The sequence below is a fragment of the Girardinichthys multiradiatus genome, chromosome 4 (genome assembly GCF_021462225.1).
Source record: "Girardinichthys multiradiatus isolate DD_20200921_A chromosome 4, DD_fGirMul_XY1, whole genome shotgun sequence".
In the NCBI taxonomy this organism is placed as follows: domain Eukaryota; kingdom Metazoa; phylum Chordata; class Actinopteri; order Cyprinodontiformes; family Goodeidae; genus Girardinichthys; species Girardinichthys multiradiatus.
Window position 1 is genome coordinate 31,484,248 of NC_061797.1, and position 144,179 is coordinate 31,628,426.

Sequence of the window (144,179 nt, forward strand, 5' to 3'; positions counted from 1 at the left end):
GGAACGTATGATTGTGACTATGTGTGCCTGTTTTTCTGTCAGGTTGGGTCTAGGGCAGCTCCCTCTCCTGGATCATCAGCTCTGCTGGAGGGGTGATGTACCCTAGGATCTCGGTCTCTGGGTTCATGGCTGGATGATATTGTTTTAATACCAATATCTTCTTCTCTACCACCTCTCTCTCTCTCTTTTGCTTCTTTATTTTAATATACAGGGTGGGCCATTTATATGGATACACCTTAATAAAATGGGAATGGTTGGTCATATTAACTTCCTGTTTGTGGCACATTAGTATATGTGAGGGGGGAAACTTTTCAAGATGGGTGGTGGCCATGGCGGCCATTTTGAAGTCGGCCATTTTGAATCCAACTTTTGTTTTTTCAATAGGAAGAGGGTCATGTGACACATCAAACCTATTAGGAATTTCACAAGAAAAACAATGGTGTGCTTCGTTTTAACATAACTTTATTCTTTCATGAGTTATTTACAAGTTTATCTTTGTTTACAGACATTGACATGTCGCCGAGGTTAACAAAGATAGTGGGGCCATTCTTCATCAATGGAAACCTCAAGGCCACTGGATATGCGAAATTGCTACATGATGATGTGTTTTCCTCTTTATGCACTGAAGCTGGCACGTTCCCTGAGTCTTTTCAGCAAGATGGGGCACCACCACATTATGAGTGTCAGGTCCGAGCATTCCTAGATGAACAGTTTCCTGGAAAGTGGATTGGTTGTCGTGGGCCAGTTGAATGGCCCCCAAGGTCTTCCCGATCTAACACCCTTAGACTTTTATCTTTGGGGTCATCTGAAGGCAATTGTCTATGCTGGGAAGATACGAGATGTGCAGCACCTGAGACTACGGATACTGGAAGCCTGTGCTAGCATTTCTCCTGCGGTGTTGCTATCAATGTGTGAAGAGTGGGAGAAGAGGGTTGCATTGACAATCCAACACAATGGGCAGCACATTGAACACATTTTATAAGTGGTCAGAAACTTGTAAATAATTCATGAAAGAATAAAGTTATGTTAAAACCAAGCACACCATTGTTTTTCTTGTGAAATTCCTAATAGGTTTGATGTGTCACAGGACCCTCTTCCTATTGAAAAAACAAAAGTTGGATTCAAAATGGCTGATTTCAAAATGGCCGCCATGGCCACCACCCATGTTGAAAAGTTTCCCCCCTCACATATACTAATGTGCCACAAACAGGAAGTTAATATGACCAACCATTCCCATTTTATTAAGGTGTATCCATATAAATGGCCCATCCTGTATATCAAGAGGAGCATTATAGCGTTAGCCATAAAGGTGCACCTGTGAAAGTAAATGTGTTGGACTTCTTCTTGACACTCAGACAACAATTCTGAGTGCTACTCTGCCAGGCAGAACAAGTAAAAAACTGTTTCCAAATCATTAATACGGCAACGAATAAACAATACTTTTATCTGAAAGGTAGCGGGGGGGCGGGGTACAACAAAAAGAAAAAAAAATTGTTGTAGTTGAATAAATACTGGAACAAAGGTGATTTATTATTTCCCCAATTAAATACATGCTGGGTTGTTCCAATTTGTATAATATTACATGTATATAATTTTTCAGAATTGCAACAACAGCTGTTAATTGTAACACAAATTATAATTATTGCAATCTTGACACTTGCAATACTCTAATAATGTTTAAATCATTTTTAACATGTGGAGGTATTAAAATGGTTATAGGTAAAGGAGTGACTGAGTTTGATTATGTGTAGACAGACCTATATTCTTTTGCCTTATGCCAATGCCTACACATTCTGTAAGCTATACTCATGCTTCCCACAAGCTCTGCTAATCTACACTGTCAAGAGATAACCAAACCATAGAGTATAAAGAAGCTTTAAGGTTTTCGGTTAGAGGGAATAACATTAAAGCCATTTCAGGAGAAATAAATGAGATTTACGAAAGCAGGAGTTATTTTTCTTGTTATAAAGAATTCCGTTAGGAGAGAAAGGGTACTGGAGGTGAGTCAGAGTGTGCACAAGATAGGGTTATGGTTTAAATAATGTGAGCAAACATTTGTAGGAACCATGACATTCTTTGGATAAGACTGCTCTGGGAGCCATTAGCTAAGGTAAACAGGTAATTCCTCAACGTAGCTCTCTTAATTAATTTGCAGATAGCCTGTTTTCCTGTTTCTTAGATTGGAACCTGTTTAATCCTGGAGTCAGTATTTGGTATATTAGTTGCAATTGTAATGAATTTAGGAGCATACACTGAAACACAGTTCTTGTATGTTGTAGTGATTGAAGAAGAATAAATAATGGCTTAATAAACCCCCGCGTTGTTTAAAGGTGTGAATACAGAAACTATCTTGAATATAGTTTGCTTTTCTCCAGTAATGCTATTACATCTCCTACATTCTCTATTATACAGCTTGCTGCATGATGCCTTTGTGCAACTTTTCATATTAACTATGTTGCACTGTAATAGGCCAGAAGTCATGCTGTCATCCATTTATCGCTTAAAAATCAGTACAGACCAAAAGAGCAGTTAATACAGCTTCCTGAAGGCTTCATGTTGACAGATTTAATTCACGAACAGGTACTTTTCTGCATATATTATTATGCTCTGTGTACTCGATTTATAAACAGAGAATAATCATTTATAATTTGAAAAAACATTATACAGTATATTACATATTTATTTTGAACTGTCTAACATGATTTATGAGTAGTTTTGTTTTTTGTATGTCATATTTTCCTCTTATTTACTTTCCTTTAATTGACTCCCACACATTTCAATGCACATACAAAGTCCAGATTTAGATCATGGTGGTGGTAATACATTTCACATATTTTTCTCATTTATTTTTAACAGTAAATCATGCATCAACTATAAATAATAACTAAGGATATCAGTGGAAGTCAATCAAACAGTTTAAAAGATTTGGAAAAGTTATTACTAATTATTGGGATGATATATGAATTAGTAATTTGTAACTCTTTACAAATCAAAGAAGCAATTAAAACAAGCATTGGAAGTCACCCTGGAAAGCTATATTTAAACCCAGATAATTACATATATAGTATAAAAGATACATAACCTTTTTTTATTACTGTCTGATATTAAATAAGACTAAACTTATCCTGTTGTAGATCAGTTAGGATTACCAAAATTATTTACTTTTGCTAAATGCCTAAATAATGAGAGATAGATTTAAAAAACAAATGTTTTTATTGCTTCTTTAAAGTGAGATAAAACTCTTTGGGAAAGTCCGGATGATGACCTCATATCTTTTAAACCATCTCATAGGTTAATTCTCAGCTTGTGAATTAAATTGAAGCAAACTGATGGATGCATATAAAGGCAATACCCTTAATAAACAGCTTTCCTGTGTGACATCATAGGAAAAGTTTAAGAAATTAGGCAAGATATTAGGGCAATATTTTTGGACTTTCACAAGTCTAGTTCTTCTTTGAGTGCAATCTCCAGATGAGTGAAGGTGGCAAGTTCATCTGTTCAAATAATTATATGGCAGGATGAACAGCATGGAAATGTCCAACCATCATACTGTTCAGGAGGGAGAGAGCCTTCAGTCTGAACAGTTCTCGACCCCAAAGCGACCAGCATGCGCAGAAGGAGAAAAAAGGTAAGAAACAAGAGAGCACAACTTATAACGATGGCCTTTTGAGGAGCAGTGAAAGATGGTTTTCCACCTACCCAATGCAACCACTGTACTAGTGAGTAAGAGTGTGAAATAGTTTTCCATGTTTGATGGTAAATTGGATTCCCACTGTCCAAAGTAACCAATAATCTACACATAAAGGAAGAATACTTGGTTGTTTTTGAAAATTGTTATGAAATATAGATAGATACTACTGTCACTCACACATAAATTTGCATTATTTCTATGAAGGGTTCACCATGGCAGACTCCCAGAAGTACCCAAACCATGAATAATAATTGCGCTTTCTGGGAGAGCATTATTCGTGTCAGTTAATAGTGATTTCATCATAGTAAAAAGACAGTTAGGAAGAATAAACTGTTTTTTGTCCATGTATCAAGTATTACAATTTGACTTTCAAGTAATATATGCAGGGTCAGGCTGTAGGATATCAATAATTTTTATTTTAGCAACCTCACTAAATACATTTAGGATGTTTCTGTTATAAATACACTACTACAGTTTACCCCAACTGTGAAAACCCCAATTAATCTGCCAAAGATAGAGACACAAATCTCTTTTCTGAGGGCTTGGGTCCAGGTGAGCTCAATATTTCAAAAAAAAGGAACACTCTCAGTTAATGCATTTTAATAATATGCTGTTTTGTTTTTCATACTTTTTGTCTCATGGTTTTTTCCCTAATTACCAGATTTTGTGTTCTAATTTCCTGGCTGACAAAGATGAGAAAATATACGAGAACAGATGGATGCTCTGATGGTGGTTTTCTGTGTTTTCCTCTGAGTCATTGTGACCCAGAGCAATCTGGATGGAAGGAAGAAATCAACATCTGCTGACATCAGAAGGCTCAAGCTTTCCCAGGAGGAAGCTGCAAAAAGACACTGTAATATACCCATGGATGGAAACATTAACAACAAGACCTGAGCAGGAGTGTGTGGGTGCAAAATCAAAGCAAATTAAGTCTGTGTAATAAGAGACACTATTGTGTTTCTTAATTAGCAATAAAGTATATATTCTCAATGTATTTTAAAAATTGTCTTCTTATCTATTTTTTATGCTGGGCTAAACGGTTCAACAAAATACTAAAGCCAAAACACAACAACCCAAGCTGCAGCACACCAACAAAAACCTTAACACAACGACAAAAGCCACAAGTAATAATAAAACGAAAGTTAAAAAAAACAAAAAACAATTTACATAAATTGGAAGTTGTGGTCAACCTGGAAGTTATGCTAATACTTAAGTGAAAGGTACCAGTGTCTTTTTTCTTGTTGCGGCTTGTGTGGCTGCGTTGCGGTTTTTGTTGTTGTGTAGTTTAATTAGTTGAACCATCTTGGCCACCATAATTGTTGAAGGCTAAAATTAACCTTTTTATATACACTATATCCATTGTTTGAAAGTGTAAGTGCAATTTTCCTAGTTTTAAGGCAGTTTTAGTAGTAGACTAGATCCTTTATGCTATAAATTGACATTGACTGATCCTAACTTATGGTTCTAAAAAAAAAACAACCGGCAATCTTTCTTTTGAAAGTTGTTATATAAATGAAAAATTAAGCATCTTCATAAAAAAATGTGTGAGGTCATATGGGTTGATGGAACTTTAATATTCAATCACTCCACAACTTTGTTTTAGCCACAAGTGTGTTTTAACCACTCTCTATAATGTATCAGATACATTATAGAGGGGACACTGGACACTGGTTATAATAGCCATTGCCATTGTAAAATTAAGCATGCATAACATTAGAGTCAGAGAATGAGCCATATCCTGTGGGAGATTAACATCAGTCTCTGGGCCGCACACTTCACACACCAAAACCCTGCCTCTGCCTCGCTGACTATAATTGTTTATAAAATCAAATATTTTGAGTGTACTCTAATGCTAATTGACATTTCACTGAATCTTCTTGCTCTAAGTCTTACAGGCCATAAACTCAGAGTATTTTGATTGTTGCAGGGGTCTGTACATTTGTGGAAAAGAGCCCTTTGCAGGGATTGCCACCTTATTGATTTTTCTTCTGAGGTTTATTGGTTTATAAAATCCAATGTTTCCTCTGTTCCTGCAAAGACATGAAACAGGCAACAGTGCTGTGCCTGTGTTTCCTGCTTCATTAGGCTTAAACAAGAACAACCTTTTTTTAAGTTCTCTCTTAGTTTGAAAAAAAAAAATCAATTGCAAAAATTACTTGTAACCTCCAAATCCATAAAAAGCACAACAAATATAAACAAACTGAGTAGCAACAAAATATTAGTCAACCTCTAAGTTGAACATAACTTTATCCTTCTCACAACTTAAAAAAAATAAACCCAGTCTTTCAGTAATGTATTAATACTCTAATCAATTAGCTTCCCTTGCTGTTCAGTGTATTCAATAAATTAATAAAACGATAAGGGAGTGAGAGGATTAAGTTTACAAATTTGCTAAACTTTGCTGTTAAATGTAAGATTGATCTTTTTTCACAAAATATATGAAGAAGTAAGTATTATTCTAAGGGATGCTAAAGTATGATACTTGCATGCATGTAAATATATATATATATATATATATGCAGGTCCTTCTCAAAATATTAGCATATTGCGATAAAGTTCATTATTTTCCATAATGTCATGATGAAAATTTAACATTCATATATTTTAGATTCATTGCACACTAACTGAAATATTTCAGGTCTTTTATTGTCTTAATACGGATGATTGTGGCATACAGCTCATGAAAACCCAAAATTCCTATCTCACAAAATTAGCATATCATTAAAAGGGTCTCTAAACGAGCTATGAACCTAATCATCTGAATCAACGAGTTAACTCTAAACACCTGCAAAAGATTCCTGAGGCCTTTAAAACTCCCATCCTGGTTCATCACTCAAAACCCCAATCATGGGTAAGACTGCCGACCTGACTGCTGTCCAGAAGGCCACTATTGACACCCTCAAGCAAGAGGGTAAGACACAGAAAGAAATTTCTGAACAAATAGGCTGTTCCAAGAGTGCTGTATCAAGTCACCTCAGTGGGAAGTCTGTAGGAAGGAAAAACTGTGGCACAAAACGCTGCACAACGAGAAGAGGTGACCGGACCCTGAGGAAGATTGTGGAGAAGGGCCGATTCCAGACCTTGGGGGACCTGCGCAAGCAGTGGACTGAATCTGGAGTAGAAACATCCAGAGCCACCGTGCACAGGCGTGTGCAGGAAATAGGCTACAGGTGCGGCATTCCCCAGGTCAAGCCACTTTTGAACCAGAAACAGCGGCAGAAGTGCCTGACCTGGGCTACAGAGAAGCAGCACTGGACTGTTGCTCAGTGGTCCAAAGTACTTTTTTCGGATGAAAGCAAATTCTGCATGTCATTCGGAAATCAAGGTGCCAGAGTCTGGAGGAAGACTGGGGAGAAGGAAATGCCAAAATGCCAGAAGTCCAGGGTCAAGTACCCACAGTCAGTGATGGTCTGGGGTGCCGTGTCAGCTGCTGGTGTTGGTCCACTGTGTTTTATCAAGGGCAGGGTCAATGCAGCTCGCTATCAGGAGATTTTGGAGCACTTCATGCTTCCATCTGCTGAAAAGCTTTATGGAGATGAAGATTTCATTTTTCAGCACGACCTGGCACCTGCTCACAGTGTCAAAACCACTGGTAAATGGTTTACTGACCATGGTATCACTGTGCTCAATTGGCCTGCCAACTCTCCTGACCTGAACCCCATAGAGAATCTGTGGGATATTGTGAAGAGAACGTTGAGAGACTCAAGACCCAACACTCTGGATGAGCTAAAGTCCGCTATCGAAGCATCCTGGGCCTCCATAAGACCTCAGCAGTGCCACAGGCTGATTGCCTCCATGCCACGCCGCATTGAAGCAGTCATTTCTGCAAAAGGATTCCCGACCAAGTATTGAGTGCATAACTGTACATGATTATTTGAAGGTTGACGTTTTTTGTATTAATAACACTTTTCTTTTATTGGTCGGATGAAATATGCTAATTTTGTGAGATAGGAATTTTGGGTTTTCATGAGCTTTATGCCAAAATCATCCGTATTAAGACAATAAAAGACCTGAAATATTTCAGTTAGTGTGCAATGAATCTAAAATATATGAATGTTAAATTTTCATCATGACATTATGGAAAATAATGAACTTTATCACAATATGCTAATATTTTGAGAAGGACCTGTATATATATATATATGTTTATTTCGAATGTTTACTTAACTGTTTCAAAAGTTAACATCTGTGTGCCAAGTGATTTGGCAACTTTTAAAAACTATGTTACAGAAAATGTATTCAAATTTGGTGTGTTGTACAACATTATCTGTCTTCTGTTAATCTAAAGTACTTTGTGATTTCATATTAATAAAGTTACTTACTTAATAAATCTTATTATAACCAAAACTTTGTTCTTGGAAGTGACTTGCACTCCAAACAATCTCAGGTTTAGTCTGTATGGTCATTGCTCCTTGTAACACCCTTATGGTACATTTACCCTAACTTGGCTTTCAGGTGAAATTTATGGAAAATGTAAAAAAGTTCATTCAACAGTGATATTGTATCATGAAAGTTTGGCATTAAATGTCAGCATGCAGTGGTGATTTTCTTATTTTAAATGATTTATTGTAACAAAAGCCACAAACAGTTGTGGGTATACAAACAAATTTCAGTATCTTAATACCGTCTCATGTGCCCTTGAGCATCAATTATAGTTTGACAACAACGTCTCATGCTCTTCACAAAAAGACTTTACAGGTCCCTCAGATTCTGGGGTACAGCGTTACGGGCCTCTAGACAGCGAATCAGCTGATTTTTTTGGGATTCAGGTCTGGAGAAAGTGCAGGCCACTCCATTCAAGGTATCCTAGTCTCCAGCATCCATTCCCTAATAATGCAACCTTGATGATCTTGAGCATTGTTGTCCATGAAGATGAAAATAGGCATGTGTTGTCTGTGTAGGGGCACAATGACTAGATTATTTATGTTATTCAGGTAGTATGGGCTTGTCACTGTACCCTTCACAAAGTGTTGGGCAATTCTGTATTCTCTATATTCTGACTACTTCTGTCTGAAAACATCCTGTTTGAAGCCTTGCAATGGCAAGGTACTGATGATCAGCTGTTAGGTGCCGTCTGGGTCTCATGCTGTCCACAGCATGATGAGGAGGACTGTTCAAATACCAATTCTGATTGAACCAGGAAATGTATCGGTCCATTGATGGATTCACCATTCTTTGATGAATTTTGCCATTAAGCTCCTTGTTAGAGAACAGCAAGTTGTGCAAAAAGTACTGAAACATTGAATAGTTGGACATGTGCATTCAAATGTTTAGAGGTCAAATTAAGTTCACCTGTAAAGCTTAAAGCGCATGTTAGGGTAATCCTAAAATTTCACCTGAAAGCTGAATATCCCTAACGTTTTGTGAGTAGTGAATGTTGTCTTAATAATTGACACTTCTGTATCACCTATGTGAGCATTTGACACTGTAGCAGCACACACAACTAGATCAGCAGGTAAGCCAGGCTCGCACACTTTCTGACCTACTTTCTGATTACTTCAGCTAATGAATATGTGACCACTTAGGGAATTCATAAGCTGTGTAGAGCAGGGAGCCTTAATCTCCAGATCGTCAATTATGAAAAAAGGCAGTGACATCTTAGCAGAAGTAAGGTACCCTATCCTAATGCAGTTGAAAACTATAAATGTCACACACAAAACAAAATAGAGTAATATCAAAAATGACACTTCAAGACGTGACAGGATGTGATGCTCCACAAAATGGGCCTCCTTTCTTCACAAGTACATCTATGTAAGACATGTTAAGTAAATAATGTGACAGATTAAGTGTTAATTTAACCACTTGGAGACATAGCAGTACACAGTGGCTAGATCACTTTTGCTTTACCAAACTCTGGAAGCCAAATACTGTTGGTGATTTTTCTAAGGGATGCTAAAATATGCAACTCAGACCATGTGGCAAAGACGGCAACTCATCATGGTCATTAATGTCTTGCATAAGACGACCTGTGTTACAAAAAGCAAAAGTAAAAATAGGATATGAATTGAGATTATCAGTGTGGTTTCTCCCTAGTATATAAATATTAATGAATGTGTTCACAGACAAGGGAAACTCATTATAATATCACAGCGTTATGGAAGGTCTCCTTACATGACCACTGTATTTCTTTTGAGTTGGTGTTTAAACTCAATCTCAAAGCTACAACAGGGATATATGACCAGGTGCCACTATAGCACTACATTGCAACTGCTAAGTTCTTAAGGAGTTTCAAACCCCTTCAAATTTTCACAAAAAGATAAACAGACGTTTGTTCTCTTCTTTTTTTAACCTAGTCAGCTCTCCTCATACAGTACTCGGCAAGGCAGTTCTTTAACATCTCTGTCAAGCTTGTAACAGTTCCCTCGCCACGTTTCCACTGCCTGTAAAGTGTGTAGGCTTTCCCCATGTGTGGTTGTGTTGGTATGGAAACAGGAAAGGCATTGTGATATTCATTTTTTAACCCTTGTCCCTGAGGCTCCAACATGAGGAAAGCCTGACACGCCCACCCCCCACTTACTTCTCAAGAACAGAAAAGGGCAAAATATGTCCAAATCTCACAACAGATCTCAGAAAGCACATTTTCATAAATAAAAATCACCAACCTACAGTTTCTGGATCCTGTTAAGTAAAAATGCACCTTTTAAGAGAAAAGTACTTTTGAAGGGTCCTCACTTTCTGCAAAACAAAGAAAAATGTTTAATTTGTTGCTCTTATGCTTTTATAAAATGTAGCTCTTTATATGTTTTATTTTGTGATGTTGTTTTTTCTCTAAAAAGCAAGCACAGTATACAATACGTTATCCATTTATTTTCTAGATCTACAGAGGCTCTCAAAGGTGTACAAGCCTAAGAAAATGGTAGGTTTTAGTGATTTAAAAACAATGGGACCATGATAAATCATTTTAAAACCTTTTATGCATATAAAGTATGTTTTCCAATTCCACTTAAAAGCAGAGGGTATATAAAAAAATAAAAAACTACTATATCATTTTTGGTTTAGGCGTCTTAGATGGATTTTCCTGTGTTTTACACATGTGTATCTTGAACTTAGGACATATTGTATAGAAAGGGTCATTCAGGAGATGGGTACAAACAGTTCTACAGCATTGTTTGATTGAAGAACAAATGAGATAACAGTTTCCCAAATTCTTTCATTAAAAAGTTTTTTTTTCTTCAAAATTATTGAAAAGATAAGATAGAAACTAGTCAGCTAGATTGCCAAGAGGCTAAAAACAAAAACCTTCTTAAACATTGTAGGATATTGTGTTACTGTCAAATAATATTAAGCATGAAGTTTTGGGCAACAACTCCAAAAGGTTTGTTTGGCACAAAAACAACACCAAAAGAACATTATACCCACATTGACACATGATGGTGAAATCATGATCTGGGGTTACTTTCCTCCAGATGGAACTTGAGTTTTTGTCAAGGTGTGTGAAATGATACACAGTACAAAACTTTCAGTTTGGCAACCATCAGGTGTCTCCTAATGAAGATGGGTTTTATTTTTCAGCATCGTCAAGAGCACTAGAAAACAAATCCACAAAAGAATGGCTGCATGACAGAAAATAAGCAATTTCGGAAGGGCCTACCCAGGGCCCTGAATTTTCAAATTAAAATCTGTGCTGTCACTTAAAGTGGTCTGTAGACAAAAGATGTAGTCACAGTTTTACAGATCTGAAGAATTTTTGCAAGGCAGAGTGGGCAAATATTGTCAAGATGTGGTGTGCAGACAGACTCCTACCTCAAACATCAGAATTACAAGGTGTATTATTTTTGTGCACACTTCACTTTCCTTCTGATAGATTTCTCTCTTCTTTAATTGAATAGTATAAGGAAATGTCACTTTAAACAGGCCGATATTTTGAAATGATTTATCATGGATTTATTTTTTTTTATATCACAAAAGCCTATCATTTTAAACGGAGGGTGGTGCGACACTTTTAAGAAGCACTATATATGAAGCAGCCCCTTTGTTGTAAATACACTTTCACATAAACGTGAACAGCTTTGTTGTCAGAGCAGGTCATCTTCTACTAGCTCAGGAATGCCTTTATAAAAGGAGGTTAAAGGCTCTTGTCACCATCTAGTGGCAGCACGCGGAACAAAGGAAAAAAAAAAATGCCATAGATCATGTCCCTATGCACAAAAAGACAGATCCATGTGACAAGTTGTCACATTCACTTTTATTGTAAAGGTAATATTATTCCAAAATATTAATATGTTAGAGGAACAGAGATCATGGAAAAAAAGGGCGACACACATCTAGAAAACACCTACACATGACTTTGGTAAGAATCTCGACAAGTTCTTATCAAAAATTACACTGCAAAAAGATAAATTTTCTAATAATGTTCCAAATCATATAGTCATCAATTATGATGCAGCTTTATGTACAGCCATTAAGCTGGGTAAAGAAAATCAACAGAGCTTAATGGGTCCAACAAACAACTGAACAACTAAAAGTGCATATAAATCGCTGGAATGGCTGGACACCTGTGCTTCAAAGTCTACTCAATTATTTAGGGATAACACAGGATAAAGGAGTTTTTTTTTTTATCTTAACAGATAATTTCATTAATATTTTCTCAAGATATGTATATATATATATATATACCACAATAAGTTTACAGTAAAGTTGCAAAAGAGATATATGTGTATCACAGCTAGTTTTTGAAGCACAGCAAATTGAACAAATTTATATCCACAGTTTTCCAGAGAGATCATAAAGTTCATTTATTCTTAAACATCACATGACCTGAGCTCTGGATTTACACAAACAGATTCAAGAATGTGTAATTTCAGCCCTAAACAGAGTGCATTGGATCATTGTGCGACAGTGTGCTGTTATCTTCTCAGTCTGCGTCTCTTCCCGTTTCATCCTGCTTCCTATCCATACATCCTAGCATGGATGGACATTACATGCCCTGATCTCCTTCCTGTCCTTGCAACTGGACAACTGGGCAGTCTTAAACTTCTGCTTTACTATCATAAGTCGTTCCTGAATACCGCCACCACAGAGCTTGGTACACTCTGTCCAGCTAGACCATGGCCTCATTCTGCAACCTAAAGGTAGAAATCCAGGAAAGAAGGAACAGTTGGTCATACAAATTAGCTTTTTATACTTCTATTGCATTGCAACAACTGAAAGTCGAATGCCAACCTGGATGCTCAGAAGCGCCCTCAACTCTGCCCTGTTTGCTCCTCCGTTTTTCACGCTGCTCTTTGCGTCGTCTCTTCTCATCACTGTTACCTTGTCCTCGACTGCACTTCCTAATTTTACACTTCTTCCTGTGGATTGTTTCAGTACAGGGGTCTCCACCAAACTGAGGCTCCATGGTGACAATGCGAGTCCGGATAGTGTGACCTTTGCCACAGGACTTGTTGCACTCTGACCACTCAGTCCAATCTGACATTACACAGTCTATGGCTTTAGACAAAGACATAAGCACAACAAAATAGGAGAAAGAAAACATCTGATGTGAAATCTCAAACAAAAAATCTTAAAAAACTGTTTTGATGTAATGGTTATGTGATAAATACATATTTGAAGTTAGCTAACCAGGGCCACCATTGTAGAAATTATTTTGTAAGTAAAATAAATTTAAGAAACTGGCTTAAATTTGTACAATATTTTGTACATATTATACATTATATTCATTGTCCTGCAATACATTATAATATAATTATAATAATTATAATGACAATATCATTATAATTATAATATAATTATCATATATTATAACCACATGGAGCAATGAACACCTAATCTCATTTATGTGTAGTGTCTCCTTTAAAGTGTGTTTGTCTCATAGGGTTAACTATCATGTGACACACTCAGAAGCTGAAACTATTTTTCAAAATCTTAATTTACAAATTTGCAATGAATGCAGCAGAATCTACATCTTTTGTGTTGTGTTTTTTGAAGTAATTTAAAGAAATCTTGCTGTGGACTGTGGCATTGTTTATCTTTTATGTTTTATTGTTAGAACGTAAAACATTTCATATTCAGAAATGCCATAAATCACTACATTTATACATATTTAAACCATCTTAAATTTTTCATAGTAGGGAGGATTCCAAATTAATCTGGGTTTATTTTTGGCCAATTTTGTCTTTGCTCAACTCAAATTCTGTCTTTGCTGTATGGGCCCGGATTTATCTGTAAATATCTCATAATACAACATAACCCACCTGAAAGCAGTTCAGGTGGTGTAGTTTTTATTTGTTGAGCTTCCAGTGCGCTTTTAGTAGTTAATTTATATCAGATTCATCCTTCCTCCTGTATATTTTCTGTTGACTGCGTCAAGCTTGAATGTGAATGTCTTTTAAATAAAGTCATTACATGCCTGGCATTACAGCATGGCGAGTTAATGTGGAAACATTGTCAGCCATCATATAGGCTATAACTTAAGTGACATATTGGTATTGTGTTTTTATGTTGTGCAAGTATTATTGCTTTTGAACTTAACAGTTGTAAAATGTATGGTTGTAGACATAATTTAGACAAGCAGTGATCTTAATTTGAGTTCGGATTACATCTAAAATGGAGAACAAATTGAAAATGTTAAATGTTGGTAATTCTCATGAATCTTATTATCCTAAATCTCACAAAATAAACTGTAAAGGTGAAAATTATTTTGGAATTATGTTTGTGTCAAATTATATTGTGTGTTTTTCATTCTTAATTTATATTACTGGTCTGTTCAAAGTATTTCAGCCACATCTCCTTTTCAGATGTATTCAAATTTATTTTGACCATTGATGTGCAAAACAAACAATATCTGATTACCTACAAAATAAATGTTGTTTTTATTCTTGCCTATTTTTTCTGCTGTGGTGAATTTTAATTTTACACAGGATGCAGTACATAGCAATTCTTTTAGAAACTGTATTGACTGTTTAACTTGATTCAGCTGGATTTATACCAATGATACACTGGAACCAAATTCAATGTCATGATATTTTAATTTGTTTAATACACTATGTCTTTCAAGCCTTTTAGTTAATCTACCTTTAACATGTACCAGAAAATACCAAAAGATATTTTGGCAGTAATTGTTGGATAATAAATTTGAACAACTTCAGTACACGTCTACACAAAAGAAAACTTGTTTACAACATATTTCGCCATAATCTACTATAAAATGTGAATGCACAGATTCAGTGTGTGTTCGTGTTCAAATGAGGACATTTTATACTTACGACACTCTGGTAGCATGCATTTCTCCACCTGTTCCAACTCTTCTGTACAATCTCCAAGTTCCACTGGTGATTTTAGCGTACGCTGTCGTGTCCTCATACCCTTCCCGCATGTGACACTGCAGTCACTCCACTCAGACCATGGAGTCAACAGGCATGGTATTGTATCTATTCGCCACGAAAAACTCAGTAAGATACTGTATATTCTTGCTAGGATTTGCAGCAACTGGCAGAAATACTTTACTTACAAAAGCTAATCTATAGTTTACACGCTTTTGTGCCTAATCCAGACAGTTTTCACCATGCTTGTGGTCTAACAGGTGTTAGGGAAGTTGTGGTACTGCTACTCACGACATTCTGGCATCATACACTTCTCAACCTCTAGAACCTCTGCCCCACAAATGGAGCCATCTGCAGGAGGCATCTTCACCATGCGCTCTCTCCTCTTCATGCCAAGACCACAAGTAGCACTGCAGACATCCCATTCACCCCACTCAGTAACCAGGCAACTGCTGGGAGCTAAAGTGAAGAAGGTTAAGATAGGGAAAAATAAAATGCTAGCTTAGGTCTACAATGTACATTAAAACAAAACACTACAAACACAAATTCCATATACTGACATTTTTTAACAAATATGCTGAAAAGGAAAACTCACAGCAGTCTACATTAATCACACAGTTTTCAGTCTCCTCTGTGGGCAAAGTGCACACTGAGCCATCATCAGGGAACTGTTTGACATAACGTTCTCGGGAGCGAGCGCCTGTCCCACAGGAAATACTACATGGAGACCATGTGATCCATTCCGACATCATACAAGTAGAGGCATCTTAATATGACAGGGACAAATACAAAGGTGTCAGTCTTTGAAAGTGTCAGTGATTCTGGTAGGTAAAAACATTATAAAAAATACATACTTTGGTCTTGACTGCATCTTAAGTAAACTAAAGTAAAACTGACAAAATAGCATATTTATTAATTTGCCTAAACAATCAAAGCTTTAATTGCATCTTACTGAATTAAGTGATTAGAACTAGTTACAACATGGTACAGACATCTTTTTTGGTATTTTATGTATCTATGGTAATCTCAGATAAAAAAGGTGTTTACTGCATAATTTTAGCAGAAAATACAAGAGATAACGCACAATAGGATGAATGTGAATGTATTAGGTGTATATGTCAAGAGATTTGTTATTATTGTTACCTGTGCTTAATTAAACTATAACATTGAAGTGCAGGAAGTCATTTGGATTTGAGAGAAAAAAATACAAAATGATGAAGTTTACAAAACACAAAATTGCTTTTCCATATATTTACACTAACAGAAAATTAAGTAGAAGAGAGGCCCTGGGTGGTTCAGGACTTTGTTACCGATTTATTTTTTGCCTGTATTTTAAATTTCTCGACATTTGGCTAACTGTAAGTATAAATTTTTGATTATGGATGTACTTAATGATTAAAAATAAGTAGTCTGTAATGAATGAAACAATACTATTACACTGATTTATTTCTTAATCCTCTGTTATCTACTACCTTCCTGTGTGTATCCCCACAGAAAAAAACAAATAGAGCTGTCAAGAGAATTATCATTTTAGCATAACTTTTAAAAAAATCCATATTCCATATCATCTAAATTTACAGATGTACTAACTTTGAATTTTGACTTCACTTTACTAGCATGGGATGCCTAAATTGTCAGTTCAACGGGACACGAGAAAAAAATCAATTTTAGACCTACACAATCTACTCTAATAGATGACACACAGATACCGGTTTCATAATTCAGACTCATTTAGAATGTCAGTTTACCTAAAGCAGACCATGTTCATTAACAGCAGACAACATGATACTCTTGTAATAAATATTCTAAGGTGAGCAGAAGAAATACAACTGGAGTTAGATTTAAAACGTCAGATGGTGAACATATTCAACACTTCCCTATACTTTTTCTGTCATTGGATTTGTTCCCCCTAAAATGCATTTCCTCACAGTAATCCATATTATTTTGTGGACTCTACGTCCACCAGCTATCTATTTCTGTGGAGACATAATTATGTCAGTACCCATGGAAATTAGATGACTTGTAACTAAGTAATATTGATCTCCTGTAATAACTGTGCATGTAAAACACACAACCTGAAACATATTTCCTTTTTTAAAGTAACTAAAAGATCAGAGCGAAGCTGAAAAATAATACATTTAATCTCATGACCTACCTCCTTTTATGTCAACACTAAAACACAGAGGTAAAAAAAAGAATGGTGAGTGCAACAGGAGAATTTGGTGAAGAACAATGACCAACAGAGGACTTAAATACTGACGGACTAACGGAGAATGACATTGGATGCTGGCATGTTAATCAGAGAATAATGAGCAGCAGCTGGCAGAAGGTAAGTAGGGGGACTAATTAGCACAAAGGAGATGAACGGAGATCACAGAAACACTAAATCCAGGAGAAAAGACAAAAGGAAGAAACCAGAATACAGAGGGAATGGAATAAGCTCAGAAAATAAGGCAAGAATATAAAACATAATGAACAACAGAGAAATTAGATGAAAACAAAAATAAATGAGAACCAAAATATAATGCCTAGGGATCATAACACAAAGCACTTTTATACACAACGAGGGTAACAACAAGTGCTTTACATAAGACAAAAACAGGAGGCAATAAAAACAAACAACAACAAAGACAAAACAAAGTCAACGAATTAGCAAAACAAGCCTAAGCATAGAAAATAATGTACACACACACAGAAACGTATTTTAATACTAAAATATTAGCTTATGGTCATATCATGGCCTACATGGAAGACTTCTGAATTGTCCAGGAGACACTCCACCACAAGTAGAGTAAGCCACAAAAGGTCATTTATAAGGAAGCTTGCCGTTTACAGAGTACTTTATCTAAATATATTACAGTTGGAAAGTTGGATGGTAGGAAAAAGTGTGGAAAGAAAAGGTGGCCAGCTAAAACCACAGCCTTGAGTGGTTATGGAAGAAATCCTATTTAACAGTCTAAGTGTGATTCACAAGGCGTGGGCTCCAGTTGGAGTCACTGCAAACACACACAAACATGTCCAGGACAGGAGGTCGAGTTACCTTTCTTGTGTGAAGACCCTCCTGAGACAGAGACTATTTTAGCTGGGCTAAGGAGTAAAAGAGCTGGACTGATGTTCAGAAGTCTAAAGTTCTATTTTCAGATGAAAGTAAAGTTTTAATTTCATTTGTAGATCAAGGTCCAAGAATCTGCAGGTAGAGTGGAGAGGCCCAGAAAGAAATTTGCTTGAGGTGAACTGTCACGTTTGCACAGTCAGTGGGTATTAGGGGAACAATGGCCTCTGTTGTTGTTGGTCCACTGTGTCTTATCAAGCCCAAAGTCAACACAGCGGTCTACCTAGGACTTCATGCTTCTCTCTGCAAAAAAACTTTATGAAGATTCTGTTTTCCAGCAAAACCTTTCCTTACTGCCAAAAGGATAAATACCTGCTCTAACGACCATCCACTGTGCCTGATTAGCCGTTAAGGCCCGACCTAAACCCCACAGAGAATCTATGGCTATTAAAGCAACTCGGGCTTCCTTAACCACTCAGCAATGCCGAAGGCTGGTCATCGCCATGTCAGGCTGCACTGATGCAGTATCTGATTAAAAAGGAATTTAGGCCAAGATTTGAGTGCGTACACTGTAAAGTGACATTCTCTTCAGAGGTCAACATTTCTGGATAAAAAAAATTATTTTCTTAGTTGGCCCTATGTATAATTCTAGTTTTCAGAGAAAATACATTTTAGGTTTTCATCAGCTGTAAGCTGTCATCAAAATGAACAGAAATAAACATTTGAAATGTATCGCTCTGTGTTTAATGAATCTAGTATGTGTTTAATATCTAATATATGCATATTAGAAGCTAAATCATCAGAAAGCCTATTAACACATTTAATGCATTAGGCATATGTTGCGTACATTTCTAGACAACACACACTGACCTTCATCGCTGCATCCAGGCCCCATACATGGCTCAAAATCCTGAGTATGAGGGCAGGGGACACTCAGGTCCAGCTGGGCCTTCAGCATCCTCTGCCTCATTCGCTTCCCCTTTTCACAAGTGGCCGAGCTACAAGCAGACCATGGAGACCAGTTGGAGTAGATACAGGTTTCAGGAGTATCATCTGCAACACAGAAAAATGAGAACACTCTATTAAGTTTATTGCATGTGTGTGAGCCAAAGAGACACAGAAACTGATGGAGACAGAGATATAGAGGCAGAGAGAGAGAGTAAAATATTTATCAGTACCTTCCTCTTTTTCCTCCTGGGCAATGTCCGCTACAATGTCATCAACATTGTCCGGGACAATGTTGCACTGCTCACCCTGGGGACACACGACATATTACTACATAAGCAAACTGCTCTGAAAGATGTATAATGGTTTATACATTATTATACAAAAGATGACATTTATAAGAAGATACATGAATCCATTCCACACGTGTGTTTCAAGAAATTAAACAGCAATGTTTCCACAGCTGCCTCTAGGTGCCACTGAAGGACAGTGAACGTTGCATAGGTTTCTGCTTAGCAAAAAGAAAATGGTTTAATGCCAAAAAAACTATGGAGCTAAATTGGGGCCATATAGTTTGTTCAAACGAAAGAAATTTGAACCTGAAAAATAAGTTTTTTTCAAAAGAAAAAAAGATTTTACCTAAAAAATAAAGGTTTGTTCAAAAGAAAAACATTTGAACTTGAAACATTATTTTGAACCTCCCCCAAAAAAATTTGAAAACTGGAAAAAAAGTTTTGCAACTGAAAAAAAAAAACAGATGTGAAACTGGAAAAAAAAAATTCAAAACTACTTTTCAGATTCAAGTTTTTTTTTCGAACTTGCAGATTTTTTTTCGGCTTCAAACTTCTGGCCCTGTTTTGGCGTGGGGGGCAGGGCCTCAGATCACGGGGGTGCGGAATCATGACTGACAGCTCAACACAGTGGCTGAACAACATATTCCCAGCTGTTGCATTCAGGGACTGTGGGAACTGGAATTATTTGCAATACATCATCAATATTCTATATACAGGGGTTGGACAATGAAACTGAAACACCTGTCATTTTAGTGTGGGAGGTTTCATGGCTAAATTGGACCAGCCTGGTAGCCAGTCTTCATTGATTGCACATTGCACCAGTAAGAGCATAGTGTGAAGGTTCAATTAGCAGGGTAAGAGCACAGTTTTGCTCAAAATATTGAAATGCACACAACATTATGGGTGACATACCAGAGTTCAAAAGAGGACAAATTGTTGGTGCACGTCTTGCTGGCGCATCTGTGACCAAGACAGCAAGTCTTTGTGATGTATCAAGAGCCACGGTATCCAGGGTAATGTCAGCATACCACCAAGAAGGATGAACCACATCCAACAGGATTAACTGTGGACGCAAGAGGAAGCTGTCTGAAAGGGATGTTCGGGTGCTAACCTGGATTGTATCCAAAAAACATAAAACCACGGCAAATCACGGCAGAATTAAATGTGCACCTCAACTCTCCTGTTTCCACCAGAACAGTCTGTCGGGAGCTCCACAGGGTCAATATACACGGCGGGTTGCTATAGCCAAACCTTTGGTCACTCATGCCAATGCCAAATGTCGGTTTCAATGGTGCAAGGAGCACAAATCTTGGGTTGTGGACAATGTGAAACATGTATTGTTCTCTGATGACTCCACCTTTACTGTTTTCCCCACATCCGGGAGAGTTACGGTGTGGAGAAGCCCCAAAGAAGCGTACCACCCAGACTGTTGCATGCCCAGAGTGAAGCATGGGGGTGGATCAGTGATGGTTTGGGCTGCCATATCATGGCATTCCCTTGGCCCAATACCTGTGCTAGATGGGTGCGTCAATGCCAAGGACTACCGAACCATTCTTGAGGACCATGTGCATCCAATGGTTCAAACATTGTATCCTGAAGGTGGTGCCGTGTATCAGGACGCGCATCTCAGAGGAGAAAATATGATCTTGACAGATTTGCACAGCATTTTAAGTCCGTGTTGGAGATTTTCCATGCTCTCAACATAAAGCAAAAGAACCGCCAGACTAAGCGGCGGGAATGAAACCAGATGCAAAACGAGCCGGTATTTTCCGAATATCTGGCAGTCCTCCAAGGATTTCCCCGGTTGCCTTGTATGCCAGTTTGCCCCTGGCTGTGTCACTTCACTAAATGAAGACCAAACACGTTTTAATAAAAATTGCACCAGATCCGAAACCCTAGTCAAGTCCATATGAAAACAAGTCCAGGCTTAATTATGCAAGGATATTCGGAAAATACCGGCTTGTTTTGCATCTTGTTTCATACTGCTGCTCAGTCTGGCAGTTATTTTGCTTTATGTTGAGAGCATGGGAAATCTCCAACACGAACTTAAAATGCTGTTCCCACAGTCCCAAATGCAACAGCTGGGAATATGTTGTTCAGCCACTGTGTTGAGCTGTCAGTCATGATTCCGCATCCCTGAGGCCCCACCCCCCACGCAAAACAGGGCAAGAAGTTTGAAGCCGAAAAAAAATCTGCAAGTTCGAAAAAAAAAACTTGAATCTGAAAAGTAGTTTTGAGCTTTTTTTTCCCCAGTTTCACATTTGTTTTTGTTTTTTTCAGTTTTCAAATTTTTTTGGGGGAGGTTCAAAATAATTTTTCAGGTTCAAATGTTTTTCTTTTGAACAAACTTTTATTTTTCAGGTTTAATTTTTTTTTTCTTTTGAACAAACTTTTATTTTTCAGGTTCAAATGTTTTTCTTTTAACAAACTTTTATTTTTCAGGTTCAAATTTTTTTCTTTTGAACAAACTTTTATGTTTCAGGTTTAATTTTTTGTCTTTTGAACAAACTTTTATTTTTCAGATTCAAATTTGTTTCATTTGTACAAACTTTATGGCCCCAATTTAGCTCCACAACAAATCAACAGAACCAATTTAATATTTGCTTTTTAGTCCTTTTTAACTGCCTGCCATCTAAATGTACAAGAGTTAAGTTGAAGTAGAATAAATAAAGAACTGTTGCTGATGTGGCCATTTTTATTCAAAACCAATTGATAAGCAGAAGCAAATTATTATATTTAAATTGTGACATAAATAAATTAAAAAATACTATCCAGTGGTGTATTGTTTTCCAAAGAAATGTACGTTAACAATAAAAATGCAGATGGGTATCAACGAATATATTTATTTGGCTGAAACTCTCAAAATTCAAAAAATTATTTTTAAAGCACACTAAAGAAAAAATTGCTAATACTGTTTTGTATCTATTTGGGTCGATGACATCACAAGAGGCACAACAACTGGGCAGATCAGCTAGGGTCAGTAAACGCAAAGGTGGATGAGTGACTTTGGAGAGATTTCAAAATTCAATTCAGTTTATGTATATAACACAGTTTCACAAAAAATATCCGTCCAAAGCACTTCACTAAAACAATCCAATTTATTTACACAAATATGCAATAAAATCAATACATTTATATAAACTGATTCATTTATTGGTAGATTTATTATTTCTGTCTTAGGAAACTCAGCCCATTGCATCAGCTCACTGACTTTGCAGCAATATGATTAGGACCCTTTCATGTTTTAGGCCTAATTTGACAACAATTACCCCCAAGCTATTTGTTTCTCTTTTTTTGTATATTTGCCACTAATACAGTTACTGAATCTTTGGTAATGAGGCTTGGTCCTTTTAATAAAGAACCTCCATGTATTTTTTGTTGCACGATTTTTTCTAAAATCCAAGTATTGTACTCATAAGTCTCAAATGTCACAAGTAGACACATTTGAATGAGGAATCTCATTAAAATTGTGCAAATGCAAAGGAAAAAAACAAAAACAAATGGATGCACTCAAAATAACTTTGATCAATTGTCTTATGCATTATGTGATGTCTCAAGAGACATTTCTTCATGGAAGCTTGTTCTTGAGAGGGAATACTTCATCATGATTATGTAACGCTTTTCAACAACATTGCAAAATTAATAAAAACACTGGCCATGGCATGTTTTCTACAGATAACAAGCATTCTCTAAAATGAGCTTGATTGATTTTAACAAAATGTTTGGCTAGTAGCTTTAACTGAAAATGTTTGATACTACCATTATTTTTGTTTTTCAGCCTTTTGCTGAACCTATATGTACTCAGTTGGACAGAAGATAATACAAAAGTGCAGTCAAGAACCAAAGTTCTTCATAAAGTCATAATATACCACATTAAATCCTATTTGTGTGCCAAGCTATCACTTCTACATCTTTAAGCGCAATAGATTGTTAGTTTTATACTTAATTGTTTGGTAGTAATAGTATAGGTGTTATAAACGTGGGTAAAAAGAAATGAAAGTATTGACTCCAAAGAGATGATGCCAGTTAACAAGTTGACTTGCTTTCGTTAGCATTTGCTATGCAGGGTTTACCCAGTCTGAGCCAATTAAATGTGTAACCCATGACAATACTGTGTCCAAAACACTGGGGCCAAACTTCAGAGTGAGAAAATGCTGCAGAAGAGGTGGATGGATGGGGTTGAGCATTTCAACCTGCCATCTGAAGGAATCTGCACTGATGAAATTTAGAAACTCATAAAAATTGAGCTGTTGTAAGCTATATGGTATTTTAACTTAACCATGAGATTTCAGAAAATAAAGATGTGTCTTGTGGGAAGGCAAACAGACCTTTCTGGCGATACGCTCCACTATGACCCTTGCCACAGGAGTGATAGCACCTCCCTCAGGATCATAAAATGGGCTTTGAGGGTGATCCAGGCTGGTAAGAGGACGGATTTTGTCCTGGGGCGCAGTTGGCTTGTTTGGAGACTGAAAGAAAAAATAAAAATAAAAAACATTACATGGGCAACAAAGCCTTTCTTTGGGGTTTCAAAAATAACCCACTGTCAGGATGTTGAGAAGAAAAAAACATGTTTGCACAAGTATAAAATGCACAGAGTTTCAAAGTGACACAAACCAAAGTCACCCTTAGTAAAAGTTTCAAAGACAGAGAGCAGCAGAAGAAGATCAGCATACTTTACAGGGGAGACTCTCTTATTAGTCAACAGTAAAGGTCTGCCTGCATGGGGTTGATAGAAGCAATGCCAGAGGCAGTCTGGAGGCATAAGACCAGCCCATTCCTCAACCCCCAACTGAGGCTACTCAGAGGGGAAAAAAAGACCAGCTTTGTTTGGTTCAGTGAGAGAGAAAAAGATAGGAGAAATGGTAGCGAGTGGCCACTGATTAAAAGATATAGTAAACGTAATGACACAAAGGATAGATCTCATTACTCTGTCACAGGCCTGTGCCTTTAATGACTTTGTCCTAGACAGCCAAAGTCCCCACACTATTTAATGGCCACAACTTCCCGATGCTCTGCTTCACAACGCATTTGTGGATATAAGACATCTCTTGAATGATACATGTATGTTTTGTGGCAACTCTGAGAAAAATTATTATTTGAGATTAACATAACTGTAACCTTAAAGTACAGGGAAAGACTCATGCATTCTGAAAGCCTTGACAATACAGGTGCTTCTCAAAATATTAGCATATTGTGATAAAGTTAATTATTTTCCATAATGTCATGATGAAAATGTAACATTCATATATTTTAGATTCATTGCACAATAACTGAAATATTTCAGGTCTTTTATTGTCTTAATACGGATGATTTTGGCATACAGCTCATGAAAACCCAAAATTCCTATCTCACAAAATTAGCATATCATTAAAAGGGTCTCTAAACGAGCTATGAACCTAATCATCTGAATCAAAGAGTTAACTCTAAACACCTGCAAAAGATTCCTGAGGCCTTTAAAACTCCCAGCCTGGTTCATCACTCAAAACCCCAATCATGGGTAAGACTGCCGACCTGACTGCTGTCCAGAAGGCCACTATTGACACCCTCAAGCAAGAGGGTAAGACACAGAAATAAATTTCTGAACGAATAGGCTGTTCCCAGAGTGCTGTATCAAGTCACCTCAGTGGGAAGTCTGTGGGAAGGAAAAAGTGTGGCAGAAAACGCTGCACAACGAGAAGAGGTGACCGGACCCTGAGGAAGATTGTGGAGAAGGGCCGATTCCAGACCTTGGGGGACCTGCGGAAGCAGTGGACTGAGTCTAGAGTAGAAACATCCAGAGCCACCGTGCACAGGCGTGTGCAAGAAATGGGCTACAGGTGCCGCATTCCCCAGGTCAAGCCACTTTTGAACCAGAAACAGCGGCAGAAGCGCCTGACCTGGGCTACAGAGAAGCAGCACTGGACTGTTGCTCAGTGGTCCAAAGTACTTTTTTCGGATGAAAGCAAATTCTGCATGTCATTCGGAAATCAAGGTGCCAGAGTCTGGAGGAAGACTGGGGAGAAGGAAATGCCAAAATGCCAGAAGTCCAGTGTCAAGTACCCACAGTCAGTGATGGTCTGGGGTGCCGTGTCAGCTGCTGGTGTTGGTCCACTGTGTTTTATCAAGGGCAGGGTCAATGCAGCTAGCTATCAGGAGATTTTGGAGCACTTCATGCTTCCATCTACTGAAAAGCTTTATGGAGATGAAGATTTCATTTTTCAGCATGACCTGGCACCTGCTCACAGTGCCAAAACCACTGGTAAATGGTTTACTGACCATGGTATCACTGTGCTCAATTGGCCTGCCAACTCTCCTGACCTGAACACCATAGAGAATCTGTGGGATATTGTGAAGAGAACGTTGAGAGACTCAAGACCCAACACTCTGGATGAGCTAAAGGATGCTATCGAAGCATCCTGGGCCTCCATAAGACCTCAGCAGTGCCACAGGCTGATTGCCTCCATGCCACGCCGCATTGAAGCAGTCATTTCTGCCAAAGGATTCTTGACCAAGTATTGAGTGCATAACTGTACATGATTATTTGAAGGTTGACGTTGTTTGTATTAAAAACACTTTTCTTTTATTGGTCGGATGAAATATGCTAATTTTGTGAGATAGGAATTTTGGGTTTTCATGAGCTGTATGCCAAAATCATTTGTATTAAGACAATAAAAGACCTGAAATATTTCAGTTAGTGTGCAATGAATCTAAAATATATGAATGTTAAATTTTCATGATGACATTATGGAAAATAATTAACTTTATCACAATATGCTAATATTTTGAGAAGCACCTGTACTTTATTTTTTTGCGGTATAGTCTCAGAAGCCTCTGATAAAACAATTGATGCTATAGTATCTTAAATTAAACACTAAACAAAAACTGTGTTATCTTCATTACAACCAACATGTGAGCACAGAGAGCAAGAAGGCTTAGAAATTTACATTCAAATATATGCATATATCCCCAAAATGTTTCATTAAATGTGCCTTAAGCAAGTCGCACCTTTACCAGTTGGTTTCCTGACACCAACCCGTCTTTTCAGCATAGTCCACACGTATTTAATGGGGTTTAGATCCGAGTTTTGGGAAGGCCATTCCAGAAGCTTAATATTAGCCTACTTTATCCATTCCAAAACCATTTTTATGATTATGTGTGTATTGCTCTGTTGGAACATGAACTGTATCAACATTTCGAACATCTAAATAAAACTGTCACTCTTAGAGGCTTTTAAAGCAGAGAACACTGTACAAACTATCAAGTAAAGTAGTGGTAGCATCATGCTGTGGACTGTTTCACTGTCAGAAGTACTGGTACATTATGCAAAATGGTTAGAATAATAAAGGAGGAGGATTACATCTAAATTATTCAGTGTCCCTACAAATCAGTAGACGATTATAATTTGGTCATATTGGGTGTTTCATCCGAACAATGATCCCATACACAAATCAAAACTGGGTTTTCAATGAATAAAGCTCATTAAAAAGCATTGAAGTTGTATGTTGGACAACGCTTCTACCCTGGAAAAGAAGCACTGCTCAAACAATTTCTTAAAATCCAAACATTTACAGAAGCTTCACGGCAATTATGAATGTAAGCGAATTTCTTGCTGTATGTCGTCCACCTCTAAGCTTTAGCCAACAACCTAACAAGCAACACACACTAAGTATCACTATAATTTTGACTAGCACAGAACTTATATCCTAGAGTCTGGATCTCAGGCTGTAAATGCATAGATGAGAGCATGTCTGAAAAGTTCTTCTTAGCGTTAATGTATGATTTTTATATCCATAAAAAATGAGCAAGGATATTTCAAAGGCTACTATTATAAATGTAGTCGAACAGTGATCCCGGATTGGGGTAGACATGGTGACTCGGGTAAGAAGTTAATGAATATAAGTGGAATCTAAAGTCAGAAGAAAAATACATGTTTAACCAGTATTTTATCATTTACAACTAGAGTGAAAATACTATTTGAAGTTATTAGAATCACAAATTAAGTTTGCAATGACATTAGAATAAAACAACAATACAGATGTTTCCTGTTGAGGTTACTGCATTATTTTTATGCCCAAATTACTCCCTGTGGGGAACTGAGAACTGGCAGTATAAAGCAACAGGCTTAATCAGTGGGTCAAACTATAATGTTTAACTTCATGTTTAAACCTTTGAATTTAACAATCAGTTCATAAAGTTTTTTTTTATTCAAAACTGCTGCACCAAGCAGTGTAACTGTGTACAGGGCTGCTAGAGTTATGTGTGTTTGTCTGTGAGCTCCTATGGATCAGCCAGACGGGTTCACATGTGGTCACAAAACCTACACACTAATCTGTTAGTGCTGACTGGAGAATACAGCTGACAGTGCCTCAGAGTGACTTCTGTGGGGGAGGAGGAGCAGTGCTTAAGGCTGTTATGGGTAGGCTGGATGGCAGAAGAAGCTGTAATTTATTTTTCATCCTAGAAATTTGCACAGACATTTGGAAAAGGACTGACTTTGAATGTGGTCAGACAGGCTGATGAAGAAGAAGCAATCGGTATAATGACAAGGTCAAAATCAGACTTGCTCTGTGATGAGAGCAGGAAGGACGGTTATGACTGGGGTAAAATACATGTAAAATACAGTTCGCAAAAGACTGAAAATAATGGCAAATTGTAGTGTTTTAACATGAGGTAACGACTCCATGTAAGGGATTGTTGAGTCACAAAATAAATAGTTCACTTTTGGTTTTCTTTATAATGATTAAATATTATAATATTTAAGTTATTTGTTAAAATGAATATAAACATGAAATTGAGTGCTGATTTAAATAGTCAAATCCTTGTTTATGGGTCAATTCTAATATTTTGACTGGTTCCGAAGCAAATTAATCATCATACTTTCATGAACTGCACAACTATGCCTGAATTAAAAGTACAACATTTTGCACTGTAGACAGTAAAAGTAATCTGAGATGTTTATCTGTTTTAGAGGACATATGTCTTATATTTGTGTTGTTGCAAGCTGATAGTATGACTTAAAATATAACAACAAAAAAAAACGTTTTTTACAATTTGTATGTTTACGGTAAAACCCTTGCAGCAATGCAACGCCTCACTCTTGCAATTAAAATCCAAATGAGCAAATATTTGCACTAACCTCATATGATACTCCGCTATCAGTGCCAGCATCCCATGGGATCAGGTCCTGGGCCACTCTTTGGGCCCAACCGCACTCTTTGGTACACAGGTCCTCAGCAGACAGACCCACATTCCAGTCTGGACTGGGTCCCATCATGGTTAGGAAGGACATGAGGTGGCGGGAACGGTCGACAGAGAATTCAGCTGAGGGGGCAGCACGCCTGAGCAAAAGAGGTAGCTCTAAGTCAATCAGTCCAGTTTGTAGATGTAAGTAAAAAAAAGAAAAAGAAACAGCAGCTGTTAGCTGCATCCCAACGGAGAGATGAGATATTTCCAAAGGCTGTGGCATAGCAAATGTGATGTCCCTCATGCATCCTGAGGCTATGCAGCACTGGTCCAACTAATGAGAAATGGTTCCCCTAAACAAAACCCATGATGCGTTTAGTTAAACTAAATACACTTTGAAAGACAAAATGCAGACATCTGGTTTGGTCTCAGCTGCCGTAACAAGTTCTAAAACTGTGCAGCTTCAGTTTTAGGTTTTATGTTTTGAAATTTTCGAAACATCAGTGTAAATTAATGTTAAAATCGTTAGACTAAATGCTACACTAGACAATCCTGTCCTGAAAGATGGAACTCTGGTGCCTTACATTATCATATATTTAGTTGGCATATTGTATACTCCCTGTACCAGACCACATCAACTCCACATTAGCTCTGTTTCACCATGGGAGCAAACTCACACACATACACACAAAGATCTCAGGCCATCTGTCTTGTTCAATGATTGACAGCTAAACTAATTACAAGACATTTCCCAGCCAATACAAGATTAATTAGAAATGGGAAGCTTCTTGTTGAAACATAGACAATTAGACAGTCATTCCTCCTTGGCTTTCATCATCCATGTGGCCAGCTCAGTCCTGCCCTTGCACAGCCTGGTAATGATTGTCTTGGAGGTTGTGAAATAGGCGTTATTTCCTGGGAACACACTTCTTAACTCCACTCTCATGGACACCCAAGCTTTATGAGAATTGTAAAAACAACTGATAGAAAAGTAGACACAAATCAAACCATGCAACTATATATATATATATATATATATATATATATATAAGGTCAGGATTGACATATCTTTTTGCGATGGATTAAATTTAACCACAGCAATGTCTGTTTTTGCTGTGTGTCATGATTTCCAGTTACAGCACTCAGTGGGAAATGAGATGCTTCAGAAAGTGGAGCAGGGTTGGATGTACAACCCTGTACAGTTAGGAGCCACTGCTATCAACTCCAAAACGCTGAAAGCTGCTCATTAACAGCTGCATTCTGTTCTTCAAAGAGGATTTTTACTTCACATTGTTGACAGCTAACGTCTTCCTTTTTAGCCGCTAATAACAAATAAACCGGGGAACACCATAGCAGTCTTTGGGTTATTAAGAGAATGCCTGACAAAAGAGAGTGGGAGAAAACAAGTCAGCATGAGTGTCAGGCACTCAGACTGTCAGGAAACTAGTTTAATCCTTAAAAAAGGAGGGAAACGGGGTGTAGACAATGGGGAGACGAATAAAAAAAACTTAAGTGATAAAACTAAATCAGAAAAATAATGACAGGAGTGGGAAGATACAGGGCAAACATGAAAGCGGTTGTCAACAGCAGTTCTATCTCAGAATGAAGTTTATTGCTCTAGTTTGACTGATTCTGATTTTCATAGAACTGATAAAGATAAAGATGGTGAAAATGTATGTCTGATACGTGCATTACTCTATTATTTGAACAAACTGGTAAAGACATTGGGGGAATAAAAGCAGGTTTTTGATCGAATTATAAATGTTGGTGAAAACCTTTTGTTGTTGTACTATTTTGGTTGGAGGTTTTCACCTTTTATAATGTTTTCTGTTAAAAGATCATCATCCAAGAAATCAACTATTGAATCGACAGCGACAGAGTGGAGCCATTTATGTACTGTGTCTGATACACAAAAGTGTGCACATGCCAGTAATGCTATAAATGCTCCAATAATTTATCTCTATTGTTTAAAAAACATTTTCTTGTTGATTTGTGTAAACATTCATAGTTAATTGCAGCAACATGTGAATAGGTACTGTAAATTTTGTCTTCAATGTTTTTACCCACTGAATACAAAACAAAATGCTTAAGAAATGATAATAATTAAAAATACTTAGCCATCTTTTGTGATGGACATCCACAAAGAGTGCCTCAAAAACTGAGGAATGATTATATATCTTGACATTTACAGGGGCCTCACCCACATTTCTTCAGGATCAGTGCCTTTAAATATTAAAGTCTTAGTCACTTGTGTGTGCGGTTAGAGATCAGATAGAATATCTCTGCTTTGAAATTCAAAAATGTTTGATAATACTGTCAGTGAAATGTTTGGACAGTAGTTGTACAGTTATAAAAGAAAAACTAAAAACAATTATACATACTCTGTGGTATGCCTATTTAACAATAGACGGCTAATTACTGTTTAAAACTTAAATGGTTTCAATATTGATAGATCTGGTTGACTATTTGGTCAGTCAAATAACTGTCAATCACGTTTTTTGTATATTTAAAAGAAGATCTATTGAACAGTTTCTTTCTGTTTTTAGGAGATTTGTTTACACAAAACCAAATTAACTCAAATATGAAAAAGCTGTTAGACAAGTTCAAAAAAAGAAACAAATGGATGGATGGATGGATGGATGGATGGATGGATGGAAAGAGAAGGCCAATGCACCAACTCCATGAAATAGGGGAGGTTACAATACATTAACACTTTGAATATAAAAAAAAAAAAAAGCTAAGTTTGGCTAGTTGCACAGTGTATGTCTCTTAACTTCAAAAATTGACATAATTAACTTCACATTGAGATATCCAGATGTAGCATTGGTAGGCTGGTATGTTGTATAAATGCCATGTTGCGTGGAGGAGGACAGAGCTGCACGTTGTATTGCAAATCTATCATTATAGCAATGTCACTGTAAGCAAAATCATTATTGCAAAGGATTGTTTGAACTGCAATAAGTATTAACTAATTATGCTTGGACTGCAATAAGTATCATCTAATTATTTAGGTAATAATAATTGGATTCAAGCTATTTATGTTTGCCAGTGATATGTTTGGTGACGTTTGTCATTTAATGGAAAATGCTTTAGGAGGGTTTTAAAATAATCTGTTAAACATCAATAATTAAGTGTTGGTACATTGCCAAAAGACTAGATGTAGCCTGACACAACCTTTTCAATAAAACCATGCTCTTGAGATGGAAATATAGAATTAAATTTCGTCCAGTAGCTGGACAGAATCCAAGGCAGAAACACATTAACACTGTTTGTTTCTTTGTTTAGGGTAAAGAAATACTATTTAAATAGTTCATAACAAGTCATATTGACATCACGAAACTCACTAACATTATCTCATAACACATGTTTTTAAGCCCTAATTAAAAGAACATGCATTTCTTGACTTTGTTACTCACACTATTATAAACAAAGGAACATTCGGGTTTAAAGCTTGCTCACATGCATATGCATCAGCACTTTTAAATGCAAGTCGGACAAAAAGGTAATAAAGTCCTTAAGATTCATAATGTTTAACATGTATTTTTCATTCAGGTAAATAAAGTGTCTACTTGACCCTTTCCTCAGACTTCTGCTGGGGTAAGGACTCTTCCATATAATCACTGACACAAAATATTAATTCCATTGCTCATGCCTAACTAACCTTGCTCAACCTACAACCACTTACGTATGCTGCATACAGTCACTGTGGAAATGTATTATTGGCTCCATATAGAACACATAGTCACGTTGTTAGTCCTGGTTTTTCTAATCAAGGCTCTTTTCTTCAGTTTGGAGACTGATCTTGTGGCCCTCAAAGAGCCCCCTACAGTTGAGCACACAATGCTGTGCTCGCATTCTCCAGCTCCTCTAAACAAACTCAGTCAAAAAAAAGATTCTTGTTTTTCTCATGAATAAAAAATTTAATTCCTCCTATGAACCTGGGAGTAAATTACTGTGAACACTGAAAACGAGCATAGCTGGCAGTTTCAAGGCTCTACTGACATTTTACTAATCGGCAAAGTTTGGAGGCAATTGTGAAAACAAAACTGCAGCATTAAAAAACTAAATCAATATTGCCTGTGTTTTACTTTTAAATCACATAATTATGCAGTTGTTGTTAATCAGGGGAACAGATTAATCCCCTAACCAGCTTGCTAAAATGTTCTGATTTATCCAGTTTTAGTATAAATGACTTAAAGATTTGTCAGTCAGTCATTTTCCACCACTCCTTCCATAGTGTGTCGCGGGGAAGCTGGTGCCTATCTCCAGCATTCTATGGGCGGGAGGCGGGGGAAACCCTGGATAGGTCACCAGTCCATTGCAGGGAAACACAGAGACACACAAGACTAACAACCACGCATACACTCATTCACACCTAAGGGCAATTTAGAGAAACCAATTAACCTAACAGTCATGTTTTGTGACTGTGGGAGGAAGCTGGAGTACCCGGAGAGAACCCACATATGCATGGGGAGAACATCCAAACTCCATGCAGAAAGTCCCAGGACCTTCTTGCTGCAAGGCAGCAGTGCTACCATCTGCGCCACAGTGCAGTCACTTGAAGGTTGGTTCCCATTTTAAATCACTTTAGACTTTAGCCTGAACGTGGGCAAAATATCTTGATGTAAATCCACATATATAGCGCAATCGTTTCGTTTTAATGATTTTAACTTTACATTTCAAGTCAAAGATATGTTATAAGCAATAAGGAGTTATCTGTCAGAAAGAGTAAAGCAGCACTCAAAGTAACAAAACAAATATTTGGTAATTGGACAACTATAATCAAAATGGCCTCAAAAAGACCTCATGCATTTATTTTTACAAAGTAGGTAAACAAATGTAATCACAATTGTGTAGCAATATACTGAACAGCATGTACAGAGACTGCTGGTATGATAAGTAGAGAGCAAGATGCTTACAGTTTTGATGAAACCTACTAAAGTAACATTGCAATGACAAGCATTTGACAGTATGGTACTTTCAACATCAAATTCAACTTACACATTAAGAGGCTGCCAGGCTGGCCACTGAGCCTTCATTTTGATGACTGTCAGGACTTCATCACCCTTTGATGAGAAAGAGACACAAAAAATAACAAGGTAGGTCAAAAACAATCAAAATAAAAAACTAAAACTAAAAAAGAAAACACATATATAAACATATATAAATAACTGAGTTTGTTTTTATATATATATATATATATATATATATATATATATATATATATATATAAAGCCAATGAAGTAACAATGAAGTATCAGTGAAGGATGGTAAGCTAACAGCAAAAAAGGGGTGTAGATTCAGCATCTTAGCCATAAAAATATAAAAACACAAGAGCCAGGAGCAGTTTGAATCTTTATGTTTCATCAAATCCATTTCTCTTTTTTTTGCTATCACTTAATGTTAATTATGTACCAAGGATAAATGTATTAAATATCTTAACTGTAAGACCAAATGTGACATTTCGGTTTTTGATGCTAAATGCTTTAAGTGCTACACTAAACTGATTTCCCTGCAAATTGCAAAACAATAGTTTGCTGTAATCAGTTGTTTTTGTTTTTAGTTTTCTCCAACAGTGTAATAAAACAATTAAACTCAACATGAAAAGAATACTAATCTCTGGACCAAACAGGTTCATTCTCACAGTGCATCATTGAAAACAGTGCAAATATTGTAAATACAATCAGCAGAATCATTCAGACAGTTCGAACTCAGTTTTGGTGGCCATCGCTGGTCAAGGATGTCAAAGACTTTGTTGCTGAATGCACTCAATGTTGTCGAGCCAAGCCTTCTCGTCGCCCCCCTGCGGGGTTGTTGCACCCTTTGCCAATTCCCCCTCGCCCATGGTCACATATTGCGATGCATTTTGTGACAGGTCTACCGGTTTCTAATGGTCACTCTGTACTACTAACCATAATTGACAGATTTTCAAAAATGGTTCATCTGGTGCCCTTGGAGAATCTTCCACCTGCTAAGGAGATGGGTGAGATATTGACCCGGGAAGTTTTCAGGCTCCATGGAATTCCAAATGACATTGTTTCCGATAGAGGACCCCAATTTGTGTCACGTTTCCGGAAGGAGTTTTGTTCGTTGTTGGGAATTTCTGTTAGTCTTTCCTCAGGGTTTCATCCTCAGTCTGATGGCCAAACCGAGACAGCCAACCAAGAAGCTGAAACCAAACTTCGTATATTATGTGAGTCACAAAATTTGCCCTGGGTTGAATACGCCATGAACTCTATGCAATCAAGTGCCACTGGTTTGTCTCCTTTTCATGTTGTGTTTGGTTTCCAGCCACCCATGTTTTCAGTTCAGGAGAGAGAAGCTACAGGTCCTTCTCAAAATATTAGCATATTGTGATAAAGTTCATTATTTTCCATAATGTCATGATGAAAATGTAACATTCATATATTTTAGATTCATTGCACACTAACTGAAATATTTCAGGTCTTTTATTGTCTTAATACGGATGATTTTGGCATACAGCTCATGAAAACCCAAAATTCCTATCTCACAAAATTAGCATATTTCATCCGACCAATAAAAGAAAAGTGTTTTTAATACAAAAAACGTCAACCTTCAAATAATTATGTACAGTTATGCACTCAATACTTGGTCGGGAATCCTTTTGCAGAAATGACTGCTTCAATGCGGCGTGGCATGGAGGCAATCAGCCTGTAGCACTGCTGAGGTCTTATGGAGGCCCAGGATGCTTCGATAGCGGCCTTTAGCTCATCCAGAGCGTTGGGTCTTGAGTCTCTCAACGTTCTCTTCACAATATCCCACAGATTCTCTATGGGGTTCAGGTCAGGAGAGTTGGCAGGCCAATTGAGCACAGTGATACCATGGTCAGTAAACCATTTACCAGTGGTTTTGGCACTGTGAGCAGGTGCCAGGTCGTGCTGAAAATTGAAATCTTCATCTCCATAAAGCTTTTCAGCAGATGGAAGCATGAAGTGCTCCAAAATCTCCTGATAGCTAGCTGCATTGACCCTGCCCTTGATAAAACACAGTGGACCAACACCAGCAGCTGACACGGCACCCCAGACCATCACTGACTGTGGGTACTTGACACTGGACTTCTGGCATTTTGGCATTTCCTTCTCCCCAGTCTTCCTCCAGACTCTGGCACCTTGATTTCCGAATGACATGCAGAATTTGCTTTCATCCGAAAAAAGTACATTGGACCACTGAGCAACAGTCCAGTGCTGCTTCTCTGTAGCCCAGGTCTGGGGAATGCGCCACCTGTAGCCCATTTCCTGCACACGCCTGTGCACGGTGGCTCTGGATGTTTCTACTCCAGACTCAGTCCACTGCTTCCGCAGGTCCCCCAAGGTCTGGAATCGGCCCTTCTCCACAATCTTCCTCAGGGTCCGGTCACCTCTTCTCGTTGTGCAGCGTTTTCTGCCACACTTTTTCCTTCCCACAGACTTCCCACTGAGGTGCCTTGATACAGCACTCTGGGAACAGCCTATTCGTTCAGAAATGTCTTTCTGTGTCTTACCCTCTTGCTTGAGGGTGTCAATAGTGGCCTTCTGGACAGCAGTCAGGTCGGCAGTCTTACCCATGATTGGGGTTTTGAGTGATGAACCAGGCTGGGAGTTTTAAAGGCCTCAGGAATCTTTTGCAGGTGTTTAGAGTTAACTCGTTGATTCAGATGATTAGGTTCATAGCTCGTTTAGAGACCCTTTTAATGATATGCTAATTTTGTGAGATAGGAATTTTGGGTTTTCATGAGCTGTATGCCAAAATCATCCGTATTAAGACAATTAAAGACCTGAAATATTTCAGTTAGTGTGCAATGAATCTAAAATATATGAATGTTAAATTTTCATCATGACATTATGGAAAATAATGAACTTTATCACAATATGCTAATATTTTGAGAAGGACCTGTATTGTTCCGTCCCCCCAAGCAGCTGCCCTAAGGTGCCAAAGAATATGGAGAAAGGCTAGGAGGTCGATGATCAGAATGTCACTGGTTCAGTCAAGAATGGCCAACCGGAGACGGATCCCTGCCCCTAAGTACCAGGTGGGGCAGAAAGTTTGGCTCTCCGCCAAGGACCTCCCATTAAGGGTAGAATCCTGGAAATTGGCAACCCGATTTGTTGGACCTTTCCCAATCTCCAAGATCATCAACCCTTTCGCTGTACGACTGAGATTACCCAACTCCATGAGGATTCACCCCACGTTTCTCAGGTCAAGCCCTTCGTGGAGCCCCGACGTTTTAAAAAAATCCCATTTGCATTTGTAATTCAGAAGAGGCTGTACCCCTGCTGGCTTAAGCTAGAACAAAGCCCTTAAGTTTGTGGTCCTTTAAGCTTTTGATGTACTTTAATTTAGGTGGGGGTGGGGGGGTTCAGAATTTTGATGTATGTACCCAATGGAGAAAACAGATTAAATGTATTAGGGACTGACTATAAAGGACAAAAAAGTAAATAAACAACAAAAAGCTTTTACTGCTTAATAATAATTGCTGGCTTTAATGCCTATAATCTTACATATTTACCGCCTTGATGAGAATATATGCAAAAGATAATTAAGCTTGTACAGACTCTAAACACTCTCAAATTGAAAAAGCTAATAATAGTTTACACTTTTCACATCTTTGTCACTTTTCTTTGTGTCTTCTGTCCCCATCTTCTGCACATTTTGGGTTTTTATGTTCCGAAACTAGACAGAGCAAGAACAATCTTTCTGCTTCATTTTGTTTTAGTTTTGATATTGTCTTTTGATAAATGTGTTTAAGTTTGTTAAATCTTGCGTCTTCATTCGGGTGATTTTTCCCATGGCGAGCCATGTTTGAGTTAGAAATATTTAAAATTTTAAAGTCTAGCAAGACAATAATTTAGGCATTCTTACCTGCAAATTTCTCTCCCTCCCTGACTTTCCTCATGTCTATGCAGAAAGCAGGATATCACTTCAGTGTGAATTGATATTAGTAAAAGGGCAGTAATAAATAGGTGTGACAAAATGTGAACGTTTTTGAGCACATTTAATTCCTATTTACTCAGATTCACTGAAGAGATTTGTCCAGCTCTTTTTGGATCCTGGAGAATGGCAACACAATGAAAACCCCTCTGAAGTGACTTCAGTTACAAAGTTACACTTAGTTATATTTAATAGTTACACATATTAATTGCATTTAAGTAACATTTAAATATTTAATTATTGACAAATTGAACTGTAAATGTTGTTAAAGTGTTCTTCATTAAATAAATATAGTAATTAAAATTTCTTTCTAAAAAGGAATGGTGTTTATACTTTGTATATCCACATAGATTTAACTGTCATTTAGGAATTAGATACAAATGAGATAAATAAATAGCTTTCGGTTCTTCTGTATTGGTGCACCTTGTAAATTAGAACCTCTGAATCATTTTTCAGTCAGTTGACAGCAGACATATTTGTCTATTTGAACAAACACTGCTGCTCAAATTCGATTCAATTCAGTTTATTTATATAGCGCCAATTCACAACACATGTCATCTCAAGGCACTTCACAAAAGTCAGGTACATACATTCCAATTAATCTTAACCATTGAACAGTGCAGTCAGATTCAGTTATTTATTCAAATTGGATCAAATGTTTTTTCTATCTAAGGAAACCCAGCAGATTGCATCGAGTCAGAGATTTGTAGCAGTCACTCCTCCTGGATGAGCATGTAGATACAGTGTACAGTCACTGGCGTGACTTTGCAGCAATCCCTCATACTGAGCATGCATGTATCGACAGTGGAGAGGAAAAACTCCCTTTTAACAGGAAGAAACCACCAGCAGAACCAGGCTCAGTGTGAGCGCCCATCTGCCACGAACGACTGGGGGTTTGAGAGAACAGAGCAGAGACACACAAAGAATACAGAAGAACTGATCCAGGAGTACTTTCTATGGAAAGGAAAAGTAAATGTTAGTGGATGTAGCTCCTTTAGTCATTTCATCTAGAAAGAAAGAACAGATAAACTTTGAGCCAGTTTTCAAGGATAGAGTCTGAAAGAGAGCACCTATAATTAGTTACAGTAAAAGCTCAGTCAATTGCTATATCTAGGAGAGAGAAAGGGTTAAACACTGAAAGACAGGGCCAAGTGGATCATCTGTAGAAGGTGAGCATTAAGTTGTTGCCAGCAGAAGCTTAGACAATGCCCCTCTCCAGAAAGGTGTCACAGGTAGACACAGAGTCAGGCCAGGTGTAGCGTCTAGGAAGAGAAAAGAGAGAGAACATAAAGTTCAAAACTGAAATAACAACAAATAATGCAAAATTGGAGAGTAGTGTGAGAATATAGCAAAGAGGGTGAAAGTGGTCATTATGTCCTCCAGCAGCCTAAGCCTAGAGCAGCATAACTACAGAGATAGTTTCAATTTCAGTTTATTTATTTATATAGCGCTTATTTACAACAATGTCATCTCAAGTTGGGAAAAGGGAAAGTTTTAAGCCTAGCCTTAAAAATAGACAAGGTGTCTGCCTCACAAACCAAAACCAGGAGCTGGTTCCACAGGAGAGGAGCTCGATAACTAAAGGATCTGCCTACCATTCTACTTCTAGAGACTCTAGGAACCACCAGTAAACCTGCAGTCTGAGAACGAAGTGCCCTGTTAGGAACATATGGAACAATCAGATCTCTGATGTATGATGGAGCTAGATCCTTAAGGGCTTTATATGTGAGGAGGAAAATTTTAAATTCTATTCTGGATTTAACAGAGAGCCAATGAAGGGAAGCTAAAATAGGAGAAATATGATCTATCTTTTTAATTTTCATCAGAACTCTTGCTGCAACATTTTGAATTAGCTGAAGGCTTTTAACTGCATTTTGTGGACATCCTGATAGTAAAGAATTACTATAGTCCAGCCTTGAAGTAACAAATGCATGGACTAGTTTTTCAGCGCAACTCCTGGATGTTCAGAAGGTGAAAGAAGGAAATCCTAGAAACCTGTTTAATATGGGATTTAAATGACATGTCCTGGTCAAAAATAACACCAAGGTTTTTTACTTTATTAACGGAGGTCAATTTAATGCCATCCAGGTTAAGCGATTGACTAAGCAGTTTCTTTTTTTAAAGACTCTGGTCCAAAGACAACAACTTCTGTCTTGTCTGAATTTAGAAGCAAAAAATTTAAAGTCATCCAAGTTTTTATGTCTTGAAGACATGCTTGTAGTCTAACTAACTGGTTGGGCTCATCAGGATTTATGGATAAGTAAAGCTGAGTATCATCAGCGTAACAGTGAAAATTTATTCTATGCTGCCTGATAATTTGACATATTGGAAGCATATATATAGTAAAGAGAATTGGCCCAAGTACTGAACCCTGTGGTACTCCACAATTAACCCTGGAGTTTAAAGATGATTTATCATTTACATGAACAAACTGGAATCTGTCAGACAAATAAGATTTAAACCAGCCTAGCACTATTCCTCTGATCCCTACAACATATTCCAGCCTTTCTAAGAGAATATTATGATCGACTGTATCAAATGCAGCACTGAGATCTAACAGAACCAGAACAGACACACGTCCATTATCTGAGGCCATAAGAATATCATTAGTGACTTTCAGCAGAGCTATTTCAGTGCTATGATGAGCTCTGAAGCCTGACTGAAACTCGTCAAACAGGTCATTGCTGTGTATATGCTCACACATTTGATTAGCAACTATTTTCTCAAGAATTTTGGATAAGAATGGAAGATTGGATATAGGTCTGTAACTTTCAAGTCATCTCGATCAAGCGAAGGTTTCTTAAGTAAAGGTTTAATTACAGCTACCTTAAAAGCCTGTGGTACACATCCATTTACTAAGGATAGGTTAATCATACCTAAAATGGGGCTGGTAATCAGAGGGAACACTTCCTTAAATAATTTGGTTGGGATTGGGTCTAACATACAAGTTGAAGGTTTAGATGAAGCTAATATTTCTGATAACTCGGGAAGCTCCACAGGATTAAAACAGTCCAAACACAAATCAGGTTCTGCAGTTATTTCCAATGTTGTCTCACTTGCTGAGGATGAAGTAATCATCTTCACGAGTATGTCAAAGATTTTATTTTTAATAGAATCAATTTTATTTAAGAAGAATCCCATAAAGTCATGACTGCTGAGAGCTAAGAGAATGGATGGGATGGCTCAATAGAGCTATGACTCTGTGTAAGTTTAGCAACTGTACTAAAGAGAAAGCTAGGATTATTCTTGTTTTCTTCTATTAATGATGAGAAATAAGCTGTTCCGGCTTGGCAAAGTGTCTTTTTACACAACAGTAGGCTATTTTCCAGATTAAGTAGGAATCCTCTAGGTGTGTAGAGTGCCATTTTCTCTCCATTTTTCTAACATTGTGCTTTAAAGTATGCAGATCTAAATTAAAACAAGGAGCCTGCCTCCTGTGAACAATTACTTTCTTTTTCAAGGGGGCTGCATTGTCTAATGCACCACGCAATGATGAACGAACACTATGAACAAGAGAATCAATTTGTGAAGGGGCAGAAACAAAATTGTTGCCCTCCACTGTGCTTTTCTGTGATAATGAGGAAATCAAAAGTGGAACAGATTCTTTAAGGTTGTTACAGCATTGTCTGATAATGATCTACTATAATGACATTTTCTTTCAGGTGTGGAGTACTTAGTTAAATTAAACTCAAAGGTTATTAAAAAATGGTCAGACAGGACAGGGTTATGAGAAAATATTGTTATGTCTTTACACTCAATACCATATGTCAGCACAATGTCCAGAGAATGAAGACAAAGGTGGGTAGGTTTGTTAATGTTTTGTGCAAATCCAATTGAGTCTAAGATAGCATTAAACGCTATATTTAGGCTATCACTTTCAGTGTCAACATGAATGTTAAAGTCCCCCACTATAATAACTTTATCTGTATTTAACACTTAATCAGATAAAAGGTCTGAAAACTGATCTAAAAATTGAGAGTAAGGACCTGGTGGATGGTACAAAACAACAAACAGAAGTTGTTTTAGTGCTTTGCAATTTGGATGAGGATAACTAAGGATAAAATATTCAAAAGAGTTGTAGCTATTAATTGGTCTGGGACTAATCAATAAATCGGACTGAAAGATGGTTGCTACTCCTCCTCCTCGTCCAGTATTTTGAGGAATGTGAAAATTTAAATAATTAGTAGGAGTTGACTCATTTATAGTAACATAATCCTCTTGCTGCTGCCAGGTTTATGTGAGGCAAAATAAATTAATCTGATTGTCACAAATCAGGTCACTAACTAGTAAAGTCTTTGAAGACAGAGATCTTGTGTTCAGTAAGCCACATTTAATTGTTTTATCATTAGTCTGAGTTATGTATATTTTTATAAGATTTTCCTGATTTCCTCCTTTTAGATTATTTTTTAATCTATTAAATTTTGGCCTTGGGCAAGACACAGTCTTAATAGGGTAATGGGTGGGTAGCAGTACAGAAGCTGCAGAGAGGAGGGTTAAACTACGACCCTGCTTCCTGGTCTGAACCCTGGGTTGTCAGAGTTTTGGAGAACTAATAAATTCGGCCAGATCAAAGTACAAAAAAGAATCCATCTAAATGTTCTACACAAATAAGGGTTAATCATCTTGATATTGAAGGTCATTTATCAACATCATAAAATGATAGGTTTAATTCCCCTCCTGTTGTTAGTTTTACTTTTTCATTTAGGACTGTTTTCGACTGGCTCTGGCAGGAAATACAAATGGCATTCAATTGTAAATTATACATCCAAAAACATTAGTAAAAATCATGTCACCATAAATCAAATTTAACATTCACTTCCTGATGGATCTAAAGGCATTAAAGAGAGTAAATGAATTTGAATCTACATAGCAAATCAATTAAGTTGGATTATACAGGTTTGTTAAACTCGCAACTCAAAACACTTTCTAATACACATTTTCAAAATTATTTGGTTCAGTTGTGTTTTATAAAACCCCTAAAGTGTTACAACTTCATAGATACACAGCAACTCTTTAAATGTGTGAAGTAAAAGTTTCAATGTCAATATAATTACAAATAGATTTTACTCTAACAGCTTAATGTCTACAGCATCATTGCCAGCATCTGCAGATGTGCACACCGACGTCACACTAAAAAAAGGCATAACCAAATATTCCTGTAGAAGACACATATGTGAAACTGACAATTTTCTATGAAAGAAAAATTTTACATTTTGCACATAGGGTACACTTTTTGTAAAGATCAATTCTGATACAAGCCTTTAAACAAAGCCAGACAAAAAACAGTGTAAAACTGCAGTAACCATCAGCTGATTCTGCTAGTCAATGAGTGAACAGCAGGTTGCAAGGCCAGTTTCACCAAACTATGATCTGTGAATACATCGCAATAGTTTTAGTATTAGGTGCACAAGTTTGAATTCACAGTGGATTTTTTTAAAACACAAACGTTCACAACTATACATACATAAAAATATATGCAGACACCTCACTAATATTTTGATAAATGTCCTTTAGCAAGTGGCAGAAAAAACACATAGTTTTTATAGCAATCAAAAAGTACCTGATGTATTTCAGGCTGGATATTTGGCCACTTTTTATGTTGGAAATGGTAAGAACTTGCTTATATAGGTTGGTTTTGTGTAACAGGCCTTTGTACACAGCTATAAGACATAGTCCACACACATTTTCAATAGAATTGAGAACAGGGAAGCTTAGTTTTTTGTACATCATCCTACTTTATCCATTTTAAAATCAGTTATCATATGTATTTGGGACTCTCAGGAACACCCTTGTGGGACCCCAAGGGACCTGTGCTGGCACCATTCCTGTTCCCCCTCTACACGGCAGACCTCTCCATCAACTCCCTAGGCTACCATCTACAAAGGTTCGCTGATGACTGCACTAGTGGGCCACATCACAGGTGAAGACGACTCAGAGTTCAGACAGTGGACACAGGACTTTGTGAACCAGTGCCAGCGGAACCACCTTCAGTGACAGACTGCTGTATCCACGGTTTCCTCAAGGATTGTAATCAAAGATCCATCTTTCCAGTAGCTGTTAGGCTTTGTAACCATCATTGCTCCCAACAGACTTAATAAGTGTTTACATCTTCCAATACACCAAACAACCTGCAGACAGCACTGTGGATATGACGCAGTTTTAATTGTCCCCTTGAAGTGTCTTTAGATTAAACATGGATTAAAACAGTAACAACCATGAAAAAAAATGACTACTCCAAAATTGACACCAAGCTTGACTGATATTTGCAGCTTTTATTGTAGATAAATCAAATGTCTTTTATGGTTAGAAAAGAAACAGATTGAGCTTTTTAACCACTTGTCATGCCAGCTTATGTCTGAGTTCTTGAGTTTGTGTTTTTGTTTATTTACCTGGTCTAGTCCTTTGTTTTCTGTCTCCCTGCACCCCATCCCACACCTGTTCTGTGTTTTCCCCTGATTGTCTGGTCTCGTATGTCATTGGTTCCCCCTGCTGTTCAGTTCTGTATTTAAGCCCGTTTGTTTACTTTGTTCCTCGCTGGTTCCTTGTGTATGTTTGCTTCCCTGTCTGTGTCCTGGCATGATCATCCTTGTCATGGAATCTGTGATCGCACCTGGTCATGACTGGTTTTCCCTGCCTGCACCTCACCTGTTGAGTCGTGAACATTAAAGACGCTGCTTAGCTGCAAACCTCGTGCTTCAGGAGTTCTTCTCTGTACATTGGTCCAACCACAAAACCTCATGACAGAAGGAACCAGCCTACAGGACCAGGCGAGAAGAATCGAGAGGGAGTTCAAAAGGGGTGAAATTCTCGCAAAACTATTTTCACACCTTATGACCTCTCCCAGCTCTCCATGGAGGAGGTTGGAGGTTGCAGGCAATCTACAAGACTGGCTCCACTCGCCTCTTCACCGAAGCTCGATGCGACTCTTCGGCTCATGGCTTTGCTCCTGATCAGCCATCGCCGCTGCCCCCAACTCCTGATCCTGTTCCGGAGGGGTTCATGGATGAACCGCCTTCACACTCCGATCTTGTTCCTGGTACTGTTCCAGAGGGTTCCCAAGCCGAGCCGCCCTCACACTCTGTTCTTGTCCGTGAGGGGCTTGTGGACGGACTGCCTTCACTTCCTGTCCCCATTTCTGGTGCCGTTCCAGAGGGGTCCCAAGCCGAGCCGTCCTAACACTCTGTTCCTGTCTGTGAGGAGCTCGGGGACGGACGGCCTTCGATTCCTGTCCCTGTTTCTGATCCTGTTCTGGGAAGGTTCGAGGACTAGCTCTGCTGCCTGGTCCTGTTCCTGTTGCAGAGGAGCTCGAGGCTGAGCTGCCTCCACTGTCTGATCGTGTGCACGTCTGTGAGGTGTGCGAGGACGCGTAGCTTCCATTGGCTGTGCCTCAGCGCCCCCGTCGCAGGTCCCAGCGGTCTCTGCACCGGTGTTGGACTGCGCCACCGGCCTTCAGCGCCTCATCGTAGGTCCCAGCGGTCTCTGCACCGCTCGCCTGGGTTCCAGCGGTTTCTGCACCACGCCTCTGACCTCCACCATGGGTCCGAGTCACCTTGGCCCAACGAGCTCCGCCACTGGCTTCCTGCTGGCCGATCTCTAGATTGGCTTCTCCGGAGTCCTTCACGTTTGGACCAGCCATCTGCTAAGGTCTGTCGTGGGTTCTCCTGATCCCGCTGCCGGCGTTCAAGTCATCTGCTCCTTCATCGCCGGCCTTCAGACTGCCAGCTCCTGTGTTGCCGGCCTCCAGACTGCCAGCTCCTGCGTCGCCGGCCTCCGGATCGCCAGCTCCTGCGTCGCCAGCCTTCAGGTCATCTGCTCCTTCGTCACCGGCCTGCAGATCACCTGCTCCGTTGTTGCAGACCGCCTGAACTCTAGGTCTGCTGGGGACAGCCTCCGGGTCGTCCGCCTGAACTCTTTCCTCCTTTTTATTTATACCTGGTCCATGTAAAACCCTGTTCGTCCATTATGTTCGGGTTGTTTTTTGTTTTCTGGTCTCATACTTCAAGAGTTTGACCACAAAACCTCATTATGACACCACTAAGACAAGAAGAACATTTGGATGAGTCAAGGTGAGGCTTTCATACCCAAGAGCACTGTACCAACTGTCAACAACCATTGGGGTTGTAGCCCCATGTTAAGGGATCTGCTTTGCTGCCAGTGATCCTGGTGCATTACACAAATCACAAGTGGGTGAAGCAAATCTAGTTAACATCTAGATGGTTCAATCTTTGACACAATTGGAATTTTAAACAGCAATCCCAAAAAAACTTGAAACCATTTTTAAAAAATAAAGAAGGCTAGCATTAGGATTCTGAAATGGCTGGATCTCAAAGTTTTGACAAATTGGTGGATTATGCTTAAAAACAACATCCATACCTATAAATTACCCAAGCTCAAACAATTGTGAGAGTGGTCAATAAATCTGTTGCTATACAAAGTGTTTGCTTTCCCTTAAACTTGCTAAGGGATATTTAACCGATTTTGGTTAAATATCCCTTAGCAGGTTTCAGTGAAAGCAAACATTTGGAGGTTAAATAGGTTCTGCATGTTTGCATGTTCTCCCCGTGCATGCATGGGTTCTCACTGGGTACAACGGCTTCCGCCCACAGTCCAAAAACATGACTGTTAGGTTAATTGGTCTCTCTAAATTTCCCTTAGGTGTGAATGAGTGTGTGCATGGTTATAGGTCCTGTGTGTCTCTGTGTTGCCCTGCAATGGATTGGCGACCTGTCCAGGGTGTACCCTGCCTCTCACCGTAGACTGCTGGAGATAGGCATCAGCTCCCCAGTGACCCACTATGGAATAAGCGGTATAGAAGATGAATGAATGAAGGTTAAATGCAGTAGGTAAAAGAGTAGCCCTGTACACTTCTGTGGGAATTTTCAGTATTTGAAAGTGGTTGAATAAGAAATCCTTTACTTGCAGAACAGCTAGTTCTGTTTCATTCCCCCCTGACTGCCAGTGGCAGTAAACAAAGTGGATATGTCTCCTCGCGCAGGTCGAGATTAAATGTAAACAAAGTCACGCTACGTTCGGCCTCTTTGATCTTCTCGCTGTCAACCGTTGCGTGTTTCGCAGGTTGGTCGCTCCTATAAGTCCGTGTTTCGGCGCTTATTGGGTATTGCAGGTCCAAGAGAGGTAAGCACACGGTTTGTGTGATTCGGCGTCATCCTGCCTGTGACTTTTTCGTCGGAGTGCTCTTTGTAGCCCTCTAAGGCTGTGGTTGACGTTTCTCTGTTTCTGTGTTAGCAGAACTCTAGTAGCCGGAAGCTTGATGCTGGCGCTTCTTTTCCCCTGTTGAGATCGGGTGGGGAGGAGCGGACAGCAGCAGTTTTCAGGTGAGTGGAAGCTGGATGTTCTGACCACGTTCTGTGTTGCACAGTTCTCGCTCAGAACTCAGATTGCCCGCTCGTGTCTGTATTGAGCGGCAGTGGATCAAAAAGAGGCCTCTGATCGCGTTCTTCAGTTCTATTGAAGTCCTCGCTCAGTTGGCCTGGTGCCTGCCTGCATTTCCCACATCTGTGATCGGGATGCTGGCGTGCGCTTCGTGTGGGGTTCCTCTACAGGTAGAGGACGGACATGATCTGTGCCCCAAATGCCTGGGCGTGGGTCATCTCAGGGAAGCTCTGATGGACCCATGCATAAACTGCAGCATTTTGACATTGCCTGTTAGAGAGAACAGGCTACGTCAGGTGGAGAATCTCCTCTTCGCGGCCGAGCTGCCACCCTCAGGGATGCCTCAACCGTGTTCCGGGAGGCGGGGGGATGCGCCAACGGAAGAATGCCGCAGCCCACGGAGGAAGAGGCCTCGGCTGGAGCGCCCATCTCGGCTGGAAGTGGACTCTTTGAGGGCCGAGGTGGAGCAGCTCAAGGCTCTACTCAAGGCTCCAGAACCCACGCCTGCCTTCCAAGCAGCAGCAGTTTGGGAGTCGGGGGAGGACCTGGAAGATGATGGAGTCTCTGCGAGGGCCTCCAAATCAGAGTTCTAGTCCCTCGAGGACCAGCGGGACCCCTTCCCAGACCCTTGGGATCGGGAGGGGGATTCCCCGAGTATTGGAGGAAATGATGGCTCAGGTAATTCCCTTAGGAGTTCAGTTAGCTCTGGCCCAGGGGAGGAGCCATGCCCGCTATGGGCAATTATTTTGGCAGCCTTGGCCAAGGTTGACCTGGACGATGCACCCGTGGCCCGGCCAACGGGAAACCCGTTTTTTCGCCGGGCTCCGGCGGCCCCTCCGTTCGAGGAGCCACCGTCGTCGGCCTTCTTGGAAGAGCTTCAGCACTGCTGGAGGGATCCTAGAAGCTTCTCTCATCATGGTTGAGATGCACGGATCCTGGCATGCATGCGCAATCCTGGGGATCATGGTCTGGACAGTATGCCCCCTGTGGATCACTGCATCGCATCACTGGTTCTTTCCCCAGATGAGGCGCTCAGGGAGAGGGCCCGCTGTCCAAGCGCCCAGTGTCGGGTGATGGACGACTTCTTGTGCCGTGCCTACGACATTGCGGCTCGTATGGCATGTATTGGCAATTCCCTCTCTGTCCTCCTGTTGGCACAGTCCCAGATGCAGCAGCCGGGCATGGCGGGAGCAGCACTGGGCGACACAAATGACGCAGCTCTCCAGGCCTTTGGACTCATGTCCAGGGAACTTGGTCGCCTTTTGTCCACTCTGGTGGTCACCCGACACCAGGTCTGGTTGGCACAGGCCCCGATCTCGGATGACTGTAGGCAGAGCTTGCGGAGGCTGCCGGTGATACCGGGCCAGCTGTTTGGACCGGAGGCCGAGAGGGCACTGGAGCGCCGTCAGCAGTCCAGCCAGGCCCCTGAAGCTTGGGGTGGTCGCAGCGGGGCCATGGGACCCCCTGCTCCGCAACCCAGGAGACGTGACATGCGTCAGTTTTGAACCGCCACTCCCGCACAGTTTGCGCAGCAGAGCCGTGCTGTGGCAGGAGCTTGGCGGCAGCCCGGGGTGGAACAGGCCCCCATCGGGGGTCAGAATGACTCCCGTCACAGATCCTGCACGAACTGCGATCTTGCTGCAGGAAATAAAGACTCTGCTGGACAAGGAGGCCATAGTGGTGATCCCGCCACATTCGCTGGCCGACGGGTTTTACTCAACCTATTTCCTGATCCCAAAGAAGGACGGTTCCCTTCGGCCGGTGTTGGACCTCAAGGGGCTGAACCACTTTTTGAAGGTGCTGCCATTTCGGATGCTCCGCACCTGCGACGTCCTTCGGGTAATCACTCCAGGCGAGTGGTTTACATCCGTGGACCTGAAGGACGCGTACTTCCATGTCCCGATCCACCCAGGACACAGGAAGTATCTGCAAGTCGCCTTCCACGGCGTGGCTTACGAGTTTTTGGTCCTGCCGTTCGGCCTTTCTTTAGCCCCTCGGATTTTCACGAGGTGCATGAAGGTGGTCCTGAGCCCTCTGTGCCTGTCAGTAGTAAAGATTCTGCCATATTTGGACAATTGGCTCATCTGTGCCCCCACCTCCGGCAGGGTGGATCGGGCGACGTCAAAGGTCCTGGCCCACGTCAGAGCACTGGGGATAGCAGTGAGCTATCAGAAGAGTTCTCTCATCCCGGCCCAGCAGATGGTCTTTATCGGCATGGCCTTGGATTCAGGGCCATGCTGGCTCAGCCGACCCCGGACTGGTTGGACAGGATTCAGTCCCTGCTCCAGTCTTTTCGGACGGGAGCGGCACCCCCAGTCAAACTGTGGCTGAGACTGTTGGGGATGCTGGTGGCTGCCTCGGCTCTGACGCCTCTGGGGTTGCTTTATCTACGGCCCTTGCAGAGGTGGTTCAACAGCCTCCACATGGACCCCAGGTTGCACCGGCAGGTCAAGGTGTGAGTTACACCCGGCTGCACAGTGCTCCTCCGTCGCTGGCGGGACAGGGCATATCTGCAGGGTGGGGTCCCCCTCGGTATGGTCCCTGCAAGACGGGAGGTGGTGACTACGGAGGCCAGCTCCCCACTGGGGATGGACGCCCTAGCAAACGTGTATGCTTTTCTCCCGCTTTCGTTGCTTCTGCCCACTCTCCACCGAGTGAGGTCGTTGAGCCTGAAGGTTCTATTGGTGGCCCCCGAGTGGCCCATGAGGGTCTGGTTCCCACTGCTCCTCAGTCTGCTGGACGGGGAGCCATGGAGGTTCCCGGTCAGGGCAGACCTGTTGTCTCAGTTGGAGGGGAAGGTTTGGCATCTGTCTCCGGGCCATCTTCTCCTCACGGTTTGGCCGCTGAGGGGTGCTGGCAGCCCCTGACAGATCTGGAGCCCTCCATTCAGCGGACACTGCAGAATGCCAGAGCTCCTTCCACATTGAGGACTTATGCCCGTTGCTGGCAGCGTTTTGTGGAGTGGTGCAGACGCAGAGCAGTTGACCCAATTTCATGTTCCCTGCATAATATTTTGAGGTACCTGCAGGGTGTATTGGATGCCGGACGGGCAGCATCAACCCTGAAGGTGCACCTGGCTGCCATATCAGCCAGCCACGACGTTGTGGATGGCAGACGAGTGGGGACACACTATTGGGTGTCACAGTTTCTCCGGGGTGCAAGGAGAAACTGGTGTCTTGTAAGACTGCTTTTTTGTTGGCGGTAACAACAGCCAAGCGGGTCAGTGAGCTCCACGCACTCGCCATCACCCCCACCTGCCTGCGTTGGAAGGCAGGTGGGTCCCTAGTAACGCTGTGGCTGAACATAGCCTTTCTCCCTTAGCTTCTGCCCCCAGGCTACGTGAATACAGCCATTGAACTGGGGGCATACTGCCCTCCCCCGTTTCAGTCCGAGGAACAGAGGCTGGCTAACACGCTGTGCCCGGTCCAGGCATTGCAGCTGTACATGGTGGCTACAGGCGCTATTCGCCAGTCGGACCAGCTGTTTGTGTGCCACGGGGGACAGAACAGGGGCGAGCCCTTTCTAAGCACAGGCTGTTGCATTGGGTCGTATATGCTATTGCGCTGGCTTATGAGTCTGTGGGGGCAGCTGCCCCTTCTGGTGTTGTGTGCCATTCCACCAGGAGTGTGTCTACGTCCTGGGCGGCACTGAGGGGCGTGCCGCTGGGCGATATCTGCATGGTGGCGTCATGGGCAACACCGTGCACGTTTGCACGCTTCTAGCGCCTCAATGTGGCACATGAGTCCGCACTGGCCTCGGCAATCCTGCCTCTGGACCCTTCTACTAACTGAGAGGTGCGTGACTACTGCATTCCTCGTGACATTGCTGGCATAAGTCATCCACTTTGTTTACTGCCACTGGCAGTCAGGAAGGAATGAAACAGAACCATAGTTACAGCGTAACTTCCGTTATTTCAGAACTATTGGAATGGGATCTTAAAGTGTCTTAGAATTCATTACTGCAGATGAATATCAGCATTTTTAAATGTGAATATCACCCATTCATGTGCGAGATTTTATCCCTGTTTAAAAATTGTATCTGCATAGGTTAGTTAGAAATAATAAAAGACTGTTTAGAACTTTTCAGAATATATGGGACAGATTGATCTTGATATGTTAGTTTTTATATTGTACACTAATTTGCTGCTGACCTTGTCAAAAAGGAGCACCATGAGCTGGAAGTGAACCCATTGTCAGAGTCCTCTGAAGCCACAAGTCCAAATCTTTCCTGCTGGGGGAGAATTGACCTGTCGTACGTCCTCTGACTGAGGATATCAGCCATGAAATTGGCTCACAGTGAGCTGAGAGTAAATTCTTTAAAGGTAATGGCCAACTAGTGCATGGTTCTCCCTTTGGCACAAAAAACCTTAGCAACCCTCACATATTTTCCTTTTCCTTTTATCACCAGGACAACTGTGTATGGTGGTCCTACTTTAGTCCCATCAAGAACGCCTTTGCTTGGGCAGTTCTCGCTGACATTCACCACTCATCTGGATTATTCAAATTACTTGTTCATAATTGTGAGGCTGCTCCAGATACTGCCAAAACATCATGAGGACGAATAAAATGTCTGGACTGCATTAGAACTACTGAGAGTGAATCCGTTCTTCTTGGCTGCAGTGTAAACCGTGTGTGAATGAAGTTAATCCCACAAATGCTTCTTTAACTGTGATCTTTAGAGCTACTTGTAAGCCATCACAATAGTACATTTTATTTTATTAATATTTAGGTTGTTGGAAAATAAGAAAGCATCTGGAGCGTTTGGCATCTTAAGTTTGACAAAATGAACATCAACCTGGTTAAATTATTAGCACTTTCTTATTTTAGTGCACATGTATTTAAAGCTGTATAGAATCCTAAACAAAGTAACAACTTAGGATTTGTGGTGTAAAACATGAGGTAATCTTAAATAGTCTGAGAGGAAGTATTTCTGTAAGCTTGCAACTAAACAATTTTTTATCTCTGACTGATCTCTTGCAGTTCAGCTGGGCAGAAAGAGAGAAAAGTAAACACATTAAGCAAACAATTTAGAAAAGACAGATTTGTATAATTCTTAGCTATGTGAAAAAATAAAAGAACTGGACGGCACTTGGGTACATTTGGATTTGACTAAAGTCATGAAAGTAGGATTTTTGGCATTTAATGCAAAACAGGTAGACAGAGTAAAACCCTACTTATAAATTAATATAAACCTTAAACATCTTTAGATTTTAAAGAATATTATGGGACATGCATCCCACCTCCACCAAACATCAAAAACAAAAAGACATCTTGTATCTAAATAATACAAAATTGAAGAGAAAATGTTAATACATCTGGATGTCAAGGAAATTATTTATAAGAGATTGTTCCAAAAACACTAAGGGCCTGATTTTCAAAGATCCCATTTAGGGGGGTGCTAAATTTCTTGTGCAAAAAATATTGCACATAGAGTAAGTGGGGTGTTGCGTGCGATTTTCAAAGATTGTGCATGCAATGGATAAATGGTGCAAAAGAGGTGCTCACCCCCTATTTAAATGAGGAAATTGTGTGTGCTACTGGCTGCTACTGCCCCCAGCAGAACAAGAGTAAAAGCAAACAAATGCTGTGTTGCTTGAAACATGCAGGGGTTGTTGCGCCTCACCATTATAAATGTTCCAGTTGCTGATTTTTTTCTTTCTGTTCCATTCTGCTCCTGCTTTTCTGGAGTGTTACGTTTAGTTAACATTTGTTGTCGCTATTCACAGCAGCAGGTTTGTCATCGCAGCCTCTGCCCTGACAAGATTATTTCTCCTATATGTTAATTTGCGCTGGGTGCTGGGCGCATGCAGAAGACTGTATATACATAAAAATAAATTATTTTCCAATGATTTTACTGAATTTGTTCAGTTTGGTTTGCCAATATTTTAAAAATATATAATGTGTATGATGGTTTAAATTGTTTTTTGGTGACACAAAATCATTTTTCACTGTATAAACCAACCCCTGGCATATGTTCATATTTAGACAAGGTAATCAAATTGATCCAGCTCCAATTGCTCTACCATGACACAATGTTACTGTCAATAATGCAATGTGTTTTGTTTAGTGACAATGTTAAAGCATACACTGTCTTTCTCACCACATGGAATCCGCCACCTTAAAAATGTGATTTTTCACTTGCTAAGAAGTAATTTTAGCACCCAGTTTGCAAATGAAGGATTTAATCTGCCTTATAATGTTTTTAGTTCTTTCCTATTAATTATATTATCAATATTACAGCACAGTGTGTCCTTTACAGGTTGTGCAAATACAGTTAACAGGCTGTGCACGCTTGATCAGTTATATGAACACTTCGCCATGATCAGGTTTGTGCTTCAGCAGCAGATGATCTCACTGACAGCGATGGTGCAGTGGAATGATCCAGATGCAAGGAAAATGCATTGCAAGGAGTTTTATCATAGGAGAATTGTCATGGCTTTTGTTCATGATTGGCTCCAAATCAGACCTTAGATAATCCTACATAGAATCCTCTATTTGCATCTATTTTTACTGTTTTTATTTTTGGCCACCCAAATCTGTTGACACATGTACAGAAAATTCTCTCTCTCCGTCATCTGTCATTCTATCTATGCCTCCTTCTGGCCAAAGTGACAGCAGACATTTTTGCGTCCCAGTTAGTACCTGCATTTCAAACGTGCTAAATCTCAAAGCAAAAATAGCATCCGTTTTATAAATCTGGTTTGATAAATCGCTTTGCGCGTGGTAAAATATCACATTTGCATAGCCCCCTCCCATATGTTTTGCATATTCATTCAAGGCAAACACACTAAAAACTTTGCGCCCGCTGTTCCGCTGATTTTACACACGCAATCCAATTAGCACCTTGTTTGTAGATAGCTTTGAAGACGCAAACAGGTTTGCGTGTGGTTTTATACATGCAAACCTTTTGAAGATCAGGCCCTTAATCTATAAAAGCAACACTTTGAAGAGCCTCTTTTTATCAAGAAGCACCATAAAAAGAAATTCTGACATGTAAAGAAAACACACAGATTTGCTTTTTCTGGTAATAGTTGCTGGCTTTATGCAGGCAATTTGATTGCATGACTGTAGAGAAACCATAGACAGACAAAGAGAAAGGGTACAAGAGCACATAACCATTTTAATATTTGACAAACAAAGGAAACTAAATCTATCATATTTCATGTTCATACAGGGATTTTTGGGAGCTGAGTGAGTCATTTCCAGAACAGAGAACGGCTTCTATCCATTAGTGAAGGCACATCACGCAGTTGAAATGGCATTCACTCTCATATTGTAGAGAAGATTCATATTGCATGAATAATTCCCATCAAGTCTTGACAAGCACAGTAAACCTTCATTTGTGATGCTTGATTTAACATGTGTAATTCCCTGTTAGGCAAGAAACGGCATTTAAACTGGAATCATTGCAAATAAGAAATAGTTAGGAATAGAGTTGGAGTGTTAATGTGATTTAATGTTGCCCCTTTGCACTGATTACATTTTTAGGCATCTAATATGAATATGCCTGGGGTGATAGCATTAACACTGTTTAGTTTAGCACTGTCTTTCTAGTTCTCCCAGTATCATTGATCCTCTCCTGTGTTCCCTCCACTTCAGCTAATGCCACAGGGTTTCTATAGGATTAAGGCTTGGAAATTCACATGTCCATAGGTGAACCAGATTTGCTAATATGTTTTTGATCATTATCCTTCTGAGAGATCCAATAATGATTCACTTGTAAATTTCTGGAAGAGATCACCAGAAGTTTAGTTCAAATCATTCATGACGCATGCACTCTGACAAGGTCCCCAGCACCTTTGGAAGATAAACAGCAACACGGCTCCACAGATCCTTCACCTTACTTAACAGTAGGCAAGAGATGCTTTTCTACATATTCCTAGTTTGTTTCACATCAAATCCAACTGCAGTGTCAATCTAAGTGTCATCTGACCAAACCACACAGTCCTAAATTAAAGCCCCAGTACAATTTAGCAAATTACACATTTGGACAGAAAATGCTTTTTTCTTGGTCTCCCAAGCAACTGATTTGCATGTAGGTGATTTCTAATGGTTGTTATGGAGACTTAGTGGCCCAAGGATGACACTGAGTTTGAGTTGTCTATAAGTGAACTTTGGAGATTGTGCCTCGATAACCATCCCTCTGCCTGTCCATGGTGGCAAGATAAAAATGGAACCATCCATTCTAGAAACCAATGCCTAGGGAAAATGAGCCCCAGGCAAACAAATAGTCATGGAATACTACAATTATGTATATTTTGAAGGAGAAATGGGGTGGATGATTTTGTAAAATACTGTTCTAAATATGTTCCATGTTCCATGTTTTTTTTTTTTTGTTGGTATCTTTTTAAGATTCTTTCTATGTGAGTTTTGATTTAATCTGTTGCTGAAAAAGGTTTATTTAGATTGTTAAATTTAAATTCATGATAGATTACATGGGAATATTTGTATTACACATTTTCATAAAAGCATTCACCTCTACAATGCTACAAAGTTACTGGATATATGTTTCTTGGTATGTTGTGGCTTCAGTGCAAACTTTAATTATCCTATAAATGTTGTCAATTTAAAGGTTGGAGGTAAGATTAGGCTACTGAAATAAAAGAAAATTGTACACATCTTTACCTGGGGTACCAATAGAAGACGGTCTCTTACCTACAGCATTGTTCTTTCCAAGTATATCCACATGCATGGAGTAATACAAAAGCACAAAAAACTGAGATGCCATTAAGATGTCATCTCGCAGACTCAGAGAGGATTTCTTATTTCTTCACAGAGCCCTTCTCTGGTGGGAAATATCTGAGAAATGGTACAATATTTTCCAAAGCCTAGCAGCAAAAGAAGATAACTGCTGATCTGTCCCAATTGTTAAAAAATTAAAGAGCCATCCAGCCTTTAGGCTACTACCGCTACCAGTAGCTTGCACTGTAGAGGACAAAAACAAGCCCTCACAACACTTATGCTTACAACTATTAAACTACTAATCAAATAACCATTAACAGAAGAGGTTATTTTTTGTACTTATCTCCTTTCCATTGTGTCATTGATTTACACTTTAATCCAAATGTTACCATTTTTTTTTAAAGCTACTCCCATGAATATTTGTTTTTTTGTGTAACCTGTAACTCTATGCGTTACATTAACGCTCAGCTTGGACTCCTGCTTTACTTGCACAATGATCATCTGCACTGTTGTATTGCTCTTGCATCTTATACTGCTCTATATTTACTCTCACTCACTTAAAACTGTGCACATATATTTATATTATATTGTAGATATGTTTATACTGTTTAATTTGTACTGTATTGCACCGACTACGCCAAAACAAATTCCTTGTATGTCCAAAAACGTACTTGGCAATAAAGCTTTTCTGATTCTGATTCTGATTCTGATAGTATTAGAAGGTGGAACATCTGTGAAATTATACATTTATATATTCTAATCTTCTTTTTTGGGTTAAACTTTTATTCATTAAAGTTTTCACTTTCCACAATCTTGTTTCAAAAAGAGATGAAGCGGCAAAGTTTTCAATGGATATAAAACCATATTAGCATCTTTCATGTTGGTGAAGCCCGACTGTCACTGAAGCAGAAGCAGGGAGGGATTTCTGTGGAAATTGCCCATATTATTCACGCAGTCTCCGTGAAAAAATTATACTAATGGCTATCCCCATTTCCTCGTGGCAGAGATGACATGAGGGAGGTGAAAGAAGCCATGAAACCGTAGCAGCAGGAGCTCCTTCCCAGAAACCCATGGGATTTTAAATATCACCCACATGTGGAATTCGCTAAAATAATGCAAAAAAAAATGTATATTAATTTTGCTAACATTAAGTCTGTATGGCCTGAAGGGAGACTATGGATGACTACTACAGTTCTACTTCGGCCTCTCTGCCTGCTCAGACGCTTTTCTCCTAAGCTCCCTGCTTGCTTGCATTCTTTTACTCCTAACTTTTTATCTCTTAGCCAAAATTACAGAAATATTGGACTAAAACTACTTCTTACCAGCGACTCCCAAGGATTATTATTATTTTTATGTATTTATATATATATTTTTTAAAGGGTTTTGATGTTTTTATAATCAAACTCGAAAGGACAAGTTGACGCCAGCTAATCAGCACACAGGACTTCGACAAACGTTTACAGAAATTGACTGTTTTGGAGATGAAAATCCATCAACTAGAAGTGAATGTGGAGGTGAATATGGGGTACAGCGATGATCCAACTGTGCCTGTGATCCCAAACAGTGACAGCCAGCTCAACAACTCAGCCAGCAATCAGAACACTGAGAATAAACCTACCGGAAGACCCCCCTGGCATGTTTTAGGCGCATGCCCAAAAAATCAAGATGGACGACTCACTGGAAGATCTCAGCAATTAAATAAATTAGAATGGCCAGAATTACAGAGAAATGCCCCCGTTTCCCCTGGGAAAAGGAGACTTCGACAGCGAGCTCACAACAACTGATAGGAATGAAAACCAGGAAAATTATCCATCTTCTGAGAACAATTAAAGGTTTGAGAACAACCTTCATTCTAAACAGTCTTCTCCTAAATTGCCAGAGAAAAAGCGCCCCACCAGATCAAGAACCCTAATAGTGGGCAACACAGCTGTGGATGAGATGTAAAACTTCTGCAACAAGAAAAACACAGAAGTTATGATTGGTACCAGTAACGTGGTCTCCGATATCTCAGAGAATATTCTTGCAATCACAGAAAACCTTATTATACACTGTGGAGCCATGGATGACGTGGCTAAGAAAAAATCAGAACGACAGAAGGAGGATTTCACTCGTCTTCTGAATATTGTTGGAGGTCTCAATATCAAGGTGTTTCTCAGCGGACCCTTTGCACCGATTTTCTGTGGAGATGAGATTTTTTCAAGACTTCTGATGATTAATAAGTGGTTGAAAAAAACATGTGCTACCACATCTGTGAACTTCATCGACAACTTTAATATTTTTTGGGAAAAAAGACAACTCTTCAAGCAAGATGGTTTCTGCTTGAACAAGCCAGGAGCCAGACGTCTCACATCTAATCTCTTCTATTCAGAAAATAATCTGCCAGCAGCTTCGACCTTCAGCAGAGAACATGGAGTATCAACAACAATAATAACGCTGCCTCCAACAGCTCCAGCAGAGACAACTAGGCAGTTGGCTGAGAAAGAGAGGCCATCACAAAAGGTCTCTCCGTCGAAATCCACAGGAGAGGTGGACCCCCCGTTATACCCCCCTCCCCAAAACCCAGACCGACACCCCCGGTAAACCCCCTCACCCAGACCCATGACCCAGACCGCACAGAACTCTCCCATCTCCCCACTGAGCCCGCTTTTTCCTTTACTGGATTCTGATAACATGAAAGGAGCTCTTAAGATTGGGACCCAAATGGCTCTGACATCTTCTCCATTCAACACCCCCCGTGGCCGAGGCCCTGCTACTGAACCAACATCTTCCAAATGCCGCAGAGTCCCACAACCTCCTAATCTATTTCCTCCTAATCAGGACCATCAAATTACTTCTCTGTGATACAGCCTGGGCCCCAGTGGTAACTCTATCAGAAATGAGCATGTCCAGGAAAAACTCGGGCCCCTAATAGGAGATAGTTGTAAAATCTCTGTGCTTATACATGACAGAAAGAACAAAGCCAAAAGGATAAGAGACAGTAATAAACAATCAAGCTTAAAATCCATAAACTGTCAGGTACAACCAGACACAGAGTTAATATCAGCAACTAAGTCATATAAACTGGCTTTATTGAACATTAGATCTCTGTCAGGAAAATCGATTTTAATCAATGACTTCATTACTGACCACGATCTTGATGTTATGTTTTTAACAGAAACAAGGTTATATGATTTTAATGAAGCTCCCATTCTGATAGAGTCGACGCCTCCAAACTGCAATTTTCTTTGTGAGAGCAGACAGCAAAGAAAATGTGGAGGGGTGGACATTTTGTTAAAAATTTATTAGAGCGTAAAAAAGTATTTCTGGGAAAATTTGACTCTTTTGAATATTTGGCTCTCCAGGTAAAGAGCCCGGTCCAAACCATGTTCTTGAATATTTACAGGCCTCCTAAGTCCAAAACAAACTTTTTCAGTGATTTTGATGAGCTTTTATCTGTGATATGTGTTGATTATGACCGTTTAATTATTGTGGGAGACTTCAACATTCACATGGACAATCCTGAAGACAGAAGTGCAATAGATCTATGTGACACTCTTAGACATGTTGGTTTGACTCAACATGTTAAACAGCAAACGCACAAACAGGGACATATTTTGGACTTGATCATCACTAAGGGTCTAAATATTTCCAAGGTGTCTGTAACTGATGTTGCCCTATCTGACCACTTTTCTGTTATTTTTGAAAGCATCATCTGCAATGACTCAGTTTGCCAAAAACGCATCTTTAAGGACAGTGCTGCTGAAACCTTTAACCAGATTTACTCTTCTACCTCCACTTTGCCTTGTAACACTGTAGATGAGCTGGTAGATAACTTTCATTGTAAAATATTGGACATCATTGATTCAATTGCTCCAATTAAAATGAAAGTCGTTTCTGGGAAGAAAATGTCTCCATGGAGAAGTGCTCCACCAGTCAGAAGTGAAAAAAAGGAGTGTCGAAAAGCTGAACGCAGGTGGCAAAAGACTGGACTCCAGGTTCACAAGAAACAATGCTCGTGCATTATTTGCCACGGTTGACAGGTTAACAAACCCTCCTGCAACTGTAGCATCTGAACTCCACTCTACCAGGCCCTGCAATGAATTTGCTAAATTCTTTACTGAAAAAACCCAAAAGATCAGAGGGGCAGTCAGCACATCCACATCAACTCCAGTACCAATGTTGTCTCCAACTAGAACTGATTTCGACAAAATTTCCCAAATAAACTACAAAAACCTAGAAGAAATCGTACAGCAACTAAGCTCTTCTTCCTGCTGTCTCAATCTTTTACCCACAGCTTTCCTTAAGAAAGCTTTGCCTGTAATAACACCTGATTTAACACAAATAATAAACACGTCCCTTTTGTCAGGTGTTTTCCCCCAGGCCCTATAAACAGCAATTATCAAACCTCTTTTGAAAAAGAGCAACTTGGACAAGCTGCTACTGCAGAAATAGAGGCATATATCAAACCTCCCCTTCATCAGTAAGATTATTGAAAAAGCTGTGTTTCAACAGTTAAACAACTTCCTAACAATGACCAACCTGCTTCGATGTCTTCCAGTCAAGCTTCCTGCTCACCATATTACAGAGACTGCTCTTGTCAAGGTGTTCAATGACATCCGTATAAATGCAGATTGTGGAAGAACCACAGTGCTGGTATTATTAGACCTTAGTGCAGCATTCAACACTGTTGATCACTCCATTTTATTAGAGCGCCTGGAAAACTGGGTCGGCTTTTCTGGTACAGCACTCAATTGGTTTAAATTCTACTTGAAGGACAGGGACTTTTTTGTGTCAGTAGGTAACTTTACAACAGAGACCACAAAAATCACATATGGCATTCCCCAAGGGTCCATCTTAGGGTCCCTTCTATTCAATATCTACATGCTCCCCCTAACTCAGATTTTAATAAACAACAACTTAAGTTATCACTACTATGCAGACGACACAACTATACGTTACAATGTCACCAGGTGACTATGAACCCATTCAAGCGCTGGGTAAATGCTTAGAAGAAATCAATGCATGGATGGGACAAACTTTTCTTCAGCTCAATCAAAACAAAACTGAAGTAATAATCTTCGGACCAAAGAAAGAGCAGGTAAAAGTTAGCACACAGCTTCAGTTAATACAGCTAGAAACCACCAATCAGGCTCGAAACCTGGGTGTAGTGATGGATTCAGACCTGAACTTTCAGAGGCACATAAAGACAGTAACAAGGTCGGCCTTCTATCACCTAAAGAACATTTCCAGGATTAAAGGACTAATGTCTCAGCAGGACCTTGAAAAAGTAATTCATGCGTTCATCTTTAGTAGAATTGATTACTGCAACGGTGTCTTCAAAGGTCTGCCTAAAAAGTCGATCAGACAGCTGCAGTTGATCCAGAATGCTGCTGCCTGTGTCCTCACTAGAACTAAGAAAGTGGAGCACATCACCCCGGTTCTAATGTCCCTACACTGGCTCCCTGTAGCTCAGAGAATAGACTTTTAAATACTTCTGTTAGTCTATAAATCACTGAATGGCTTAGCATCAAAATACATTACAGACTTGTTGTCAGTGTATCAACCACCCAGACCTCTGAGGTCTTCTGGCTCAAATCTACTCTGCATACCCAGAACCAGAACCAAACATGGAGAAGCAGCTTTTAGTTCTTATGCTCCACTAATCTGGAATAAACTCCCAGAAAACTGTAAAAGCGCCAAAACCCTAAGTTACTTTAAATCAAGATAAAAAACTTATGTGTTTAGAGTGGCCTTTGACTGTCCCATCTAAACATTATTAGTTACGTTTTCCGTCCAATTTTCCTTTCATTTTCTTATCCATCATTTTATTCTTTTATTTTATTATTTGTTTTTGTTTTTTTATTACCTCTGTTGTTTGATTTTCTGTATCACTGTAATGTTTTTCCTTATGTACAGAATCTTGAGTGCCTTGTTGCTGAAAAGCGCTATATAAATAAACTTGACTTGACTTGACTACCATTCAGCTTTACTTGTTACTAAAATGTCTCCCATTTTACAAGAAAATTATCAGCAACATAGCTTTTTATAACTGTCGAACATTGCATCTTTTGCTCTAAGTAATGTCCCATGTTCTTCTCAGCACAGATTCAACAAGGTTTTAGAAACAGTCCTCTGAGATTATGGTCCATATTGACATGACAGCATCACACAGTTGCTGCAGATTTGCTGGCTGCACTTAAATTAAAGTAATATCAGTTCATCGACTCATTGAACTAGACAATATTTCTTCAATCTGTTATTATCCAATTTTGGACACCTGTGCAAACTGTAGCCATAGTTTTCTATTTTAAGAGTCAGTTTATCTTGTCTACTGATGCAGTAGCCCATCTGCATCATGGTCCAACATGTTGTGCGTTCAAGGATGGTATTCAAATTATTTCTGCCGTGGTCAGAGGAAGTGGTTGTTTGACCTATTGTTGCCATTCTATCTCCTCAAACCACCCTGCCCCATTCTCCGCTATCATCACCAAGTCATTTTTGTCCACAAACATCAGCGCACTGAATATTTTCTCTTCTTTAGGCCATTCTTCAGCAGGTTGTCTTTACATTGTCTAGATGCAAAGACATCAATGCTGATGCATTGGGCTACTGCTGTGTGATTGGCTGATTCACTATTTAAGTTAACAAGCTCAAGAGCACCTAATAAGGTGGCCTGTTAATGTAAGGCAGAGAGTTCATAAACGTTGAACATGTCATTTTACAATAAAAATGTAGTCAAAGTATTCCCTAGCACACCACAATCAGATCCCGTTATGAGTTGTTTTGTACCTGCAGACCAAAGCCCCATACAGTCTGTGGAAGTTTTTTCTAGGGTGAGATAGCAGCTCCTCTGATGTTGTAATCAAAGTTCTGCTAAAGAATCTCTGATCTGTCTGTCCTTGCAAATATTTCACACTATTAATAGACATACAAAATTGCTTCAAAATTCCAATTGGATGCAAGCTGGCTGTTATCAGCACATGCCGTGAAAGGCTTACACAGCCTTCAGGTGTTAATTAAATCTCTACTGACATTCCCATATCCTGCCCGGCAGAATAGACTGCACTTCAGAAATTGCAAAGATGAAGTCACTTCAGTCAGACAAATCTTGCACAAAAATAAGAAGGAGAACATCCAACAGACAGGGGAGACAGCATGGTGACAAGAGATTTGCTGAAGGTAGATGAGTTTGCAAGCACTGAATACTTCTCTAGAGAGCCGTGAACTGATTTGCTGACCATGGTTGTCCTCAGTGGCACACTCTGAGCCCTGCAGTGAAGCCTGGTGCTACAGTTTTCTCTGGCAGATTCATTCATCAAACAGCCAGAACCATAATAGAGGCAACTAGACTCGAGTCCAGGACTGGGAGATGTTATTAGAGATAAATTGAGGTAACTGTTGTTGATGACTCAGTTCAGCATTTCTGTCGCTCTCTAAGTATTTTTATCCATCTTACTACTGTGATTCCCGCTATACAACAAGGTCAGTGGCTATTTTTTATTTTTCGAAGTCCTGCACGATAGGATTGCTAATGATTCTGAAACTGCCTAGACAATAACATAACATAATAACCAGACAGCCCTGAACTCTACTACAACCAGAAAAATACACATTAGTATCTATCACTAAGATGTTAGCAGCAGATCCTTTAAGTTCTGAAAGTTCTGAGGTGAGGCCTCGTTGAAAATGACCCGTTTCTAGAGCACATCCTACAGTGGCTCAGTTGGTGAGATCATGGCAATTTGAAAGTCAACTCAACACCTTAAACCTAACGTTGTATACCTCAAACCATTTCTGAACCATTTTATCTTTCTGCTGAAAGAGGCCACAGCCATTTTATGAAAGAGTGTTGATGGTTTGCTACAACGCATAGGTAGGTGGTACATGTCAAAGTAAAATCCGCACATTGACTAAAGCATCTGGCTACCTCCGTTGGCTTGCCTTCTTCCTATAGTGCATTGTGATGTGATGTACCATGTGTCTGCTCATCTTCACAAAATATAAAACAAGCTCATTGTTGATGTAGGATTGAAAAATGGCAATATTAAATACATTTTAAAACAAGTTTTTCTTGTCGCCATCCATACATTCAACCTTTACACTTAGGAGGTCTGAAGCCTAACCCAGTTGATATTAGGAGAGGGGAGAAGAAAACCATGAACCATTTGTTAGTTCACCAAAGGCTTCCATCCAATGAGAGTCAGAGCAAAGAGGCAACATTAATGTGTATTTTTTAGCTTTCTATCATGGAAGATGATATTCATGTCCATAATTTGTTGGTGTTTGACTGTTTGTGTGGTGCACACACGCAGACAGATTGAGAGCAACGGAGATAAAAATAGTAATGAGCTTGTTAATGCATGTGTGGCAAAATAATGCACACATGAATGTAAAAATGAAAGATGCTATCCTAAAAGTTAATTCAGGCAATAACCTGGAATTACCTAATGTTGCAGTCATATAAAAACAGTTTATCTGGATAATAAATCACAGCCACATCCCTGCCTCTTGCAACAATCTATTGTGGACCAATAAAAGTGAAGAGCACAGATAAGCATGAAAATATTTGCTTCTGACACAGTACAAAATTAATCTTGATGTGTCCTTTGACAATAAAAACATAATCCGTCCTCAGAAAATACAGTATTAATTTTTTTTATCCTAAGCTTCTTTTTCAGTCATTGCATTTTTATCAGGGATAGATCCCCATCATTTATGACATGGCAAACAGGGGCAGTCCCACCTTACGACTTCCAAGGCCAGGGAAAGGTTCTGTTAAAATAAAATGTTGAGAGTCATAGTGCTTCTGGAATAAGATTTCTTCAGACTGGGCTTCTCATGAATAATGACTATAATTCACTTTAAATATCTCTGCAAATAAAACATCCCCTTATCTCATTTGTAAGCCAGTAGTTTGGATACAAGACCAAAAACAGCTTGTTCACTAATTGTTAATGAAAAGACAAAGAAAATGAGAAGTATCAATAGTGATCAATAAAATAGGAAAATAGAAAGATGGTGTTACTCTTTCTGAAAATATATTTTACAGTATAAGTACAGTGAGTATTTTTATAAATCTTAAATTGTATAATCTGGTATATTTCGATTTCAACCAGACCTTTTATCCTCTAAAACAGTTTATGGCAAAGAAACCCACCAGGCTGCAGTCTCTTACAATCAGTAGATGTATATCTTAAACACCTACAGCATTCACTGATATAGAAATCCCAAAAATAAGATGAGATTTCATTCTGATGTTCTTGCAAGTTCGGGGAATGTGTCAGGACCTCATCTATTAGAACCCGGAGTTTGCTGTCACAGGATTTCATTTTTCTCCCTCTCCATCGTTTCTGTACCTGCTGGGTTTATGGGGGAAGGTCACATTTAGATTGTGCTGTGAAAAAAATAATGATGTGAGGGAGGCACCACAACAAGGCTATCGGTTCCAGTCACTGTCCTACAATATAAATTACATATAAAACATTGTGTATAGACCCACTGCATATTTATGAACATATTGGCATGTGTACAGCACTGCTTGACCGAAACAAATACAGATGCCAGTCATATGAATGTTAAGAAGAAACGTAAAACAAATATTTCAAGTAAGTTTGATTAATTAACAATATCAAATTACGGGATTCATACTCAACCCCAAAAAGTACTTGGGCTGTGGGCTCCACAAGCATTCCAAGGCATGAAGTGGTTCGACATGCTCATGAAATCTGTCTTAGATTGTTTTTGACAAGCCTCATGAACTGTCGATGTCCCTTAATAAAAAGATTGGATGGACTGCAGCCGTGAAGCTGGGTTATTTGTAGATAGTAGTTTTCTCTGCATTGCATTTCCAAAAATGTTGTCCAATATATAGTTCTACAGAGGTAAAAGTATATTATCTAATAAATATTGTCATGGACGTTAAAAACTTTAAAAACAGGTAGAGTTTAGGATGAACTGAGCTGATATTTTGTATCCTATTTAACCATTTAACAAAAAAAGTTTTAATGTGGATAGCTTCAAACATACTCCAGTAGGTGAGATATGTGCATAGACAGGAATACCCTACATACTCCATCAGTTAGACTTGCACCATAAACTATTTAGTTTGACTCGATACTTTTAGGCTGATCATGTACATACTTGTAACAAAATTTAAAGAGCAGAAGAATCAATGAAGATTGAATCTAAAAATAAGTTGAAGCAGCTCTCCAAAAGTGATTAATATCAGGCTACAGCTAAAGAAAAATAAAAAATAGGCTACAACAACTAAATGCATCATTAAATAGCTGCTGGATATATATTCCAGCAGAGCTTTGACCTGAAGGTGGCTATTATCAACATTGGACATGGTCATCAATACTGAAAACTGCTGCAACTAAACATGTTCTATTATAGTTTGATGCTTGTATTGCCCAACATAACCTCATACTGTATATGGGATCTGCAAGCAACCCTTACAATGTGGGCTGCACACAAAATGCTCTTTTTTGCTCTTCACATTGGGACCAAAGACAGCATAGACCCAAACACGAAGAGCATCAAGTAAAAAACATCTTTGACCCAGACCTGACCTGAAGACCACTGGATTTTGTTTTACAAAAGATCATTTTGGAAGAATCTGGTATTAAATAATCAAAATTCAATTTCCTCTGAATACTTTCTTGCAGTTTTTAATTACTTATTTTAGGATGCTTTCTTCTGTAGTGTTGAAAGCTGCTCATATGTATTGGTGTTTAATGAAAACCATAAAGCTGAGGTAATTTTGTTCTAAACAAATTGAACCATTTAGAGGTGGACTTGCTTGTGTGCCCTTGATCATTGTCCTTCTGCATAACTCAAGTGCGTTTGAGCTTATGGTCACAAACTGGTGGCCGGATATTATTCCTCAATATTATCTGACAGATGGTTCATGGTTCCATTAGTTATGGAAAGTTGTTCACATCCTGAAAAATCCAAGCAGCCCCAAACCATGACATTTCTCTTTTTCATTATCACTAATATGTTCTTCTTCTGAAAAGCCATATTAGTTTTATGACAGATGTAACGTTATGACCAAATTCAAAAAAGTTCCGCTTAAGTCTCATCAGTTCTGATAATATTTTTAACCTTTTCTGCTATTGATATGTATTCCAGTTCATTTTTGTGTGTGTATGAGGTTGCCAAAATTAGAAATATCCTATCCAGGAGTGACGCTGAAAAACTAGTCCATGCATTGGTTACTTCAAGGCTGGACTATTGTAATTCGTTACTATCAGGATGTCCACAAAATGCAGTTAAAAGCCTTCAGCTGATTCAAAATGCTGCAGCAAGAGTTCTGATGAAAATTAAAAAGAGAGATCATATTTCTCCTACTTTAGCTTCCCTTCATTGGCTCCCTGTTAAATCCAGAATAGAATTGAAAATTCTCCTCCTCACATTTAAAGCCCTCAATGATCTAGCTCCATCATACATCAGAGATGTGATGGTTCCATATGTTCCTAACAGGGCACTTCGTTCTCAGACTGCAGGTTTACTGGTGGTTCCTAGAGTCTCTAGAAGTAGAATGGGAGGCAGATCTTTTAGTTATCAGGCTCCTCTCCTGTGGAACCAGCTCCCAGTTTTAGTCCGTGAGGCAGACACCCTGTCTACTTTTAAGGCTAGGCTTAAAACTTTCCTTTTTGATAAAGCTTATAGTTAGAGTTGCTTAGGTTATCCTGAGCTTTCTTCCTTATTTTTTACCTCCATCTTCTTCCCTCCCTGTTGGATGGAGTAAGGGGGAGTCAGGTTTAGCCTAAACCGGCTCAGTTATGGTTGAGGTGCAAACACACCCTCCATTTCTGCTACCTGTATGAGTCCCTCTCTTTTCCAATGGTTATGGTCAATCTGATAGAGAGAGGTATCCTAATCGTTGTAGTTTTTAGTATAACCATGCCATCAGTGGGCTCTAGATGGACAAACTGTCTACTTCTGAGGCTAGGCTTAAAACTTTCCTTTTTGATAAAGCTTATAGTTAGAGTGGCTTATGTTATCCTAAGCTATCTCTGTAGTTATGTTGCTATAGGCTTAGGCTGCTGGAGGACATAATGACCGCTTTCAACCTCTTCGCTACATTCTCACACTACTCTCTAATTCTGCATTATTTGCTGTTATTTCAGTTTTTAACTTTATATTCTCTCTCTTTTCTCTTCCTAGAAGCTACACCTGGCCTGACTCTGTGTCTACCTGTGACACCTTTCTGAAGAGGGGCATCGTCCAAGCTTCTGCTGGCAACAACTTAATGCTCACCCTCTATCGATGACCCACATGGCCCTGTCTTTCAGTGCTTAACCCTTTCTCTCTCCTAGACATGGCAATTGACTGAGCTTTTACTGTGACTAACTCTATGTCCTTTCTTTCAGACTCTATCCTTGAATACTGGCTCAGAGTTTATCTGTTCTTTCGTTCTAGGTGAAATGACTAAAGGAGCTACATTCATCAACATTTACTTTTCCTTCCCATAGAAAGTACTCCTGGATCAGTGCTTCTTTGTTCTCTTTGTGTCTCTGCTCTGTTCTCTCAAACCCCGAGTCGGTCGTGGCAGATGGCCGCTCACACTGAGCCTGGTTCTGCTGGTGGTTTCTTCCTGTTAAAAGGGAGTTTTTCCTCTCCACTGTCGCTACATGCATGCTCAGTATGAGGGATTGCTGCAAAGTCAATGCCAGTGAATGTCCACTGTCTCTACATGCTCATCTGGGAGGAGGGAATGCGGCAATTCACTGACTGGATGCAATCTGCTGGGTTTCCTTAGACAGAAAAACATTTTGAATAAATAACTGAATCTGACTGCACTGTTCAATGATTACGATTAATTGGAATGTATGTACCGGACTTTTGTGAAGTGCCTTGAGACGACATGTGTTGTGAAATGGCGCTATATAAATAAACTGAATTGAATTGAATTGAATATGAGTCCTCTTTGGCCTTATCTGTTTGACCCTTTCCTGCAAAGAGAGCCTCTAGTTCCCTAAGCTACAAAATGATATGGAGATTGCAGTGAATTAGGGTAGTCAAAGCTAGGGTCTTATTTACACTGGGACAGCAGAACAAGTATCACCATTACTGGAAAATGATTTATCATTGGCCTGATAAATAAATTTTATGAATAAAGGATTAAACATATTTATTATGATGGTTTATTGCATTGAGATGGCCTTGAGCTTATAAAGATATGAAGATAATAACTTTAGGACAAGGATTTCATTATGTAATTTGCAATTGACCATGTCACATTTATCACTTAGGCTTATTAACAAACAGCAATTTAGACTTTAGTGAAATAAAAATAAAGCTATTTACAGCTGAGTAAGCATAAGACTGAGTAAAAAGCAAATGGCTTCTGTTATATTTTATTATTCACATACACCATACTATTCCAGATTCTGTAATACAAATGTTTATCAATCGGCTTTCCAACCCGCTCCTGACTACTTCTCATGGTTTGTGCAGCAAAAGCAGAGTGGACACTGAACAAATTAATGACAGAAACACAAAACAGCTTTAAACACAAACTTTAAACTGCTGAGTTAAATTTACAAATAAATAAAACCAAAAGCATTTATAAAAATCAAAAGAAAAACCATTCAGCCTTGATTACAGACTGATAAAAGGGGGAAGATTTCCCCTGGAGAATACAGATCTAGAGCTTAGTGAAAATATTCTGATGTTTAGCATACATTTTAAGTTCCCTCAACTGTTTCATCTCAAACTCACAGAAACTGAGAAACATTTATCAGAAAGTTCCAAAAGAGATAAACAAACTGTTCCGGAACTGTACTGTAATACAACCAGGGAATTAGGCAATGTTAGTTTCTTACTCTGTTGGATGCAACTTCTTTCTTTTATTCTCTAAGACTCTGGAACAGATTAATAGTCCAGTTTTTATCCTTGTTTCTGCATCTGCACTGTGAGATCTGAGCCAATGACCAGTTAAATTAACATTACAGACACTTACATTCAAACATACATGTTTTTATTGTCTCCTTGTGGAATGAAGAAATTAATTAGGGTTTCCTTCTATTCAAGCACTTAGGATTGTTATATCCTGGATGACTAGGTTTCTACACCTGGGCAAACTCCATGGAGTTTAATCTTTAACCAGCAGAACTGGATGGATCTTTGGGGAACAATACTCGGGATATCAGGGGGGGCTTCGTTGGTGTTAGTCAGTACATAAATGGTAAATGGACTGAATTTATATAGTGCCTTTCCAGTCATACAGACCGCTCAAAGCATTTTACACTAGAGCCACATTCACCCCATTGCATTCACTAACGCTCACACATTCATTTACCAATACGCAGATCAATAGGCAACTTGAGGTTAAGTGCCTTGCCCAGGGGCACATCGACATACAGCAGGAGGAAGCTGGAATCGAACCCACAACCTTCCAATTGCAAGACGACTACTCTTCCTACTGAGCCACAGTCTCCTCTACATACATTGGTACGAAAATCAAAAGAAACACAAATCAAGCAGGCATGTAGCTAGGTTCACACGTATAGGCATTTTAAGCATTTATATATACCCTAGAAACCCCATTGCAATCTGTGTGTTGAATAATAAAAACCAGGTAATCAAATACAAAGTCCACTTGAAAATGACATTTCCCTGTTGCATTTTAAAATGTTCTTCCGGCTGTTCTGTTCAATTTAAGCAGCTAGGATAACAATTCTAGAAGCCAAGACAGGCATGCAGGTTTTTGAGAGCTTTGTTTTCCCAAATAGGCATTTCTCAGCTGTGCTCAAAAATCTGACTTGACAGATATTTAACTGGATTATTGTGTGTCTTCAAATAAACTGAATACATTTCTGAGAAACTGTAAAATCTTTAGGTTGGAAAGTTAACATGACTTGTTTATATAACTTCATTGCTGAGTGAGTTTAGCAAGTCATCCAACAGAGACATCATTTTGGTGTACTGAGATGACGTTACAAGTTTAAAACAATCAGCAATTTCCTCACTCCTCAATGGTATGCTTCCAACACTTTTTGACCTTTAGCACCTATAATATAGTAGCCAAAAAAACTGCCTTCTAAACTGATGATGTTACTATTACACACAATGGTATTTCAGTTATGACATACAGCGATCAGCTATAACGCAGTAATATGACGTACTGCCAAATAGTATGTTAGTCCTCCTTTTGTTGACAAAACAGTTGAGGCATGGAGTCCACTAGAACCCTGGAGGTTTCCTGTTGTATTTGTTGTAAATATGTTAGCACAAGATCCTTTAGCCCCATGGATCTGACTTGTTTGTACAGCACATCCCACAGTTACTCCACTGGATGGAGATCTGGGGAGTTGGGAGAACAAGTCAACATATAAAGGTCTTTGTGGTGTTCTTTAAACCAATGTTTCTCATGTCACTTGTCAGTGGTCTTAATGTTATGCTTGATTGGTGCACAACATATTTTCCATATGTTGTGCAGCAGTATTTATCAAAAACATAATGGTAACTGTCAAGACTGCAGTCATTAAAACAGGAGCTAAACGCACACTTTTTTGTCAGGTCACAGTTGTCAGATTGTTCCATGGGTTAGTGAATGAATTTTAAATCAATAAATGATACATATGAGTTGTAATGCATTGCTGGAGAATGAAAAAAAGTATGACTTGATTCATAAATTGTTCTTCATTTAAACATAAAAAAGCCTTAATTGTAGATAAAAATACAGACTGTAAAATTAATGTTGTCTATACAAACATACTGTATGCTGTTATTATTTGTAATACAATTGTGAAAATAAACAAAAAATAGTTGTGACGTCGTCAATAAATAGAAAAATTATAAAATGAAAATATCTGGTTATCATTATGGCTTTTTGCATGCTCGCTACCTCTTCTTGCTAGTACTGTCAGGTCTCACCCTCAGCACAACAGAAGAGCACAGGGCAAATATTACTTGGTGTGCCAGAACTGTGTTGCAAAATGAAGATACAATAGGTCTTAATCACAAAGATAATATTATCAATGTTCTATTTGTCACCCTCTGCATGTAATGCACTGTCAACTGGAACATTCTCAAATAATAAGTGTTGTTTTCACTATAAAAAATAGGATGTTAAAGACTTTTAATTAATTCTAATTACAGAATATTTATTTGGTGGTAAAATTATTCACACAAATATCAAGTGTACATCAATTATATCAGATATCTTCTATCCCTGCTCATCTAATGTTCATGACTAAAGAAAATAAAAAAATAGGATTTAATGGTTTAAAACAAGGAAATGCTTTGGAATTCTGAAACATGAGGCCAGACCATTTTAAAAAATCCAGAAATGTGACAAAGAGAAAAAATGTAAAACACAGATGTGCTTTTGTGTGTATTTTTGGGAACTATCTGAACTGCATTGTCTCTTGCAACAAAAAAGGAAGTAAATGTAACAAGGCAGCGGCTGTGCAAAATAATTAGTTGGTCAAATATTTTAATGAACTTTGGGAATTAAAAACATAAATTCATAAAACAAAAACATAAATTGATTTTCCATTGTTTGATAAGAGACAACATTTTCTTATGAAGTCTCCTGTAACAATACAAAAGGTGACCTACAGCCATTGCATGTTCTTTAATTTGCCTATAACAGATGTCTAAATGGTAGGGAAAAAGCAAAGGAGTATTGTATATCAAAAATATAAAAAAACATATTCACATATTCATATATTTTTTTGTTTATGCTCATGTTATTTTTATTCTTCTGAACACAACAGATTAGTTCACTAAAAACAGGATTTCTAAAAACAATTGTTTTTTACATAAAAAAGCACGCAGTTTAGATTAAATTCCACACCTAATCTATCATAGATTGGAATCTTTAATAATTTGGTATACAGAAAAAACATCATAGTCACTGAGAGGGTCCTGTGGGTGCAAAACAAGCCCATATCTTTACATCTCTACCGTCATGCTAGACAGAGGTGTTTGTTCTTTTCGCGTTTCATAAAACATTATGCTGTACAAAATAACTGCCTTTTGTACTTATCTGATCAAATGAGCTTTGCTTCAGAGGTCTTCTGTTTTCAGACCAACTTTATGAATCTCATGTGCACTGACGTGTAATTTTTTTTGACAGAAGAGCTTTCTCCTAGCAACATACTTGTTCAGTTTTATTTTATTATGAACTTTAACTTTTAAATGCTAACCAAGGCATGCATAGTCAGAGCTGTAGATGAAAAGATTTATTTTAATGTCATACTTGAAATCAGCATAAAATTGAATAGAACTGAGCTATAGCAATGATGCAAATAACCTCAGTAAATAAAAAATTACTGAAAAACATTCAAAAGGGCAGATTTATGTTCAATAGCAATGTTAAAATGAGGTAAAACACGAAGGACACAAAGGAACCTCCAAATCTATTATTCTCTCTTTTTTTTATAACTGCCATCCTCCCACTGAAATATGGCAGAAATTATCTTTAAGAATAACTGAGCAAAACAGAAAGAACAGAACGGAGGGAAAACATTAATTCCAACTTATTATTTTTCCTCAATGGATATTATTCTGGTAGTTACATCTAATTCTACTAATAGCTTATGTTGAAAGTGAAAAAACACACCCACATTAACACACCCAGTGTTAACTAGCATCCATGTGTTTTTCCTGCCTTTAATCTGCCTGTCTGGCTATGACCTGAGAGGTGTTGGTTGTGTTCTGTAGTGCAGCTGTGAAGCTCATAATATTAGAGGATTCTGCGAGCATCTGTACTATGAAATAATGAAAAACACCCCACGCTGTGAGAGGAAATAGGAGATTTCATAATCTGTCTGAGGCCTTGGCACTGGTTGTTCGTCCATGGAGGGAGTCTCATTAAACTTCTCATTAGTGACACACTGAGCTTCTGTAATGACTGAATGCATATATAAATCACCTCAAACATGAAAGGGGGGACAGCAACAATGAGCTCAGGCTTCACCTACTTCACTGATAAGAGCATTTGTACATGAAAAATGGAACAATATTGCACATCTGTCTACACTTTCGGAAGCCTTTTGAAAAAAAGAGGGGTTTCCTATCACCTTTTGACAACTTACCTACTGTAGTTATGAGGCCTTTTAATATTTATAACACAATTTCTCCTCTGCTTATAATTCAAACCTGGGGACTGTTTGATTAAAAGTGAGTCACCACTTTATGTTCATCTTACATTGGAATCTTAAAAAGAAAAAAAAAAAAAAGGTCTTCCTATTAATTTTCTGTTTTATGTCTTAGTTCGTGTGTCTCAGTAAGTAATCTGGCAACATGTGTGAAAAGCAGTAATTTTGAGACAGAAGACTGACCTTGAAAGAAGAGTCTCAAAATGTTATTTCTATTCTCAGTCCCATGGTAAGAGTAAATGAGAAGGTTGAGCTGCAAGCCTATGAGATAGTCATATTAAATCTACTCTACTATGAAAACATTCTCTCCTCTATTACAATACAAATACATATAAAAAAAAAAAACAATAATACAGGTGTCCGTGTACTTATATGCATAATGTAACAAACTTCCAATGCAAAAAATGTATTGCCGACCAGGGACCTCTTGCTGGGTGAGTTTGTCCTGTCTTGGTGTGGGGTCAAGGGGTCTGTTGTGAGCATGGTGCTTGCTGGTGTCTGCTCTGCTGCGCTTGTGGGCAGAGGCTGGGGTGGCGTTGTGTGGGTCCCTTGCCGTCGTGGTGCACTGTGTGGTGGGGTGCAGGATGCCAAGGGGGTGCTTGGAGTGGGGCTGTGTGTTTTCACCGGCTTTTCGGGGGTGGAGCTCATCTGTGGTGGTGTGCCCCTGTGGATAGGGGATTAATGGCATTTGTGTTAGGGGGTATGTATTCGATATCTGTGTCCTGGTTGGGGGTGGACCTGTGGGGAGATTCATGTTGGGGTAATGGGGAGTGGGGGACTCATGGGGTTGAGATCAGAATTCATTGGGGAGGTGGGACCGTTTCATCCTGGGACAGCTCTGGTTGGCGGGCTCATTTGGACTCTTTTGTACATGGCCCCCTTTCCGGATAGGGACGGGGGTCATTGGGCGCTGGGATCTGGGCCGGGGTGGCTCGTGTTCAGGCAATGCCTGCACTAATCTGAGCTGTTGCTGGGGCGGTCTGGCTGTCTCCACCCCAGAAGAGAGGGGACCACCTTCTGGGTCCTGGGGGCTGGTTGCCCCTCTGGAGTATCGGTACCTGAACCGGGGAGTATAGAGTATGTACATATGGGGAGTGTGAGTGAGTGTATACATCCATTATTGTGTGTTTTTAAGTTGGGTGCGGGGGTGTAAGTATTTTTCAGTGTACACATGAGGCTGGGAATGTGTGATTGTGACTGTGTGTGTCTGTTTTTGTGTCAGGTTGAGTCTTGGGCTGCTCCCACTAATGGATCAGTTTAGGTTCCCCAACAAATGTGGGCCCTATTTCCTCCCCGCCACACTCCCTGCCGGTGGCTGGAGCCTCTGCCAGCTGGTGTATTGGTGGTTCTCGGTGTCCGGGGCTGGGTGTTTTGATTTGTGATGGCCCACTCCCGATGGCTGCTTGCTGGGGCCTGGGCCCCCTGGCTCAGTCAGGCTTCTGCTTGGGGAGTGATGTGCCCCGGGGTGTTGGGCGTCTGGGTCCATGGTTGGATCTGCTCCAGCGTAGACGGCTGCCGGCAGGGCCTGTGGCCTCATCGCTGCAGCTCCCCGGGGCTTCTGCACTGTGAATGCAGGGTGGTTCCCCTGGGGCTCTCCCCTGTTCTTCTCTGGCGGGATTGTGGTAGTCCCCGGCAGTGGTCCTCCTGGGGTTCCCATGGTATGGGAGACCTTTGGATGTCTATGGCTCAGATCTCTTCCCTGTTTGTCTCGGGTCCAGGTAGGCAGGTATTTGGCTCTTCACACTCGTTTAGCATATTTGTATGGTGAAACCTGATATACACAAGTGCACTAACACTTACACCAACAGGTGTTTAGATTCAGATGTTAACAAATACACTGTAGTTACCACTAAATACATCTAGGATTCATTAGTACCGTGCACTTTTCGGTAACAATGCTGTTGTTGTTTATGTTTCTGCAGGTGTAGAAGCAGTCTTCTAGGGTGTTATCTTGTATTCTTGTCACCCTTCATTCTCTCCTCTATTCTTTTTTCCTTCTCTACCTTTTTCCTTTTAGCCACACCTCCCTTTCTTGCTTCTTTTTTTTTTCCATCTCCTTGTCCATTCCAATTGAAATAATCCCACAGCAGTTTCTAATAAAGTTTATTTTATAAATATCAAGCGGAGCATTATAACATTAGCCGTAAAGCTCCACTTGTGTAAGTAAATCTGTTAGGGTTCTTCATGGCAGTCAGGCAACAATTCTAAGTGCTACTCTGCCAGACAGGTCATGTGGGAAAAAAAACAAATGAATTAAACCTTGGATGATAGTACATGTATTTTTTTTATGACACATCTGATGCAGTTTCTATCACACCCTGGTTCTAGGTCGGAAAGGATAAGAAATTCTAACAGAAAATAAAGTTATTACACTCTGAAATGACATAGGCAAGTTATAAAAAAGCTATGCTTGTAAGAGTGTGTGAAAGCGTGTTTGTGTGGTCTGCATGCCTGCTTGGCTTTACAAATGAAACTTTGTACGAACACTCAACGATCAGTGCACCCTGTGGCTGGAGAGAAGCTGGGCTGTGAATATCAATTTTGCATTCATCACTAGCTTCTCCCCTTGATGCCTTTGCAAAGCGAGTCCTCTTTCTGTTTGTGTCAGCATTTACTAAGCAGCGCTGCCTGGCTCAAAGCAGGGACAATCTTTTGTCCAGTCTTCCTATCACCAAGACAAGAACTATGTTTTCTGAGTTGTAAAGGGAAATTAAGGTGAACACGTAAGATGCTTGTCTCAGGAAATAAAATAATCATGTTTAGACAAATGTAAAGATAAACAATGATCATTTTTCAAATGGAACTTTTGTAAATTGTTTAAAAATGGGTGCATCTGTGATTTATTATCATTTCAAAGTACAGGCAACAGACCACTGAAATCAAAATCAGAAAAATGGCAATGACAAATTTAGACAGTTTTGAAGAAAATCTTTATCATTTTCTTAATGTATTTAATATGGTTGGAAACAATGTAAGAAAAGGGACAAAATGTATAAGAAATGTTTAAATAACCCATAAAATCACAGTTTTAGTGTTTGTCTTCATGTATTTAAATTTTTATAAAAAATTGTTTTTTTTTTGCCTTAATTATTATAATTACTTACAAGCTTCCTCTAGGAGTTTTGACCAGTCATTTTTTGACCAGGTCTTAAAATTTGGAAAGGTTAATCCCAGGCCAATTCTTAGCCCTACTGGTATATTTTCTGGGCTCATACCAAGGGGGTTCTTGTTTCTGTGCCAAATCAAGCCAGTGGAAAAGGGGCATAAGATTGCTTTATAGGGTGTAAAGGACCAGGACAAGCAAACAAAAATCATTTTGAAAAGGGCAATAATGTCAACACACCTGTGCACAGCATTTTCTTTTAACTTGCCTATTAAACAATGATTTATGTTGTATGTTAGTCTGTGTGATTAATTTACAACACATTGACAGCACATGCTTCTGAACAGCAGCAACACCTGACACAATGTATATCTTCACAGAACTTAGATGTGCCAATCAATCAAGTCGGCTAAAACTTCTCTATTATCTCTACGTTTAGAGGTAACTTGTATAATGATGTAGGTTGAGAGGTAAAGCCAAACAAAAGAGTGCTCTAACAGCAGTAGGGAAATAAAAATGGACCAAAGAATTCACAGCTTTCACCATAATCTCATTATGTGCTGCAACTCCTGGTCTTTTTTATTAGCAAACAATAACTCTGTAGGACCATCTGCTCTACCAGCATAGGTTATTTTAAGACTGAGTGAGAAAGTCATGAAGAAGAAGAAAAGAAGAGAGATATGCTACACTATTATGTGTAATAATACAGACAAGATAAGAAGAAAGTAAAGAATTTAAGTGGTGGAAGGCTAGAATTTTAATAAAACTGGAAAAAATAGATTTGAAAAGCAGTGTAAGTAAATTCGCTTTGTGTTTTTGTCTCTAGAGCATCTCCCGATTGCAGGCAACTTAATTAACCAAATATTTAAGAATGTTTACAACTCAGTTCATTTAATATTTTCTGCTGATTTTCAAGTAGAATATGTTACTCTCCCTACCACATCTAACAGAGGTAGTGACCCAAATAAATTGTAATTGTTAAATCCAGATAGAAGATCTGTAGATAAGATAACATTGATGCTTGAAATAACTCATGAGTTGGGACACTAATTACTCACTCATCAATTCATAGTATAATGCACTATCCCCTAAGGTTTATGTGGTGTTATGGAAGAAATGGTAACTGGTAACAGTTTTAACAAGGCAAGCAATAGTCACACATTTGTGAAAAATCATGTAGAATATCTTTCATGTCTAGATTTCTGATCTTTCTGAAATATTTCATTTATTATCTTTATTTATCACTTATACAAGAATGTGAGACTGGAAAAATCTTACCTTCTGCCTGATCTCTTCCTCCATTTTGACCGGGGAGCCCAGCTCAGCTACCTGTTTAACACCTTCGCTGGATAAGCCACTGAATTCCCAAAGCACATAATTCTTTGAGTGGGAGGCACCGATGATGGCTGACCAGTGATTGGTGCGACCTGAAGAGTCAGAGAGTAAAATATCTCATTAGCTGGACTTCCTGTACGCTTACATTTTCTCTCCGTTCTCTCTTGCATTACAGACCACTTTTGGCAATGAAGAAGCAGAGCTCTCCAAATGATTTTTTTCCTTTTAATTGACAGACCAAACATCTCTTCCTGGGAGAAAATACTTACTCCAAATTGCCAGCAGCCATTTATTTCACTCTCAAAATAATTCCTTTTTTAAGTGAACCTCCTACAAGATATAACAAATGTCAAGCTCACTCATAAGCCCTTAATTTAAGTTTGTTTTGTTCAGGACAAAAGTGTGCAGGCCTGAGAGACTGAAAAATATTAGGTTTTAATATCTGTTTTATACATGCAAGCATAGACATTATGCAGCTGCAATAGTGCCAATACGAAGAAACAGTTGTGACAGGATTGATTTGATGGCAGTGGAAGCTAAAAATCCGATGCAAACCAGAATTTTATCAGATGTGGAGTATTGCCTACCATGTAAGGGTTTGTTGACATCTTTTTGATGTTTATGGGTCATTTTTGCATCATCCCGCAGTCTGGAATTGAAATGTAGCTACAACTTTATTGCTCAATGTTTTTGCATCATTTCATCATCCTCTCTGCCATCATAATATGTTCTTTTACCACATGTGACATGTAGGCTCCTTAACTGCTGCAACATCGAGCACTGGCTTGAGTGTATGAGCTTTAAATCCACAAGATATAATATATACGAAGCTGTAGGCGAGAGGGCAGATCAAAGCAGGATTACTGGCTTATCAGGGTTTCTTCAGATTCATATTAGAAATGAAAAAATAAAAAAAGTTAAATGAAGGTCCAGCACATAATTCTAAAGAATAAAGTTAAATTAATAAAACAGAGCCAAAGACATAATAAAAAATAAACCAAAACAATGAACCTCCTCCAAGGACCTACTCTAAAACATCAAGTTAATACAAAGACATTTTACCAGGTAGGTGGGGGTGAGGCTAGACTTTTCTAAAAAAAAGTGGTACATGGCCAGCACACAATTCAGAAATATGGCCACAGGGCAGCAGATGTTTATGGTGCTGCTCTAAGAAGGGAATAAGGCAGTTTATGAGGGCAGCCAGGAGACCACTGGGTCACTTGGAGACCCAGTGGTCTGCCTGATACCCAAGTAGACATGTGAGCCTTCTATAGAGGAGCAACTACACAGGAAGAGGGATGACAGAAATCTATACAGGAGTCAGTCAGGTGACAGGTTAAAACCAATGTGTTGAAAATAAATGTCATATGGGGTCAGAGGTCAGGCTACAGGCCAGGTGTGGCAATGAATAGCAATAGGGCAGTTTATGCCAAAACCTCTGTCTCCCCTCCATTGTTTAAAAAATTTATATAAACAAGGTCTTTGATCTCATTTATTTTCTGGTTTAAAATGAATATGTACAAAATTCTAAACATTTGTTATTTAGTTTTCCGAACAGCAAATGTTTTTGGTCTTGTAAGTGTCCAACGTTGTAAAATTATTCAAATCTACTTTTTCTTACCATTGCTTTGAATATTATTGAAAATCTATGGTGGGAGCTAAAGATTAGGGTCATGGCAATGAATCCTTTAAACCTGAAAGACCTTGAGTTCCTTCCAAAGATAAATCCACAAAATACCAGTGCAAACATGCGAAAAGCTGGTCATCACTCATAAGACAGCGTGACAATAACATCTCTAAGATAATTTCCCAGTGATTATTGAGAAGGTTATGTCCGTCTTCTCACCTATCAGAAACAGACTTATTGGTTGCAGGGAAATATTTTTTAATCTAAATCTGCCAGGGATATAAGTCATTTTGGGGTTAACTGTAGTTAGGCGAAGGTTGGCAATAGCTAATAAGAAAGGTGTTTGTTTTGATGTATGTTTTACTCTTAATCTTAATGTACAGTTTGACGTACAAACATAGAAATGGGCAAATCCTGTAAGATCGTACTAACACTAATCCATTAAAAACTCCTCTTGACAGTCATGCCATTGCTTTATATTCGATCTTCAGGATTGTTACCATTGCATGAACACAACAGCTGTGCAAAGCTGTATAAATTAAAATTGGACAATAGGGAGAAATAATAGAACTGTAAAGGTTATCATTTCAAGAATAAATTAGGTCCCATTGGCCAACTGTACAAGAAAATTCAGTCTCAGACTATGTCAAAGAGGTTCTCTAACAATTGAAAGAAATGCAATAAAAAGCGAGAGACAATGTGACAAAACTCTGTATGCCAGAGAGAAAAAATTATTCTTGCAATGAAAAATCCAATGTAAATTTAAAGGTTGAAAAGAAAAGGTGGCAGAATGGTCATTGGTCTGCATATGGTACCACTGAATAACTGTCCGACGCAGTATGTGCAGTGTTATAACTAGTAACCAAGGAAATGACTTTGTGCAAGGAGAAATCAATCTGTAGCGCCCCAAGAGTCAGGATGAAACAGAAGCCACACAGCTTGCTCTCTCCACGACTAGGTTGATCTATCTATGAAATGTGTGCGTGCACGGGTATGTGTGTGAGTGAATCTCACACCAGCTACTTCCTGCCTAAGATAGTGAATTAGGGCTTGCTTCAATTCCAGGGTTTATCTTATTTCGCTCTAATCGGTATATTGATCTGACTAGGGAGGCAGATTTAGACAAGAGAGGCAGTGTAATCCGAAAGGCCATTCACATCCTTATAATTTGGCTCAAGGTTATATGCACATCACATCCAACAATAGCCTACCACCCACATCACTATTGAGAGGCATGTGCTAAGCCACATGGCTTAACCATCAAAATCCTTTCTTGTGTGGTTTTGGTTTCCACAGAATTACTTTCAAGATCTATTGAGATTGAGAAAAGATAAGCCCTGCAACATTACAAGTTTGGAAAAAAGGTTACAAGAGTTTCATTGTTTGGTATGACACAGTTTGACAGCTGTCACTTTAATACCTGCAAATTATGCAAATTAGCACCTACAAAACAATGAACATTAAATACAGTGCTATTCCTGGATATTGTAATATCACACTACTTAGGTATGAACACAATATTCACAACTGCAACAGACATGGACCCATCTGAAGCAACCACATCGGGAAAAAAATTATTCTCACAAAGAATAAATCTACAGGATCATCTGGAGCCAACACCGTTTGAGTTCACAGATAATACAAATGATTTAGGAAGATAAATCGACCCAGTCACAAACTTTATTTCCACCGCCAGAACCAGTTGCTGTTATCAGACCAATGAACAATTCAATCAGAACTTCAGCAGACAGCAAATTGTCAATTATCCACTTTAATATCAGAAGTTTGTATGCTAAATTTAACCATCTGAGGGACTATTTACTCAAATTTGTACATCCAATCAATATTGCCGCAGTCTCAGAAAAATGCCTTGCAAATTCAGATACACAAACAGAAATAACAATTTGAAGGGACAGTTGCAATATACAGGTCCTTCTCAAAATATTAACATATTGTGATAAAGTTCATTATTTTCCATAATGGAATGATGAAAATTTAACATTCATATATTTTAGATTCATTGCACACTAACTGAAATATTTCAGGTCTTTTATTGTCTTAATACGGATGATTTTGGCATACAGCTCATGAAAACCCAAAATTCCTATCTCACAAAAATAGCATATTTCATCCGACCAAAAAAATAAAAGTGTTTTTAATACAAAAAACGTCAACCTTCAAATAATCATGTACAGTTATGCACTCAATACTTGGTCGAGAATCCTTTGGCAGAAATGACTGCTTCAATGCGGCGTGGCATGGAGGCAATCAGCCTGTGGCACTGCTGAGGTCTTATGGAGGCCCAGGATGCTTCGATAGCGGCCTTTAGCTCATCCAGAGTGTTGGGTCTTGAGTCTCTCAACGTTCTCTTCACAATATCCCACAGATTCTCTATGGGGTTCAGGTCAGGAGAGTCGGCAGGCCAATTGAGCACAGTGATATCATGGTCAGTAAACCATTTACCAGTGGTTTTGGCACTGTGAGCAGGTGCCAGGTCGTGCCGAAAAATGAAATCTTCATCTCCATAAAGCTTTTCAGCAGATGGAAGCATGAAGTGCTCCAAAATCTCCTGATAGCTAGCTGCATTGACCCTGCCCTTGATAAAACACAGTGGACCAACACCAGCAGCTGACACGGCACCCCAGACCATCACTGACTGTGGGTACTTGACACTGGACTTCTGGCATTTTGGCATTTCCTTCTCCCCAGTCTTCCTCCAGACTCTGGCACCTTGATTTCCAAATGACATGCAGAATTTGCTCTCATCCGAAAAAAGTACTTTGGACCACTGAGCAACAGTCCAGTGCTGCTTCTCTGTAGCCCAGGTCAGGCACTTCTGCCACTGTTTCTGGTTCAAAAGTGGCTTGACCTGGGGAATGTGGCACCTGTAGCCCATTTCCTGCACACGCCTGTGCACGGTGGCTCTGGATGTTTCTACTCCAGACTCAGTCCACTGCAGGTCCCCCAAGGTCTGGAATCGGCCCTTCTCCACAATCTTCTTCAGGGTCCGGTCACCTCTTCTTGTTGTGCAGCGTTTTATGCCACACTTTTTCCTTCCCACAGACTTCCCACTGTGGTGCCTTGATACAGCACTCTGGGAACAGCCTATTCGTTCAGAAATTTCTTTCTGTGTCTTACCCTCTTGCTTGAGGGTGTCAATAGTGGCCTTCTGGACAGCAGTCAGGTCGGCAGTCTTACCCATGATTGGGGTTTTGAGTGATGAACCAGGCTGGGAGTTTTAAAGGCCTCAGGAATGTTTTGCAGGTGTTTAGAGTTAACTCTTTGATTCAGATGATTAGGTTCATAGCTCGTTTATAGACCCTTTTAATGATATGCTAATTTTGTGAGATAGGAATTTTGGGTTTTCATGAGCTGTATGCCAAAATCATCCGTATTAAGACAATAAAAGACCTGAAATATTTCAGTTAGTGTGCAATGAATCTAAAATATATGAATGTTAAATTTTCATCATTACATTATGGAAAATAATTAACTTTATCACAATATGCTAATATTTTGAGAAGGACCTGTATGTGGATAAGATGCTGAGCTTTAGAGTATCTGACACGTAAGCTGTGATGGACAACATACTTGAAACCATTAACAAACATGAGGAGATTTGAATATACAGTGTTACTAATATTCACAAGCTAATAAATGATTTTATGAACACAATGCACAGTTTTCCCAAAAATCACCATACCACCCAGAGTAACAATCCATTCTGCAACACTAATTGATTATATTTTTACTAATGATTTTTTAAAATAATTCTAATCAATGATATTAGTTATAACCAGCCTCTTTTATAATATATAATTCAAATTACAGGATTAGCAAACCAACTAGAATTTTTAAGTTAATTCAACCTGGAAAGACTCACATAACTGAGAAACAACAAGACGGTTAAAGAATTTATTAATGAAAGATTATTTATTTGGCGCTCGGACCCGAGGGAGACATAAACGCCGAGGATGAAGTAGGTTTGAATAAACATCTTAGGATGATGATTAGGTACGTCTTCCCCCCCTGGGATCCGATCCTGGTGGTGGTGTAGGCCTTGGTATGGAAGGAGTTGGGAGCCCATGGTGGAGAAGGGGTGGAGGAGGGTCAAATCACAGCAGAAGAGCAGTGTTTTCCATGCAGAGGGTCTTTAAAAGTGATGCCCTGGGAGATGATTGGCTGAGGAGGAGTGCGGACCTGCCGTTGATTGGAGCAGCCAGTGAGGAGTGATTGGACGCGGTGGGGGTGGTGAGTCTTCCATATTGAATTTTCGTTTAAACTCCATTTCAACCTGGAAAGACTCACTTAACGGAGAAACAACAAGAAGACAGTTAAAGAATTGATTAATGAAAGATTATTTCTTTGGCGCTTGGACCCCTGAGGGAGACGTAATCGCTGAGGATGAAGTAGGTTTGAATAAACATCTTAGGATTATGATTAGGTACGTCTTCCCCCAAAAGGGCCGAGGCCAGGCTGAGGCTAAACTGAAGGAGATTAGTTATTGATTATCTGAGATGAGCGGGGAGTAAAACGCAGACCAAAATTTTATAATGATTTGTCTCGAATGGGCTTACCCTGAGTTATGACTGAAGATGCATGGATGACCGATGCCAGGTCGGGTGAAGATGGGCTGCACCTGACAGTGTCAAGGTGGTTAGATGAATGCCTGACAAGGCTTAGGATTGAGATGCTGGCCAAGGCATGTTTGTAAATGCTTGCCAATGGCGTGTGAGAGCCCGACGGCTACATGAAATGCCTTCCAATGGCGTGTGAGAGCCCGACGACTGCATGAAACGCCTGCCAATGGCGTGTGCGAGCCCGACGACTGCATGAAACGCCTGCCAATGGCGTAGATAGTGATGGAGTTATGAGTTACAGCCAGCCAGGATTTGCTGGAGGTAAGAGCTACGTCCATTAAATGAACTTACTAATATTGACAGTACATGGATTGTTTAGTACGAGCTTGTTATTTTGCTGCGGCAGTAATGCAGTTAATGCTTAAATTTGAAACCACTTAAACCAGGAAGGTGCTGTAAATCAGTTGACTCAAACTGAACAACGCAGCGCCAACCCAATATGCAGAAAGAAAGTGTGCTCCACAATTAGACGGGATAAAATATAGATAAGATGTATATTAAAAAGTAAATGGTTCCTTAGCGCCTGATTAATGAAGATAGAAGGTTGGTATAAATGTTCGAATGCGTAAATGAATATTTAAATGTTCTATGGAGCAAACAGGTTGCTTTTAAAAGTACATCCCCCCGGTAGAGGGAGCTAATACGAAGGTTTACTAGTATTAATATAATAAGCCAAGTAAAGTTGCAGATGATTAAAATAATTTGCATTGCATTTAATTCATAGTAAGGACAAAATATAGAAGGCGATGGTTACAAATTTAATAAATATACGTGGTAAAAGCACTCAAGGGAAAGACTGTCAATGATAAATGGGGGTTGTAAATATTTAAGGTAAAATTCATGGTAAATAATAAAGCAAAAGATTTAAAGCACCATATTGATAGAGTTACTGAAGGTATTTACGTTCAGTATATTTTTTAGCTATAATGATGTGTTCACATTCAATTCAATTCAATTCAAAAATACTTTATTAATCCCAAAGGGAAATTAAATGTTGTTATAGCTCATATTATGAAGGTTTCCTCAAAGAGCCGTTGTAGATGCTGATGGCTGTGGGCAGGAAGAATCTCCTGTAGTGCTCCGTCTTACAGCCGATCTGAAGAAGCCTCTGACTGAAGACACTCTGTTGTTGTAGGACAGTCTTATCAGAATCAGAATCAGAATCAGAAAAGCTTTATTGCCAAGTACGTTTTTGGACATACAAGGAATTTGTTTTGGCGTAGTCGGTGCAATACAGTACAAATTAAACAGTATAAACATATCTACAATATAATATAAATATATGTGCACAGTTTTAAGTGAGTGAGAGTAAATATAGAGCAGTATAAGATGCAAGAGCAATACAAAAGTGCAGGTTATCATTGTGCAAGTATGGCAGTGCAAGTAAAGCAGGAGTCCAAGCTGAGCGTTAATGTAACGCATAGAGTTACAGGTTACAGGTGTCCTGTCAGCAAAAAAGGGGTGGGTGTGGGGGAAAGGGAGAGTGTCAGGGTAGTTTCCGGGCTTTGTTAACCAGGCTGGTGGCAGATGGGAAAAAACTGTTCTTGTGGCGTGAGGTTTTGGTCCGGATGGACCGCAGCCTCCTGCCAGAGGGGAGAGTCTCAAAGAGTCTGTGACCGGGGTGGGAGGGATCAGCCAGAATCTTCCCTGCCCGCTTCAGGGTCCTGGAGGTGTACAGTTCCTGGAGCGACAGTAGACTGCAGCCAATCACCTTTTCAGCAGACCGAATGACACGCTGCAGCCTGCCCTTATCCTTGGCTGTAGCAGCGGCGTACCAGATGGTGATGGAGGAGGTGAGGATGGACTCAATGATGGCTGTGTAGAAGTGCACCATCATATTCTTTGGCAGGTTGAATTTCTTCAGCGGCCGCAGGAAGAACATCCTCTGCTGGGCTTTCTTGATGAGGGAGCTGATGTTTGGCTCCCACTTGAGATCCTGGGAGATGATGGTTCCCAGGAAGCGGAAAGATTCCACAGTGTCAATTGTGGAGTCACAGAGGGTGATGGGGGCAGGTGGGGCTGGGTTCTGCCTGAAGTCCACAACCATCTCTACTGTCTTTAGAGCGTTGAGCTCAAGGTTGTTCTGGCTGCACCAGTCCAACAGATGGTCCACCTCCCATCTGTACGCAGACTCGTCACCATCAGAGATGAGTCCGATCAGGGTGGTGTCGTCCGCATACTTCAGAAGCTTGACAGACTGGTGACTGGAGGTGCAGCTGTTGGTGTACAGGGAGAAGAGCAGAGGAGAGAGAACACAGCCTTGGGGGGAACCGGTGCTGATGGTCAGGGAGTCAGAGACGTGCTTCCCCAGCCTCACGCGCTGCTTCCTGTCAGACAGGAAGGCAGTGATCCACCCGCAGGTGGAGTCGGGCACACTCAGCTGGGAGAGCTTCTCCTGTAGCAGAACTGGGACGATGGTGTTGAAGGCAGAGCTGAAATCCACAAACAGGATCCTGGCATAGGTTCCTGTGGAGTCCAGGTGCCGGAGGATGAAGTGAAGGGCTAGGTTGACTGCATCATCTACAGACCTGTTGGCTCTGTAGGCAAACTGCAGGGGGTCCAGGAGGGGGTCGGTGATGTCTTTTAGGTGTGAGAGCACAAGGCGCTCAAAGGACTTCATCACCACAGAAGTCAGGGCGACGGGTCTGAAGTCATTAAGCCCTGTGGTCCTTGGCTTCTTGGGAACAGGGACGATGGTGGAGGACTTGAAGCAGGCTGGCACATGACATGTCTCCAGTGAGGTGTTAAAAATGTCTGTGAAGACTGGAGACAGTTGATCAGCGCAGTGCTTCAGGCTGGCTGGTGAGACAGAATCCGGACCAGCAGCTTTCCGGGGGTTCTGTCTCCTGAAGAGTTTGTTGACGTCCCTCTCCTGGATGGAAAGAGCCGTCCTCGGCGTGGGTAGGGGGCTGGTGGGGGGGAACTTCAGGGTGGGGGTTGGAGGTGCCAAGGCCCCTCTTGAGGTTGGGGAGGTGGGGGTGGTGGATTGTGGCTGCAGCTGTTGGGGGGCGTCGTGGGGGATGGTTGCAGGTCGTTGGCGAGGCGTCGGTCGTTGATGGAGTGGGGGGCTTTCGGATTGTAGTTGGTGATTTGCTTGAGCCCTTTCCAGACAGATGCAGAGTCGTTGGCTGAGAACTGGTTTTGGAGCTTCTCAGAGTACAGTCGTTTGGCCTCTTTCACTGCCTTGCCAAACTTGTACTTAGCCTCTCTGTATATGTCTTTGTCCCCACTCCTGAAGGCCTCTTCCTTATCCAGTCTTAACCTTCTGAGTTTAGCTGTGAACCAGGGTTTGTCGTTGTTGTAACTCACCCTGGTGCATGATGGTACACAGCTGTCCTCACAGAAGCTGATGTAGGAAGTCACAGCCTCTGTGTACTCGTCCAGACTGTTGGTAGTAGTCCTGAACACATCCCATTCTGTATAGCCTAAACACGCCTGGAGATTCTCCACAGCCTCACTGCTCCACTTCCTTGTCGTCCTCACAACAGGTTTGCAGAGCTTTAGTTTCTGCCTGTATGCAGGAATCAGGTGAACCATGATGTGGTCGGATTGGCCCAGTGCAGCACGTGGGACGGCGTGATAAGCGTTTCTGATGGTGGTGTAACAGTGATCCAGAATATTGTCCTCTCTGGTCGGACATTTTATAAACTGTCTATTTTGGGGAGTTCGTGGGTGAGATTACCTTTGTTAAAATTGCCAACGACGATTACTAAGGAGTCCGGGTTGGTCCGCTCCACACTCAGTATCTGGTTGGCGAGCATGCGCTGTGCGACCTGCACGTTAGCTTGCAGCGGGATGTAAACACCGAACAGGATGAACGAAGCGAACTCACGGGGGGAATAGAAAGGCTTACAGTTTATGATGAAGGATTCCAGGTCTGGATAACAGCGCTGCTGAATCACTGTCACGTCGTTGCACCAACCACTGTTGAGGTAAAAACAGAGTCCTCCACCTTTCGCTTTGCCGGAGAGTTCCGTGTCTCTGTCCGCTCTGTAGACCTGGAATCCTGCCAGCTGCAGCGCAGAGTCCGGTATTAATCCACACAGCCACGTCTCCGTGAAGCACAAAACTGCCGATGAATAAAAGTCCCTGTTTTTCCCCTACAACAGTTGTAGTTCCTCAATTTTGTTGGGAAGTGAGCGCACGTTAGAGAGAAATATACCAGGTAACGGTGTTCGTAGTCCACGCTGGCGAAGACGTACCAGCACCCCAGCCCTTTTCCCTCTCTTCCGGCGTTTCACCGCGTGAACAAAGGTGAGTGCACCTTTGACCAGAATGTCCAAAAATTCCAGAGCAGTAGGCAGAAAAGTGGGAAATAACTCCTCTGGTGTAGTAGCCCTGATGTTCATGAGTTCTTCTCTGGTGAGAGAGCTCCGGGTACCATCACAGAAGACCGTTTTAAAGCAAAAAACAAAACAAAACAATGCGCACCAACACGCCGAGGCGACCATCTGCGGCGCCATCTTGAAATTATATAATCATGAAGAGGATGCTCAGGGTTCTCCATAATGTTCTTCATTTTATGAAGAATCCTTCTTTCCACAATGATCTCCAGGGGTTCCAGAGGAGTCCCCAGAACAGAGCCAGCCTTTTTTATCAGCTTGTTGAGCTTTTTTAAGTCCCTGGCTCTGATGCTGCTTCCCCAGCAGATGATGGTAGAAGATATCACACTTTCCACAACAGACTTATAGAAGATATGCAGCATCTTGCTGCAAACACCAAAGGACCTAAGCTTCCTCAAGAAGTACAGTCTGCTCTGTTCCTTCTTGTAGATGGCTTCACAGTGGCATCTCCACTCTAGTCTGTTGTCCAGGTGAACACCGAGGTATTTATACTCCTCCACCACCTCCACTTCTTCTCCCCTGATAGAAATAGTTTTTGACTTATTCCTGTTTCTCTTAAAATCTACAATCATCTCCTTTGTTTTAGTCACGTTCAAAATGAGATGATTGTTTCCACACCATGCCACAAAGCGGTCCACCACCTTCCTGTACTCAGCTTCTTATCCATCTCTGATCCACCCCACGACTGCAGAATCATCCGAGTATTTCTGCAGATGACAAGAGTCTGTCTTGTACTGGAAGTCGGAGGTATACAGAGTGAAAAGGAATGGTGAGAGTACCTGTGGTGCTCCTGTGCTGCTGACTACCTGGTTAGACTCACAACCCTTCAGTCTCACAAACTGTGGTTTGTTTGTCAGGTAGTCTTTGATCCAGGAGATTGTTGAGGCCTCCACCTGAGTCTTCTGGAGTTTCTGACAAAGCAAATCAGGTTGGATTGTATTAAATGCACTGGAGAAATCAAAGAACATGATCCTCACAGTGCTGCTGGCTTTGTCCAGATGACAGTGGGTTTGTTGAAGCAGGTGTATGATGGCATCTTCAACTCCAACTCCACAGCGATAAGCAAACTGAAGCGGGTCCTGATGGTTTACTGTTTGCTTACTCAGGTGGGCCAACAGGAGTCTCTCTAGGACCTTCATGATGTGAGATGTCAGGGCAACAGGTCTATAGTCATTGAGGACTGATGGGTGAGTTTTCTTTGGTACCGGAACCAGACAGGAGGTCTTCCACAACACCGGAACCTTCTTCTGGGCCAGGCTAAGGTTGAAGAGGTGCTGCAGAATCCCACAGAGTTGCTCTGCACAGGCCTTCAGGACTCTAGGGATGACAAGATCTGGACCTGCAGCCTTATTCCTATTCAGTCTCTCCAGTTGTCTCTTCACCTGACTTCTTGAGACACACAGGTGGAAGGGGGAAGCAAAGGAAGCATCAGCATCTTCTGATATGGTTGAAGGCAAACATGTAGAAGCAGAAGGGTCTAGGGCTGAGGTGGAAGATAAAAAATGTGAGGTGTTACTGGACAGCTGTGGGTCCTGTGGGTCAAAGGAAGATGGAATGTCTGTTTGGCTGTGAGCAGGAGAGGAGGATGCGAAGCTGGTTTCTGAACTGAACCTATTGAAGAATGTGTTCAGTTCATTGGCTCTGTCCAGACCTCCATCGGTCTGATCATCCTTCTGCTTGAAGCCTGTGATCTTCTTCATCCCTGTCCACACATCTCTGATATTGTTTTGCTGGAGCTTGCTCTCCAGCTTCTTCTTGTACACCTCCTTGCTGTCTCTTATCTTGACTTTAAGTTGCTTCTGTATAATCCTCAATAATTCTCTGTCTCCCTCTCTGAAGGCTCTTTTTTTGTTGTTAAGCAGGTCCTTCAGGTCACTGGTGATCTAAGGTTTGTTATTGGGGAAGCATCTCATGCTTCTGGTGGGGATGATGTTATCCACACAGAAGTTTATATAGTCAGTTACACACTCAGTCATGGCATTGATGTCCTCTCCATGTGGCTGGCAGAGTGCGTCCCAGTCTGTAGCCTCAAAGCAACCATGCAGAGCTTCTTCAGCTTCCTGTGACCATTTTCTCACAGTCCTCTTTATTACAGGTTGTCTCTGAACAAGGGGCTTATATTTCGAGCAGAGAAAAACAAGATTGTGATCTGATTTGCCTAGAGGAGGTCTTGCTGTAGAGATGTATGAGTCCTTGACATTTGCATAAAACAAATCCAATGTTTTGTTTTCTCTGGTAGAGCAGCTGACAAATTGTTGAAATGTTGGAAGTGTAGCAGAGAGTGAAGCATGGTTAAAATCAGAAATTGCCACAAAAGCATTGGGGTTTTGTGTCTGTAGCTTAGCAACAACTGAGCTGATGGCATCACATGCAGTGTCAGCAACAGCGGAAGGTGGAACGTAAACTGTTGCCAAAATAACACTGGTGAACTCTGGGTAAATAATATGGACGAAAACTTACTTCCAACAGTTCAATATCTGGACTGCAGAGATGACACTTCACAGTAACATGTCCTGGATTACACCATCTGTTGTTCACAAGTACTGCCAGTCCACCTCCTTTACATTTGCCGCTCCTCTTTAAATCTCTGTCTGCTCGTATGGTTAAAAAGCCCGGCAGAGAGACGCTGGAGTCGGGGATATGATCCTGCAGCCATGTCTCAGTAAAACACATGATACTGCATGCCCGGTACTCTGGCTGGGTCCTTTGTAGGGCTTGGAGTCCATCCAACTTGTTTCCCAACGATCTCACATTGCCCATCAAAATCGACGGAAGAGATGGTTTGAACTTCCTCCTTCTCTCTCTTCTCTTAGCTCCTCCTCTGCATCCACGGCGTCTCCTTTTCAACTCATCAGGGATTTGCGGTTGTAGCTGAAGTATTATTTGAGCTTTTGAGATATTAATCAACTGCTCCCGGTTGTAAGAAACAACCCCGTTGCCATGGCAATGCATCAAATGTCCAAAAATAGAAAGTATTAAGAAAAATCCTCCAAGCTGCACAGCATCCGACACTGGAGTGGACAGTCATCCAAAAAAATCAACTGTATCCACCACAAGAGGAATAGTTCCCAAAAAAGAATAAATCAGAATCAAAAGTAACAGAGCTACTCCAACCTGCTGCCACCTTGAGCGGCACAATTCTTCATGCAAGGCTCTGACAGCGAGAGGATTGAGAACCATCCATTTAAGAGACCCTCTTTATAAACCGAGATGGAACAGACCTAAAAGAACTGAAACAAGGCAAACTGAGCCACAGGAATCAGAGGTAGCTTGGGTCATGACAAAATTCAGTGGCGAGAATAAACCAGTCTAGGCAGCTCCTGATTGTCGAGTTTAGACACAGCTTTGGCAGAGAAGGGTTTGTGATATGATAGAAAAATCTGGAAGTCATGTTTGAAAAGAAGGTCGACGATAAGAGAGGAATAGGCATCACACTTATTCTACGCTCAGATAACAGAGCAGAAGACGTCTCTGAAATGCTTAAAGGCGGCCTAAAGCTCGCCAAAAGGGATTCTTAGAAAGGTGGGGAGTAGTTAATTTAAACACAGCAATAAATCATCAGGTAAAGCGAAACAGTGATCAACCTCGGGATATAGTATATTAGAGAAAATAGATGAATGAACTGCCCCTGCAGGATTTGGAGCAGCGCCTGAGTAAGATGTTAGAAGGCATGGGAATATATGATCTACCTTAATGTAAAAGTGGAGTGGGAAACACGACGGGCTTAAAGGGCATATGAATGAGGAAACAATTCAGAAAAAGAATGGAGTGATACATCTCACCCTTAGAGACGAGCCAGGATGAGCGTTGAGATGCTGAATGTCAGTGGGAGGAGCCAAGAGCGAGTTGAACGTTGTCGGTGCTGAGGAAATGCTGATGTGGCAGAATTAGAGGCGAACTCCCGGAGGAGCTGAGTAAAGAACATATGAAACTCTGGAGAGAATCCATGGACGAGATGAATGAAGCAAGGAAGATTGTGGGATGACCGGAGTAGAAGAAGACGTCGGAGCCTGGGGAGCGGTAAGATCGGTTTGAGAGACGAGATCGGAGGAGAACCACTGGAGAAGCCGGGCCGGGTGACGCGGCGGCAGGAGCCGCGGTGAAGGCAGGGCGACATAGGCAACACTTAGTAGATGGATTGGAGGAGTTCTTAAGGCGCTTTCCACATGCCCGGAGCTGAGACGAGGGGAAAAGGGGCCATTAGGTAGGAGGCCAGTCGAACGCTCCTACAAGCGGAGGAGGAGGAAGGAGGGCGGAATTCGTCACAAACAGTACGAGGAACCGCCAAGTCGCCAGAAACTAGTTGGACATGTCGCAGCTGATCGTCGAAGCACAGTAGAAGAGCGGTGTTTTCCATGCAGAGGGTCTTCAAAAGTGATGCCCTGGGAGATGATTGGCTGAGGAGGAGTGCGGACCTGCTGTTGATTGGAGCAGCCAGTGAGGAGTGATTGGACGCGGCGGGGGTGGTGAGTCTTCCATTTTGAATTTTGGTTTAAACTCCATAACAGCTGTCAATTAAACTTTTGCATGAAGTACACAATAAACCAAACGTTTGGAAGGAACTTTACCTTTCTGTTTACAATGCCTTTCTAAAAAACCAATGTGAGTTCAAAAGATGTTGAATTTACTAACTTATCGGACTTTGGGTTTATTGACATGTGTCATTGTTCTTGTTTTAAACTGTTATATATACATTGATGTTACTAAGCCATTGTGAATCAAATGTCAACAAAAAACAAAGAAATGCTTAGCTTTAGGGTTGAAATGATTAGCAAGAGTCACAACTTCAATGCAAAAGTTTAAAAACAAATCGCTGTTTGCATATTTTTTTAGCATGCTATGCTGTTGTTGAAGCTAGAGGACATTACCTTCATGTAAGCAAAGTTAAACCAATGGAACCCCAATACCTGATAGGAAAAATGCTTTATCATAAATGAGTCTTGATATAATAATAATGCATTTGCTTTCATCCAAAATATACTAGAGAAACCATTTTTTAATGTTTTGTAGAAATTTTATCTTGCTTCCAAACTTTTGAGCTGTAGTATAAAGGGTAAGCCTAAAATGACTCATACTCCTAGTAGATTTGGGTCTGATGCAATCTTTTAAATTGTATCTACATTTTTCTTCTAAATAGAATATTAATGTTTTAGAGTGGCCCACCCAGAGCCATCACTTTATTTAGATAGAGAAATGTCTGGAGCAAACTAAGATTTAGGGCAATGGCAAGGAGGCCTTTCAACCTCAAAGACTTGGAGCTCATCAACAAAGACGTAAATATCAGTGGAAAGATGCTCATGCACATTTATAAGGGTTTAATTATTGCAGTTATTCAGAAGGATATAAATAATTTTCAAAACCCTACTTTTAATAAAATGTTAATAAAAAACAGATTACTAATTCATTTTCTTCAACTCTAGATGACTAAAAAAAGCTAGAAGTGCTGTTGTGCTTACGGGGATAGTCTTTGGGATGAATCTTCTCTGACCAGTTTCCGTAGAAGGTGACTCTGTACTTTGCCGTCCCGCAGGCACAACAATCAAGTAAAGGCCTATCTGTGCCATCTCCATACAAAGATTCTGTAATGAAAGGAGAAAGTGGAGAACAATGAGATATGGATATTGCTCATTAGTATAAAGAGAACTGAATGATGACCATCATCCAGGAGATGAGGGGTTCAGAGAGTAGAAAGCAAGATGGAGGAAGGGAAGAGAGACATGGAAATAAGAGAAGATGTTTTTTTGGTGTGCTGCTACAGGGGTTGGACAATGAAACTGAAACACCTGGTTTTAGACCACAATAATTTATTAGTATGGTGTACGGCCTCCTTTTGTGGCCAATGCAGCGTCAATTCGTCTTGGGAATGACTTATACAAGTCCTGCACTGTGGTCAGAGGGATTTTAAGCCATTATTCTTGCAGGATAGTGGCCAGGTCACTACGTGATACTGGTGGAGGAAAACGTTTCCTGACTCGCTCCTCCAAAACACTCCAAAGTGGCTCAATAATATTTAGGTTTGGTGACTGTGCAGGCCATGGGAGATGTTCAACTTCATTGTCATGTTCATCAAACCAATCTTTCACCAGTCTTGCTGTGTGTATTTGTGCATTGTCCTCCTGATACATGGCACCGCCTTCAGGATACAATGTTTGAACCATTGGATGCACATGGTCCTCAAGAATGGTTCGGTAGTCTTTGGCAGTGACGCGCCCATCTAGCACAAGTATTTGGCCAAGGGAATGCCATGATATGGCAGCCCAAACCATCACTGATCCACCCCCATGTTTCACTCTGGGCATGCAACAGTTTGGGTGGTCCGCTTCTTTGGGGCTTCTCCACACCGTAACTCTCCCGGATGTGAGGAAAACAGTAAAGGTGGACTCATCAGAGAACAATAAATGTTTCACATTGTCCTCAGCCCCAGATTTGCGCTCCTTGCACCATTGAAACCGACGTTTGGCATTGGCATGACTGACCAAAGGTTTGGCTATAGCAGCCCGGCCGTGTATATTGACCCTGTGGAGCTCCCGACGGACAGTTCTGGTGGAAACAGAAGAGTTGAGGTGCACATTTAATTCTGCCGTAATTTGGGCAGCCGTGGTTTTATGTTTTTTGGATACAATCTGGGTTAGCACCCGAACATCCCTTTCAGACAGCTTCCTGTTGCGTCCACAGTTAATCCTGTTGGATGTGGTTCGTCCTTCTTGGTGGTATGCTGGCTTTACCCTGGATACCGTGGCTCTTGATCCATCACAAAGACTTGCTGTCTTGGTCACAGATGAGCCAGCAAGACATGCACCAACAATTTGTCCTCTTTTGAACTCTGGTATGTCACTCATAATGTGTGCATTTCAATATTTTGAGCAAAACTGTGCTCCTACCCTGCTAATTGAACCTTCACACTCTGTTCTTACTGGTGCAATGTGCAATCAATGAAGACTGGCTACCAGGCTGGTCCAATTTAGCCATGAAACCTCCCACACTAAAATGACACGTGTTTCAGTTTCATTGTCCAACCCCTGTACATGGCAACCAATACCATGTCAAGCCAGCAGAATCACACAACTATTCAAATTGCAGTATAACAACAGAAATGTGCCTGCAGTTAAATTAAAATAGAAAGAAAACCAAGACATAAATAGAACAGTGGGAAAAATGACTACCAGCAGGGTTATGAAAAGAAAACAATATGTGTTACAAAACATTGATTTTGTGTCAGTAAACGAAGCCCACCTTTCTCACACATTCGCTTGGTCAATGCACCTTCATCCTGGAAAAAGATGATCCTCTTCTGTACAATGCTTGCTCTACACAAAAACCACAAGCAGAAGAAAAGTGTGAGGCACATTCATTTTAAGGTAGCACCGAGATCACAATCCTGAGAAATTATTCTGGCAAATTTTTCTACACCACATACTTTCTTCTTCTTTTCTTAGTATATAACCATGAAAAGTAAATTTTATAATTATGGCTGCTGGTAAGGTAGAGGCATTCAAAGCCATACAATAAACCTAAAATAAACAAGCTTCAAGAAATGCATGTTGATTAAAATAAAGGAAAGTTAAAGTTTAAAAGTTCAGATGACAAAAATGCAAAAAAAAATAGAGTAAATGTGAAATTGAGCTAAATCCTCAAGAAAGAAAGCACACATTGTATTGTGTGTTATACAGTGTGTTGAAATGAGAAGACTGACAGGCCAAAAGTAATGCTCTTTAAAAGAGAGGTCTGGCAAAGAGAAGGTTTCCCAAATTGAGCTGTCTCCAATCCACTCTGAGGTGGGGAACACATGTCAAAGAGGGCTCTTGACATGTAAATTGGTCAAAAATAAATTCCCTGAGGCCAAAGGACTTAAGAAAACAACAACAGAAAAAAGCCTCCTGGGACCTGAGTTCCTTACAAACACCAGCCTTGGTTGCAGGATAGTTTCCATGGGGATAAACCCTAACAAGGAGGAGCTGGATGATGGTACCACTGGAGCCAAACGATGACTGAAAATGGATGATAGTTAGACTTGACTGTCTTGACCTAAAATTAGCTTTACAAAATTATACTAAGTAACTTTATTTAAATTAACTCTGCAAAAATTGGATCTGTTTGTGCTGTAAAGTGCCTTTAGACATTTATTGTGAACTAGAACTAAATAAATAAGCTCAATTGAATTTAATCATATCACATCAAGACGGACTATAAACCAGTTGCAGGTAATAAAACAAATAACATTATCTTATTATGATGCTCCATAAACCGGCAAACTACTTCAAGCATATGAGTTTTTCTGCAATATTTGTATCCCAGTTAATATTTTCAGCTTTGGTTATGAAAATGCAAACACGAAAAAAGCTGTTTTTTATGATGATGTTACATCTCAGGGAAAATGGCTGCAAGAAATGTAACAGGAATTTTAAAACCCTCATTTTAAGATATATATATGAAGAATACTTTTGTTTTTGTTATGTATTACCAGTCCATCTCAACCACAGTGATCTAAAATAAATATTATTGCTGCATTTTGTATGTACAGTTTATGAACAGGATGGCGTTCACAGTGTGGATGGTTCAAGAAAGCGACACCACCACCACATCTCTAATTGTTCACGCTTTAATTCAATCTCATCCCAATTTCTCATATCTCCATGAGAGGGAGGAGCAAGCTCTGTTTCACCGCTTGCCCACTTTCCTGGGCTGGTCGGACAATCACGCAGAGTAATGCTTATTTAACATCCAATTTAAATTCTCTCTCTCTCCTGGATCCACACTACCACTGATCGCAATCATCCTGAAAGAGAACTGATTTAAGTTTGTGTGTGTGTGTGTGTGTGTGTGTGTGTGTGTGTGTGTGTGTGTGTGTGTGTGTGTGTGTGTGTGTGTTCCTGTCTTGGCATCACAGTGAGAACCATTTTCCCAATTTCACCATCAAATTGAGGACCGTTTGTACCAAAGTGAGGACATTTTGCTGGTCCTCACGACCTATTTTGCTAACGGTTAGGTTTAGGACTAAGATGTGAATTGAGTTTAGGTTAAGGTTAGGGTTAGGCATGCACTGGTAATGGTTAGGTTTAGGGTTATTGTCAGGGTTAGGGCATAGAAAGGGTTGAAAATGACTGAAAATCAATGGATATCAATGGGAGTCAACACATGGTCCTCACTACATATAGCAAAACAAGAGTGTGTGTGTGTGTGTGTGTGTGTGTGTGTGGTGGTGTGGGGGTGTAGACTAAAAATGGGCAAGAAAAGAGCAAAGCAACGTTTGTCAAGTTTGTGTAAATGAAAAACCCTTTTTTTGCTGTATCTTCTCCAAATACAACCTTCAATCACATCATTCTCTTTTGTCTTGTAATTTTATGCTACAACCCAAAGGAACAAAATTTTTTTATTTTTTGTTCAGTTGGCTCAGTTAAGTTAAATGAAATCAACACATTAGAAGTAAGAACACATTTAATTCGTATGTCCTCCTTGATCATCATATTATTTTGTTAATTGAGATAAACAGGCTCTGACAACTGTGTATGCTTGTAGTACTCATGCAGTCAATGATACACACAGACTGCCTATTGAAGTGCATTACACCAACCTTCATAGGGAGAAACATTATAAATAAATTGCTTGTCACCTACAAATGGAAATTAAAAAAGATTACGGCAACTTTAATGGTGACCGTGTTTGGTTCGGTTTGTGTGAAACAAAAAGGCTATATTTGACCACAGAGATTTAGCACCTCTTGACTTGACTAGCTGAATGTGTTCTCAAGACAATTAGATCTCATGTTGGATTTTCTTTCAGTGTGCCATAATAGGAAGCGTACTAAGCACTCTGAAATATGCTGGGTTTCCAAACAAGTTCAGATTTGACAAAAACTATGGCAATCTAATGTTGCATTTTTATGTTTTCAGTAGATGGTCATCACTGTTAAACCTTAACTGAACTCGTTGTTGTATGCCTTACAAGAAAAAAAAACACCAAATGCTGCTGAAATACCCGCATAACTGTAGCACAAATTTATAGGATGAGTACCGTTTAAAATATTTACGCATATCAACCGTGTACTAAGATGATTAACTATAACAATGTAAAGGTGAAGATGAAAATTTGCATTAGCAGCTGAGAGATTGTGAAAAAAAGCTTGTGGCATTTTACTACAACACATCAGAAATCTTAAAATAGATTGTAAACTATTTTAGAGTCTGTAATGTGAGTTTACGATGTTGAATGTGCACCCTTTCCTGGCCCTATCATCATGGACAAACCATGGACAAAATCATCTCACAAGGCTCAGTTTTTCCATGACAAAGTCAGCAATAATTACACTGTCAGACAGCAAAGTTTAGGGTACAAGTCAGTCACAGGAGCTTTCAGACACACAAACCCACACAGCGTGTACACACGTGCAATTTTCAGTGCAGGGCTTTTGTTGATAACCAAAAATATTGTAAAAGCAGGCTATGTGAAGTACAATTAAAAACAAACATTTACACTGCCTGGAGTGGTGATACATTTCACGTCCCTCTGCTAATCTCCTGTGAAGCACTGGACATTTTGTTAGTTCTTGTGTACATACAGTATGTTGACTGTAAGATGTGACTACATGCCTGACAGTTTCACTTATGGATACTGTGAATTATGCTGCCAAATATCTGCTTTTTATATAAAAAAATAAAAAAATAAATAAAAACTCCACTTCACAAATACAAAGGCTGAACCTTTCCATTTAATATTACTATTAGGACATTTAAACTGTTGCAGCACAGAGGCATAGCAAAACCTTGCCATCATCATCAACTATCCTACAGGTAGGGCTAAGACCACAAATGCTTATCAAGCTCCCTCCTCAAATCATGGTTTCTAAAGTTATGACATCCCTAACAACAGTGTAAAATATTAAATTGGCCATGGGCTAGCCTCCTCTTTTGCTGCCTATACCACAGCCACCCCCAACACCTCCATTTAGTTGCCATAGTTTTGTATGTTGTTTCTTTATTCTTTTAGCAGTTCCCCAACATTTTATTTAGTTTCATTCTCTACAATGAATTTTAACTCTATGTTTTTAAATCCTTTTTACCCATTTTCTGATAATAGCATTAGTTGAGTATGTTTTAGGTGATATTATGACATCATAACCAGGATTTCCTAAAAGGCAAAAAATGCATTTCTCTGAAGGTCCTAACAAAATAAAATTATTATTATTACTAGTAGTAGTTGTAGTATTAGTAATAGTATTAACTAGGTGGTGCTAGTGCCAAACAATTTGCCAAAGTATTTTAGATTTTAAGCTAAAGATGATCAAAAGCAACCAAGGTTCCTGCGAGTAAAGTCTGAACAACCTTCAAGTACCAGTTTCAGTGTCAATAAGAACCTGCTGTTTAATATTCTTTACTCTCCTTACACTATGAGTAATATAGTGGAGGCATCTAGTCCACATTGGGAGAACATGCAAGTGAACACAAGAAGATGCATTGTAGAACCCCCCCCCCCATTCATTTAATCAAGCTTTAAAACATTGTAAATTGTAAATTTGTATATTCTGTAATGCAGAATATTGCATTGTACATTGTATATTGTACATTGTAAATTGTAAATTGTAAATTTGTATATTCTGTAATGCAAAAACAGAACAAAAGAGCAAAGTGTACCGGAGGCAAATTCCTTGTTTGTATGTACGAACTTGGCAATAAAGCTGATTCTGATTCTGATAAATGTACTCACATTCATCTTCCCAAAACAATCAATCACAAAACATATCAAATCTGTTCTCAATGTAAACTGGTTTTAATAATCCTAATAATTGACACTTAAAGCACGTCATATTCACCAAGAACAAAGGTGAAAAGATCCATTTAAAAAAGTTTGCATTAAATTATACTAAAGGTAAGTGTGATTAGTAGGTAAGAGTGCAGTGTCTCTGTAAGTATTAGAGCTGAGGACTTGCCTCTGCAAGACATCCCCAGCATCCACTGCTGTATACATACTTGAGAAGAACACAGCCGGTGCCACTATTAGGCGCAGTCCAAAAAACTTGGATATTGCTCCGCCTGCGGGGAGTGCCCTCTGTCACTGCAGGGGGACAATTGGTCATAAACTGTGTCTCTTCCTCATCAATTATCTGTAACACAAACAAAGACAAAGAAATTAGTGATCAACACAAATGCTCACAGACCAGACTTCAACGACATCCACATTTCCTCTTTTGCCTTAAGCTTCTTAAAGAATCTCTTATGGATGGAGTAAGGGGCCCTTTCTCTCTCCTAGACATGGCGATTGACTGAGCTTAACTGTAACTAACTGTATGTGCTCTCTTTCAGACTCTAACCTTGAAAACTGGCTCAGAGTTTATCTGTTCTTTCTTTCTAGATGAAACGACTGAAGGAGCTACATCCATTAACATTTACTTTTCCTTCCCATAGAAAGTACTCCTGGATCAGTGCTTCTTTGTTCTCTTTGTGTCTCTGCTTTGTTTTCTCAAACCCCCAGTCGGTCGTGGCAGATGGCCGCTCACACTGAGCCTGGTTCTGCTGGAGGTTTCTTCCTAATAAAAGGGAGTTTTTCCTCTCCACTGTCGCTACATACATGCTCAGTATGAGGGATTGCTGCAAAGTCAACACCAGTGACTGTTCACTGTCTCTACATGCTCATCCAGGAGGAGGGAATGCTGCAAGTCACTGACTGGATGCCATCTGCTGGGTTTCCTTGGATAGAAAAACTTTTTATCCAGATTGAATAAATAACTGAATCTGACTGCACTGTTCAATGATTAGGATTAATTCCTCACAAAAGTCATTGGTATGTACCTGACTTTTGTGAAGTGCCTTGAGACGACATGTGTTGTGAACTGATATAAATAAACTGAATTGAATTGAATTATTAATCACAGTTTTTCAAATCGTTTTAGTTCCCTAATCAGACAAATAAAACAGCTACTGCACTGCAGGACCAACGATACTGCAGTGTGATCAAGCATCAAACATTGTTTCACAGCTTTACTTTGTTAGTATCATAAACACACAAGGGCATCTAAATGTCCTGAGATATTTGGCACCTCATTCTTTAATCCTAGTGAGTAATTAGAAAGGGTCTCAACTGATCAAATTGCTTTTTCATCAGATTCCACAAATGCTCCAAAAACTAATGTTTTCCACAACATTACTTAGCTTCGGTAATCTTATTTTCCTCTCATATTGCTTCCCCCTTTTCAACTGCTGAACACTCCCTGCTCTTCCCTAAGTACATTACCTACCTAAACTGTGATGCATACACTGCATGTACTGAAATCTTTTCATCAAAGCCAGCATAAAGCTTTTCAAAAGGTTGCGCTATGGCAGCTCCTCTTTGTGATCAGAATACATGGCCTACCTTTACTCTCCACGAGTATCAATTACCATTCTGTGTTCATGACCCTGTACCAACTCACTGAGTCAATGCATAGATACTAGCAATTGCATACCTGAGAAACCACAAAAGTTGTGTAGTGATCTATTCATTACGATCTTATCTAAGACACCACCCTGCTCTTTTATGGAGTATCTTTACATGATTTACAGAAACAGATGCCAATGCTATAGGCAGATTTAGGATCCTCTGAAGAAAAAGGATATGGAAGGATACGAGCAAATGAAGCCCTCTTCTACCCAAGTTCAGATCTGGTAGTAATATATATGCCTAAGAAGTCATGTCAAATCTCTCATTGAAAGCAGTATTTGTGTTTGTTTTTGACTTTACACAATGACAGATGTATTTCCAAAAAAAAAAAAAGATAAAGTGTTTCATGCTTTATATTGTTGCTCCTATCATTATCGCAAAAAATACAACATTTTTTATAAGAGTATAAGTCTGTATCAGTAATCCCTGGTTTGAATCCCAAACAAAGTAATACAGTTTTCATGGTGCATATTATCAGCCAATATATCATAGAATGGAGGTAGTCTTCATCCAGTCCATCTATGCATCTGTCTCTCCAGGCATTTCCCTCATTCATGCATTATTTCATACTTATCAGGAACATAAGCTGAGCAAGGACCCTTTTACTTAGGATTGGTTGATAAGACAGAAAACACATATCAAGATTTTTTTACAGTAAAATTACAATAAAAACTCTGTCACATTTACCCTACATAAAAGCAGAACTCTTAAAGATAAAAAAATATATTGCAGCTCTTAGTGCAAAGAGCTTTTTTTAACTATATTATAATGAGTTTACACAATTTTGCTAATTCTGCCAAGTATAATCAACATAAAACAAAATGGCTTATTCTAATACACGTTGCCATTTTTAAGACATGAAATACACTGGGTCTCAAAATGTCCTGTCTATCACAAAATAATCATTTTAATTTCAAAACAATCCAACAACACTTAAGTAAAGTTCATTCTTGCTTCCCAGTATGTATGAAACAGTATGGAAATGTTGTAGCATGTTTTTTGTGTGGAAATTCATCAAGTTAACAGTTAAACTTTTGCATAAATGTTTCCATAATTATTGGCAACAATAGCAGTGGTAATATCTTCATAATTTCCCAGCCATCTTACCAACACACTCAATTTCTTCTGTACATGATGATGTCAGATAAATTAGATTCCGCAGCCTGAACACAATGCACCAGCATTCACACTGTTGGATTTTATTAGCAAAGAGGATACTGTAAGCAGTTTACTTTATGATATTTGAAGTTTAGAGGACTTTATAAGACTCTTATTTCTGACGTTTTGATCCACTGATGCTACAAATAGACACTTAAACCCCGTGTTATGGGATTGGCTGAATTGCACATATTGTGCTTTATAGACGATATTATGATCTCGCTGCTTTGTCACCTCATCAACATTTTCTAATCCTTCACAATTCAAGGTCTACAGTACATACGCCCACCCCCTACTCCACTTTAACAAGTTTCTGCATTTTAGGAGGAGACTGAGGCATTTCAAGACCAGCCAACAAATATGCCTTAAGTTCTACCTTCTGAGAAAAATACCAAAACTGTATTTGAAAACGTTTTCTAATCAGATGCTTGAAAAGCTCTTAAAAGCCAGGAACTATTCCTGGATGAATAATATCATCACCCTATCTATATCTTTAAGCCCAGCAAACATTTTGAAAATAAAAATTTCAGTCATCATCTAAGCAATCTCATGAGGTCACTCTGTACAGTTCATGGCCATAGTAACAATTACAAAAAAATAAGATTAATGGCTCTTTTTGCTTGCTTGTTTCTGCATCAGGGCTGAAAGGCAATGACTTCACCTACCTTCAAGACAATGACAATTTAGAGCCAATACAAAAACATCTGCATACTTGGCAAGGTTCTTAATACATGATGGCCTCTCTACTTTGGCCTCTCACACTTGATATACTGAGTATCACACTGATTTTAACAGCACACAAAAATGGATAAGTTGTGCCAAGGAAGTAATACTCACTGCCCAGAGATCAAGGATGCGTTTGATAGGAAGAGACATCAGGGAAGTAAAGATGAGGAACTTTCTCAGTCCATAAAGCTGTCAGCAGAGAATTTCCTTTGTCATGCTATGTTATGAATGAGTTACCTTCGAAATGGTGAGTGTGTGTGTGTTAGAAGTCAAAGGTAGAGTAAGTGGAGTCCATGAACCGTGGAAGTGTGTGTGTGTGTGTGTGTGTGTGTGTGTGTGTGTGTGTGCGTGCGTGTGTGCATGCATGTCATGTGTATTTAGCCTTTCTGAGTCTAACAGATTACACCCCCACTTCTGTACATGCTCCCATGGTTTCAGAAAGGCATCCTGAACCAGCCTGGGGAGGCCACAACATATGTTAAAACCAGTGGAGTAATATGGAAATGAATTGAACACCATCTGCACTTGAAATCAAGCAATTTGCTGCAAAATGGATAATGACCCCTTTTTCTAATCCTGTTTTAAAATCTTCTACTTAGCTCCTTGTCAAGCCTTAACAAAACTATTCAAAACCAATATGAAAAAGAAAACATGGTGATACCAAAAGCAAAATAAAAATGCTAAATCTGCGAAAGCTAGATCATGTCAATAATTTCACTCTTTTACACGGCCACATAACAATTTTCCTTTTCTTGTCCTATTATGTCCGCCTGCTGAGAAATAATGTCTCATCAGACATCACCAACATTCCCTGCTGCTTTACAGTCTTGCCAAAAACCATACAGACACACACAGTGGCAGCTGACCTCCCGAGAGAGCTCAATAAATGTGCTTTTCATCAAGTCAGAAGCTGTTCTGAGATGGCTGGGATCGGGCACACCAGCAGATTTCAAATGAGCTGTATGTTAAATAAACCTTGACGTCTTCTGTTGAGCCATCTCTTTTCTTTCCTTTCTTTACACAACTAAGCCCCAGTCAACTCAACTTCTTTTCAAAATAATGAATTTATGTGATTTCATTATGGAACAGAGGACATCAAATGTGAAAGACTGATTGACCAGGTGATGATATCAAGATATCTTTTTAAGTAGCATTTTATTTTTAAAGCTCTGTCTTACCTTGCCAGGAAAAAAAAAAAGACATCTGCTGCTTTGAAGGAGGGCCGTAGCTTCTAAAACCCTGAGTCTAATCAAAAGCAGGTCCCACTATTGCTTTTCTTTCATGCTACCATCTAAAAAGCAATGGTCACACATCTGCTTATTTTATCTCTCCTTCTCAACAGTCAAACATGTGAGCAACAATAACTGAATATGAACTGAGAAATCCTTTCCTTCTTTACCCCTGTTTCTGACCACACAGACTTAAGGTTGAGGAGGTGCACATTGAACAACAGCCAGTGCATATCAACAGCTTGAAATCTATTGCAAAGATAAACACAACATAAAAAAGTAGATTTTCTAATGTTATCACTAAATAATAAGGAGTGGCGCGTACATAGGACAAAAATAAAATGCTCCAATCCTCCACTCCCTCAATTCAAAGTTCACAGATGCCACAGCACAGCAGTGACTTTTACTAGAGCTACTGGGGGACTGCTTTGCATATTTCTACATGAATTGTACTGCAGGCCCTTTTTAAAAGGACAGCAGGTTAAAATGACAAAGACCTACAAGCCTCAACATGAGACTAGCTATAATGCAATTGGCATTGCAATGCACAGATTACAATTGCAAATATATGGATACACTGTCTGTTAGGTTATTTTATTTTTCATGCAATATAGTCATACTCTGCGTTCCAAAAACATAATTAGCAAATTGCACCAAATATGATTCACACCTTATATCAATATTTAAGTGACTAGGATACTAAAGATCACAGAAGTGGTAATCACAATCAATATTATCAAGGTAATATTAATGAAAAATAGTGCAATTGCATTTATTTTCTGATATTGTGTAGCCCTACAGAAAACTAAATTGAAGGTCTATATACAAGTACACTAGATTGCAAATTAACTTTTTTGCCTTGTTTCCAGTAGTTTTGAGACTTTTATAATGATGGAATTTAAATTAATTACTCTGTGACTCATTTGTTATGAAATACTTGAAAACCTCATGTCTTTATATTAGTATCATTCATGCATATGAAGCACCATTTAGTCTTGACTAGCTCTACAAAGCAATGAACAATGACTTCCTTCTTCACTCATGCACACATGTTCATGCATGAATTCTGCTTAAATATCATTTTCCTTTAAAATGTTTTTAAATATGCACATTCACACTCCAATAAGGACATCAAGGACAATGGATTTCTGTATCTATTTAGAAGGTTCTAAGGATCAATTTGCCAACCTCGTGATGGATAACCAGTCCACAGCCACCGGTATAGCATCACTGAGTATGTGTCTTACATTTGTTGAAACCATTGTTTCTACTTTAGTGCAATAAACAGTCATTGGCACAATACAAAAACACAACAAAATGCATTAGAAAGGGAATAAAAGTTATTTTTTAGTTGATCTGTCAGAAGTCATATTTTATTGCTCAAGATGATCAATGCAGTTAAATAAGCCTAAATTTGAAATAAAATTGACTTAATATACACTGCATTACCATAAGTCATTGTATCTGTCATATACTGATACACAGACAAAAGGAAGATATTTTCTCAACCACACACCACATCTCGCACTGCATTACAATTACTAAAGCCCCACACATTTGCCCATCATCACATTAGCATACCGTGGCAGCACCAGCTCTCTGCTCATTTTTTTCTTCTTTTTGAACTTCTGGCCTCTCTCTGATCCCTCCCTCCTCCCCTTAATTCTTACGTTGAGCTTGGTTTCATAAAACTCTAATGAGCCTGTGAACTGCTCTAATTGTACACTAAATCACATACATCATTACTTGTGAATAAATTATTTATTAGACTTTATATGTGTCTAGGTCAACAATCCTGGAAAACAAAGGCAGTATGATGATGAGCTGATGGTTGGCTCTTCTCATAATCTAAATCTAGCCTGGTAGAACATGTGAGGTAGAACCATCCAGATCAAAAAGATGTCAAAGCAAGACAGCTATGGTCAAACACTGTGTTTGCTTTAGAGTGAAGATGAAAAATGGTGCATTTTTCAGTTCCAAAATGTGGATAGTGTTTTTTTCTCCCACTGACAGTAACAAATGTATTATATCACAAATAAGTTACACAGAATGTCTGCACCACAATTTAATAGCACAAGCTGTTTTACCAGATTTTTTTTTTTTTTACTTTTGACTACTCTATGTCAAGATCTGCAGCTGATTCCTTACCTGGAAATTTCCAGCATAGTCCTCGTCCTTTTCTCCTTCGGCACCCTCCTTCAGGGCAATAAGGGTGAACCCCCTAAAGTAAGAGGGGCTGGTTGCAGTCAGACTCACTTGATGAGGAAAAAACAAGAGTGGCAAGTATCAATTTACACAGAACCCTACAACCTTGAATACATTTACAAAAACTGTTGGCTCAGTTAACAATCTAGCACCTAAGACTAAGGTATAATATATTTCCATCATCTGGAGATTGTTACAGGAAACTGGCAGTCTAAGCAAGGCTTTCAAGACATTCTTGGTGAATTTTAAAATCAGGGGCAAAATAATATCGTTACACATTAAGCTGTAGTTAATTTTAAAGAAAAACGTTAATACGTTCCGACTTTGAAGGTAGTCGTTTTTATTGTATGTGGTGATTTACACATCAAACTGAGATAATGAAAAAAATTAAAAGCGACTGATATGATCAGGCTGCCACATGTTTTTTTTTTTTTTCTTCTTCTTTAATCGGAAGGCATAAGCCTTAATGGATCACAGAGCAGATGGCACTTGTTTGCGCAGTGCATCCAGTAACTTTGACTGCAGACAAAAAAAAGCTGATCTGGGGATCTAAGTTTTGTTCTAACAGTCTAAGTCAGTGCCAAAAACACAGGAGCACAGAGAGTGAGATAGTTCTATATATTGTTTATTTCAAGATTTGATCAAACATAACTTGGAAACTCAAGAATGTTTACATGTGAAAAAAAAACAAAAAACAACCAAAGTTGATTCAACCTTAGCTATTTATAAGTGATCTGCTATCTTGAAGCAGCATCTTGGTTTCCTTTTTAACAAATTGCATGGGAACTTATTTGAAGTTTTAGCAGACGGGTTAAGTGTTCACAGATCACCCACCTCTGTATGTGCTCCTTGGCTGGTATCGCTCAGGATCTCCCTCAACCAGGAGTTGAAACTCGTTGTTGATCTCCTTCCGATTGCTCTGAGCCCGTAAAACCCGACTGCAGTAGCTGTCCGCCTTCACGGCTCTGTCGAATGGCTCCTCGGTGAACGCAAACGTATTACAAGCGACGGAAGAGATTAAGCAGAGCAGGAGTACAGCCCGTGGATATTGTCGGGATGCTGACATTTTGCAAATTTTAAGAGGAGAACGAATGAATGTTAGAGATGGAGTACAGGTTTGCCTCTTCTCTGGTTTTCACTCCAACTTGCCAGCTGCTTAAGTGGACTTGTGCGTTCTTAGCTGGGCGGATCCATACTGTATAAATGAGAGTGGAGGACTGGCTGGGATGCGCCTGTGCGCTCTCTCTACATGAGCGGCTCACTGAGCAGTCCGGGCAAGTGGCAGAGAGAGTAATGAATGTTGCGTGTCTGTCTCCAGGGCTACGGACACTTACAAACCTACCGGGCGGTTTTGACACACCAAGAAGCGCGTAAAGACAACCACTACGTGTATGTCTTAATCCCCTGAAATATGACATGAATGCATAACGACACAGCAAATGAAAAACTCAAGGATTGAACACAGCAGGATGCTGTTAAAGGATTCACTAAACAAGAATACATTTATTATTAGCTCTTTTTTTACCTTGTGCAGGACCGAGGCAGAAGCGACTTTCGCGACCGCACACGACCCCATGCCTGCCTGGGGAGCCCAGGACAATTTTAATTTACAAATGGCATGTTGATAAATACCTACAGTTGCGCACAACAAAAAAAGCCTTCATAGTTTGAAAGCTATACTATTAACAGAGACATATAGCTGCTTTATTGTATTTTTACTGTTTGAACGTGAACTGGAAAACATTTTAAGCTTTTTTGTTGATTGTGAACGTACGGTACGGAGCCCGCGAGGGTACATGGGGGATATTTTTTTATTTTGCGTCCCCACGCAATACTTTTGCGTTCGCTCGCAATACTTTTGCGTTTGCTCGCAAAAGTTGTTAATCACCTTGAGAAAGCTGTGCATTTTGGAACAGCAGCACATTTGACAAACTGCTCACAAAACAAACAACACTGATGTGGCATTGATATGGTTTATTTGTCATAGGCAGGTTAACACGCAGTCAACAATGCGATTAAATGCTTAGGATAAGAACCGTTCAACTCAGTATAAAAACAAAAGTGGCGTGCCAAAAAAGTACATATCATCCAGCAGTAATAAGCAAATAACGTGTCACAGATGTGGTTTCGTGCAGTATTATTGTCCAGAGTTCAGTAGTTTGACAGCATGTGGTTAATAACTTTCTTTAAGTGTGATTGAAGATCATTTTATTTAAGGTCGATTTCAAAATAAAACTCAATAAATCTCAAAAACGGGTCTCCCACAAAGTATTGCAAGAGATAACACAAAGACTATTGCGTGAGAACGCAAAAAATATAGCGTGGGGACGCAAAAATATTGCCTCCGCAATACCCCCATGTCCCATGTCCCCTCGCGGGCTCTATGGAGGGGGGAATTTTTTTTTTCTTTTGCGTCCCCACGCAATACTTTTGCGTTCACTCGCAATACTTTTGCGTTCGCTCGCAATACTTTTGCGTCCGCTCGCAATACTTTTGCGTCCTCAAGCAATTCCTTTGCGTTGGCTCGCAAAAGTTGTTAATCACCTTGAGCTGTGCATTTTGGAACAGCAGCACATATGACAAGCTGCTCATAAAACAAACAGCACTGATATGGCATTGGTATGGTTTATTTGTCATATGCAGGTCAACAATGCGATTAAATGCTTAGGATAAGAAGAACCGTTCAAATCACTATAAAACCAAAGCACTAATGGCGTGCAAAAAAAAAGTACACATCATGCAGGATGTTGCTAGATCATTTTATTTTAGGCCGATTTCAAAATAAAACTCAATAAATCTCAAAAACGGTTGTAGCGTTTGTTCCATTTTTGCAGTTAGGTTTGGAAATTATCCCACAAAGTATTGCGAGATAACGCAAAGACTATTGCGTGGGAACGCAAAAAGTATTGCGTGGGGACGCAAAAGAAAAAAAAAACCTCCCCCATGTCCCCTCACGGGCTCCATATGAACGCAACATCAAACCATGGCCTTGCTGTGAAGACAATTAAAAAAAATTATTTTGCTTTGCAGAATTATAAACATATTTTAGCTACATATAAATGAGACCTCAGTTGTGGATGATGGGCTTTAACTGGAGGTGGGCCCTAAATTAAATTCTGCCTAGTGCCTCATAAAACCTTCAGCCAACTCCGACTGTGGGTAAAAGTAATGAAAAGTTGGAATTCTTCAATATATTTCAATAAATATTTCCATAAATTATTACAAATAATTAAACAATTTCTTTATTTACATTCATTACTCAGAGTTTCATATTTTAAGTGTCACCATGTTTATTGAAACAAGTATTGGTACCAATGGCAGTATGAGCAGGTGCCAACACATGCGAATGAAATATGCATCTGCATAAACCTAATCAGCAGAGGGAAGCATGAAGTGCTCAACAATTTCCTGCCTGAAATGACATTTTCTTGAAAAAACAGTGGACCAACATCAGCAAATCATCATCTGTAGAAACTTCACACTGGACGTCAAGCAACGTAGATTCTGTACCTCTCCAGTGTTCCTTCAGAATCTGATACTTCAAGCTTCCAAACAAAATGCAAAATTTACTTTTATGTGAAAAAATTACTTTGGACCATTGAGCAACAATCCATTCCTTTTTCTCCTTAGCCAATGTATGAAACTTCTGATGTTATATTTTGTCCATGAGTGGCTTAATTGTTAAGTCAGCAGTCTTTCCTATGATTGTGTCAACAGTAACAGTAACATTACATCTCTGTATTCAAAAACCATCAAAGAAATATTTTCTCATAAACAAAATGTGGGGTTTGCATTGGCAGTCAGGCCTAATTATAGAAATGAACAGAAATAAAATATTGAAACATATCATTATGTGTTGTGAATCTATATAATGTGAATTTCACTAAAATTAAAATTCCTATTTGATATATTGAATTTATTGATTAATCTAGGTAGCGAACGGTAATTGCATATTGAAGAATTAACTCCACCTTACTGTTTTTTAGCTGTAATTAACAGAGATTGCATTGTGGGGCAATGTTAACTCCCAACGAAGGTCTCCATTTTACATACCATGGTTTTACTGCTTATTATTAGCTTAAATATGTATTTATTTATTGTGATTTTAAACCAACCTTAGTCTGAATGTGCATGGTTCTTTTTGTGGCTGTGTGTTGGCCCTTTGAATTAAGGTGAATCTATTTCAGACGTACCCTGCGGTTCAACTATGGCACTAATAGAAAAAGAAAAATAGAGTATGAGGAATGAAAGTTAGCAGGACACTATTTGCTTTTCATGTGAATGGACAAATAATTGTCAGTGGAAAAACAATTACCTGTAACTCATCAGCCAAATGTATTAAAAAAAAAGCAGAAGGTCCATGAAGGTAGAGAATAAAATAAATGGAACAACTATGTAAATAATTACTTGATATTACTGAAGATACTCAACTGAATATATATTTGTTAGATGAAAAATGATAAAGGTTTATCATAGTCATTACGCTTTTGCAATGTAACAGTGTTTTACTTAAATTAGGGACATTTCTTTACTGTCTAACATCTCATCTCAGCCAGAGAGGCGGCGGAACAGATCATTTAGTCTAATAAAATATCATAAACTTTCTAATCACATTGCCTGACATTTTGCAGAAATCTATCCCACGCCCCCCGGATGAAGCCCACAAGACTTTCGATTTTCTGACCTTTACTCTTCTGCAGTCAGCAAATTGACATTTTGCATTTAAGTGAACAGATGCTACAATTACTGAATGCACTAAAACAAAAGTTAATGTTGACAACCATGGATCCTGATAATGTGTCTAATTATTTTTATGATCTTCAGTGATAACAGGTTTTCATCAGTGCTACGAGTTTTGTGGTGGGGCGACATTTGTTAAAGCTGTGGCATAGATTATAGGCCAAATTGATACACACGTTAAATTTTCCCTCTGCAATTATAGAGACATTTTAGGGACATGGCTGATGTTGTACATTGTTAATGATAACATGTCAACATACAGCGTAAGAAAAGTAAAATTTCTTAGCCATGGCTCTAATGACACTGCAACTGTCAACATTTAGCTCAAGGAGCTAAGTACCAAACAGCAAACATAACTACAGATGTGGACAAAACTGTTGGCACCCTTAAAGAAAGAAAAAAAAAAAACACTGCTTTATAGGGTGCCATCTCCTAACTGCATGTTTAACTTCTGCCACAAATGGTATAAGATTAAGTTCAGGGTTCATCAAAGGCCACTTCAGAATAGTCCAGCCTTATGTTTGAAGCCATTCTTGGGTAAATTTAGGTGCGTGTTTTGGGTCTTTATTCTGTTGGACCCATGATCTGTGAATAATGCTTTTGCCCACTAATTACAAAGATTGGTTTGATCAACTGGTCCAACAAATAGAAGAGAGTACTTAAAAAATATTGCTCTTAGCTCTTTATCTGATCACAGGTAAGCACTGTCCAGGATAGCTCTGCAACTTATGAGGTATGCATCAATGGAACAAATAAGAAACACAATGTGAAGGATATCAAAGGTTATTAATTTATATACACACAATATATAATTAAAAAACAACATTCTCTGTCAGTTCAAGGATTTAGTTGTTCTTTCAGCTCTTTTTCAAAGGACCCTCAAATGCAGAAAAACACATGGCAACAGTTCCATTATACCATTAATTATTAGGCGAAGCCGGCAATGATTGAAAAAAAGGAAAAATATGATGTCTGTTCATACATTTACCATGTTGTATACGCTGTGGCTGCCTTTATTTTGAACTTCTGTTCCTAATTAACAGGCTAAGTTATAAAATATTCTTACTAGTTTGGTTACTGCCTCTTTCTCTTTTTAGCATCCCCACCACAGCTTTTTTGCTCTATTGTTCTCCTTTTTCTCCCATCCAAAGCATTTAAGCATTAAATATTGTTTATTAGACATATGTTATGCAGTCACAGCAAAGGAAAAACATGACTCTTGCTGTACACCAAATGTTAACTGTAAGTGTAAGTGTTGCTGAACTCTCTCTGCTCATCATCTTGCTATGAGTATTTATTTCCATCTGACATTTTTTTGCAACACCCCTTAGTCCTCAGAGAGGTCAGGAGGAGCATTAATGGAAACGCAGCACCTTCTGATGGTCACTGACAATTTAAGAGTGGTTATGCCATGTGCATCTACCATTGGGTTGATGGATGGATGAGTTCTACACCAGCAGGTGTCATGACAGGATTTTGATTCACTCATTCAGCTGAGCCTAATGTAATATTGCTAGAAAAATAAGGGGAAACCTCTTTGAATTCCTAAAACAGTCAACAAAATTAACAACTCCTCCTGAACTCAGAGGCTTAGAGCAAAGATCTGCTTTCATCAGAAGTTGAACAGACTTTCCAGAATGATAAAACTATTGTGAGCTCTATTGTTTAAAAAGCAGAACCATATCCATAGTAGCATCTAGAATGACTGAACCTAAAAAGGACGTGTGAAGCTTGAGGGCTGCAGGCCTTCTCCAACCTTTAATACAATTGTGTCTAGGCCTCAGGATAATTTCATATTTTTATTTTTAATGGCCTGCCAGTATAGCTGTTACACCGATCCCTCTACTTCCATACTACCCATAATGCAACTGCACCCCTGCACATCGCTTAAGGAAAGCGTGCACAAGCTGCACTTATGGAAGAGTCAGATTCAACAAGGAAACTTTCCATGTTGCCAAGTCAGGCATGGTCAAGTGCCTGTCTTGGGTAATGAGTTTACATGGCATTCACTGGCTTTGAAGTGCAACTAAAATGGTCTGGAACCATTTTACAATCCATTTGTTTTTGACGTGGTGAGAGTATACTTGTAAAAGGTATTACAGAGAATTATACCATAGCTACAGGCCAGTAGCACTGACAGCGCATCAAACCCTCAAGAGGTTGTTCCCCAACCATCTTTGTCCCCTGGTGAAGTCGTTCCAGCTGTTCGTCTACCAGCCTGGCATCGGGTTGGGTGGTGCCATCATCTCTCTCCTGTGCCTAGCTCTGACCCACCTAGAGAAGCCTGGAAGCACTTTGAGGATCATGTTCTTTGATTTCTCCAGTGATTTTAATACCATCCAGTCTGGATTTCTTAGGGAAGTCTCCCACCCCATGCATAAAGTTTTTGCAGAACTAGAGAGCTCCTTCAGTGAAAGACTGATGCACTCTAGCTGCACAAAGGAGTGTTATCACAGATTTTTCCCCACAGCAGCTGCTAGATTTCATAACCATGCTGCCCCCAACAAGCTCAATAAGTGTTTACATCCCTGCTGTTATTTGTGCAGTTCCTCCATTTGTGTAAGACAAAAACAACTTGACAAAATAATGAAAAACTAGTCCATGAATTTGTTACTTCAAGGCTGGACTACTGTAATTCTTTACTATCAGGATGTCCACAAAATGCAGTTAAAAGCCTTCAGCTGGTTCAAAATGCTGCAGCAAGAGTTCTGATGAAAATTAAAAGGAAAGATCATATTTCTCCTATTTTAGCTTCCCTTCATTGGGTCCCTGTTAAATCCAGAATAGAATTGAAAATTCTCCTCCTCACATATAAAGCCCTTAATGATCTAGCTCCATCATACATCAGAGATCTGATTGTTCCATATATTCCTAACAGAGCACTTCGTTCTCAGACTGCAGGTTTACTGGTGGTTCCTAGAGTCTCTAGAAGTAGAATTGCTGGCAGATCCTTTAGTTAGCAGACTCCTCTCCTGTGGAACCAGCTCCTAGTTTTGCTCCTTGAGGCAGACACCCTGTCTATTTTTAAAGCTAGGCTTAAAACCTTCCTTTTTGATAAAGCGTACAGTTAGAGTGGCTTAGGTTATCCTGAGCTATCTCTGTAGTTATGCTGCTATAGGCTTAGACTGCTGCAGGACATAATTACCACTTTCACTCTCTGCTACATTCTCATACTACTCTCCAAGTTTGCATTATTTGCTGTTATTTCACCTTTTAACTCTATGTTCTCTCTCTGTTTTTTCTCTTTGTAGAAACTACATCTGACCTGGCTCTGTGTTTAGCTGTGGCATCTTCCTGGAAGGGGACATTGGTCAAACTGTTGCTGCCAACAACTTAATGCTCACCTTATACAGATGATACATTTTTCCCTGTCTGTCAGTGTTGTCTCTCCTATAGCTACTGGCTGAGCTTCTACTATAAATAACTGTATGTGCTCTCTTTCATGCTTTGACTTGAAAACTGGCTCAGAGTTCATCTGCTTGGCTGTCTTCCTCTCCTAGATGAACCCACTAACAGAGCTATAAACATTAATGTTCCTCTTTTCTTTTCTATAGAAAGTACAACTGGATTAGTGCTCACACTGAACCTGGCTCTGCTGGAGGTTTCTTCCTGTTAAAAAGGAGTTTTCCTTTCCACTGTTGCTACATGCATGCTCAGTATGAGTGATTGCACTGTTTGATAGTTAGGATAAATTGGAATGTATGTACCCAACTTGAAATCTGTATGATTCGATTGAATTGTGTTTGTAAATTGCCTTGAAACGACATGTGTTGTAAATTGGCGCTATATAAATAAAACTGAATTGAATTGAATTAGAAATTGAATGTATCAGTGGCATGTAGTTTATATTTTCAATGTCAAACATGCAGTGTTGCACTCTGTAAGTGTCTCTCATAATTTCACAATGGATTTCAGATAATTTCAAATTAATGACAGTGATTAAAATAATTTTTACCTCCAACATACAACATCATTCTACATAAAAACAAAAGGTTGTGTGTAAGAATTTTTTTTAAAATATGAGAAATCCTTAAATACACTGACCAAGAATAGCATTAAGTTTGAGTTGGGATTTTGATTTCTTGTCTTTGTGTGCTTCTGATTGTCTGTTTTTTTTTTTTCAAAGGAAGAGTACAAGTAAAGTTAGTCAGGAAGGTTACACAATTCATGCTTCCATTAAAATATGTCACATGATAGAAAAAGATTCACAGATAAATGTACAAAGTAATTTCATACATAAGGTTAGGAAGTTTGGAAACATATATGCAATCTGGCCTGAAATTATAATAGTGAAATGTGTTGTTGCTAAAACAGTTGATAAATTGTACATGGCAAGTTTGCCAAAACTATATGAACTTGAATAAAGAGCTGCTTCTGCATTAGACATGCTACCATAAGTCAAGTGTTTTAGTAGAGATCTCTCTTGCCATTTTACCTATTTTAAAATATTGTATATACACTGCTCAAAAAAATAAAGGGAGCACTCAAATAACACATCCTAGATCTGAATGAATGAAATATTCTCATTGAATGCTTTGTTCTGTACAAAGTTGAATGTGCTGACAACAGAATCACACAATAATCATCAATGGAAATCAAATTTATGAATCAATGGAGGCCTGGATTTGGAGTCATACACAAAATTAAAGTGGAAAAACACACTACAGGCTGATCCAACATTGATGTAATGTCCTTAAAACAAGTCAAAAAGAGGCTCAGTATTGTGCGTGGCCTCCACGTGTCTGTATGACCTCCCTATAACGCCTGGGCATGCTCCTGATGAGACGGTCTCCTGAGGGATCTCCTCCCAGACCTGGACTAAAGCATCCGCCAACTCCTGGACAGTCTGTGGTGCAACGTGACGTTGGTGGATGGAGCGAGACATGATGTCCCAGATGTGCTCAATTGTATTCAGGTCTGGGCAACGGGTGGGCCAGTCCAAAGCTTCAATGTCTTCATCTTGCAGGAACTGCTGACACACTCCAGCCACCTGAGGTTTAGCATTGTCCTGTATTAGGAGGAACCCAGGGCCAACCGCACCAGCATATGGTCTCACAAGGGGTCTGAGGATCTACCTCTGGCGAGCACATGGAGGGCCACGCGCCCCTCCAAAGAAATGCCACCCCACACCATTACAGACCCACTGCCAAACCGGTCATGCTGAAGGATGTTGCAGGCAGCAGATCGCTCTCCATGGTGTCTACAGACTCTGTCACATCTGTCACATGTGCTCAATGTGAACCTTCTTTCATCTGTGAAGAGCACAGGGCGCCAGTGGCGAATTTGATAATCCTGGTGTTCTCTGGCAAATGCCAAGCGTCTTGCATGGTGTTGGGCTGTGAGCAAAACCCCCATTTGTGGACGTTGGGCCCTCATACCATCCTCATGGAGTTGGTTTCTAACCGTTTGTACAGACACATGCCAGAAAGCATAGGTACTGAGAAGTGGTCTGTGGTCCCCACCTGCAGAACCACTCCTTTATTGAGTGTGTGTTGCTAATCGCCAAAGATTTCCTCCTGTTGTCTATTCCATTTGCACAACATCATGTGAAATTGATTGTCAAGCAGTGTTGCTCCCTAAGTGGACAGTTTGATTTCACAGAAGTTTGATTTATTTGGAGTTATATTGTGTTTTTTAACTGTTCCCTTTATTTTTTTGAGCAGTGTACATTTAAAAAAAAAAAGCATGTGTTATGGCAATGGTTTATAATAAATGCCAGCATAAATGAAGTCTTAAAAACTGTCAGATTGGTTTCAAATAAACATTAGAAAAATGTTTATCTGTCTCTGTGTGAGTTAATAACACTGCATGACAGATCATGTTCACCTACACCATTACTCTCTTAAGCTATTCATATCAAAGCTGACCTGCCAAAAACCTACAATATAGGATTATACATCTTGCAGTATAACAAGGAAACAAGTATGTGTGAAAATGTACTATTAATGTATGACTACTTAAGTATATCAGTCAAACATTTATATATAAGTATAGGTTAAATATACTTTTAGTATACTTTTTTTATTATAAGCCATGATTAAGTAACATAAACTATATTACTGATAAGTACATTAGGAGTAAACTGAAAGTATACTCTCTTATTTTTAGTTTAAAGATGGTATACTTGAAGTAAACCTGCATGTACTACTTTTTGGTAAGGCTAAAAAGATTTACCATGTTTTTGTCCACCTAATTTGACTTAGAAATGAGAGAAGTTTAAGGAAACTTGACTTTGTCTGAAGTTGTAAAACTTAATTGTTTCTGCCCAATAATAAGAAAGCTATACATTTTGAATATGATAAATGTATCCTGGTGAGCCTAGAGCCCTGCACAACAAGACATTATTGTCTTGATGTTTATGTTCTACAGTCTGTAAAGTTCCTCAGCACAGACAAAAAAAAGATGCAAGAGTTCATCTGTATTACCCCCCTGGCTTCATGCATTTAGAACCCCATCCACTCCTTTGAAGGTAATGCATTTTGATGTAAATCTAAAGGCTTGAGTGTAACATGTGCTGTTCAGAGCCCAGAAAGAGTATAGGGGCTATCACAAATGATTACAGTCAACCAGAAGGTGACAGGGACCGCCAGGTGCTGTGTTCTGCAGAGGCATTAGTTACTGAATCCTGTCTTTAGCTCTGAAGAAACCCCAGCCACATCTAAATGGCTTTGAAGAAATCATACTCCCTGTCAGAAACTATTAAGGCTCTGTCACAGATACAAAACTACCTGAGCCAAGGTTTGCTGCTAGTAGACTGGAAGCAAAATACAGTGCTGAGATGATAAAGATTTGTTCAGTGTTCTCTGTGATTTAAAAAAATCTTGTTTATATTTCTTTACCAGAAGAGGAATATGTTGTAGGAGGTCAATATAAGTACAGGTGCAAAAGTATTTTAGGATGTATTAAAGTCCTTGAACATTCCAAAACACTATTTGGTTGAATACATTTAAATCAGACAACAAGAAATATTTTTTTTTTAGGCCATACTTCATATTACGCAATACTGTGTTCTCTTGTATACAAAAACTGAGGATTTGCTGCTTATTATTTTCTTCTTTTTTGTTGCTCTGATCGTTTTACTCAACTCTTTTATGATCGACAGATATTTTTGAGTTTTCAGACTGGCCAATAAGACTTTTATTTTTAATTAAGTTTTTAGTTTTAGCTTTAGTTTTTTATTCAGAATGGAGATGTGGGTGAGTCTGGTGAGTCCGCATGTTTCTCTGAACTCCCCCCCGGTTTTTTTAGCTCTCCTTGGGCCAAAAGTAAAGATGGACTGGTAGCTTCTGTTTTTGTAACCAAACATTACTGTCAGCAGCTTTTCACTCCTACATCAGCTTCGAAGTCCAACTTTTAGAACTGAGTATCTCGTACTGTGCTGTGGTGTACCATCCACCAAAATGAATGAAGGATTTACTTATGTTAAGTTATAACCATGTTTTAATCGTTGGTGATTTCAACATACATGAGAATTTTGTGTCTGGACCACTAGTGAAAGACTTTCTTGCTCTTATTATTTTCATGTAATTTCATTCAGTGAGTACAGGACTCCACTCATGTTAAAGGTCATTCCCTGGATCTGTACCTGTCTCATGGTCTGAATGTCTGTATTACGGAGATCAAAGACTGTGCCATTTCTGACCATTTTTCTGTCTTGTTCAGTGTTGCAGAGTATAATGCTTGGTTAAATAGTGAGAGATCAGTATGTCGTTTATGCATAATGAACTCAATAATTACTGGCCACTTTTCTTTCACGTTCTCTTGCTCTGATTTAAGTGACTTGTGCTGATCTTAATGCAGGTTAAGGGCTGGCAAATCCTTTTAATACAACATGTTTTGACATCCTGGACACAGCTGCTCTGATTTTTATGCCGATTTTTGACCCAATCTTCTCCGTCCGACATTCCCCAATTATGGTGATGGCTATTAAGATAATGATATGCAATCTTCCTCCTGTGTATGGTGTGTCAAGAGTGATCTAGTTCGCTCAGAAAGAAGTTAGTAGCTCTCCGACCCCAAATCGGGCATATATTTAACACGTTGGATTGTCTTGGCCCGATATTCTACCATGTGGGGTGTTTCCCGAGGACAAACGACCACACAGCCTGTTGAATGTGATGTGTAGCCAATCAGAAAGTGAGCTGCCAGAAACACGGAAGGATATTACTTTAAATTCATGTTTAATGTCGAGAGGGTTTGCGAGATTTTCCATCTGACATCTGAATCTACATGAGTGAAATCTGTTTGTGTGTGGTGAGTTGTGCTTGTAGGATCAAACCTGTTATATCTACGATTTTTAATCATCACGTGTAGGGTCTCTCAGGTTTTGAAAATCAGCTGACAATTTTAAAATCTTGCCATGTGAACCAGGCGTAAGAGCCAAAAAATCACATCAGCCTCGGATGAATGAATCGCTGTGTAGAGAGTAGGTGGAAGATGGACAAACTCTAGGTATCTTTAGAAATTCTGCATGGATGTTTAGCTAAATATCAGAGGGCTGTGGCATCTGCAGAATCTACTGTCCTATCTAAATGAATCCCTGCAAATAGTGCAATCAAGGAGCCGAAGGTTCCTTTCTCATACGGTTCAGCAGGGCCAGCTAAAAGCCCTTCCCCACAGCTATGGAGGTTAGCTGCAAGTTAAACTTTTGTTTACCCACAAGTGGATGTTTTCCTCAATACCCAGGACAACTTCTCTTCAGCTCTCTTTATGTAAGAGGTAGTGCTTGGGCAGAGAAGATTAGTTTAGAGTTAAATTATCTAAATAATGTTTGTTTAATTATGTTTGTTTTTGTTTGTGTTAAGAAACTCAGCTACAGTAAGTGCTAGCAGTCTAGCACTCAGCTAATTATGTGTTCTGTGTTGTGTTTTTCAAGTTAAAACAAACTTTATTTAAAGGGTGGTTTTTAAACATAGAAGATTGGCCATAACATGCCATCCACGCTTATGCATTTCAACACTATTATTAGTGGTATTTTAAAGGTATGTGTTTGATTCTGGTAACCAGCTATAAACTTATTTTGTTAGCTCCAACCGCTAACGGCTAAGAATACGTGCTTGGCCACTTTATGAGTCAGCTGAAGATCATTTACCCAGAAAGATTGTTAGTTTCCAATCTAGGAAATAATATTTCCTCAAATATTATTTTACTAAACGTGATAATCATTTAGGAACTTTGTTATAACTAACTAAACACCATTAAGACCTATTTATCCAAAAGGTTTGGTTCTTATTCAAAATAATATTTCCCTAAATATTATTTAAAAAAATAAAGGCAGATAATTAAACACCATATAGAATTAGTCATCCAGAAGGTTGGTTTTATTCAGCAAAACATTGTTTAAAATGTTGTTTTATCTGATCTTGCATTGTGAATGGTTGTTTGAAGGTATACCAATTATTGCCCAAGTTAGTTCCAAGACTAACTAAACTTCATTTCCAGATTTTTCAAGATAATTCTTGGTTCCCAAACATAAATAACATTGCATCGTAATGTTGCGTCACTCTTTTGGTCATGGTTTTCAACCATCTTTGATTCACTTGTTTATATTGTACATAGCCCATGAGTCTTCCTTATTCTTTCATTTGCTTGGTAGATTACTTGGGTTGTTTTAGGATTGTAAAGAGTTTGTTGATTGAAATATGTTTGGCTTTGAGTTGACTTATTTTTGTTAATGAATTTTTGTGTTTTAAGATTTTGTGTGAATTCATTCTGTTTATACAGAGTTTTGCTGTTCAATAATGCCAGAGCTTGGCTCATCCCTTCAATTTTGTCCTAATACCACCACCTTATTGGGCTGGCATTAATAGGAGAACCCTTAACAGACCGAATTATTATTTATTAAAATATTCAAGTATTAATATTAAATAATATATTCATATTCATAATCACAACACACACCATGTTCTACAGTTACTACCAATGCTGCCTAACTTCCTGATGACCTAGTAATCATGTTCAAATGCTTTAAGGATGCCAGTGATTTTTCTTTTAAAATAGAATAATTTCTTTAAAGAATCCCATTAAGTCATCACTTCTGAGAGCTAAGGAAACAGACGAATCAACAGTCCTATGATTATGTGTAAGTTTGGCAACACTACTTAAAAGAAAATTCTAATTATTCTTATTCCCCCCTTTTAATTATGAAAAAAATGCTGTTCTAGCTTCGCGAACTTTTTTTATACTATTGTAGACTACTAGGTTAGGAAAGGCCCCTCTAGAGGTGTAGCTCGCCATTTCCTCTCCAATTTGGTAGTGTTGGGTTTTAAAGTATGCAGCTCTGAATTAAACCAGGAAGTCAATAATCACCTACTTGTTCAAGGGGACTACATTGTCTGATGTACCATGCAACAAAGAAGTTACACTGTGAATAAGAACATCAATTTGTGAAATGGCAGACAGCAAACTGCTGCTATTTGTTGAGATTTTCTTTGGTACCGAGGAAAGTTAAAATGGAACAGATTCTTTAAAAGTTGTTACAACATTTCTGATAAAGATTTACTATAATGAAATTGTAAGCGGCAGATTCTTCGGTAAAAAAAACAAACAATTCAGATAGGTCATCGTTATAAGGAAATACTGTTATTTGTTTACACTCAATACCATATATCAGCACAATGTCCAGAGTATGAAGAAAATTGTGGGTTGGTCTGCAGATTTTTTGAGCAAAGCCAATTATATCTATGATGGCATTAAAGTAGCCTTTAATACTTTATTTTTAGGCTGTCACATTCAGTGTCAAGATGAATGTTAAAATCCCCCAATAGTGACCTTATCAATATTTAACACTAAATAAGATAAGAAGTCTGGAAACTGATCGAAAAAGTAAGGGCCAGGTGGTCGACATAAAACCACAAGCAGAAGTGGTCTTAGTGCTTTGCAATTTGGTTGAGAAAAACTAAGGGTTAGATATATTTAAAAGAATTGTAGCTATTAATTGGCCTAGGATTAATCAATAAAGCTGACTGAAAGATGGTTGCTATTCTTCCAACTCGCCCAGTTGCTCGAGGAATGTGAAAATTTAAATATTTAGAAGGAGTTGACTTATTTATACTAACATAATTGTCTTGCTGCAGCCAGCAACATTTAATTGATTTTTGTTTTCTTTTCAGCTGGAGTAATATTTATTTGTATGATATTTTTATCATTTGCTCCTTGTAGATTAGTTTTTATTCTATTTAAATTTGGCTGTGAGCTGTCTCAATGGGCAAATGGATGGGAAACAGTGTTGAAGCTGCAGAGAGGTGCATGCTTCCTGGTCTGGACCCTGAGTTGTCAGTGGTTTAGAGAACTAATAAATTCAGCCAGAGTCCTAAAAAACAGATCATCTCCATCCAAAGCAGGATGAATGCCATCTCTATGGATCAGATCAGGCTTTCTTCAAAATGTTTGCCAAATATCAATGTAGCCCACATTGATTAGCTGGACTGAGGGTAAATTGGCTCTTAGGATTGCAAAGGTTGCAGACCCCTGCTCTAGATGGAAGTCTACCCTTCAGTATTGTTAGTCACCAGACGTGCAAAATATTTATAGATGCATTTTAGTTTTTTCATGCTTGAATGTTGTCCAAAAGCATTCTACAGATGCATCTACTGATACGGAAACAACTATAAAAATACAAAAGTTGAAATTTGGCTTACATGCAAATGTTGCCAAGATGATGTAATGCTTATGACATCGCACACTCAGCGAGTATGCTTTGCAGTGATTTGAGGACATGAAAGGAAAGACACCCAGCTGTGTGGTCTCCTTTAAATGTCACATTAGCATCTATGCTGACTTTGTAGAAGTGCTGTGACCTTCTAATTCTAAAGTCTGTGCCACATCAAATTCCTTAAGTTATTGCCCAATAATCATTGAATTTTATTTAACATCTGCTATGATTTCTTACAAGATAATACGTCTTATTTACAAAATATCCAGCAGATCCAGAGATATTCTAGCTCTTTACAAAACTATTTTGTTACTAGTGTTTTTAAAGAGGCTGTGGCCTTTTCTCAGCCAAAACCATCTACTTTTTACTGACATTTGACAATGAAAACGGTAAACACTGGCTGAACATCACTAGTAGTGCACAGACATGTAGTGCCCAACAGCATTTAAACAACCTAAATTAACTAAAAAACAACTAAGAGATTCAACAAATTAAAAAGTAACTGAAAAGGGAATTACAGAGTAAGCATATAATTTTGTTATATTTTTATTAGTTCCATTCCATTTATACATTGCATACCACATGTATGCAATGTATAAATATAAATTTAGACAGTTTGTGTCCGTTTCAAAGCAAACATTAGATCCATATAAGAAAAGGCTAAACAAATTACTTCAACTGCAGTCCTTGATGCACTCTGCCTTATACAGATTGCCAGGGTCACCTTCCTTATCGTGTTATACATGTTACCGGGTAGACAGTTCAAACGTCGATAATTTAAAGAGACAGAGGAGTGGATCATTACACTACAAGCAGAAACAAGTAACTTAAAATATTATAAGCCGGGCAAACTAACCTTTGTTTGATGCTGCATTCACTAGTAATCAGAAAAGGCAGGTGCGTTCGGTCAATACCCCTACAGCTTACCACATCTGGGGGGCGGGGGGGCTCTGGGGTGGCCAATGTTATTCCAGCGGGGAACGTGGCGAGAGAGCCCCCCTGGTGAGAGGATCATTGGAAGACATCAAACACCAAGCTTGTAATTAGAGCCAAATTGCAACAAGACTGCAGTCAGTAGTAAAATAAAAGTGGTGCCATTTGTAACAACAGACTTAAAACTGGGCACCTTATCATAAGTTTACCTGCCCCAGCAGGTAAATTAAAACTTGTACCCTGCCCCTGTGAGATCTCATTCCTCAGGTAAAAATTGCTATTTTGATTCAAAGGTGCAGAGTGACCTCGTGTGCAAAAACACAGTCCATCAGTTCACATAGTTTCTTTTTATTGGAGTGAAAATCAGTAACACTACAGATAAGTGCCCATAATGACCAGAAAAGAGATATTGAACTTACAAATATATGAAAACATGCTATAAATCCATTTGTCTGTTTCAGACTTTTGTGTGATTTCTGCAGGCAAATGTTTCCAATTATCTTCAGACTACTTATGCTTTTAAGAGCAGTAGTAGTTTGAGGGTAGGTGGCAATAAGAATTATGAGGAATTTTTTACTTAGTCTAGAGCAGAGGCTTACCGCTACAGACAGAACTTCGTTTTATCTCCAACCAGAGTATGTATGCATGGATCATTAATCAATTCTCCGCTGTGTCCTATCATTCTTCATTCTGTTCCTATGAAGTAGACATTAACTTTATCCTACAATCAAAACCTTTTTTGCTCATAGCAAAAAAGGTTGTCAAATAAAATGAAAGCTACAGTACCACAGGTGCTTTCCACACTAGGAAGAGCACATATCTATCCATCAGCTCATTCAGCCCCACCACTGGGAGCCCAACACACACTAATAAACAGACAGGCTATCACGGCAGCCTTCAGGCTATACACAGATGTATTCCTTTCTATCTTGTAACTTCTGTTATTCATGGGGATAGCTATTAGTCTTAGAGATCATCACAACATCAAGATATCTCTCCATCACCCTATCCACATCCCCAAATCCCAATACTTGCACATAAAATCATTCCTCTCATCTCCTTTTTCTTGAAATAATCTCTGCTTCAGGCGTTCCTAATTTCTGCCTGCCATTTTGGGGATGTTTTTAAATAGACTACAGACAAAGGAAGCACATGTGTGCTTCTCAGATACTGGTCTTTTGCTGGAGCGTATGTGCACAGAGTGGATGTGATTGGTGTGTAGACAGCCTAATACAATCACACTTATGATCACTCACCCAGTTTGATAATGAACCATGTCAGGTGTTATGATAAATCTTGGTAGGTTATAGATTGAGTACTGTAAACTAAAATGTTTAATTTGCAAACAACTTTGTGGTAACAGCTCTTGGGAAAACAAACAAAATCTTGTTCATGTCTCTTTTTTAGAGACAGTGACAGCTATATTGGTGCTATATTTATTACCATGCAAGACAGCCAATTGCTTATTTGTGTATAAATTGAAACAAGGCATTACAATTGAAACACTTTTTCAGTGCTATTACATCACCAGACTAAATGTTAAACCTTAGCGCTGACATGGATCAGTTAGGATGAAAAGTATCCATATTTTGATGTTTTTCTTAATGCCAAAGGATGATCTGAGTATGTTATTTGTATTTTAGAATAAGAGGAGTATGTGGGATGAAGGTGATGAAAGAGCATATTTAGTCCAGATTGTCTCAGCTTTCTGCCTGTCGACAAACATGGCATAACCATTTTCATAGCAAGGATGGCATTGATGGCAGAACCCAAAGTTTCCCAGCAGGACATTGTACCAAATTGTCACGCCCCCACCACCAGCTGTTATGATCCTTGGGTGTTTGGGATTTGGTTTTCATTTGTGTTTATGTTTTGATCATTTCCTTGTTTTTATGTTTGAAAGGTCTTACCCTTTTCAGTTAATTTCTCTGTGTCAATTATTGTTAAAAAAGTTTGCCGTATATGCTCTTTCCTTTAGTTTTAGTAGCCTACTTAGTTCTTGTGTTCTGTTCTGTGTATTTTAGTTCATTCTCTTAGATTTGTGTTGGTATGTATTTTCCTTTATGTCTAGCTTAGTTCCCTCAGTGTAAATCATTCACCTTTTCTTGGTCTCCCTGTTTTGCTCTCCTCCACATCTGTTCCAAATCCCCCTGATTAACTCTCCTGCAGTCAATATGACCCCTCTTTCATACTGACTTTGCTCCGTGTCTGGTCGGTCATCCATCGCAAATTGTGCCTTGCGGCAATCCATACTGGATGCTTTTCAGGATCTGTTTATGCATCCAACAACAGCAAAGGCAACTGGACCCGCAAGTTCAGGAGTTCATGGCAGAGTTGCAGGTTCACATAGAAAGTCAAGAGGTCACGCGGTAACAGCCATGAATATAAAGAGCTGCAAGTAAACACAAGACCTTGTGTCACCGGTTCTGACATAATGTTTACATTGCAATGTGACTTAGTGTCTCTTACTTTGAAATTTACTGGATGCACTTTCCTGTGTCTGACTTCCTGTGTTGCTCGATTTGGTCTTTAGAACTTTATTCATTTGTGCTCCATTATCTATCAAAAATAGACTCGATCCCTGTTTCTGATGGACCTAAGAGGACAGTTCCCTGTCCAGCTCCACGGAGCCAGGATGAATTACTGCAATGACTAGCATGGCTTCTATTTGCGATGGCAAGCAAGAACGAGTCTGTGTGAAAGTGAGGTCATTCTCCACTCTGACCTCAGTATATAAACTCACTGGTTTTAATTGTTCATTCCTGAATCCCCCTGCTACTTTGCTCTGCTCCATGCCCCATTCATCCTACAATTTCCACTGTAAGCTTCTTTTTTTTATTATTATTATTAAAAACTTTGATATTTGCCATAATCAGTCTCTGCGCTTGGATCCTCAATTAACCCTAAAACATGACACCAGCTCCACCTACTTTCTTCCCATGTTGCATCTTGATGCCATGTGTTCCCAGGTTGGGATCATACTTGCCCATCCACCTGACGTAAATGAAGCAATGATTCAGGAGACCAGACCTTCTGTTGCTCCCTGGTCTAGTTCTGATGCTTACACGCCCATTGTTGGTGCTTTGATGGATGATAGAGGTCAACAGGCAACCTGACTCTTCTTCTGCTACACTATGAAGTCCCATACACAGAACACTGCTAATCTCTGTACAGGTCCTTCTCAAAATATTAGCATATTGTGATAAAGTTCATTATTTTCCATAATGTAATGATGAAAATTTAACATTCATATATTTTAGATTCATTGCACACTAACTGAAATATTTCAGGTCTTTTATTGTCATAATACGGATGATTTTGGCATACAGCTCATGAAAACCAAAAATTCCTATCTCACAAAATTAGCATATCATTAAAAGGGTCTCTAAACGAGCTATGAACCTAATCACCTGAATCAATGAGTTAACTCTAAACACCTGCAAAAGATTCCTGAGGCCTTTAAAACTCCCAGCCTGGTTCATCACTCAAAACCCCAATCATGGGTAAGACTGCCGACCTGACTGCTGTCCAGAAGGCCACTATTGACACCCTCAAGCAAGAGGGTAAGACACAGAAAGAAATTTCTGAACGAATAGGCTGTTCCCAGAGTGCTGTATCAAGGCACCTCAGTGGGAAGTCTATGGGAAGGAAAAAGTGTGGCAGAAAACGCTGCACACGGGAAGAGGTGACCGGACCCTGAGGAAGATTGTGGAGAAGGGCCAATTCCAGACCTTGGGGGACCTGCGGAAGCAGTGGACTGAGTCTGGAGTAGAAACATCCAGAGCCACCGTGCACAGGACGTGTGCAGGAAATGGGCTACAGGTGCCGCATTCCCCAGGTCAAGCCACTTTTGAACCAGAAACAGCGGCAGAAGCACCTGACCTGGGCTACAGAGAAGCAGCACTGGATTGTTGCTCAGTGGTCCAAAGTACTTTTTTCGGATGAAAGCTAATTCTGCATGTCATTCGGAAATCGAGGTGCCAGAGTCTGGAGGAAGACAGGGGAGAAGGAAATGCCAAAATGCCAGAAGTCCAGTGTCAAGTACCCACAGTCAGTGATGGTCTGGGGTGCCGTGTCAGCTGCTGGTGTTGGTCCAATGTGTTTTATCAAGGGCAGGGTCAATGCAGCTAGCTATCAGGAGATTGTGGAGCACTTCATGCTTCCATCAGCTGAAAAGCTTTATGGAGATGAAGATTTCATTTTTCAGCACGACCTGGCACCTGCCTGCTCACAGTGCCAAAACCACTGGTAAATGGTTTACTGACCATAGTATCACTGTGCTCAATTGGCCCGCCAACTCTCCTGACCTGAACCCCATAGAGAATCTGTGGGATATTGTGAAGAGAACGTTGAGAGACTCAAGACCCAACACTCTGGATGAGCTAAAGGCCGCTATCGAAGCATCCTGGGCCTCCATAAGACTTCAGCAGTGCCACAGGCTGATTGCCTCCATGCCACGCCGCATTGAAGCAGTCATTTCTGCCAAAGGATTCCCGACCAAGTATTGAGTGCATAACTGTACATGATTATTTGAAGGTTGACGTTTTTTGTATTAAAAACACTTTTCTTTTATTGGTCGGATGAAATATGCTAATTTTGTGAGATAGGAATTTTGGGTTTTCATGAGCTGTATGTCACAAACATCCGTATTAAGACAATAAAAGACCTGAAATATTTCAGTTAGTGTGCAATGAATCTAAAATATATGAATGTTAAATTTTCATCATTACATTATGGAAAATAATGAACTTTATCACAATATGCTAATATTTTGAGAAGGACCTGTATTCACACAACTTTCTATCAGAACCAGCATCAACTGCTTCAACAATTTGAGCTACAGGAGCTGACCCTTTGGATTGAACCAACCAGGTCAGACCTTACAAACCAAATGCATCAATGTGCCGCCCATCACACTGTTGACAGTTCACCACTGCTCCTTTCCTGTAGCATTTCAATAGTTTGACCACTGCAGATGGGCAACACACCACAAGAGCTGGAGATGCTCTGATCACATTTTCACCCTTGTCAAACTCACTCAAATCCTTAGACTTATGTATTTTTCTGCTTGTAACACATCAACTTTGAGAATTAAATGTTCAGTTGCTGTGTAATATATGACAGGCTCTAACAGGTGGCAGAATAAAGGGATAATCAGTGTTATTCCCAAGAAATGCGCATTACCGTTTTGACTGCAAACGCTTTGAAAACTATTGGACTCCTATCCTATTTAGTACCACATATGGAAGTGGCACAATTCTGATTTTTTTGGAGGTGAAAAGATCGGTCAGATATGGGTCACATATGAGCAAAAAAGTTGGATTTGGGCCACATTTGCCTGCAGTGCGAACATTTCCTGATAAAAGAACCTCATTGCTTATTGGTTTCTCAATTGCTCTTTTGTATGAGCCAGTTGAAGCCCACTCAGCTTCAGAGTGATTTACCACATCTGAATAGTAATGATAAGTTTCTAATCTCACCCTGATTTGACTTTTGCAATCAGGGGACGAATATGAAGTACCCTGGTGGTCTTAGGCAGGGACTTTCTGATAGATGTCTAGCAGTGGAATGGGAAAGATGGGAAAGATCAAGATGAGACGGATTGATCAGGTTAGGCATGTGAGATTAGATTGTTCCTCATTCTGTAATATATATTATTTAATAAAATCTACAATGATCTAATATGCTTTAATATTGATAATTATTTCAACATGCCTTTTATTCCATATTTCATGATTCTCTTGGTCCCCAGAAGCAATGTTCTTATTTTCTTCTGAAACTGTAATAAAAATAAGCAAAAGAGGAGGGAGTTTGAAAAGCACAAGATTGAACATCGCAAGTGTGTAGGGCTGACTGATCCCCTGAAATTGGAGGCGTGGGGCTCTATTGGGAGCATTAGATGTTTTGTTGCTGGAAGCAGAAAAATTGGAGACTATCAATCAGGGATCAGAGGAGGCTGATGTACACTGTGAGAAAAGCTTCCACATCTGTGTGTGCATTTGTTTGCTGCCTAGAAACATGCCCGAATCTTTTTTAACATGTTTTGTTGAGGGGGGTGTTGGCTGCCGGCTCCCACTCGCTCTCACAGCACTCGAGTATCCTTTCTAGTCAGCCTTTAGTTGATCAGATCAGACCTCCATTAAACTTTGTGGTGGTTCTTTCAGGTTTGACCAAACTCACAAACTAACAGGTGCAGTAATAGTAATAAACAGATATAGTAAAACTATATGATTATTTTGTTCCATACTGTAAAACAGCCTAAAAAAACACATTTAATATCAAGATCAAGATAGTATTCATAACAATGATAAAAATGAAAATATTAATAATAACTGCAAGCTAATTTCAATTAAAAAGCTTGCATTGAAACAAAATTACTTTTACAGAAAACAACCTGGCTTTTAGTTTATGTGTTCTAACTTTGTTGAAATTAGTTTTTAACTGTGCCACATCCTAAAAAGAAAAAATAGGCAAATTTAACTTTTTACAGTAAACAGGACATGTTTTTTTTTATTATTTACTGTAAATTTCTTCCGATTTTATTATATGTAAATATTTGGATGAAGAAACATTTCTCAAGATTTTATTTTAGTAAACCAAAGTAGAACCAAGGAGTCTGGCATGTGTAAAGCTGTGTTGTCTTAAGATTAAGAACATATAGAAAAATAAGCAAATCTGCATGTTGCAAACTCCACACAAAAAGACTCCAGCTGAAACTAAACAAGACACCTGTGGTAAGTAATAGAGTTTAACATTATATAATATTCGCTTAAAAACAAAATTTAGTTAATGTCATATTTTCAACAGTTGGTGTATTTATCCAAAGCAATGCATAATACCTTTTCTGGAAACAAGGTGCGATTGCAACATTGGTTTACACTCTTTAATAGCTTTGTATTACTTGTTCATGGAAGTGAATGTCTGGAAACTTGAATTGTAATTTCTCATTAGAGTTTCATTGATTTGCCACAGGTGGAAAAAAAAGATTAAAGTCCAAGCTGATTGATATTGATGTTTTGTCAGACAACATAATCTATCTATCTATCTATCTATCTATCTATCTATCTATCTATCTATCTATCTATCTATCTATCTATCTATCTATCTATCTATCTATCTATCTATCTATCTATCTATCTATCTATCTATCTATCTATCTATCTATCTATCTATCTATCTATCTATCTATCTATCTATCTATCTATCTATCTATCTATCTATCTATCTATCTATCTATCTATCTATCTATCTATCTATCTATCTATCTATCTATCTAGATAAGAAGCAAATAGATATATTAGGTTGAGATTAATGAGAAAACTCCAACATTCCAAGTTGGAAATATGACTTTTAAGTTCAAACGGAACACATTAATATTCCTCAAGATTTAAAAAAATATTTAAGAGAATAACAACATGTGTTCGAATCTGAAGTATCTGCACAGGTATTTTTAAGATGTGGGACCACAGACCATAGTTGTTTGATGGTAGTTGAAGGTGTCAAAACAACCAAAGTGGCTGACAAATTCATTTCTGTCTTTTCACTCTTGTGCATCTGCAGCAATCACATACACCTCACAAAACAATCATGTTCACAAAGTCCAATCCAATTAAACTGAAATTAAGTCAAATCCAATTAAAGTAAAACAAAAGCTAAAAAAAATTGTTTTTTGATTCTTACAAATATTCTCGATGTTCCCTTAAACATTTATACACGAAGAAGAAAAATACAATATACAAAAAAAGAATAAATAAAAAAAAGCATCAGATGGCTAATCTGCCTCTGTACAGACAGTGTGGACAATAAAACACATACTGATAAAGAGCCCCAACATAATGAATCTTATATTCATAAGAGGTAGTAGGAGTAAAAAAACAGAAATTAAAGCTTTGTGTTAAACCTTGAAATTTCCACCTTTTCAATGTTTTTTTTAATTCCACTTCTGACATCCATGTAATAAATGTTTTAAAGGTGTAAGAACCATCAAAGCCTATTTTGTCAAGTGTAATTTATCAGTTTGATTACAAATACTACGAAGTTAGAACTTCAACTGTTTTCTACAGTAAAGGTCTTATTTTACTCAAGATGTCTTTGAAAACTTCATGTAGCAAGACATCACTTTATTAACAACATAATGTTGTGACTATGAATCTGAAAATATTATTTAATATTAATATTTTAATATTTTATCAAATAATATTTCGGTCTGTTAAGGGTTGTTCTGTGACTACCAGCCCAGTAAGGCAGTGGTAATAGGACAAAATCAAAAGGGTGAGCCAAGCTCTGACATTATTGAACAGCAAAACTCTGCGCACACATGGAATGAATTCACATAATTTCTTAAAATACAAGAATTTATTATCAAAAACTAAATCAACTCAAAGTCAAACATATTTCAATCAACAAACTCTTTACTATGCTAAACAATCAAACTAAACTAATAAGCAGAATTAAAAAATTGGGAAGACTAATGGGCTATGTACAATATAAACAAGTTGATTAAAGATGATTGAAAACCATGACCAAAAGAGTGATGCAACATTACCATGCAATGTTTATGTTTGAGAACCAAGGATTATCTTGAAGAACTTGGAAGTTGTTAGGTATTATTTAGTCAACTCAGAGGCAAGAATGATACAGTCAATTTACATGCAAGGGTAGCTCTGCAGTACAGACTACAAAGTGTTGGCACCCCTGTCTCTTTATTTATACATGCTGGTTCACACACAGTTCAACAAACATTCAGGGTGTTTGTGTGTGTGTGTGTGTGTGTGTGTGTGTGTGTGTGTGTGTGTGTGTGTGTGTGTGTGTGTGTGTGTGTGGGGTCAGAAAGGTTAGGGTTCATGTGTCTTGATTTTAAACAGAGAGGGAGTGAGGACTTAGTAATCATAACTCGCCTCCCACATATTCCTTTCTATGGCATGTAGGAGGGAAAAGCACTTAGAGCAGACATGAGTGATAAACAATACAAAAGTTTTCAAACCCTAACAGAAGTGAAGTGAAGTTAGTCTTGGAACCAACTTAGGCAATAATCAGCAAACGTTTAGACAACCCTTCACACAATGCAAGATCAGATAAAATATTATTTTATTAAAATAATGTTTTAAAGAATGATCTGCTGAATAAAACCAACCAGAAAGGTTGGTTCAGAAAGAACAGCCTATAGGCTGTTCCCAGAGTGCTGTATCAAGGCACCTCAGTGGGAAGTCTGTGGGAAGGAAAAAGTGCGGCAGAAAACGCTGCACAACGAGAAGAGGTGACCGGACCCTGAGGAAGATTGTGGAGAAGGGCTGATTCCAGACCTTGGGGGACCTGCGGAAGCAGTGGACTGAGTCTGGAGTAGAAACATCCAGAGCCACCGTGCACAGGCGTGTGCAGGAAATGGGCTACAGGTGCCGCATTCCCCAGACCTGGGCTACAAAGAAGCAGCAATGGACTGTTGCTCAGTGGTCCAAAGTACTTTTTTCGGATGAAAGCAAATTCTGCATGTCATTCAGAAATGAAGGTGCCAGAGTCTGGAGGAAGACTGGGGAGAAGGAAATGCCAAAATGCCAGAAGTCCAGTGTCAAGTACCCACAGTCAGTGATGGTCCGGGGTGCCGTGTCAGCTGCTGGTGTTGGTCCACTGTGTTTTATCAAGGGCAGGGTCAATGCAGCTAGCTATCAGGAGATTGTGGAGCACTTCATGCTTCCATCAGCTGAAAAGCTTTATGGAGATGAAGATTTCATTTTTCAGCACGACCTGGCACCTGCTCACAGTGCCAAAACCACTGGTAAATGGTTTACTGACCATGGTATCACTGTGCTCAATTGGCCTGCCAACTCTCCTGACCTGAACCCCATAGAGAATCTGTGGGATATTGTGAAGAGAACGTTGAGAGACTCAAGACCCAACACTCTGGATGAGCTAAAGGCCGCTATCGAAGCATCCTGGGCCTCCATAAGACCTCAGCAGTGCCACAGGCTGATTGCCTCCATGCCACGCCGCATTGAAGCAGTCATTTCTGCCAAAGGATTCCCGACCAAGTATTGAGTGCATAACTGTACATGATTATTTGAAGGTTGACGTTTTTTGTATTAAAAACACTTTTCTTTTATTGGTCGGATGAAATATGCTAATTTTGTGAGATAGGAATTTTGGGTTTTCATGAGCTGTCTGCCAAAATCATCAGTATTAAGACAATAAAAGACCTGAAATATTTCAGTTAGTGTGCAAAGAATCTAAAATATATGAATGTTAAATTTTCATCATGACATTATGGAAAATAATGAACTTTATCACAATATGCTAATATTTTGAGAAGGACCTGTAAGATCATATTATTACACCAACAAATGTTTTAATTTGTTGGTGTTTATGTTAATAACCATACCTAACCTTTAAGCCCTAGCATGTCAGATTTAACAATCGCAGCTTTAAGTGCATTCTCCACACCTTTATTTTTGGTTTATTTCAGGTGAATGCTTTAAATTCTCACATACAGGTCTGGGTTAATTATTGTAACATCTTAGGTCTTCTGTTTTTGTATAGATGAAGAAGCACTTGTCCATAAGGACCTTTTTATTTTGGACAAATTCTCATAAAACTTCCTGGATAACCTTAAAGCTGTCATGTACCTAATTATCAGTCTACTGTAAGTTGCATGCATAAAAGAAACTTGTGTTGATAGGGCATCAAGACTCGTTCAAGCCCAGGGGTCCGCATCCTCCTAAATCCAACTCTGACAACATGATTAAAGAAAAACATACTTTCGTAGTAAATGTTCATTTATTGTTTTTGTAGTCCTAAGTGGGACATTTTCAGATTACATTCACCTTTATCCTATACCATAAAGTATTATTCAGAAGCGGAATAGAACATATAATAATTATACAAATGTGCAGATATATAAAAACTTTCACTTATTCCATGTCAAATGGTCATCTCTCTAAGAAATGATTATTTTCATACAGTCACTGTTTGCTATTTTATGAGTTAGACCTTCTAAAGAGCTGCCCTTTTCATATTATTTAAAAAGCCACTCTTTAAACTATGCTTGTTTTCACTGTTTTAATCTTAAATAGCAAAAAATAAATATAAAAGTACATTATATGCTCTATGCAGTGATGGTCAAGGACAGAAAGACCCAAAAGGCAAAGTTGGAAAAACAAATTAAACTTATTTATTTTTTAATTGTTTTTATTTTACAAAAAGGAAGGGTACAATTTTTAACAATATGGCTGTCAAAAAAGGTTAGTTTACCAACATGCATTGATAATATTTGTTTTAGTTGTAATGCCTACTAAATGCTGTTAACTCTCATCAGTATCATACTCATTACAGCCACAAGCAAGGACAAAGTAAAAAAAGCAATCCAGCAGGTCCAAATTTATTTTTCATTCCCAGAAGGACGTTTGTGTCCTTCAGACCACCTTAGCATGTGCTGTGCACTTGAGATGTGTGTTAATAAGATAAATAGCAGCAGGGCTTCATTTAAGGTACCTTTTCTCAGTTTAATTTAGCATGTGGAATGAACTGTGACGCTACAGGGGATCAATAACCCCTTAGGTGAGGAGGCCAGCTCAATCATGAAATGCAAGAGAATTTAAATACGTGAAAAAAAAAAGTTTGGACCAAACCATGAATTCGTACATTAAAGGATTGTTAGATTCACTTTATTACAAAGTTACATGTGTCTATTCTGTGAAAAAAAGTAATAGTATAAATAAATATACAATGCCTTGCCCAAATACTTATACCCCATAATCTTTTTTGCATTTCATGACACAGACACAATTTAAATATTGTATTGCAGCACATAGTTGTAAAGTGAAAGGAAATGATACGTGGTTTTCCAAATATTTTACAAGGAAAAATCAGAAAAATTTGGATTTTTTTGTATACACCCTCACTGTGTCACCAGTTTTTAGAACTTCCTGTGGGAGCAACTACAGCATCAAATCTGATATTTCTTTATTTTCCACATCTAAAGACTGAAGTATTTGTCCATCATTCCTTGCAAAATAACACAAGCTCAGTCGGAATGAATGGAGAGTTCTAATTAAAGGCTGCATCAGGCACAAAAATACATGTGCGCAAAATAATCATGTTTACAGAAAAGGATGGGAATGTAGAAACTTGACTAAAACCTATTTTTTACCATCCAGTCTCATCTTAAGACCAAAGACAAAACAGTGTTTGTGTGAGTGGTTGGAAAAAAATATTTTCCTGCAAATACAAGAAAAGTGTTGGCAGTTCCTTCACACTGTGTTTGATAACAGTTTTGAGCATATTTTGTCAAAAACAGTGGGCAACAAACATTAAATTTCAAGTCATTAAAACAAAATAGGACATGCATTCATGGAAAGCATTACTTGGGCAGTTTATGGTAACATGTTTATGAATGCAGTTTCAGCATCAGAGTCAGTTTCTAAGTGGTCATTACAGGGCCCCGTTTTGATCTCAGATGTGGTGCGCCTGCTGGGTTTGCAGTTGGCAAAACTGGATGGCCACAGCTGGGGGCAGAGAAAAGTAATGGCCTGTTTTATTTACACAAGACCAAGTTGGAGAAGAAGTTTTTCATTAACTGAAAATATTATAATTAACTCAGCCTGCTTACAGAAAACAAAATAAAACATTTTGGCTGCTTGTTTCATTTGTGGTTTTCTGATGGAACAACTTCCAAAACGTTTGGGCAAAATCCAAAATATTGAGTCACTTCCAGTTAGTGTGTTTCAAAAAGATTATTACATGTTGATTTATAGTTTGTTACAAATTACTAATTTGAAACAATTTATGAAAGACTCAAAGGTGAAAAATGCTAACGAGATATGTACTTGGGGATGTTTATTTCTAGTATATGTAACTCCAGGAAAATTTTTCAGTATTTAGCAAAACATAGTGGTAGTCCTAATAGACAGTTAACATGTGAGTCTAGTTTTGAATATATACTATGTATTTAAGTTTACAGATATTTTTTATTCATATCTTGGGCATACTGTCTCAGCAAAAGCAAAAACATTTAGACAATGTTGCACAACAAATCAAATGCTGCAGAAACATCTATATGTAACACTTATTGTGTAAATGGATAGATCCCAGCAGATTTTAGCCTTTAATGGCTTATATTAATGAATTTTAATCACTTTTGTTTATTACACTTTGTCACATTACAACCACAAATTTTCAATGAATTTTCTTGGGATTTGACAAACCATCATGAATTTTGTATGATTGGGAAGTGGAAGGGAAATGCAAAAAATTTGAAAAGTGTACACCGTATTTGCATTTAGTCCCCTTTTTATAATACATCTAAAAGAAATGCAACGCAAAAAATGCCTTCAAAAGTCACCTAATTGATGAATAGAGATAACCTGTCTGTGATCTAATCTTCACATAAATACAAATGCTCTTAAAAATCCTCAGAGGTTTTTTAGAGAATGTTAGTAAATAAACAACAGCATGAAGACCAAGGAGCCAAGTTAACATGTCAGAAAAAAAATGTGGAGAGGTTTAAATCAGGGCTAGGTTAAAAAACAGTATCCCAATCTTTGAACATCTCACAGAGCACTCTTAAGTCTATTAAGACAAAATGAAAAGCATATGACACAAAACCAACACAAGACATGGCTGCCCACCTAAAATGACAGCCTAGGCAAGGAGACCATTAATTAGAGAAGCTGCCAATAGGTCCGTGGTCAGTTTGTATAAGCAGCAGAAATCCAGAGATTATTTGGTAGGACCTGTCAACAGAACCAATAACAAGTACCCCACAAATCTGGCCTTTACGGAAGACTGGTAGAAGGTGTTGGACCACATGTTGTGCTGCATATTGGACCATTTGCACGTTGCTGGACGCTACCAGGCCGTTTGGCGTCATCGGCCATTTTGTATCCCAGGATAGCCGGCTACTACGAATCCCAGCGGCCACCGTGGCTGACATGACAGGTACCTAAAACTTTCTTGGAGTTTAACTGCGGACGCGCAGTAGCTCTTCAACCCCCTGTTTCTCTCTCTCTCGCTGCCCCGGAAGGAAGACTTCAACAAGTAAAATCCACCTTTTATTTTTATTTCTTCATTAGGAATAGCGTGGGCAGGGTAGAGGAGATTTAGTGCGATGTAGAATCACCACTTAGAGTCTAATGTGTTCTGAATTGTATGTTCATGCCATTGTTCTTTTGAAACGTGATTACTGTTGTTTTCTGAGGCCGCCGAGTCTCACAAGATTGTGCTTTTACTGTGCGAACACCTGAGAGCACGTGCGCTGTGAAACTGGACTGCTATAATAACCTTATGGTGAAAATCAACCATTTTCTTTTCTTCAACTTCATGTTTTATGAGTTGCCGCCAAAAGTTTTATAACCCTTTGTGTTCTGTAACATCCCCAGCGGTGGGGGACGTTTTATGACTGTGCATCTCACTGAGCTTCACTGTCTGGCGGGCTGCACTCCCAAAGCTTCGCTCAACACCATATTCCCTTGTCATATTATCACTTTTGCCATAACTGCTGTTTGATTCCATACACACCCACTGCTGTTTTGCTTTATTTTGTTTAGTTAGATATTTTACCCTTTTGTGTAGAACTTTGCATGTTTGAGTAGGTGAAGATTATTGGATCGAAGAGTTGATTGTATCAGGCTGATTGGTTTAATACATTTTCATGTAGATAAAGAGAAGGCGTTTTGTGTTTATTTTGTTCAAGAGTGATTTGTCAGTCAAAATAAGGTTAAAGTTTCACACATTTTGGCAGAAACGGTTGATTAAACAGTGACATCTCTGGTAATAGTTATCAATTATTAGAGTATTTAACGGTTGTAATTATCAAAGGCGTTGAGCCACAATTACAACACCAGAAGACATCTCTGGTTTAGATTCATAAATGAGGATTTTTAGTTAAGAAATTAATTTTCTCAACAAAGGAAACCTATTGTGAAAAAATTCCATTAAAAGTCCTGTTTGCAGTTTGCTAAATGTCCTGTAGGGGGCACAGCAGACTTGTGGAAGATAGTCCTAAAATTGAACATTTAGACCTACATCCAAAGAATGATATGTGGTGGAAAACTAGCACTGCAAATCACCTTCAACACACCGCTCCCTCTGTGAAACATGGTAGAGACATCATCGTGAGTAAGTGTTGGATGATTTGTACATGAATTATCATTGCTTTAAAAAGGTTCTTTATCCTTATGATTTACCATTAAAAGACATTTTCATTTATTTAGTTTGGTGAACTTTGATAGAAGTGGTTTGAATACTTTTCACATTTATTTTTGAAGTACTCTTATGAACTATTTACAGAATTGTCTTGCCTTAGAATGGGAGTGGTTGCTATGCAGACTGAGCAGAAACTTGTGTGCGTGGAAGTTCTGAGAAGCAGGCTGTTCGCACCCCAGCCAAGCTCTGTGTCCTTGAATACCAGATGTGGACGTGTGTGCTGTGTCAGTATCTGGACAAAACCAGTTTTATTCAGTAGGACTTGTGTTTGTGACACTGTGTGTAGCCACACCCATTATGCTGTAACATGAGTATTTTTGCCTTTCTTTAATAAAAGGCTGTGACACAGGGCCGCTCCTCCGAGAGAATGGACTGTCTCTCCCTGGCCAGCCAAAGATAACTTTGACTCGCTTGTGTCTTCGCTTGCATACCTTCTCTGAGTTTATCAGTGTGTCTAACTCTGACAGTTAGGCACATTCTTTTCAACAAGGATAGCAGTAATAAACATTTGACATATTTTCTTAATTATAGCGCTTCACCTATGTAAAAGTGTTATTCTAGTTATCTCAACTGTAATCCAGCTATGCAGTCCTGTGATAACTGATTTCTACTAAAACAATTGGAAAGAGCTCTTTAAAATAATTATTTCCCTTTTCTCTCATCCCCTCGTAGCTCTTCCCGCCTCTGTGGGAGTAGCTCAGACATGACAAAAACAAAACAAGTGAAGAAATAGCGGGAACACAATGGCAAAATGAAATGTAATAAGTTTTCCACCAGTATTCTGTCTCACTTGTATTCAACAAGCAATCACTCAACCAAATACACTTCATATGCCTCACCTTGTTCACCTACTAGCTGCACTGCCGCTGTTCCAATGCAGTTATATTTCTATTTAATTTTTGTGTATGTGTGTATCACCTTTTCGCTCCATTTGTTGTCTTTATGCACATACATACATGTGCAAACACGCGTAGAAAACATACAATGGCATGCTGCCGTTAAACCACCTACAGGTCAAAATACTGATCAGTAACAATTTTTCTTAGCATTCATTTCAAAGATTGGAAAAGAAGCATGTCTATATAAAAAAAATTATTAATTTACAATTTTTTTCTTTGTATGAAATTCAGTTCATGACTAAATACTATACTATGATAAATACATTGACTGCCTAGCACATCCATACCAACCAGTTAATCTACATACTGTCAATGCCAGGCACCAAATACACATAGCTGGCACATAGCTGTTAATAGCCTGTCACAGTGAGAGAACATGATGAGTATGCCAATTACGCAATGACTTTGACAGGAGTCACCTGAATGTTTTAAATTAAAAAGTTTTCTGTGGTTACTGGACAGCTATTCAGCACAGTGGAATTCCAATTAAACTGAGAATCTCAATACAATTTACTTACCCCAAGGTCAAGGTTATTTTTTTTCCATTGGTTTTATAAGGACAGAACAAATGGGGAAATATTACGATAAATGAAATCACTCCAAAAATCAATTAACTATTTCAGTAATTTCTTATATGCATTATGAGCCCATCTCCAAACTTAAGTTTTTCCTAAATCCTACTGTAATTCAAATACATTATCCTTGGGTTGGGTGCTGCTCTTAGAAGCTTTGCAAATTTATGATAAACACTCACCACAATCTTTTAGATAAACTTGGCTATTCACACAAGCAATACCTTTATATCATAAAGGACGTCTCTCCATTAGCAACGTATTTTAAAAAAAAAAAAAAAAACGAGCACCTCTTAGAGATTACACAAGACACCACAATGCATTTCATTACTAATAACACTACATATTTTTTAAGCCATTCATCTGAGGGTCTCTTAGAGTGGTCAAATACTCAAGCAGTGAAAGGCTTTAATGACATTTGATACATTTCCAATATATATGTATATTTACAAATACAGGGGTTATTGCACAAGTTATTATACAGCAGAATTGAACAGTCTGACAACGGTGGGGATGATTGACCTGCAGCTGCGCTCCTTCCTGCACTGAGAGTGTCTCAGTCGGCCACTGAGGGAGCTGCTCAGCTCTTCTACAGTCCAGTAAAGTGGGTTAGAGGTTATGTCCATGATAGATGTGAGCTAGGGGCAACAGTGGAGATAGTGGTTGTTGGATGGGTGCAAGGACTTGTTATCACTCATGTAAAAACTTTGTGTTGCAAGGCACCTGTACTCCGCTTTGTTTTCTGCTCTGGTATGCCTTCCTCCCTGTGTGTGTGAGATCATCGTTATCTCCGTGAGAACCAGCCTCCTTTCAGTCACACACACACATATACACCCTGTCTGAACTGTCTGTTGAACTGTGTATATAAATAAAGAGATAGAGTGTCAACACTTTGTAGTTGCACTGCAAAGTGGGCTACCCTTGTCACAAGTAAAACTGACTCTGTATCGTTCTTACCTCTGAGTTGACTGATTAATACCTAACAGTGGTAGAGGTTCATCCTTTAACAGGTGGGTTGCCAGTTCGAACCCCTGCTTTGTCTGTCTCAGTTGTTGTGTCCTTGGGCAAGACACTTCACCCTCCTTGCCCCAGGGCAGCTGTGGCTACATTGTAGCTCACCACTGTCAGTGTGTGAATGTGTGTATGAATGGGTGAATGACTGATTGTAGTGTAAAGCGCTTTGGGGTCTCTGGGGACTTGATAAAACGCTATACAAATGTAGGCAATTTACCATTTGACTAACATCCCCCGCACACCCACCACCTCCACAGAGTCAAGGGGGCAGCCCAGAACAGAGCTGGCCCTCGTAACCAGCTTGTTCCGTCTGTTCCTGTGTTGCTTTGTGCTGTCTGGGGCCCAGCAGACGACAGCGTAGAGAATGGTAGAGGCTACTACAGAGACATAGGAAGTCCTGAGCAAAGACATGTACACTCAGAAGGACCTCAGTCTCCTCAAAAGATGGAGGGAAGTCTGGCCCGTCTTGTACAGGGCATTGGTTTTATGGGACCAGTCCAGTTTATTATTGAGGTGAACACACAGGTACCTAAAACTGACAACTGTCTCAACCTCTGTTCTGTGTTTATTATGTTAACTGGTCTCACTCCCTGCAGTCTGTCCCACACCTGTTCCTAGCTTCCCTTGATTACCTAGTCTCTCTGTTCATTGGTTCACCCTGCATTTCAATTTTTATTTAGGTTCCTTGGTTGTCATTGATTGCTGGTTCCTTGTCGTTGGTATGCTGTGTTGCACTTTGTTATGCTTGGTCACTCTCAGTTCTGGTCTGGTTCTGGTTTCAGATACTCCTGGTTTTCCTCCCTGGTTCTGTGAGTGAGGAGATATTAAACTGTACTTACCACCATTTCTGTTGTTCCTGGAAGCCTTCTTGCACATTGGTCCTACCATCAACACCACATCATGGTAATGATGAATGTCACAGTATCATTTATATATTTCTCACTAATGTAACCGAGGTTGGTCTGAATTTAAACTCTCAGGATTCATAGTCTGAACAGGAAACGTCTATTTGATTAATGCTAAAAAAGGTGCCGACATTACTCTTTTTGTGTGCGCTTGCAGGGGAGATCTGTGCTTGGCATACCTTTGTTTTCAAAGAGGAAACATGAAATTATTGGTTCACTGCTGCGAGTATGTTTGGAGGGGTCTACTTACAAATAAATTATGACTGTCAGTGTGAATGTTTTTTTAATACATGAAATGTTATGACTGCAAAAACTATGCATTTTGGTTGAAAAAAACAGATAAATGGCTAAAGGAAAAAAACACAATCAAGATACACTGCATGGCCAAAGAAAAAAGTCGCCACCTGGATTTAACTAAGCAAATAGGTACGAGCATCCCATTGGATAATTACTGCATGGGCGATTAAGTTTCACCTGGCAACATGTTATTTAACCCCAACTGGTGCAATGAGTTGCTTCTCATTTCTTAAACAACCTTGTTGAAAGACACATCCCGTGGTCGTGGAAAAGATGTCAGTCTGTTTCAGAAGGGTCAAACCATTGGCATGCATCAAGCAGAGAAAACATCCAAGAAGATTGCAGAAACTACTGTAGAACTGTCCAACACAATATTAAAAACTGGAAGGATAATGTGGACCCACTGTCTTTGAGGAAGAAATGTCGGCGGAAAACAATTTTGAATGATTGTGATCGGTGATCACCTAAATGTTTGGTGAAATCAAATCGAAGGAAAACAACAGTAGAACTCCGAGCTATGTTTAATAGTGAAAGTAAGAGCATTTCCACACACACAATGCGAAGGGAACTCAAGGGATTTGGACTGAGCAGCTGTGTAGCTTTAAGAAAACCACTAATCAGTGAGGCTAACCAAAAAAAAAAAAGGCTTCAGTTTGCCAGGAAGCATAAAGATTGGACTGAGTGATGGGCGCAT

At 39.3% G+C, this 144,179-nt stretch overlaps 1 protein-coding gene across 1 annotated transcript; it reads right to left on the minus strand.

Moving 5' to 3' along the window:
* Positions 1–11,857: 11,857 nt before the first annotated feature.
* Positions 11,858–108,540, minus strand: spon1a (spondin 1a). The gene is made up of 16 exons (XM_047362281.1): positions 108,115–108,540; positions 107,224–107,330; positions 100,516–100,649; positions 95,786–95,859; positions 94,009–94,131; positions 77,886–78,034; positions 33,409–33,473; positions 28,361–28,562; positions 23,571–23,711; positions 19,183–19,258; positions 18,875–19,057; positions 15,548–15,718; positions 15,244–15,411; positions 14,896–15,060; positions 12,854–13,120; positions 11,858–12,756 (listed from the first exon to the last, which is right to left on the minus strand). Exons 1-16 carry the CDS (start codon positions 108,344–108,346, stop codon positions 12,593–12,595), a joined length of 2,421 nt encoding a protein of 806 aa, XP_047218237.1. The 5' UTR covers positions 108,347–108,540; the 3' UTR covers positions 11,858–12,592.
* Positions 108,541–144,179: the final 35,639 nt, after the last annotated feature.

What these genes read in the sequence shown, in the direction of transcription:
- spon1a (XM_047362281.1), bottom strand. Translation starts at nt 108,346, where the DNA reads ATGTCAGCATCCCGACAATATCCACGGGCTGTACTCCTGCTCTGCTTA. An exon ending in GCCAAGGAGCACATACAGAG is followed by an intron (nt 107,331 to 108,114) that starts GTGGGTGATCTG and finishes TTCCTCATCAAG; the next exon opens with TGAGTCTGACTGCAACCAGC. An exon ending in ACTATGCTGGAAATTTCCAG is followed by an intron (nt 100,650 to 107,223) that starts GTAAGGAATCAG and finishes TTTGTGTTACAG; the next exon opens with ATAATTGATGAGGAAGAGAC.